Source organism: Sebastes umbrosus, chromosome 5 (assembly GCF_015220745.1).
Source record: "Sebastes umbrosus isolate fSebUmb1 chromosome 5, fSebUmb1.pri, whole genome shotgun sequence".
NCBI lineage: Eukaryota > Metazoa > Chordata > Actinopteri > Perciformes > Sebastidae > Sebastes > Sebastes umbrosus.
Genome location: NC_051273.1, coordinates 13,909,521 through 14,031,416, shown reverse-complemented (window position 1 = coordinate 14,031,416; position 121,896 = coordinate 13,909,521). Strand labels below are relative to the sequence as shown.

General features: G+C 41.7%; 1 protein-coding gene across 5 annotated transcripts; it reads left to right on the top strand.

The window, feature by feature from the left end:
• Nucleotides 1-870: 870 nt before the first annotated feature.
• Nucleotides 871-95,490, top strand: ttll7 (tubulin tyrosine ligase-like family, member 7). 5 transcript variants are annotated; one of them, XM_037768949.1, is made up of 23 exons: nt 871-1,091; nt 10,773-11,171; nt 11,544-11,675; nt 15,225-15,346; nt 19,218-19,285; nt 20,153-20,311; nt 27,548-27,764; nt 31,646-31,810; nt 36,435-36,593; nt 49,265-49,359; nt 51,363-51,510; nt 53,193-53,266; nt 56,984-57,119; nt 64,682-64,768; nt 68,678-68,927; nt 71,656-71,951; nt 73,862-73,996; nt 79,465-79,545; nt 82,079-82,239; nt 85,108-85,281; nt 87,398-87,492; nt 92,152-92,227; nt 93,631-95,490. In XM_037768949.1, exons 2-23 carry the CDS (start codon nt 11,147-11,149, stop codon nt 93,749-93,751), a joined length of 2,976 nt encoding a protein of 991 aa, XP_037624877.1. In that variant the 5' UTR covers nt 871-1,091; nt 10,773-11,146; the 3' UTR covers nt 93,752-95,490. The 5 variants fall into 5 exon arrangements, with proteins under 5 accessions (XP_037624877.1, XP_037624878.1, XP_037624880.1 ...); XM_037768950.1 differs by having other exon boundaries at nt 92,152-92,256; nt 93,631-93,767; XM_037768952.1 differs by lacking the exon at nt 87,398-87,492 and having other exon boundaries at nt 92,152-92,256; nt 93,631-93,767.
• The last annotated feature ends 26,406 nt before the right edge of the window (nt 95,491-121,896 follow it).

Genomic DNA, 121,896 nt, shown 5'->3' with positions numbered 1-121,896 from the left:
TAAAACAAAATTTAACAAATAAATATATAAATATACATTTACTGAAAGTAATAAGCAATAAGTACATACACCAACAACTTGATAAAAAATCTTCAAAATGAACAGGAACCTGTTGAAACCTTAACTACCCATTTTAATATAGCAAACAAATTAGTCAAAACTTAAACGGGAATTCAAATTCCAGTTTATAATGTGTATAGCATATAAGCATAAAAGTGCAATGAATATATCGGCCCCATTGTCACCGATACCCGATCCAACTGTTTGAGTAAGTATCGGCCCGATATCCGATCCATTGGTATTGATGAATCCCTATTATTTACTTAATAGATTCCATTACTTTGACCAATGATCACTCTGTGCATAAAATCTGTCTCTCAATTATTATTATTATTATTATTATTATTATTATTATTATTACTAATAATAATAATAATAAAGTTTATTATTATTACTTAATTCACCAAATATGCAAGAGTCTGACAACGTTTGAGGAATATTTCCAGGTTATTACAGCAATGAATAGGTAACAAGAAGTGAATGTTAATGACCTCTGAGAGGGATAATAAAGCAGAGCTGTTTTTTAGCACCATGGCCAGCGACTCAGTTGCTAGGTAGCTTTCTAGTGTTTGTATCAGGAAGAACTGCGACCGAAGCCTAAATTACGACCTAAAAAGAGGTGTACGAAACATACCTCGCAGCTTTTTTTGTATTTTATCCTCACTCACAACTAGTTAAGAGTTAAAAATAACACGTGCTGACTTCACATATACGCCTTACAGTACACCAAACGTCACGTTGGTGCCACATTGAGAATGCAAACTTCAGCACTTTATTCAGCCCACCCCCCCTCTCTCTGAATGGTTTCGCCCATTGGACTCGCTCCAGCACTCTCATACAGCACACACAAGAGGACTTCAAGATACTGATTTCTGTCTGTTAAGTAACGTCAGTTTTTAAGTAGTAACGCCAAAATAAACACTGTTATAGTGTTAGAAACACTCTTGGGGACTGGACTGGTTCTTTACAGAGACAGTGTTTCACTTAACAGCGGCTGAGACCAGCAAAAGAGCTGCACTGGACTGAATAAGGTAACGTTAAACGGGCTACTTCGTCTACTGTCGCCTCTCCATCCTTCTGCTAAGCTAAGCTAACTGTACAAGTAGCACAGGGTCATTATGTGTTCCTCTTTGATTCATTAGATCTCATTCAGTAATTCATTTCATTTTGAAGCTACATTAACAATGACAAGGCCGTCATTCACAAGGCTAAACATTAACGCTGCTTTGATGTGTAGCAGGTGAACTGAGATTGTTTCCTTGTGTGTGATCCTTCCACCTGACCTGGACACTAGCAACCCTAACGTTAGCCACCACTAGCTTATTCATAGCATTAAGAACACCTTGCTTCACCTTTGTGACATTCAATTTGACCAATTTCCTGACATCTAAGATATTACACGCGAGGTTTAAGAAATCCAGCTTGCACTAATCATCCTGAAATATAAGACAGGATGTGTTAAAAAAGGGGGATGGCCTACTACCCCTTTCAGTGATCTGGAAGATACCATATTGACTGCTGCTATGCTGTGACAAGCAGAGATCCCCCTCCTAGCTGCTCTTAGTACAGGGAATGAAATTAGCACCTGCCACCTGCCAAATAACAGGGTAAATGTTGGCTGTGGCAGGTGAAAATTTCAGGTCACCTGCCACCATGGCAGACAGGTTTTCCTTATATTAAGAAATATTATTTTTACAAAGTAATTCTAAAGCCTAAATTAAATATATGGTAACACTTCATGGTAATTAGCTGATAATTACCAAGTTAACCTATTTGAAATTTCTTTGGAATTACTGCCAAATTACCCCCAGTATTTACCTATAAATGTATTGAAAATTACTTTATTATAAACATAATTTAATAATTATATTCTGCTATTCCCCAATAGCTGGTAATTTATTTAATACATTTCCAGGAAAAGAATACAAAGTTAATTGATATGCTTTATTTCCAAATAAATATAAAAATATACATTTACTGAAAGTAATAAGTAATAAGTACATACACCAACAACTTGATAAAAAATCTTCAAAATGAACAGGAACCTGTTAAAACCTTAACTACCCATTTTAATGTAGCAACAACTTGGTCAAAACTTAAACGGAAATTAAAATTCCAGTCTATAATGTGTATAGTATATGCTTTATTTCCATGTCTGCTGGTAAATAGATGATAATTAGCAAATAACTTCTTTGAAATTTCTTTAAAAAACTCCCTGAATCATGACATCAGCTACCAGGTTACATTTGTGTACACAATAAGTCACACAATGGGGAGATTTGTGCTGATCAGAAGTGTCTTCTATTAGGTTTGGTATTGGAGGTAAATATTTGGTAAATATTTGGGTAATTTGGCAGTAATTCCAAAGAAATTTCAAATATGTAACTTGCTAATTATCACCTAATTACCATGAAATTTGCAGACCTGTAAAATGAAGTGTTACCAAATATAGTCATGGATTAAGGTTACATGATATATTCCATAATTCTACCGTCTGGTACCACTGACTCAGTGTTTACAGTTTTAAAGCGTTCTACCTAGTGGCAGACAAAAAAAATGAGTGGCCGGTAGAAATGTTCAGTGACCTGCCACAGTGGCAGGTGAGGAAAAAGGTTAATTTCAGACCCTGTCTTAGTAGCATAGCTTCTTAGCTCAGGCTAGCTTTGCATGTAAATAAATCTGGTCTTGGCATGCAATACTATTGCAGTGGATGCTCAGAGTTCATTACACTGTTCTTTGAAGAGCCATTTAATTTAGTCTGGTCTGTTTTATAGTCCACTTAAGAGACCACATGCTGATAGAGCAGCCTGGAGATGACCAGTCCTTAAAAGAGCAGATGTATTACATAATAATAACATAACATATGAGCTCTCGATGGCATCCTGCCTCCTGGAATTATCCCAGAGATAAGGCTATTAAGAAGGATATGATATGTATAATCTTGTATTTTCATGCAGACTACAGTTGGCGTCCTGCAGCTTTTGGATTAATACATGATATTCATTGCAGCACATTGCAACTACAATATCTAAGCAAGTAGGTTTGGTTGCTATTTGATACAGGTTTTAAATTACATGTCATATGCACAACAGTTCACATATCTGTGTCAGCATTTTTTTTTTTCTCCAGGTGATTAATTCATCTTTGATTGACAGGCATCTTTCCTTTGTAATATAATGCTGGGTGTAGGAGCTATTCATTTGTTGTTAGTATTTAGTTGTTGTTTTACTAATAATAAGTAGTATTGTTTGATTTATTATTCTGGATGTTCACTTTATTTAGATTTGATTTTTGACAGTGATTTCTTTTGCTAGTTATTTATTTAGTTTAATTATTTTCTTGTTTAGTAGCCTATATTTAGTGTTTTGCATAATTAGTATTTTGTTTTCTTTTGTTTATGAATTGGGTAAAACTGTGGGCACCCGCGGTTATATAGGTAGGTAGGCAGATATAGCACCAGCATGCACCTGGGTGGACTTATGTTTTTTTTACCAGAACAAACGAGCCAGTGACATCCATGTTTTCTTTGTGCCTCGTTTGCTTGCTTTTTTTGGCTAAATAAATGATCAAAAACACATACATTTTGCATGGACAATGGACTCTTTTGCCTGCGCAAACCACATACCCATGGTGCGTCAGTGGCCCTTTGATTTAAGTTTGATTTTTATGAAAAATGGACACCACACTGGGTTTTCCCGATTGCATGAAAACCAGTCTAATCTGGAAAGAATCAGACAGGATTAGGTACAAATGTAGAGCAAAGTGTGTATGATTCACAGTTGAACTTATACTCATATGTGGTGATGATACACCTGCATGTAAAGCTTACTTTGAGCGCAGTGCTTTTTTCACATTGTTGCAACCATAAATTATTTGCTCCATTTTTTTCCCATTAATCCAGAAAATAAGGTCAGGCAAAACCTTAAACGTTTAAGGAAGCGGCTGATTTTTTTTATTAGACATTTTTGCCTGCATCGCTGTAGATTTTCTCTGATAAAGTTAAGCTTAGCATTCAGCTGTTTGTTAGTGTATTTCAGTACCCTGTGGGCTGAAAGCTCCCACACTTGTTCCTCCTCATATCTGGAGGAAGGCACGAAGCCAGAGTTGGGTCACTGGTTTGAGCTAATTTTAGACCCGCTGGCAATTCTAAACCAACTACTTCCCTGTGAGAGTAGCCCGCAAACTCAGCTATCATTTTTCCTGGGAGGACAATGTGGTGGTAGCGGCCAAGAATAGAAAGAGTTTTTACAAAAGGGATCTTGTAAGCATACTGTATTTTTCAGACCTTAAAGATGTTCACACTCACATTGGCATTGTGCTGTTTAAGTGTAAGAAAATTCCAGTGAAAAGGATTTATACTATGTGACAAAAAGGTCAATTTTCTACTTGAAAATTCTTTTGTTTACATTTGCTTTTCAGTCAAGGATGTGTAATAGTACGTGTCTCTGCTCTTCTTTTGAATGGTTATACATACCCCGAGGTCCCTGCACTGCTGTAATGGCAAGACTGGGACATACTGCCTGTTCAGAAAAGAACTGCTGACACAAGGCTAAGTGGCGTTTCCCTCAAGCCTTTCTATTGATTCTGTATTTGACGACTGCTTTCAAGATGTAGTTTCATCATGTAAGGCAGGAGGAACATAAAACGAACCCTCAAGGGAAGCACCGCTGGTTGTTGAAGGGACTTGTGTAATAGGTGTGACACCAGCTGTCATGAATAAACAGTCTACCGCGTTGGTTCAGCTTTTCCTTTGGCACACTTCTTGTTAAGCTATTTGTACTGTCCTTTTGGATTTGCTTTTGATATAAAAGGGAGTATCGTATTTTTTTTAGTACCATTGTCTTATGATAGTAATAATAATAGATAATAGAGTGCTCCAGGGATGACGCTATTTTGTAGGCCAACCAGGAGGTCAGCATCGCCCTGGTTCCCTCCAAAAAAAGCCAATGGGATTTTTCCATTATTATTGCAGAAAAAAAGCTTTGTGGCAAACAAACGTTTAGGATACTTACACGTTTTGTTCAGTAAGATAATCTCCACTACTGAACACCACCTTTATGATTTTTGAAGTGTGAATGCAATCGCCAGAAGTAAAAAGCTAACGTTGGGCTAGAACCAAACTCCACCACGGGCAGGCACGAGTGCGAGTAAACACAGCCAGGCTGTAACATGGACAAGTCGGCGTGATGACATTTAGTAGTCTCATTTAGCCGCTTGACAGCAACCACCTTTTGTAAAACACGTAAAATGTTGAGTGGAATATTTACTGACATATTTTAAATCACAGAACAGAACATTAAAATCTCTTAAGCTTGTGTTAACCACAGACCTTATTTCAGACATCTAACCAAAAACCCATCCAAAAAAACCCATTGACCTCCAGACGAAGAAACCAGAAGTGCTTAAAATGATAACTCATTTCCGGGATTTAGGACTCATTCCTGTAGCACTCTATATCAATCAGTGTGAAGATGAATTTCTTGGTAGTTTTGAACTAGAACCACTTTACTACCTAATATTCTTTCAGTAAATGTGATGTAGTATGAATGCTGCAGACAAAACACATACTGTATATATATATATATATATATATATACATATATATGAGATACACTCATTAACAACTTGAACTCGTGCTGGATAATTAGGGGGAATTCTGCATGACAACACCCTGAAAGACAGACATGCTTTTGTCACGCATTTAGAGCCTGTGAGACAGAGAGTGATGCAGATGAGCAGCATGGAGAGCTGACTCTCTACAATGAAGCCTTTCTGTGTTGTGTGTGTGGCAAAGGGGAATTGCATGAGATCAGCATCAAATAGGAGATCTGCCTGTTCAGCTCTGCTCTGCTGTGGTGGCCCTCTGGCTCCCTCTGCTGGAGAAAAAGTGTCACAGCATCGGAGGATTAACAATAGATACTTAGTGGAGGGGATTTAGTGAAGATTTAATACTTCCCTGAAGGATTAATTGCGATGATGCTAGCAGTAAAATATATTGGCAAGTAATTCTTTCAAGGTCTGAATCCATTTTGTGGATGTACTCATGTTGTATACCACACAATCTTACGAAAAGTGACCAGAAGGCTGCCTCTCAATGAAAAAAATTACATATATGCCTTTGATACTATCTGGGAACCTTATATTCACTTTATGTAAAATTAATGTATGTCTGAAACATTACAAGAGACTGAGGAAAAGGTTAATGTTTGAGTGATGGCTGGCTGCCTGGCTAGGAACAGGGAGAAATGGTAACCTTTCACTTAATTATTTATTTTTAATTATTATTGTTGTACGTTATTTTTTATTTAATCATCATTTTTTTTAATGTATTTATTTATTAATTTTTTTTTTTTTAGATGTTTCAGATATTTTTTCAGATTACTCAATTTTTGTCAGATGCTTCAGCGTAATACAGTGTACTATATAGGACAGCTTTGTAAAATATGTCATAAATATCATTATTTTTATAACAAGCATACGTTGTTTGTAATGTTTCTTTTTAAAAAATTGTACCTTTTCTATTTTATTAGACAGGAAATAAAATTACTGCAATGATAGGAAGGATATGGTATGTGATAAAAGTCACTGAGATAAATTCAAACTTGTGACGTCAAAACAAGATGTCCTGCTTGAGTCACTCTATCAGTCAGTGTGATAACAATCACTCTAATCTGGTGTCCAGTTACACTGAAATCCCTCTTCTATCATGTGAATGCAAGCAAACTAGGCCGCCTTGCAGCTGAAACCACCACTAACACTAAGACAAATGAGCAAAACACGACAGAGCCTCTCTTTGCTGGGTCATCCATCAGTGAGCTAGCAAAGGGCCTAAAATGTGACCTTATATATGGTAGTCAGGCAAAAAAGCATAGATAGAAATGTGAAATTTAGAGGTGCAAAGAAAGAAATTTAATCACATTATCAGAGAAGATATTGGAAATTTCTATGGGTGAATATGCTTTTCTTCCAGTTATCGTTGTAGCACGACTTAAGGTGGGCAATCTTGAGAAACTAGCAAGAGTACACTAGATTTTTAAAAAATGATCCAGCTGAAAAACCCAGCCCAGTGTTGCAAACTCTTCTCTAATAAAAGTAGCTAGCAGCACTAGCTCCAAAAGTCCCTAAATCTAGAGAGAAAGTTGCCAAGTCGGCAACACTGACAGTCGCTTCAGGTCTTAGGTCAGGCAGGTAGACAGGTAGGTAGCCCGTCCAATCAACATTCAGGCCTAATGAAATGATTGGACGGGTTTATTACAGTCCTGCGACAGCCGCAGGTACCTGATTTGTTTCTTTTTTTTGTCAGGGCATTTGATGTATTGATTGCTGTCGAGATCCTTACCAATCCTGCCTTTAGACATTTTAGGTCCAAGCTTAATGCTAAATATTACCACTTTGAAACGGAAGATCTGAAACATGAGGTTAACACCATTAACAATTCTTAATATTGACATAAATAGAAATATTAAACATTATGTTTGCATCCAAAATTACATACTAACATGACAATTAGTACGCTAAACAGATTTTTTAGTATGTTCAAAACATTTGTATGAAACCAATAGTATGCAAATTGCATACTATTTCAGGTGACATATTACAGTATGCAACGCTGGACACTACGGCGGCATAAATATCCCACAATGCAATGTGATAGTAATGACAACGTTCACAACAGACGTTGACGGGCAGCTCTGTAACATCAATAACGCTTCAATTTAAGTATTTGATTTCACTTTGCTAGGCATAATATAGTTTTTAAATTGATTCAGACTTTGATTCTCAAAAATCATCGTTTTGTTCTGATGAGATTGGCCCAGGTTACCATGGTTACACGTCTCCAACCGGCAAGGAAGCTCTCAGGAAGTGACGACGCAAATTCAGTGCGTCCGAAAAGATACATACTACTGTTTATTCACACAAAAGTATGTTGACCGATATTACACATATTGGTTATGTAGTGCATAGTATGTGATATCGGACAAAGCCATAATGTTTAATTTAGAATATCTACTGTGGCTGCTGATATTCAATGTTGATGAAACACAAAAAAGAGCAATAAAATAATTGCTCCTTAAATTATTAAGACTCATAATCCTGCAACATTGAGCAAAAATAATTAGGATTAACACCACAGCCTTTGTCTGGGGACTGTGTGTATTTTTCCGAGATTACTTGCATTAGATTATGCTTTTGTGTTCCAGTCCTATGCGTGTGTGCTTGTAGGTGTTTAGTTGCATAATATGTGCCTGTCAGATCCCCCTTTGTTCCTGAGGGATTACATGACACCGAGGTCCAGTGCTCCCATAGAGACAGTGTTCCCTGCCTCCTGTACAGAGAGCCGGTACACCGCTGGGAGGTGGGGGCAGGTTGTTGTCAACAGCACAGCTTGCCTCACTTTATCACCCTGACTCTTTGTTGTTGCTCCCCCCCCTCTGAGCTGATCTCATTCCAGTCTCTGTCCTCTCCAAGATCAATGTCTTGTGCTTACCACAGGCAGACCGAGAGGCCGACAGTGAAGACTACCGAGTGATCGAGTAATGCAATTGGATTGTTTCCCCATTCTAATTTGTCCAGAGGATGCTGATCGAATCGATAGGGTTGCTTTTCAAGTCACCGTGTGTGCATATCTTCTTCTGATGTGCCTGTGTGTACATGTAGACCTACAGGTGTATCTGTGTGGATAGTAAACACTGGTAGATAGGGAATGGGCTTTTCAGTATATTCTCACCACTAGAGGCTACTGTTGATCTCTGTATGAAAAGCAGAAGCGGCACCATAAGTTTACTGTAGATGCAACCTTACTGGTGTATATTACTAGAGCTGATATGGTTAATCGATTAGTGGTCAACTATTAAATTAATGGCCAACTATTTTGATAATCAATTAATCAGTATGAGTAACTTTTTAAGAATAAAAGTCAAAATTCTCTGATTCCAGCTCCTTAAATGTGAATATTTTCTCATTTCTTTACTAATAAACTGAATATTTCTGAGTTGTGGACAAAACAAGACATTTGAGGACATCATCTTTGGCTTTGGGAAACACTGATCAACATTTTTCACCATTTTCTATAGACCAAACAACTAATAGATTAATCAAGAAAATAATCGACAGATTAATCAACAATAAAAATAATTGTTAGTTGCAGCCCTATTTGTTACCTAGTTTATGTAGTTATATCTGTTACTATGCTTCACAGACTGATACCCTGCATCTTTTTGAGTCACATTTTTTTTCACCATGGGAGGAGGCCGAGCAGGAAACTGAGGTAGCGGTTCCTACTTTTTAGCTTGTTGTGACGCGTGAAAAAGTTGCATCCCTTTTTTGCAGTTCTTTCTTGTTGTGACCAGGTCAGCCAAAAAGTGGCATTTTTTTCTTGTCTTTTATTTGAATAATTTTTTAAAACTTGATGAGGTAAAAATGATCCAGTAATTCACGAGAAAACCAGAAAATATGAGAGTATCATAAATATTAGTCCTGTCCTCGACCAAAGAATTTCTTAGTCGACTAGCACTCTTACTGCGATTTTGTTGACTCATTGATTACCAAAGACACCACTTTAAGTCTTGTGTTTACCAAAGATGTGCTCATAAGTTTCTTGGAAATAAATCAGCATGAAAAAAGCATAAAAAACGACTAAAGAAATCTTTGACGCTTAAGACCAAAAGAACCGATTTTGAATAAATATACTTCATTTTGTGTTGCAGAAATGTGCTGTTTATCTCTCAACATCTCACAACCTTTCAGATTTATCCTGCAGCTCCTTGAAGGGGGTGATCCATTAGTATGGATCATTGTCAACTCAAAATTGAGCAGCTACATGCACTGTTTGACTCGCGAGGATCATGAGCAGCTGGAATCGTTCCAAACAAGCTGTAAATTTATGGCTTGCCAGTCACTTCACACATGGATTCATACCCTATGGGCAGTTGAGAGTCTCCAGTCCACCTGAATGCTGCTTTGTCTTTGGAAATATGAGGAATCTAGAGCACCTGTACATGAGTCACCCACAATGACAAAAGGAGAACATGCACACCCTACACACAGAAGACAGGGACTCAAACATCTTGCTGTGAAGCAACAATGCTAACCACTGAGTCACTATGCTGCCCCAGCCAGCAAAAAATTAGATTTGACACGGCATCACAGCGATGGTTGATTACCCCCGAAAGTGGTTTGAAGACACACTCTCCGACCACAGCCAAACAATAACAGAATTTGGCTGATGACTGGTGTTAATTTCCCTCACCACTTCATAGCCTGAAGCATCCTTTTAACAAACCACTGTAAAGATGCCATCTGTTCGAATGAAGTGACCTCTCAGCCATACAATGAAACCCAGCTGGCACAAAGCTTCAGAGACAGTGAGAGTCCGCAAACGCTTTTATTTGACATCCACATTAATATTTCACAACGGTTCCGCAGAATACCAATTAGTCCGGCGGACGTCGCACAGCTTTAGATTATTTCATTAGTAGTACAGCGGTGTCAGAGCTGTACGCAGCTCTCGCTGAACTGCTACGCTCACTCTGTGTCAGATTGACTGATGTAGCCTGTGATAGGCCTGTGTGCTGCTGCGCTACATCAAAAGCATGTCCAACGCACTCCAGTCCAGTGAGAACATACACACAGCGTGCACTGTAGTCACCCTCTGAGCAACTACCAATACCGCTCTGCTGCTGTAAAAAGATCTTTTTTCCTCTCTTCTACAGGCGTTCCTATCCATCCCTCTGTCCACCCCCTCCCTCCCTCTCTCCTCTGGGGCTGTAAAGAAGCTGGGGCTGTGTGGACCCTTGAGAGGCCCTCCCCATCCCACTCTTCCCCCACCGCTGCTACCCCCCCCTCTCTAACTCCCACTCAGACTCTGCTGCTGCTCTTTATGTTGCTGAGAGGCGCCAGGGAGATGCTCAGATGATCCATTGGGCCATCCTGAACCACATCGTCCACACAGCCCAAGGCAGGGAAGACTAACTACTGCGAGTGTGAGAGAGCCCTCGGAGGGTGCTGCGAGTACCCTGTGAGGCCCGCCCTCCCGCCAAGCCTGGCAGAAAGCTTGGCTTGCCCCTTCACTCCTCCAACCCCTGAGATGCCCTCCCCTCCCAATGAAGGAGGTGAGTAAGAGAGGTCCAACTCTCTCAGGACTGACAGGGATATTCTGTTAGATGGTTAGTCGGCTTGCATGTTTTTTTTTAAACACACACACCTGGCCACCTGCTCATACAGTATATGTACCTGCCACCATCATCAGTACTATTCTCTCCTGCATAGAGCCACACACGCAATGATAAAGGGATCATGATGCATGCAGCTATAGCAAACTAGACGCCTAATTCATTTACACCCCAGCCCCATAAACAAACTCCACTAAATCCCCTGCAGATGTGAGTCAAATATATTACAATACTCCACTGCTCCCCTCCCAGTCTGGAGCACAAGCTGTGACTGTATCTAGTGTTGTTATTGTGTGCCTTCTCTTCCTCCAGAGGATCAAGGAGCGTCCCCCGTGAACAGGCCATCTGTGGGCTCCTACCACAGCAGGGGGAAGAGGAAGGTGCGCACCAAGAAGAAGAAAGGCACCATCACCGCCAACGTCACTGGCACCAAATATGAGATTGGTATGGTGTTTCTAATTAACGCTTCTGAAATTACAGGAACCACAACAATACATAAAAATGTTCAATTTAAGATTAAAGAATGGGTTTGAAAAAGGAGCTAAAACAGGCATAAACACGACAGAAGTGTCAGTCTACAAAGATAACATATCTTTTGATCACAGAGTTTGTCTTAATGGAGAAGCTAGTAGCAGGATGAAAAGGCTTTCTTTGAGATGGGTGATGAAACCCTTTCAAAGATGTGCATTATCCTAGTATTGATGTTTTTTGTCGGAAAACAAGCGAGTTGCCTGAAATGTTTAGCAGTAGTGTTTGTGATTGTGGCTTCAGTTGTAGTATTAGTATAACTTTAGTTTTTTCAGTTTATTACCTGCATAGACATGATAAGCTATTAACAGTGACTACGTTTACATGCACAAAATATTACGTGGTTTGCCCTTATTCTGAAAAAGACATTATTCCTTCCTGAAAATGAATATTCCTCTAATATTCCCGTTTACATGCAGCTGCTCATACTCCGATTCACGTAACTGGCGGTCTTTTGGGAATGCATCTCCGTAAACTGTCGGCTAGTTGGTTTGTGTCAAGGAGGTTGAAAAGAGGAGATGTCACACGTCATCAACGCGTCATATCTTTGGGGTACACCACATGCGCAGTAAAATCTGGTCTGCGCTCACCGAAATTGAGTCAATCGCAACGCACGACCGCAGCTCCAGTTACACTGCGCATGTGTTATACCCCACACTTCAAGACCTGTGTCCCAGCCTCTTTCAATAGGCCTTGGTTTGTGTACAACGCACAGAGCCGGACATAAACAGGCAAGAGGCTGTGTGTCGCAAACTGCTGTAAAAACCCCAATTGAGACGCATGTCTGTTCTATTATTTGTCTTTACCCACTTAGTCATTATATCCACGTTACTGATGATTATTTATCAAAAATCTCATTGTACAAATATTTTATAAAACGAAAAGTCAACCCTACAATGTCGTCGCAATATTGATATTTAGGTATTTGATCAAAAATATTGTGATATTTGATTATCTCCATATCGCCCAGCCCTACTCTACTACAAAGCCTCAGATTGCAAGCTTATGAATTTATATTTTGATCTTCTTCATGAAAATTTCATGAGTGAGCAAGACCAACATTTTGGGTGGTCCTGCAGGTACAATTAATATACTGTGACACACGGAATTGTATATTAATTTTGGAAGCAGCTCTCTCAGTATGGCTCAGTCAGTCCCTCAAAAACACAGCAAATCTAATCACAATGTTGTCTCAACAATAAAACAATACACAGTAGATTTTACTCCCAACAATAAAATCTAATTTGCTGTGCTGGATTGTCTGAAGGAGGCCGTTGTTGGTTAATGTCCTAAATTAAACCTAATAGAGTTGCAGTCCAGCAACAGTTCACACAGAGACAGCTCGGCTTTACATACATACATAAATCTTTATTGAGGTAATTTAACTTGGCAGTGAGGTCTTTTTGAGAAGGGCAAACAGAAGCACAGTAAGCACTCCTCACATGGCCAGGATATGCCAGTGTGGCAGCACGGCTCTCAGGGGTGAACTACAACCTATGAAACTAAGGAGTCAGCAGCAGCAAGTAGAAGTTGGGGGCTGCCCGGATCCTGTAGGTAGATGGGAGTCTAGCTGTGATTCAGTTCGCTTGCTGTGACGAGACCCTCACAGTGGCCATTCGGAGAGCAGAGCACGGCTATTTTGAAGCAAAATTAGCACTAAGGGCCAGATGGATGGCTCATTTTTGCTGTTACCTTTTTTGCAGCTGTCTTTTTTTTCGTTTTAGAATTGATAGTATTACAGGTAAAGGTTAAAGGTCAGGGAATAAGGTGTTGAAAATTTGCTTTACACCCACTGAGAAGGGAATGTACGCTCTGGCCCTAAGGATGTCTGTTACGTGAGGTGTGTAAGAAAGGATTTATTATAGCTTTGTACTCAAAGACCCTACTGCTAACTGTAAGCATGGGCCGGCCGCTGCGATGTAAACCCTCCCTGTTCCAGTTAGCAAAACACCGTTAGCCTCCACCGACGTTAACAGATGGGTGAAGTTACATCGGAAACACCTTTTTCCCCATTCAAGTGCCATCATGCAACATTAGGCAAGCCGTCTCCAGGTTTGTGAAGGCTTTCAAGAAATTAATTAATACCTCGTTTCGTTAGGGCATATGAATTTTTCATTACTCACTGAATAATGAATAGTTGTCGGATTAATGTCCAAATGGGCTTGCCACCTATCTCTCATACTATGGGGTTTCCAGTGGGATTTGAATGCATTACAGACAATTAATTTATCTTTTTGAAGAGAGGCATTACGATTGGCTGCTCTGCAACCATTCCATGAATGGTAAATATTGCTGAGCTTTTTGATTTATAATCTCCCGGACTCATTTCTCTCTTAATGTATGCAAAAACAGAAATTAAGCCTAGCGAAATATTTGAGTGAAACATTGATCTGTTAAGTAGAAATATTTGATTTGTGGGTCCAAGTCACATCTTGCTCTCATTTTACATCTATAACAGTAAGTTACGTTGTGATCATGAATATAAAGTTTATTTAAATCAGTGGTTCCCAACTTATTTTGCCTGAAGCCCCCCGACCACTCATATCTAAGAAGAGCTCTGAAAAAAAGTTCTCAATAAATGAATAACTTGATTCAGTGTATTAAATGAGTTAGTCTTTTTTTTTTATTAAATCAACTTTCATAATGAATATAACTTTATAACTCATTAGTTTCGTCAACTTAAATAAAGCGATGATGTCTTGATGGATTCGTCAAGCGAATGCAGATACATAATATGATATGAGTGGTTAAATAAATGTAATTTATGGTGCTGTTAGCTTGCTGCTAGACCGTCTCATTAATACAGGTGCGTGTTGTCTTTGCATAGAGTTTTTTTTTTTTACCTCAATGAAAATGTTCTTTTTGAAAGGCTTAACGCCAACAAATATGGATTGAAGCAGAATATTTCGTTAAATAAAAAAATTAAATACCTTTTTACTTTTGGACTTTACAACACTCTGGAGTTATTGGAAATGTTTGGATCACAAGAGTCGGAAATAATCCTACGTAACCACCACTGGAATCTAATTCTAAGAGTATAATAGGCCTACTAATAATATTAGTCTAGCCTAACCTCCATATTTTATTTTTTCCTTGATAAAAGGTTTTTTTTTGGGGGGAGTTTTTCCTTATCTGATGAGAGGGTCGCACTGTAAAGGACAGAGGGTGTCGTATTCTGTACAGATTGTAAAGCCCCTTGAGGCAAATTTGTGATTTGTGATTTTGGGCTATACAAATAAAATTGACTTAACTTGACTTAATCGTTATATGTAACTGCAGAAATATTGGGTTAAAATAGAATGTGGCCTACTAAGTAGAAAAAAGATATTGTCAAGATAATTTTGACAACCTCAGAGCAGACAAATCGGGCCGCACCCCTTGTGATCTTTGGCGGGACCCCAGGTCGGGAACCACTGATTCAAATGACTGCACAGCATACAATCTAATGCGAGTGTTTTCCCACAGTTCGTATAGTCATCAACGAGTTGGACTACATCAAGACCCGGGAAGATGACGAGACCGCCAACCTCATCTGGAACGACTCGGCCGTGCAGCACGAGAAAATTGCTGAGCTCAGGAATTATCAGGTACGCTGCATGGCTATACCATTTTAAGTCAGCACACCGTGTTCAGGGGCACCGTAGCCTAGAGGTTAGAGAAGAGAGCTGAAGAGTAAGGGTGTCAGATCCAATTGCTGCACTGAACAGGAAAAAAACCTGGATGTTAACCTTTACAGTATGCTCCTATAAAGCTGCTCCGTGGCCAGCAGCCAAAGACCATGATACTGATCAGCTCCCAGTGGAAGTATGTAACTGTGGAAGTGAAAAGACTCGAGCAGAAGAACATATGTGTTCAACCTACTTTAAAGATAAACCAAATATTAAAAACAAAATAAGCTGCCTCTGATGTGCATATCACCCGTAAGGTGAGGAAGTATTTTCCCTTAAGAGAAAAGGAGAAAGAAAAGCCTGTGAAATGAAACACTGCAGTGCACCAGAAGGGATACAAAGGATGAACATGACAGCTACTGCAACCTCCCGTCCCGTCTTAGAGAATTTAATCTTAATGATTTTTCCAATAAAGAAAACAAAATCCCTTCCTTCAAAAACTCCTTTGGTTAGAGTTGGATAAACATGACACGATTTTCTGCAGATTCTTCAAAGTTATTACAGCACAAAGCATTCCTAGATAGGGTTTTAACACTCTTGTAGAAAGAACATGCAAGGCCTTCTCCTAGAGATGCAAAACCAAACCGTAGAGAATCGAACCGTTCAATGACGTACAAACTGAACCGTGGGCCTGTTGAACCGTTGCGCCACTATTAAATACAGGCCTACTAATTGACTTCTATTTGATGAGGTGCCAGAGACATTGTCAATTTATTCACAAATCACAAATAGATGAGGCAATTATAGATGAGGCAATTATCTGAACATAAACCTACTTGACCATTAAGTAGCCTGCCTTATTTCAAGTATAAAATCAATGTTATGGCTTCATATAATATAGAAATATCATTCAGTACCATCAATCAATCAATCAATCAATCAATCATCAACCTATTTATATATTTTGGAGTTCAAACACATTGGAAATAGTTATGTTTTTCTTCTCCCTTATGTGCAAAACAAACTGAAACCCCAAAACTGCAATACAAAACTGTTGGCTTGTTGAACTGCTGCAACACTCGAGCCTTAAAACATTTTGCACTAAAGTTTGAAATCTGAACTCTAACAAAATATTTATTCACACTTATTGTCAAAACAATAACATTTGCTAGCGTATGCAGTTCTGATATAACATACACATTACAGGTGAGGACAACAAGGTCTCATGTATACTGCTACTTCGACAGTGAGCACATGCCTGCAAAGAGGTTCATCAAGAATTAAAGGTCCAGTGTGTAGGATCTGGCGGTATCTAGCGGTGAGGTGAGGAGATTGCAACCAACTGAAGCCTCTCCCGTGTGCCAAGCGCGTTGGAGAGCTACGGTGGCCCTCACGAAAACATGAACGGCCTTATCTAGAGCCATTTGGAGCAGAGCCAGTGCGTAGATTGTGTGTATGTGGGAAGTGAGTGGTGAAGCAAGAGAGAAAGCGGTGGCGACGGGAGCGAGTAACGTTATCGACTCTGGCCCAAACAGGAAAAGTTAAGTGTTTGGTTTGTCCGTTCTGGGCTACTGATGAAACATGGCGGTACAACATGGTGGACTCTGTGAAGAGGACCCGCTCCCTATGTAGATATAAACGACACATTCTAAGGTAACGAATACACAATGATTCTTATTATCAGGTTTATACACTAAAGAAAACATGCTTATTAATATTATATTCAATTTCTGCTAATAGATCCCCCTAATTATTACACACTGGTCCTTTAAGAAAGTAAATTCTCTTTGTAATCAACACTTGTACATAAGGATGGGCAGTATATTGATAATATATCAATATTGTGATATGAGACTAGATGTAGTCTTAGATTTTGAATATCATAATATCATTATATGGCACAAGTGTTGTCTTTTCCTGGTTTTAAAGGCTGCATTATAGTAAATTGATGACATTTTCTGAACTTGCCAGACTGTTCTAGCTGCTCTATTATATGCCTTTATCAATTAGTCATTATATCCACATTACTGATGATTATTTATCAAAAATTTCATTGTGTAAATCTCTTGTAAAAGCACCAATGGTCAACCCTTAAATATGGATATTGAGGTATTTGGTAAAAAATATTGTGATATTTGATTTTCTCCATATCGCCCAGCCCTACTTGTATTTGTGAAAATTTTAAAATGTCTAATAAGTACGGAAACTTATTTAGTTGGCAAGTCATAAAACTGATAATAACTGACCTTGTGAAGTTTCAGTTCAAATGAGAACAATTAAAGCAACACAATGTAGAGTTTACTTGTGTATGTTACTTCTTCCATTAAAAAAAAAAGGGTGTTTGCACACCACTCTGCTTTACAATATGTTTTTCTACTTGTCTTCAGTAGAAATAAAAGAATAGGTAAAAGAAAATAGAAGGAAAAAAGAGATTAGAGCAGATGTAAAGAGGATGCTGTATAGAGACATTTGGGACAGTTGGAGCTGGGAAAAGAAGATTAGGTTTTAAGTAGTAATAGTAAATGTCAGGATGAAATAAAATAGAATAGAAAGAAATGAAACAAGTAAAGATAGAGGGAAGATGTGTCCATCTGCTTTTCCTCAGACCCTGGGAGGTAAGAGGGAGACAGCAAATAGGAAAGAGTGAGTGGGAGAGGGAACAACAGAGCGTACACAGAGACAGATAAGAAGATTGACAGGTCGACTGACAAGTTGTGAGCAGCAGTTGGTGGGGGGCAGGTTTCACATGTCACTAGTGATGTTGACAAGACGGGCCTGAACAACAAGGGTTGCTCTCAGTTCTGTGTACAAGTCTGAAAGTGATCTTACCTCTGTTTGACCTCCCTGTCCTGCTGACTGAACTTGCTGCTCCCCCCTCAGCTCCGAGCGTTAGCCATCCATCTTCCCGAGTGCTTATTTGATTAGACTGGGCACTGATGATCGATTAAATCACAGGCTAGAAAGAGTATGGCTTGTTAGGACAGGGGCAGCAAGAGTTCAGCTAAGTAGATTGAATATTACAAATACTGTAACAGCTTAACGTGTAGCAATGTGGCTAATGTTTTCACATAGAACGGGTGATTTGCTGTCAATTGTTTTCGCTTGTGTCTCTCGCGCCGCTGTGGCGTTTCATGAGATAATTTCTCAGCAGAAAAGTAGAAGTCCCTCAACAATTGGTTTTGATTTCCCCTCACAAGCCACGTCGTCTCGCGGCATTGGCATAATTGTGCAATCTCTTCCGAATCCCTAATTACGTCTGTCTCGTTTGGATAATAATCACGGGATCCTTTTACACTCTGCGTTCTTGTTTTTTTCCCCTCTCTGCTTTCTCTCTTTCCCTCTTTTAATTCTTTCCTTTTTTCCGTTTAGTGATGTACTGTGAGAGTTTGCTGTCAAGTTTCAGTTCATACGAGCCTAATTAACGCCCCTGTTCAGGCTCATTTGGTCAAAGAATACAGAAAACCCAGAGTTTTTCCTACCCCCCCCCCTAACCACCACCCCCCTTTCGGCGCATTCAAAGCAATTCATTCAACTGTCACTGCAGGAGCTTGCGATGCAGAACCAATTACCTCGGCCCCTCGGAGTTGAGATTGATCTTTTTTTTTTTTCTCGCCTCTTCCCTCCCCAACCTTTAAAGTATAAAAAAAACACGGTAAACTAAATAAGGGTTGAGAAAGGTCTCAGCGTCACCTTTTTGTTTTGAGTCCGTAATTGGGCATAAATGTCAGAACATTGTAAGCTCACTTCAGGTTGCTGCCTTTAATGTGCTCATTTTTACGGAGGGGTGGGGGTGGAATTGAGTGGCGTAATGGCCCTAACAACATTATTATGTCTGCCTGTCCCTCTGCAGAGAATTAACCATTTCCCTGGCATGGGCGAAATCTGCCGGAAAGACTGCCTCGCAAGAAACATGTCCAAGTAAGTTTTCAAATGAGAGTGCTTTGGTTCAGTTGTAAATGTGCAAAAAACAAAAACATTTCAAAGCTCAGTGTTTAGCCAGCTGGCGCTCTTAAGAAGTCACAACTGGGTACTTGTAGCACTACACAATTACAAGCTGAATAAGTAGAAGACACTGCTGTAAAGCACAAAATTCATCTTTTAAAAAGTACAAATAGGGCTGCCATTCGATTAAAATATTTAATTGTGATTAATCGCAAATTAAAAGCAAATTTTTTATCTGTTCAAAATGTACCTTAAAGGGAGATTTATCAAGTATTTAATACTCTTATCAACATGGGAGTGGGCAAATATGCTTGCTTTATGCAAATTATGTATAAATGTATTATTGGAACTCAATTAACACAAAACAATGACAAATATTGTCCAGAAACCCTCACAGGTACTCAAATAATAACATGGCAAACTCAAGCCCAACAGGCAACAACAGCTGTCAGTGTGTCAGTGTGCTGACTTGACTATGACTTGCCGCAAACTGCATGTGATTATCATAAAGTGGGCATGTCTGTAAAGGGGAGACTCGTGGGTACCCATAGAACCCATTTTCATTCACATATCTTGAGCGTTATTTAACCTCCTTTGCGTCAAGCTAGTATGACATGGTTAGTACCAATGGATTCCTTAGGTTTTCGAGTTTCTTCACTCCAACTTTAAAACTGAGCCAGCTACAACCTCCGAAAGATCGGTTGCATTAATGCGTTAAAGAAATTAGTGGCGTTAAAACAAATTTGCGTTAACGCGTTATTATTGCGTTAACTTTGATAGTCCTAGTACAAATAAAAAATGTTGCTTCACTACCACACACCTCCTTTTTCTGTGTTTCTCTAGAATGATCAAGTGCCAGCCTCAAGAGTACAGCTTCATACCCAAAACCTGGATCTTCCCCGCCGAGTACACTCAGTTCCAGAACTACGTCAAGGAGCTACGCAGGAAACGCAAGCAGAAGACCTTTATCGTCAAACCCGCCAACGGAGCCATGGGTCACGGGTAGGTCAGAGGCTAACCAGTGCCCCAGAGCAATCTGACATACCGGCTATAAGACTGACAGAGCGAGACAGAGAGAGACTGAAGCAGAGGATAGAAAGTAAGCAAGACAGTGAGTGAGTGAGTGAATGAAGGAGGAAATTAGCACTAGAGCAAATAGAGGACGAGCACAACAAAACAAGGCAATAAGAGGTTTGTGACCCTGACATGGGTGTCTATGGAAAAAGCATTATGGCTGCGACCAGATTGAGTATTTGAGCTGAGAGGGTGTGGTGAATCTCATTGTTGGCCTCATTGTCCTCGATGGTCACACTCTCCATAAATCAGAGGTTATCGCTGCCAGTGGAGGGCACACACACACACACACACACACACACACACACACACACACACATACACTTGGCAGTTACTGTAGTTCCTCCCCTGAAGGTCTCTGCATGTGATTATTGGATTCCTTTATGAGGCACCATCAGCAGAGACCAGTCAGACTAGAAAATGGACCAAGATGGCTGCTGCAGGGGGACTCTGTCTCACAATAGCATCTCTTTATCAAAAGATGAGCAGGCTATGGTACCTGAATGCATATTTCATACTTGCAGTCCCAAGGGCCGAGAGCCTATCTCAGGTTGTGATGTCACATTTCTATGGTATGTTTTCACCATCCTGACAGTCGAAATCGTGAAGTATTTAGAGAATCAGTAAAGAGGCAGGGTGACATGGCTTTTTACTCAAGGTAAAGTAGGAGTGCCAAAACTTTTTCCCTTGGACGGCTAAAACTGGAAGTAAACACCTATTGTATTGTATTGTTAAGACACAGAATAGTACAAGGATCCCAAGTTCCCCTAATTGAATATTCTTTTAGCTTTTACATAGTTAAAGTGGCAGTAGGCAGTGTATTTTTGGCATCATTGGGCAAAAATTCCATAATAACCTTTCAGTATTTTGTAATTCAAGTGTTCTGACAGAAAACTAGACTTCTGCAACTCCTCATGGTTCTGTTTTCAGGCTTTAAAAAATCTACAGCTAAACCGTACACTACAAGATGATTCTAAAAACATTTGAGAAGAGAAATAGGCATTAACGTAACATAATATCGATTCATATTTGATCAGCGCTGCCTAGTTTGACCGTTTGGTCGGAGTTCGCGAGCGATTGACAGCCGGCTCTCATAGACAGCAGACCTCAGATAAGCTCTTACTGCTTGTTTTCCTTCGGTTTGTGAAATCTTGCAGATGCCGTTAGGAGCACCGGAGGCACATGATTTTTTTCAGGTTACCTGTTTCATGTACTACTGTCACGATATAGCGACCGTTTCATAAAAATAACTTTTTATAAAATCATATTTGCTCCAATCTTACCTACTTCAGCTTTAACCCCATAAAACCCATCTGATGAATCGATTGGACTAAAGTGCCAAGACTCAATTTATGCATTTCCAAAACTGTTTAGGGACTCCAGGATGCAGAAATATTCAAATACACAATTATTAGAATAGTTGGAAAAAAAACACATTTATACTGCATTCAAATAACTGCATGTTTTCGCCCAAAACTGCATGTGATTATCATAAAGTGGGCATGTCTGTAAAGGGGAGACTCATGGGTACCCAAAGAACCCATTTTCATTCACATATCTTTAGGTCAGAGGTCAAGGATCCCCCTTGAAAATGGCCATGCCAGTTTTTTCTTTGCCAAAAGTTAGCCTAAATTTGAAGAAATCCTTCGTCACAAGCTGACGAGACTTGGTTACCAATGGATTCCCTAGGTTTTCTAGTTCCATATGATACCAGTACCGTCGCTCTAACTTTAAAACCGAGCCTGCTACAGCTTGCGAAAGACAGTAAAGTCGGTCGGGATTGCCGGCGATCCCACAGGCCTTTTAAATTTAAAAGAAATTAGCTAACATCTGGCGGGCCAAATCGAGCCTGATGGCGGGCCCCACATTGGGCAACCCTGCCCTAAGAGGTCAAAATCCATCAAATGTAAAATTCCAGCAATCAACACACCTTTGGTGAAGCGTCTGTCCCCCTATTGTGTGTAAATAGGGTTGGACAAAACATTACAAAGCGTTGAATTGAATGCCCTCTGACACACAGTGTCAACAAAACTGAACATTATAAGCCTGGGTCAACGTTTTAAAGCTCCTTTGCTTCGAGAAGAGCCAGTTGAACTGGTTTGGTCATCCAGCACGAAAACTTTTGGCTTTTGGAAGAGTTCCTGGTACCACTGACCGGTAGGAGATCTGTTAATGAACATTAGGGAGCTCCCTGGAGAGAGGGAACTCAGTCTTTTGCTAGAATAAAACACTAACCAGGATAAGGCCCTGATCACACACAGCGTGTTTTGCAGTTGGAAAACGCAAGCTGCACCGCTCTGCCTTTTTGTTGCTCGATCAGACTGTTTTTTGCAGTTTGCTAAGTTTTTTTTTAATTGTTGCAACCACTGAATGAGTACTAATGTAACCTTAACACAAACCATATACCTAATAGTTAATAGTACAGTTAGTACCCGAAATCTAAAGTACCGCACTACTTTGCCACCTGTTGTTTTCTGTTCAGATAATGGTAACTACGGTTGGTAAAGTCATATAGCTCCGGATATCCAGCAGGAAGTCACTCAGTCAGTGAGAAAAAAACGCTAATTGTGTGGGGTGCCTTTCCGCTCCGAGCTCAATTGTTTTCAACTTAGGCTGTAAAAAGCAGCACGCAAACACACTCATTGAAAACAATTACAAAAACCCAGCCCAAGCTGCTAAAACACACTGTCTAATCACGGCCTAAGTGACTCAAAGAAAATGGATGGATGCAACAGAAGTGGTCAAAAACACGAGTATCCTACATGGTTCCCATGTGTCCTTTAAATCCTTGAAAGTTTGTGAATTTGTGGAAAAAATCAAGACACTGAAAATAGACATAAATAGATATGGGTCAAGTACTTGAATTGATATATTTTGTACAAGAGTAGAATAGAAATCTATCGCTCAACTTACACAATATATTGTTTTGCTGTGCTGTGTTAGAGAAGGCAAGAAACTATAACACAGCACAGATGAGAAGTGCTCAAACATTCAAGCCTCTCTCTCTTTTAATTGTTGTCTGTGAGCTCATACAGCCTGCTAGATCTCACAATGAAAATTCTCAGTGTTGTAACAGGAATTAACCTTGATCCGTGTCTCAAACTATGCTGTTTTGGGTCATTGAATTTGATTGAATTGGGCCTGGAAAGTCCTTGAATTTGATGTTTGAGAAGGTGTGGGAAACCTGATCCTCAATCGTCTCTAAAATAAACCCAGTAACCGATTCTAATGTTCTATGTATGAGCCATAACCAACTCATTTTAACACTCAAAACAGAATTCTACTGAGCTATGATTTGACCTGTGTGGAGGGCAAGCCTGCATGGACCAAAATAAAGTATAAGTGCCAAGTTTCAAGTTCAAAGTTTGAAGTGTGGTTAGTTTTACAAATAATTCTGTTTCATAAAAATAAAATAAAATAATGCTTTGCACATTGCTCTCTTGAGCCCTTCAGAATATGTTGAAACTGGTCAGATTGTGAAACATTTATTAAGTATTGGTTTTGACTTGTGATCCCTGAAGTGCATGTGTGAAGAAATACTTTAGAGTGCATTCATCACTGGCACCAATAGGTGGGGATATTGAAGTACAAATAGCTTAGTGTGCCTCACCTCTCCCTCTAATTCTCTTTGAATTTGTCCTTTCTGGTATAATGTGAGCATTACTTATAACTCCATGCTGCACTAAGCCCTTATTTATTAAAGAATAAAAGGCAGCAAAGGCTGAATTATAGCAATACATTAGGAATATGAAAGATGATGAGTTTAGCTCGACCACTCAACGGCGGGCGGCTCACAAGATTAGATTTTTCTCTATTTTTTTTTGCACAGTGTGACGCGGCAGGAAATTAAGTTATATCTACCCCACTGTAATTTATTTTTCCGTCGGCCAACTAAATGAAGTTATTGTTTGTGTCTGAAGCGCAGCTTGTTATAAAGGGAAACAAAATAAAAGCGCGTGCGTGGCTTAAAAAGGCGAGATCCCCCTCCGGTGCCAAATTAAATAGGCAGGGGAGAGTGGGCCGTGATTATCTGACACCCCAGCTCATCAATCATGTCGTCTTCTCCTCAGCTACTCCTCCTTGACTAACCAACACCGTTAACCCTGTCCTCATCATTCAACTCGCTGTCTGCGTCTTAGGAGGGCCCTTCACATCGTCGGCCAACCTAACATCAACATGTCTCTGTTTTTTTCTGTTGAAGCACTGTGATAAGCAAGCCAACGAACTGCTTGTCTATAAGACGGCAGTATTTTAGTTGGCAGGGTTAAGTGGTGATGAGACAACATTACACTAAGGCAGATCTACAAGCTGGGAAACCTCTGAAGGGATGACTGCTGAACTAACACCATAACCAGGAAGCCAATACCTGATCCCTGTCTAGATTCACACTTAAAAGCTCATCAACAATGCTCCAGTCCTTCATTAGAGTCAAAGGGTAACTTCGGTATTTTTCAACCTTATTTTCCCATGTATTTGTGTCCAAGTGACTTATCTGGACAACAATTTCTGAAATTGGTCCAAAATTGAGGGTTAACGTTGTAACCAGCAGCCGCGATACGAGTTGCGAGGGCAAGTGATCAGCGTCAATCTAATGTTTCATTAACTAAAAGTGCTTGTTTTTGCCACCGACAGGCTCAGATTGTAATTATAAGTGTCTGGCAACATTATGGAAAGAGAAATAAAAGTTTTTTTGGCTGGACAGCAGAGAGCCAGCCCTACAAACGCGAAGGTCTGTCACTTAGTGATGACGTTACATGATTGGTTGGCCGAGTGTTGGAGTTTCCTCATGCTTCAAAATGAAAAGGCAGGAACAGTGCTTTATGCAAATGAGCCCATCCAGCACGACGCGTCTGGCTCACGAAACTTGGACCAAGCTATGAAGCTAGGTGATCTAGTTCTAAAATGAAGCGAGATTCAGCAGTTACATAGCCTGTTTCTTGCTTAAAATGTTAGCAGAAGTAGATTTTGGTGGAATGTTTAGACGGAATTACAGAAAGTTTACGAGCAGGCCGCCATTTCGTTTCCTGTTTGAAATGGCAAACAGAAAACCAGGGACCAGTCAGGTGCATTCCACGATCGGGTACGTCACCGCTTGAACGGCCAGTTGAGTGGAGTACCGCATCCCCTAGTGTCCTCGCCAGACCTGGTGGACATGTACTGCTGGATTTAACATTATAGACATTGACACTGACTTTAACCACAGATTCACAGACTGACCATACAAGGTCCAGCCATGTACTCGGTTTTGACTGAATCTTGTTACTTACATTTCACTGGATCCGTTCCGTTTGTTATTTTGTCCAAGTCCCGCTCAAAGAGAACTCTCGTTGTGAAATCTGAATATCCGTATACTCTGGCTCATCCACATTGTGTAAATCATTTAAATATTCAGCCATGACATTGAAAATCTTTTAAATAACACTAAACTACGCTTTCTGTACTTCAACACAAAAAACTCTGCCCGGCTGGCACTCGAGTTTCCACCAGGGATGTATTCCACTATTCCACCGTTGTCTTCTGGCAACACGTCACCTCGCCAGATTTCAAAACGAGACATCAAACGAGACTCTTTCCATAATGTCAGACACTTATAATAACAATCCGAGCCTGTCTTGGCAGAAACAAGCACTTTTAGTGGACGTTAATGACGGTGCCAGCTTGCCCCAATTGTATTGCAGCCCATGAGCAGCTGCCGTCTACAGTGCTCTCCCTCAATACTGGACCAATTCCAGAAATTGTTGTCACTATTAGTCAGTTAGACACAAAAACATAGGAAAATAAGGTCCAGGTTGAAAAATACAGAAGTTACCCTTTAACCAAGCAGGTGGATTTTTTGGTTAAATTACAACAACACAGACTGCACTGTTCCCACCATACTGAATGTTCTGGCCATGATTACAGTGCAGAACAATGTTTGCCCTCCGATGGCTCGGTGCCACAATATCTTAATACCTCAAACTGTACTTTTTGAACAATCAAGTCTTTACATCTTGGCCAAATATTGTGTTTGTGTGCCTGCTTGCATGTGTATAATGGTGCCGCCCAGGCCGTGCATGCAACCAATTTAGGCCAAGTCTGCCTTAACTATGAGTGATGGTGGTATAGGTCAGTGGCGATGCTTGTACATAGTGGGAGATTGTTTAGAAACGACCCCTCACCCTCCCTGCACACACCCACACACATACGCACTTTAACATTCACAAAGTTTTGAAAAAATCGCCCCTCACCCTCCCGTGCACAGCCACATGGATGCACACAAACTAACACAACTCATTCTTGAGTCCGGCTAGCAATGGCCTGCTTACTATAAGGCCTGAGTGCCAGTGACATGAGACCAAAGCAAATGAATTAAGAGTGGAGTTTGAAACGGAGCGCAATGTCGGCTCCTATTAACCTGCACACAGCTAAAAGAACAGCATTTGATGCCATTCAGACAGAGTTGGCTTCAGAAAATCACAATGTTCTCCAGATGCTCGCAGTAGTATTTCTCAGACAAATCAGCATTTGTGTCGTACCTGTCTGTTTTTTGTACATTTTATTTACTCAACTGTTTTATTTAGATGGGCCAGGTAACGGACGGAGTAACAAAAAGTTTTGGAACGTTCAATGCCCCTTAGAGCCAAACAGCTTGTCCTGCTCAAACTAAACCTGAGGCATGCTGAGCACACTCATTCACATTTTTCCAGTGAAGGTTGTGCAGCAGCGAAAGGTCATATCGTGAATACTATCAGGGCACAATGGCTCTGACCCTCTCACTCCTGAGGGCTTAATGTCTTCAATGGAAGAGTCATTGCATGCACAGTAAGGACATACCTTCTCCTTCTGATTGCATCTATTGCTCATTATACTTATAGGGATGGGAAGATTGAAAGTATCATCGTTACAGGCAGACCCCAGTAATATGTCCCCAACATCCCCCGATAAATTGAAATGAAATATAGTGTTAAAACCCATAAAACCTGTATACTGTTTGGCTCAATTTTTTTGCTTCAACACGTCTATGAGACAGTGCCAATGTCATCAGTCATGTTCATGGTCTCTGCTATGCTGCCATTTATCATTTTTTTAATTATCTTTTTTGTCTTTACTGTGCCATATTTTATTATGCTGCTGACGACACCCCAATTTCCCCCCCTAGGATTAATAAAGTCTCTGTCTATCCAGGATCTCGCTTATCCGTAACTGTGAGAAGCTGCCAGCGCAGGAGCACTTTATCGTTCAGGAGTACCTGGACAAGCCCTTCCTGATGGAGGGCTACAAGTTTGACCTGCGCATCTACATCCTCGTCACGTCCTGCGACCCGCTACGCATTTTCCTCTACAACGACGGCCTGGTTCGCATGGGCACGGAGAAGTACCACGCACCCAGCGAGGCCAACCTGGTGAGTCACAGACAATAATGGGATTTTTCAAAGTTGCATATAGATGCACACATGGTCATAGACACATACCTTGTAACTAATAACAAGACATGAATCTTTATCTGTGTACCATCTGTGCACAAGGCACAAGTTTGACGAGTTGTAGACATACACAAAACTATTCATGGATTTATATTAGAAAGTACATACAGTGCATAGTGTGTGGCCAGTCGGTAGGGGTGGGAATCACCAGAGGCCCCACTATAAAATATTATCACGATACCTAAGTCACAATATGATGAGTATTGCGATAAGATATATTGCAATTTATTACCTTTTTTTCACCTGCAAATAATGCAGTTTGTCAACATCTGTTTTATCTAATAAGTAGGGCTGTCAAAGTCAACGCCATAATAACGTGTTAATGCAAATTAGTTTTAACGGCACTAATTTCTTTAACGCATTAATGCAACTTGCGGTTTTTAGGCTATAGCGGGCTCAGTTTTAAAGCTAGTGAAGATACTGGCATTATATGAAACCAGAAAACCTAAACCATCCATTGGTACCGCCCAGTCATACTAGCTTGTTGGGAAGGAGGCTAAATAACGCTCCAAACCTACATAAAATTTTGGCGAGCAAAAACTGGCCATTTTCAAAGGGGTCCCTTGACCTCTGACCTCAAGATATGTGAATGAAAATTGGTTCTCTGTGCACCCTCGAGTCTTCTCTTTACAGACATGCCAACTTTATGTTAATCACATGCAGTTCGGGGCAAGTCAATGTTTTGTGTTGTTATTGATTTCCATTAATAAATATATACATACATTTGCATAAAGCAAGCATATTTGCCCACTCCCATGTTGATGAGAGTATTAAATACTTGACAGATCTCCCTTTAAGATTTTGAAGAGATAAAAAATGTGCGATTAATTTGCGATTAAGCATTCTTCCCGACAGGCTAACATGACAAGGTTGGTACCAATGGATTCCTTGGGTTATGTAGTTTCATATGGTAACAGTATTTTCACTTTAGCTTTAAGCTGAGCCCGCTACAACCTCTGAAAGACAGAATAGCGGCCGGGGCCACTGGTGGGCCATCGGGTTGTTAAGAAGTTAATAGTTTATATAATAAAAGATTGATACTTGACGTCAATGTATTGATACATTATTGCGATACTATGATGTATTGATTTTTTTCCCCCCATCCCTACCATTCGATCGAATCAGAAATGCACTACAGACAGATAGTAGAAGTAGATTCACAGAAGTAGATATTTGCCATGCACTCCCATGAACCGGAGCCATGGGCTCGTGCAACTCAACATAATCAAATTAGACACACAAACACACAGGAGGACAGAGGTTAGGAAGCACAGCGTAATCTCTGTATGATCACAAAAACGTGCTTGTACTCATATACACAGTCAACAGTACCCAAATGCAGACAACTATAAGATGCTCTCACACACGCACACACACAGAATGGGCAGCCATACTGTATGCGCACAGCTGAGCGTAAATGTCCACATGCCAGATGTCTCCTGTAATATCAAGCCGCTCATATTTGCCTTGAGGTTCTGCACCTGCTGAAGCACAGGCTGTTGCTGATGACGGGATGTCCACACACACACACACACACACACACACACACCCAGCTTCCTATCAAGCGTGATGGTTATCTATAATATAAACACACGCTCGCATAGACACGCTGGACCCCTCCTGTGACACAAATGTGTATTGTCTTACTCAGCCTGTGACACATGATGGAGTGAGTCGTGCCATGGAGATGGATGTTCAATCCCACAGAGAGTGGCTCGCAGACAGCCATCATGGGCTGGAGTGGCCTCCGGTCACAGCGTTATTACCTCGTAGGCTAAAGACAAGGATGTATTGTCTTCAACTGTGAGGGATAGTGTTTAAAGAGAGGAATACTACAACAATGACCAGTTACAATCAACCATGCTCTGTTGGAACCATGGGGCACTGTGGCTCCTCTTGTCACTGAGTGAGCTTTGGTGATCTATGATCTATGGCTTGTTCTGCTGTTGCACTCATTATCTGTCGATCCCATAACAACCATCTTTAGATCGGAGCGGTGTTAATTCCCATACAGCACAGCAAGCTGTTCTTTACTTTTCTTACTGCACCATTTCTTACCATCTTTAGTTGTAGCCAAGGGACACGTTTGTAATGTTTTTACTTTTTCCTTTATTCATGTCTACCCGTATTACTTAGGAGAAAATGTTTTACATTACAACGTGTGTATGTGCACCGTGGGGATAAAAGCACAAACACCCTTGAGGATGTTGTTTGCTGTGATGATTATCATCACTGACAAAGGTATAATTACTCTAAAGAGCACTGCCACAGGTACCACGGCTATTTAAATACAATACACAGTTCATACTCCATGTATTAAAATAACATTTCGTTGTATCTACTATTGCACTTGCTTCAGTGGAGGTTATTTGTGGCCATTAGTATTAGATTGTGGTTGTACTGGACAACTATCAGCTATGAATACATCTAAATGGGAGCAGGAAGCGCGGAGAGAAAAGAGTTTAATTTCTTCATCAGCCCAGCAAATAAAGAAATTCAGTGGAAAGAAGAAGAGAATGTTTTTTTATGCAACAAACAAAACATTCAATCTGATGCAAATATGATCTGCTGTTGCTATTATACTGTATATGCAACTTTGAATGTTGTCGGAGCTTATAAGAGGACTTGTTTTACAAGTACCCCGCAGACCTGTGACTCAGCAATCTAACACATCTGGTCAAACAGTACAAATGCTGTATTTTTCAATTTAAAGAAAAAGGACTAAGCTTGTTTTGTTTTATCATTTAGATGAGTGGTCTCAAGCTTTTTCCTTAAAGGACTTCCTTTCTATCATGACTAATTGTCATCTTTTATGGATATTTCATATTCTATTCAATGCATAACAATAACAGAACAACTGATGAACTGTAAAATTAACCCAAATGAGGAACGCAGTAACTGCAGGACGTTTGTGTAAAACGAGTGATTTGGATGATTTTTGAGGAGATTATTTTATTTCCTGTGAATATTGCATCAGAGATAAGTTTCCTGTTATTTTTAGGAACCTTTAATACAATTCTCTTATATCTTAAATAATAATCCATACTTTAAAAATGACAATTTCATTTATTTTTCTTCACAGAAATGAATGAAATACTGAGATAAAGGCCAAATGCATATTTAAAAAAAAGTTGTCTTACACCCCTTAAAATCAAGAAGGCCTCGCAAACCCCCGTGAAGCTCTGCCGACCGACCCCCAGGTTGGGAGCCAGTGATTTAGATGATGGTAGTAATGTGCAAGTGTCAGTATATTCAGCCTCTAAATCATGCCTATTTCTCTCAGATCCTTGTCCCTATGTACGAGCAAACAGGTGAAGTTGTTGCACTTTAGTATAGACTGCGTGAAACTCCATCAGGTGGAGGTTGGGGTTGATGGATGGGACACAAAACACTGGTTTTTCACCCAGGAGACTGAGTTTTGCATCCTGTGTAGTTGTCTTTGTGTTCACAAGCATTAAGTTTCACTTTTGAAACATAGTTAATTTAAGCCAAAACACAATTTTCCCTAAACTTAAGTGTTTTTGTTGCCTAAACCTAAAGAAATAGTTGTGTTGCCTAAACCTAAAGAAGCCTTTTTGTTTGTGTTCAAAACGTAACGACTCATTAAGTTTTGTAACGTGTTAGAACGTGTTGCTTTTGTAGTAATGTAGTAGGTGTAGTAGGCGCCTAATAACCGACATGTATGGTGCTTATAGCGCCTATTTAATGGCTTGATATCAGTCAAATCGGGTAGGTGTGAACATGCACATGTTGATGTCTAATGCATAAAGGCCCTCCTAACTCCCCTTTTGTCCCCACAGAGCCAGCTCTACATGCATCTGACCAACTACTCAGTCAACAAACACAATGAGAACTTTGAGCGGGACGAGACGGTGGACAAAGGCAGCAAGAGGTCCATCAGCTGGTTCACCGAGTTCCTCCGCACCAACGACTACGACGTGGCCAAGTTCTGGGGAGACGTCTCTGTACGTGGGTAGTCCACCCAAACAGACACAAACACAGACGCACCGTTACACGCAGACATATCGTGGCGGATGTGTACTACTTCCACGCACGCAAGGATGTGCAGTATGAAAACAAAACACGCCACAAATTCAAACAACACACGCATGCATCCGTGAGTGTAATCTGTGAGCGTTTATACACATGCTTTCGCTGCTAACCAACGCACGTTGCACAAAGATCACAGGCCGACCAGCAAAAGGTTTGATATGATTTGTTATGACAGTAATACAGTGAGCTTCCGAGCTTTGTTTAACTCCAGGAAGAGCTCAGTGAAAACATCATTCCAGGACGGTGAGCTCTCCCTATCTGGCACGGCTCTCAGCTCATCCAAACACCTTTACCTCGTTCATTTTCTTTCATCCAAGTCTTTTTGGATGATTATTTTATTTGCTGTTCCTGATTCGTTCCCTTTTTCTTTTTTTTTTTTACTTATACCCATTCATCCCATCATGTGCCCCTTTGTCTTTCTGTCACTACTCTTTTACCCATTTTTTTTCTATCCATTTCTTTAGCCCTGGTTCTGTTTTATAGAGTCATACGAGTGCAATAAATAAGAATAAATCTGTAAAAGAATACTCAAAAAAAATGTGGAAATAAAAGGAGAAAATAAAATATAAAGCAATAATTATAAGCAGTTTCATTTATTTGTTAATTTATTTCTGAAAATATTTATATATGTTTAAAAATATACATTAATTTATTTATTGCATATTAATTATTTTTTTAATTATTATTTTTCTTTAAATTTAAAATAGAGTATGTGTTTGCAGGAATTGACTACTCAGTCTGGGCAGGAAGAACTGCCAAAAGCTGATTGACAGCTTGGCCCTTCAAGGAATAGCAAAAGCAATAGGGAAAAAAATAAGGAAAAATATAGAGATAAAAATAAATAAATGACATTATATAAAAATGAATGCATTTTAAAAATATACAGAAAAAAGTGTTTTTTATTTGTACAAAATAAAATGAATAAATATATACATAAATAAAACAACAAATAAATGTGAAAATAAATGAATATGCTTATAATTATCTTTATATTCTGTTATTTGTCTTAATATTTCCACATGCATTTATTTCTTTTATTTATTCCTCTTTATATTTCCACATTTATTTTCTTATACTTTTACAGATGTATTCCTTTTTGTTTGTTCTTTTTCATTTTCATTTTCATTGTATTTTCTATTTCATTGTTTTTGACCTTGACTTTTTGTCCCTCTGTCCATATTCATTTGGGTTGTATAGTCCCTCAGTGATTGTTCTGTGTTTCACTGTCTGTTCTCATGCAACAAGTGTTCAACCTCAAAATCAATTCCCATTGGTTATTATACTCTCCTCAAGGCAATCTTTTATTTCTTCTTTCCATCAGCTCTCACTTGTCTTTATGTTTATGTTGGACAAAGTGGCTTTTGAGACTGTTGTTGGTGTTGTGGCCAGCGGTTCACCTTGTACATTAAGTTCTTGTTTAGTTAAAGTTTTTTTTTCTTTATTCTCCTCTCATTTTGTAAAAGGCGTTAAAGTTCTTTTTTCCACATTTCTTTCTCACTTAAGTTTCTTTTTCTCACATCTCTCTTGTCTCTCAGTGACACATCAGAGTGTCACCCTCTGACTCAGCCGGACCGTCCTCCTCTTCTCTTGCTCTCTCACCATTTTTGTCTCCGCTCTTTCCTCAGAAGTTGCACCACTTTGGTGTTAGTGCTGTCCGCTCGCACTCACACACTGTGTTTTGTTACAACTCTGTATTTATGCTCTCCGCTCGCTCTCCTCGCTCTTTCTCTTTTCATCTCTCCTCTTACATTTTGTTCCCGTACAGACCGAGCGGGCTGCCCTGACTCTTCCCGCCAACGGTCACGGTCAGAGAGTCAGAGAGTTTGTTTTCCAAAAGATTGTCTGTGGGGGTTAAGAATATCTTGTATGTTGTTTTTTTTTTCTTCCATATCTCACTGACATCGCTTTCATATTGAGGTATTATTGATGTGCTGTATGGGGCAGAGTGTCCAAGGTTTGACCAGCAAAGACGCAGCTTTTTTATGTGGGTGTAATTTTGAGAGCAGTGTCTGACTACAAATGGGCTGGTTATAGAGGCATCGGCTAGATCACCGTACAGCTCTTGTGCACCCAGCAGTCAGACTGGACCGAGAAAACTACAGGCCAGCAGCCCTGCGTGGGGTTCGACTGGTGAGGGGAGGCGTAGTGCAGATGGTGTGTGTGTGTCAGAGTGAGCATGTAGTCAGTACAATCCACTCTAATGACACCATTAGAGTGACATTAATGCTCCCTCTCTGAGCCGTTAGGTTTATTGATTTTTTTGGTGGACATTCAGACACAATAACGGTGACACTTTTTTTATGCCACTTGGAAAAATATAACTTGTGATAATCTTTGTCCTACAGTAGAAATAACCATTTGAAATGTAGAGTTTTAGGTGAATTCTTGTGCATAAATGTACATCTCACTAGTGAATGACAAGAACATTTGGTTAATGCCTTTCAACAGTTTGTTTTTATCAGTTTAGGTTGATGCACTTTTATTAGTAGTAAAAATACGTAATTTTACTTGAGGACAAACTTTTCTTAATCCTGCCAATAGTTTAAAAGAGATAAATGCAAGATTGGGAGCATTTCTATTGCCTTCACACTAGAGGTTGTAAGAAAATGTCGAGACACTTGAGTATTGCAATATTATGGGTTGTGATACTGTATCGATTCTCAAAAACACTATTGATTTTTAATTGACCTCATCTGACGGCCCGCCATCAGCTATTCGATATTTCGGAGATTGTAGCGGGCTCAGTTTGTCATACTAGCTTATCAGGAGAAAGGCTAAATGACGCTCCAAAGTTGCGTTAACTTTTGTCGAGGAAAATCTGGCATGGTCAAATTCAAAGGGGTCCATTGACCTCTAAATGTTTTCTTTTTTCCTATTCTAAAAATAGGGTATTTCTGGTGTGTTCTTTATACTATGACAGTTTTCCTAAAATTTAATTTAAATTTTTTTTAATATATCGCTTTGTTGCCTTACAGTATCGCAATATATTGAATCGTTACCCCTTTATCATGATACTTATCGTATCACCACATTCTTGCCAATACACAGCCCTACTCTTGCACGTCTCTTAACATGGCGACAGCTGAGCCGATGGCTCGCAGCTAACGGTGCTAACAGTAAAAACAAAAGCAACACTGCTGACAGAGTTAACAGAGATAACCTGGGGGGGGGGGAATCAGAGGGTGGGTGCTACGCTTCTGCAACGTTATCAGCTGTAACCACTGTATGAGAGCAGTGCAGAGCAGCGGCCGTTAGCTAGCCAGTGGGGCACGCTCACTTGCACAAACATGCACTAAAAAGGCACGCATGATCGGCCCGGCTATGTCAACAAATCGCTGAGAAGCTCTGATTACAACACACACAGAAGGAGAGTGACTTCATTCCCTGCCCAGGTAGACATTACTCCTCTATATCTTTACATAGCAAATAGTTGTTTGCTGCTATATTAATGCTCTGAATATCGTTTCGAGCACCTTTAAATATCAGACATCCTGCTGTCTCTATACTATACTAAGACAGAAAGAGAAGTGACGCTTTTAAAACAGAGATGAGATAAATGCATTATACATGCACACATAAAATAGCTAAAATAATAAACAAATGTATGCAGGTAAAAAAATTAAATAAAAACGATAACATGATTCAAATAGGCTTATAAAACCATTTCAGCCCAAAGCTAACAAAACACAGGCACACATGCAAAGTGCTAGGCAGTGGCCAGTGCTGGGGGCTCAGGATAAGGAGGGAGGTGATGGGGGTAGGGACAAAGACACACACAGACCAGCCAGTACTGGGGACTCCGGGCATAAACGACAGTATTGGAAGCAGGTGTTTGTGCTGGGCAGCCCGTGGGTCAGACGGGTGGATGGACGGACAGATGGATGGAGGTGTGTGAGCGACAGACAGATAGAAAAGGGAGGGGGTTACTGCCTTATCAGGCCAGGGCCAGACCACCATACCCCTCTCCTGCACCCAGCAGTCAGACTGGACTGGGCAAAATGCAGGCCAGCAGCACTGCGTGGGGCTTGACTGGTGAGGAGAGGCTTTGTGCAGAGTGTGTGTGTGTTTACCCCAGCTGCACAGCGGGAGTGAGCAGGCAGGTAGCAGCCAGCAAACATACGTGCAAACACACACATGAACACAGGTTGGGAGCCACTAGCCATAAGATGGACCACCACCAGCATCGCTGAAAGTCTGCGTGTGTGAGTGAAATTCAAAAGGTTCTGTGCCAGTAACACTTTCTGTTTTTAAACTGACAGAGTATCTTGAGACGCAGGAGAATTGGATGTAGTCTTGCTGTTTAGTCCTACATCTAAAAGGTTCAGGCATTTCTCTGCAGTCGCAACCTGCAATTAAAGCCGGACTCCTAATTGCACCATTTCCACTTTAAAAATACCTTTAATCAGCTGCTATAAAAAAAATTGCAGCCTATGGATTTTTAGGATGAATTCAACTGACAAAGAAAAGTAAGATTTGTGCTCTCGTTGTCAGCTCAGCTTGATGTTTCTCTGTCTCTTTGTGTTTGTGTCCTGACAGGAGCTGGTGGTGAAGACCATAATAGTGTCTGAGCCCCACGTGCTGCACGCCTATCGCATGTGTCGCCCCGGCCAGCCACCAGGGAGCGACAGCGTCTGCTTTGAGGTCCTGGGCTTTGACATCATCCTGGACCGCAAACTCAAACCATGGCTACTGGAGGTACAACTTTGTGTGTGTATATGTGTGTGTGTGTGTGTGTGGCGTGTGTGGCATGTGTGAAACGGCTTGAGTGTGTTTCTCATTTTCTCCTAGTAATTTCTACTCGCTGCTGGCGGCATTTTCAATGACATTTTTTTGCAAAAAAGAAATAAGTGTATTTACTACATTTAAAGGGACATTATCATTAACTATTTTTTTTATTTGTAATTAATTATTTGTAATTAATTATTTGTAATTAATTATTTATGAATTAATTTTATATTCATTTTATTTCTGATTTATATTTTTGTGTAGTATATTATGTCAATCTTACTAACGTTTTTGAACTTTAAAAAAATTGTGCAGTAGGAGATTTACTTCTGAGATTTATGACATTTTCTTTGAGGGTGTGTATGTGTGTGTTTGTCAGTCAGAAAGAGAGAAGCAGGGCTGCAGTCTGTGCAGTCTCACCTGTCTGTGCCGCTACTAAAGTGACAGCGGCTCCTAAACTGAAGTAATGTGGCATCAGCAGGAGAGAGGGAGACGTTGCCCCGCACTGACAGAAAGCATAAACACACACTGATTTTGCTTACACACTCGCGTCCCTGGTGCACACACAAACACAAACACACACAAACACCCACACGGTCTCAAGTATGTATTTATGCGCCTCCGAACACAAGCAGAAGACACGTTCCCGTGTAAAATGAAAGGACCGTACACAACCACAAACATGCACACACAATTACATGGATGTGTGCATTCACACAGACACACACCCACGCATACAAATAGAAATGCATGCATACGCAGCTGCATATAAGACAAGACAAAGAGCCCTTTTTTCTCACACAAAGGCACACACACGCAGAGTGGGAAAATATAGGTCAGGACGGCAGGTTGACTAGCAAGACACCCGCCCCTCATTCTCTCAGCGTCAGTCTCTCAAGTGTCAGTCATTCAGGAGACGGATTCGAGTTCAGAGTCCACTCCAGGATTTCTGTCTCGCCGTTCTGATGTCAGCCAGTCAGTTAAAGCGTGACCTAAATCCTTTAACCCAAAGTGGCTGCGCGCCTTTTTCCCCCCTCTTTCCCCACAAATTGACTCAAGGATGGGAAATGCCTGTGGGATAATTGTTTGTTTTTTCCCCATCATGACAACCCAAAATAAATCCAAAAGCCTCTGATTTTAGAGAAAAAGTGGCACTTGATAGTTTGCTGGTGTTTTCAGAAGAGTCGTCGTGGAATTAGGGTGTTATAATTACCTGACTCTTTTTTTATGTGGTTGTGTGGATATGACAAAAAGGATGTACAAGAGAGAGCAAGAGTGTGATGTTCCTTTTGACTGCTGGTGCACTGTGACAGTATGTGTGCATTGTGTGTGTGTGTGTGTGTGTGTGTGAGACATGGCAAACAGCCGTGAATGCAGTTGTTCCACTCCAGCAGTAATGATCCCCCCTGTGCTACTAGCAGCTCTCTATAACTCTCATCAATTAACATCCCACGCGCACACACACACATGCACAAACACATCCCTGCGTCTCTTTCACGCAACATTTACAGCAACAATCATTTATTTCCAAAATTCAACTGATTAGTCAGGGGATACTTGCAAGCACAGAGACCCCTTCTCACATCCTCACTGCGTACGCTGTCAAGCCTGAAAATAACTTTATTACCGCTTTTTAGCCCGCCGACGTTCGTTCATATTCTGCGGGGACGCCACAGTCTGGCCCATAGGCTGATTGCCACAAACGCTACCCTATGGCAAGCCCTCAGGTCTAAATTAAATTTTCCAGCAGATCTCTTTTTCAGCATTTTGTCTTAAATTAAATGTATTTCACTGCATTTCACCATTTTTTTTTATTTTTTTATTTCTGTCACCCCCCTCGAGTCCCAAAACACTAAAAATTGTGTCAGGAATTGAAACACAATCTAGGCCTCACAGGTTTGTTTTGAATTTGTGGACTTCAGCTCTCAGGTTTCCTCATCGGTGTCACTGTGAATTATGTGCGCCACGCCTCGTTGGGCCTTTACCCAGACTGCTGTTCCGACAATGTCTTCCTCTCTTACTCCTTAAAACGTCAGAGTTGGTTGTTGGACATGCAAACTCGCGGCCAGGAAATGAAAGCTCAACCTGTGTAAACTCAAAGCCAGTCGGATACCTGAAAGCTAGATGGTATCATATATAAGGAACTGTCAAATGACATTAATCCTGCCCTTTGTATTTGTGTTTTTGTCTGCCATTTTCTGAGTGTGTGTGTAGGAGGCTGTGGAGGGAAAAAGGAACATGATTGCCTCTCACATCCTCCAATTACACCTCCAGAAAATAGCCACTGCTTTTTTTTTTTAGGCAAGGTATTCAAAATAGTGCAACTCCAAACTCCCGTGATTAGAGGACACACTCGCCTATATCGTGCCATCGCAAGAGAACCTCTGGGCAAGATACAATACAGCGGCTCTTTGTAAGCACAAAGGAGAATCATTGCAAATATACTGATAACGAACAGGGATACTCGAGAGGAACAACCCGCAGACCAGCGCACACCTGCTAAATAGCTTGTCACAAGGGGTGAAAACAGAGAAGGCAAGAGTGATGCTTCTCAAAACCAAGGCCAGGCATCAAACAGGCGCATTGTGCTCAGAGCAAGTAGAGAAGAGAAGGTAAAAAGAGAGAGAGGCAGGCTTTTGTGTGATCCTTATCTTAATTCAGCGGGGTTTTCAACACAAGTTTTACCTCCTATTGACATTCAAAACATCAGTGCTACATAGGCACACACACACACACACACACACACACACACACACACACACACACACACACACACACGTAACCCGAGACGCTCACTTTCATTAAACCAGCCCAGACAGCATCTGTGTCTCGTATAGGAAAGGCGTTTCATTGAGCCGTGATCTCCTCTTCACACAGAAAAACACACACAAGTACACATTTACACACACAGTCAGCTTAGACTGTGGTTTGTATTGTCAGAGCCAAGGCTTTTTGCTTTGAGGGCTTCATTGAGTGTTTTTTGACAGCGAAATAATAAAGAAAAACAAAGCTAAAATACAATGGAAAACATAAATCAATGCTGAAATAAACATACATTTAGTTTAGCTCAGGACAGGGCTGTAGTAGTAGTCCACTTTTTTTGAAGTCTTGCACTTGTCTTGAACTCGTGCCTTGTTGGACTCGGACTTGTTTTGGACTCGGGCTCGTCTATTGAGAGCTGGTCAAATTGCCCATTTGCGATCAGTTGTACAGAACGTTGAAACAGTGTTTCCCGTAAATGCATTCAACAGCGGTGCAGCGCTAAAAATATCCTCGAACGCAATTTGGGTCCGCTACGGCAAAAAAAGGAACTCAAGTTCCGTGAACGTGAGAAATGCAATATCCTCTTTACCACCACAGGAAGAAAGGGGAAAACATATAGTTTTAACACTAAGTTTAAACTTTATCAACTGATGGTTATTTTAGGAGGTGCTGCAGGACACCTACTTCCTCGTCCATGCTATTTGCATAAATAACAATTTCAATAAATAAATTGAAAATGAAAATTTAATGAAAATGTCCCTGATTGTGGGCATATTGGGGGTTTCCTGGGGTCGCCAGTAGCAAATATCGGATTTATGAATGTAATTTTAAACTGTAATGGTCCTCAAACTTAAATTCTATGCATTGATTAGTTTGATGTTAGAAGATAATATCAATATTGTGTATAGATTATTACTGCCCATCCTAACTGATTAATCACTATATTAGCATTGGAAAGACACTATTGCCTGTTATAGTCTTGAACAGGACTCAATTTGCTCTGTACTCGGTCTTGAATCGGACTCGACTGGATCTGGTCTTGGACTTGATTCGGCCTCGAGTAAGTTGGACTTGACGACAGCCCTGGCTCAGGAACTGCCTTATGACACTCATAAATTCTGCTCGCACGTGTTTGTGTCTTAAAATTGGGGTGCGTGGGTCAAAGAGAGCAGCAGCCGTCTCCAAATCCAGTGTGTCATAAGGAGTGCATTTACTCAATGGCGAAATATAGCAATGGGACAGCGTTATCACCCCCCCCCACCTTCACTCTCAAGTTTATCCAGGGCCCATGTGCTGTAAGCCGGCATGACAAATAACGTCAAATGGAGTGAGGAAAATGGGGGAAAAAATACTAGAGGTTTGGTGGGTGATGGGCGAGGACAAGAGGAATATATACACACATACACACAAAAACTATTCCTTTAAATGCTCTATATGTGAAACAGAACCAGACACAATTCACTGTTCTCATGGGGTCCTGATTGATGTCCATGGACCACAACACAAGGACGGGTGGATTGAGGCCCAGCCTCATTACAGGCTCTGCCTCACTTCATTTTTTTTGTTGAAGAAAAAAACCCCCCAAAAAAAAACATTAAGCTGGTCAACTCTAAATAACAAGAAACAAGTGTTTGTAGTGAGCAGGAATAATTAGAAACCTGCCCGGTCTGTGAGAAGCTGTCTCTCTAGTGTCAGGCTCCAGCGGCTCAAAGGCTGCTCGGCCTGCTCGTTAGGGCCATAGTCAGTGTGTGAGTGTGTGTGTGAATGTGTGTGTGTGTGCATCTGAATTAGATTTGTGCTGTGTCAGTGCATGTGTGGTTCATACAGTAAGTACTGTATGTGTGTTTGACTGCACTATAAACAACATATGCGCTATGAAAGCCACCACATGCAACTGAGGGTGTTTCTGTGTCTCTTGTGAATGTGTCCACTCTCTCTATATGTGTGTGTGGTCTTTGTCCCTCTGGGAAAAGTCCTCTGTAGTGTGTGTGTGTGTGTGTAAGTGTGGTTGGCCATTCTGATGTGCCTACCAAACCAACTCCAGCCCACATCCCCGTCTTTTTATCCAGTCGGAGAGACATGGAGGAATCCTGCCTAAAACACAAAACAGACCAATTCAGTGTAAAGAGGAGGAAGAAACCTCGCTTGCCAACTTTCACGGTGTTTTTCTGCTCAGTATTGAGATGCCATCGGACACAGGAGCTTAGCCAGCTTGATTATTGATGGCTGCAACTTAACTACCATCTCCTCATCCATCTCTTTCCCCTTTCTCCCCCTGTCTGCTCTCCCCTTTAGGAAGGCTTGTGCAGAGTGATTGGCAGCTAATGAGGCGGGCATGGTTAGGTCAACCGTGGCACTGGTTTGTTTGTGTCTCAGTGTGTGTGTGTGAGTGAATGGGCATTACGACAACAGACCAACAGACTGCAGCTGGACTGCTCCCCTGAGGGCGGTGATTCTTCACCCCCCCCTTCTCTCCCTCCCCTTCAACCCCTTCCTGCAACTTTCCTCTTTCTCTTTCTTTCTCTGTCCCCTGATTGTTTCAAGATGAGTTTGGTTTGCCTGTCCATCCCTCAGAGCCAACATAATCCAGACTTCCTTTTCTTTTGAGTGCGAATGTGTGTGTGTGTGTGTGTGTGTTTGTGTTGGGGGTGTGTTTGTGGGGAGTAATCTGCGCTGGCGAGTGTAAACAGATGCCACGATACACGTAGAAACAAACACATGGATGTTACTCTCACAACACGCATAAACAGAGACTGCAAATGAACTGCTGAAAATACTGTGAATTTCCTGCGTGGAGTAAATAGCGTCTCACACACTTGTGAAAGCTTTTGATTGAAATTTCTATTTCATCTGTGCAGAATGAGATGAAGATTTCATGTTCTTATAGCTTTCCATAAAAAGTAGCCTTTCAAAGCGTATAGCTGTTTTCCCAGGAGTTTTACAAAAAGGATTTAGAGGTTATCCTGCCTTTCAGACATTTCCTCAGGAAATTTGAGAAGTGTTTTCTAACCCCTACAACAGCCGAGTCGAACATTATTGTGTATTCAGGGTGATTAAGGAGGAATTTACTTGCTACCTGTGCTCTCCAAATAATTTTCATCCCCTCATGATTGAATTTTTCTAGGGTGAAAAATGATGGAGGAGAATACATACAGTCTGATGTACTCAATTATCTTTCAGAGTCTCTCTTGCGCCCTTCCACCTTTCATTCTCCTTTTTGCCTTTGATTAATCTTTGGCACTTAGTGGGATTCATTCTTGTTTAAATGTAGCTCTGAGGGGGCGTCTTTCTCCCAGCGAACCCTAGGTGGCAGTAGCTACCTGCGAGCCACTCTTTGGCTTATAAGAGGTTTATTAAAGAATAATTAGAATGATGTATGGGACTGTCTGTCTCTATCCACATCCATTTTCCCCCAACATGACTATTTCATGGAATAAGTATCAAATTAGGAGCGCGCGGGCCTCGTATGTGGGGCAGTTGAAAACACACCCAACATTTAGTCATTTATCATCAGGCGTGTATGGCAGCACCAGTGTGTGTGTGTGTGCATGTGATTGAGAGGGGAGATATATATTGCATGTTTATGAGTGACATATGGAACTGTAGTGTGTGTGGTTGAGTGTCTGTAAAGGGAGATAATATATACTCTTGCATATTTATGACTGACAGTCTCAGACCTGAAGTGTGTTTTGTTGATATATATTCTCATGTTTGTAAGTAGGTGTGTGCGGCCGCATAACTATGACCACTTCTATCTTTTTGTGCACCTTCAAAGCACCTTTTGCTTTTTGTGTCAGATTATATCTCCGTGCGTCTTCAAAGAAAAAACAAGAAGAAAAAGCAACACTCACTGCACCCTGCCAGCCGGCCAGTCAGGCAGGTCAGGCCGACTGGTGGCGAAGCTAAGCGCTGGCCCGCTCACTCCCAGGACCTTTACCAGCAGCTCAGCATGCCCAGCTAGAGTTTCCCCCGGTCTGACTGGACCACTAAAAACGCCACAAAAAGAACAAAACAGTGATTGATAAGACGGGCTGAAACAAGAGAGCGACTTAACATGGCGGCCAGCTGTCTGTCTTTCTGTCGCTCCGCTACTCACGCTCTCCCTCTCCGCCTCGCTCTCTCGTTCCACCATTGTGTGGCAACAAACACTCCATTCTGACAGCGGTTGAACTGTGCCGATACCCTCGAGTGTGCGGGGCAGAATGGGAGGCTTGTCAAAGCAGTGGTTGTTTACACTCTGCCAGGAATAATAAGAGGGGGGTCGCTTTTCTGAACCGATTAATCACGAGCAGCCCTTGCACTTGTTTGACGAGTATCCCAGACACAGAATGGATGTCGATGAGGGGAAGCAATTTGTTGTGGAAAGAAAGCAGCTGATTGTTGTTGATCCATTGCCGTTGCTATGTTATTAGGGTCGGCGTGACACAGCAGAGGCCGCAAGCGCAAAACTGCTTGATGCCCGCATTTTCAACAATGATTGAATCGTAAGATTTTTTTTTTTACTGGGTTTATTCATAATTGAAATGATAACAAATTGTTAGACGGAGTTGGACTCAGTCATTGACATACCATAGTATGAACTGAGACTGAGCTAATTCTCTCACTCTAGGTGTGCAGAATGGCCTATGGCTACGTTAATAATAGTGTTATTGTTAGGGTTTGATTTCGCTGTATGGCCATTACTTACTTATTAACTATCCTTGAGCAGTACACCCCCACAGGGCCAAACATTATGAGACGGGCCCTGCATTCAAACCAGATTCAACCCCTTTGTCTTTGTACACTGTATATATTTTCATAAATCTTTTTCAGAGGACTTTTTAACAATAATAATTAGGAGTGTAAGACAATATAGATACACGTGAGTATTGAAATATTATGTTTTGTGATACTGTATCGATTCTCCTTCTCCTCCTCTTCTCGATTTTTAATTAACCTCTTAAAAATCCGACCAATATTCAATCTTTCAGAGGTTGTAGAGGGCTCAGTTTTAAAGCTAGAGTGAAGGTACTGGTATCATTTGTAACTAGAAAACCTAAGGAATCCATTGGTACCATGTCAGAAGAGAGGCTAAATAATGCTCAAAAGTTACGCTAAATTTTGGCAAGGAAAAACTGACATGGTCATTTTCAAAGGGTCCCTTAACCTCTGACCTCAAGATATGTGAATGAAATTGGGTTCTATGGGTAACCACGGGTCTCCCCTTTATAAACATGCCTACTTTATGATAATCACATGCAGTTTATGGCAAAAACCAAGCAGTTGTTTTGCATGCAGTACAAATGTGTTATTTTTGCCTTTCTAAAATGGTTTATTTCTGGTCCGTTCTTTATACTTTCTACAGACAGTTTTCCTAAAATTTGATTTAAAAAAAAAAAAAAATTGCAATATATCGCCTCTCTTACAGTATCACAATATCTCGCAATTAGGGCTGTCAATCAATTAAAATATTTAATCACAATTAATTGCATGATTGTCCATAGTTAATCACGATTCATCACAAATGAATCACATTTTTTTTTATCTGTTCTGAGACTGACCCTGCATCCAAACCAGAGGGTAAGGAGAATTCCCCACTTGGAAATGAATAAATTATATCAAATCAAATAAAGCATGTAACATTTGCTAGTTGCACTTCTACCTCTCTGTTTGTACTTTAGGGCATGCAATAAAGATCAGTAGACGGGCTTGTAGTTCACAGACAATTCAAACCAAATGGATGCCAGCTTTATTTGCCTTCATAAACACTGGCAGGTTACGTATGTGTCTCAATCACACACCTCCAGGTGCAGAAAATAAAAGAGTTACGTCCTGTTCATGATTTACAGCTCACCCTCTGATCTTTGGATGTTTAACTGGGTGATCACATGAGGATAAACCAGTCCTGTGAAAAATTACAGACTGATATGTTCTTCTCCTACATGCTCATTCGGCTGTTTGACGATGATGAGTGATATTTGGACTACACTGATGCGATGCCGATGCCGAACCGAATCAAAGCACGAGTAAAAAGGAGTTTCTAATCTTTTCATCTGACGTTTTTATTGAATGCGTCTTGGAGCGACCGAGGGCTCCTTTAAGACCCTGCCAGAGTCACTTAAGGAAATCAGAGTGGGGGTTTTGGGAGCCTGCGGGGGTTCATTAGGACCAGACTGGTCCAACTTCCCCTGCCAGAGAGGAAAAGGAGAACACAGAAATACGGAGAAAGAAATGAATAAGGGAGGTAATGACCAGAGAGTGAGGGCAAGCAAGCAAGCGGCGGAGGGAGGGGGAGAGATGAGTGACCAGACAGAAAACGGGTTGAGAGACGGGAAGAAACAGAGTGGGAAGAGAAACTAACCAGAAGGAGAGGGCGACAGGCGGAGAGTAGAAGGAGAGAGAGAGACAGCGAGCGCCGCGATGCCAGTCTACTCTGTGACAGCTTGACACCACAAATCAAACTAAGAAATGAAGACAAGTAACTAGACAACCGTCGCCAGGATCACTGCCAGTCTGGCTGTTACCTATAGGCTACGGCGCTCTAAAGCCATACTCTTTTCATTGTGCCTGTCATATCGGGGAGCGCTCTAAATGAAAACAGACCTCTTCCCTCTTTTTCTTTTGTGGTGTTTTTTTTTTTTTCCTTTAGGTAAGGTACTGTAGGTTGAAGTGGAGCTCTGTCCTTCTCAGCACACAGAGGGATGTATTGTAGACTTCATTCTATTGAGTGAACGAGTTGGATAGGGTCCCTGTTCCTTTTTTCCTCTTTGCACTGGAAGACATTCATCACCCGCCCCCCCACCCCCCGTCCGTCTGATAAATGGTTGCCGTGTAGAAAGAAACGCACACGCACAGTTACGAAAGCACGCCCGTACAAACCAATGTCATGTTGGTGTAGATTTAATAGCTCACTTGTGGTATTTGTGGATCTATCCTCTGAACTAGCCGAAGACACTCGGGCAGCGATGGCCCAACAGGCTCAGAGAAGGTTGTACAGTTGCTTCAGGTTAACATAGACCGCTACAGCTCGAGATAAGTTTTCATATCCTTGCGTGCTCTTATTAACCTTATCACACAGCTACATGCATTTGTACAACCATATTCATATCGTGGGAGTTTGGGGTTGAGGTGTCTTGCTGAAGGACAATTTAGGAGTAGCCGTTGATGTTTACTGATTCACTTAAGCCTGCCCAGCTGGCTCGTAATGCAAATGTACAATGTCTCAGTAGTTACCGCTCTCTTTTTGGGCTACCTGCCCCAACGCTCTGGCTCTCTCAGTTCCTTGGAGCCCGGTGGTTGTGATGTAAATATTATCTTACAACACTGTTCCCAAATCTGCCACACAGCGGTAAGCACCTTTGTGTCAGGATTAGTAATGGCTAGTTCAGAGGAAGGGAAGAGAAAGAGGGATGGGGTTTCTGAGTGCTACCCCCGCAACCTTTGAGACGCTTTGCACATCTCTGTAAAAGAGCTTTTGGGGGTTTTTGTTGCTGATTTTCAGCCCAAATATCTTTATGGTTCCAAATGGTCTGATGTTGCACACCAATCTGTTTTCCTCTTTCACTATTCTTTCCCCAAGTTCCTGATTGGTGGATACAACAGATCTATAATGCGCTCCAAATGCTCGGATTGGCTCAGCGTTGCTCCGTTACCGAAATCTCGATTTCCGATTGGCTGCTGTGCTGCTTTCATGAGTTCAACTGTATCCAACGGTTTTTTTCTAAAAGAAGATAGGAACAGGACGAATAACGTTGAAGCAGATGGCCGCCCACCCAGAGCCTGGTTCTGCCCAAGATGTCTACCCGTTAAAGGGGAGTTTTTTCTTGCCACTGTTTTACCGAGTGCATGCTCACGGGGGATCTCTTGTCGGGTCTCTAAATTATACGAGTAAGGTCTAGACCTGCTCTATATAAAGAGCGTCTTGAGATAACATCTGCTATGATTTGACGCTATATAAAAATAAATTGAACTGAATCGATTGAACGTCTCTGACACAAATACTCACTCCAGCTGCAGATTAAGGCTACTGGGAATGATGCATTTCCAGCTACACTTCCACTAGTATTAGCAGTGATTTTTATTTGATTGAAAATGATCATTGATTTTTACCACAGATGCAGCCATGTTGGGTCGTAGTACGGCAATAGTCAACTCCACATACTGAAACGTGAGACGGCATGTTTCAGTCAGTATGGATGAGTTAAAAATGGTTCATTTCCACCTGATAATAACCCCTTTGTCTTTGTACACTCTTTATATTTTCATAAATTTTTTCAGAGTACTTTTTATTAATGATAATTAGGGGTGTAAGAAAATATTGATGCACATAAATATCGCAACATTATGTTTTGTGATACTGTCAAAAATTTGTACTGCATGCAAAAAAACTGCATGATTTTACCCGAAACTGCATGTGATTATCATAAAGTGGGCATGTCTGTAAAGGGGAGACTCATGGGTACCCATAGAACCCATTTTGATTCACATACTGTATCTTGAGGTCAGAGGTCAAGGGACCCCTTTGAAAAGGGCCATGACAGTTTTTCTTCGCCAAAAATTAGAGCAAGTTTGGAGCGTTATTTAGCCTCCTTTGTGACAAGCAACGTTTTTTTTTTCTTGTTTCATATGATACCAGTATCTACGCTAGCTTTAAAACCGAGCCCACTACAACCTAAAAATTGCAAGACGCTTTAATGCGTTAAAGAAATTAGTGGCGTTAAAACAAATTTGCGTTAATGTGTTATTATCGCGTGTCAGCCCTAATCGCAATATATTGAATCGTTACCCCTGTATTATGATATGTATCGTATCGTCAGATTATTGCCAATACACAGCCCTAATAATAATACAAATGTTCAAAATCTAATTTTGAAGCCATTACAAATCTGATGACATCAAAAGCTGCCAACCATTCTGGTGTTCCCACATGAAAAAAATAGGAGGTTTGAGAATTTGAACGGCGTTAGGAGGAGACCTGACTTATCTCAACGATCAAGGTTTATTAACCCGAGCCAGCCCGTCGGTGGGCATCTGTTGCATTGTCATTTGAAGTCACCTCATAGGAAGACACCATTCCAATCACGGTTGCCAGTTCACTCACCCTCCCTCCGCACTTCGCCTCATTTTGCTGGCCCTTTTGTTGTCTCACACAATCTCTTTTTTCACCTTGGCAGAGAGACAGAGGCAACATAACAAAGAGTAAAAAGGGAAGAATTGATTTGTTGTGTCAGGTATAATAACTGATATCTGAATACCTTGCACCGGTGCTGGAAATTGTTCTGTTAAGAAAGGTAAGCTGCTCTTGAATTCTTTCCCTGGGTGATACTGGCTTTTGTACCTCAAATCACAGGTGGCTTATGCCGTTCCTCGCACAGTTGACTCTCTCTCTGAGCCCTCCTGATTGTATATGATGGGACTGAGCCGAGCGCTGGTAATTCACTGATGCTCACAAAGAGATTATTGGTGGCGGTGGTACGGATAGGTGTTGCACTGTCTGGCATACTTAAGTTACAGAGTCATGGACTGCTTGCTGCGGTTGGCTGGAAAGGGCAGGGTCACTAATCTAGTGACAGTTTAACTTACACAATCTGTTCATAGACTCTTCTTCATGCACAAGCATACGCACATCAGTGTCAGACAGGATTTAAGTACAGGCAAAGGCTAAGAGCTCCAAAATGTCCTTCAAAGAGAAAAAAACTCTCCCTGCCCATCTCTTCTCTCCTCTTTCCTCTTCTTCTTGTTGGAACAGATGTCTTTTTACCAAAGATGCCCTAAATCCACTTCTGTAATTGCATAGCATTTCTCTCTGCTGAATTGAGAAGAAAGAAAAACATTTTTAGATGAAAACCAGAATATTCTTTGAATGTTTCTCTCCTCTCCTCTCCTCTCCTCTCTGGCAGATCAATCGAGCTCCGAGCTTTGGGACCGATCAGAAGATTGATTACGACGTGAAGAAAGGGGTGCTGCTCAATGCTCTCAAACTCCTCAACATTCGGTACTGTTCTTCATCACGGTCATACACACAAACACACACATGCTTGCAGATACATGAATTGGATCTAGGGGTTGAGTTTCATGTCCAGAGGCAGGCGAAGCTCACGTTAAATTTTATTTTACAGGGCTCTGAATGTTTAAAGATTTCAATCGATTCTTTCTTTATTTGGCAACCGTGAAAACTCTGGTGTTACTTTGATGCACGGCAGCCTTCATCGTGTTGTGTTTTCAGACTGATGAACCAGTAGTGACATTAGTGTGAATCTAACAGGAGGTTTGAGCTGTGGACAAAAAAAAATCGCTGTGCTTGTAAATGTGTGTGTTGGTGCTGCTGTGGTGGATACAAAGACAGATAATGGCCAAGTAACAAAGCGATGCTTCTACTGTGCACATCCTTTAATCAGACATGCTGTGTGTGTGTGTGTGTGTGTGTGTGTGTGTGTGTGTGATAGGAACAGGATAACAGTTAGTTCTGCTATCTGTATTTCAGAGTCTACATGGTTTAGCCTGCTCTGTATATTTACATAAGCTTACTGTGTTGCTTTTTTCACTTTGCGGGTGTATTTGTTTGCCTGTCTAGGTTACGCATACTGTCATTCTTGTTGTGTAATGTATTTTTTGTATACATAGTGTGTGTGTGTTTGTGTGTGTGTGTGTGTTTGCCGGCATGCTTTTCTGTCCCCTGGCTATAGTGAGCCTGTCCACTGATTGATCATCGTACACCAGACCTCTGGATCTCTGCTCTCTTTTTCTCTTTCTCTCTTTGTGCTTGTCCTCCTCTTACTGCTCTAAATATAGTCTCAACTCTCTAGTCACACACACACACAGACACACACACACACACACACACACACACACACAAACACACATCAATGGATCAATTACATGCAGCACCATAGATCTAGTTTGGCCAAGTGTGGTGCGTTGTGCAGCCATCCCACATAAAAACTCGCTCCCTCCCTCCCGCTTGGCTTCATTCGACACAAACAAATCTCTTATCAGAATGATTTGTTTCATGGCTGATGTTTGTTGTGTTCCCACAGATTAAAAAGGGGAGATTTGATTATTTCATGACAAATAAATCGTAGGAGGCCTTGAAAGGCAGCGGGGAGCTGTTTCCACTGAACAAACTGCTTATGTTCATGCTGGAGTGAATGAAGGCTTTGTTCTACCTCGCTCACTTTTTCCTTATATAGTAATGGCTTTGCTTCCCAAGCGGGAGGGGTTGGTGGTGTGTGGAGGTAGGGTCGGCTCTCAACTCGGCTCACAACCCCAACTGTATCAACGTGGGATCAATTCAGGCCCGGCCGGGCATGGACATTGATAAACCTCAGCCCCCCAACAGCACTCAATATCTAATTTAAAGGGCCAGTGATTGACTAAAATGAATTGCCCTTTTCTCCAGACCGCAATGGCCCACTTGTTCAGAATTAGCTGTCTGGTCCTGTTCATCCTGTGGTTGTCACTTTGTTTGTGTCTCGGCTCTATCTTTATCTCTGTGTTGTTGAGTGTTTTGTGAGGGAATTTTTCTTCTGTATTTTTTTTTTAACTACCACAATAATGTGAAAAGGCAAATTTAGGTCAATCCATCAGTTAGGGATGAGACCTGCATGCTGTCAAACTTCATCATTGTTAACAGCATTCATGGAAACCTTTTTTCTGCAGATATAAATCTGTTTTTAACAGAGAAGTATGTTGTGATAAAGTACATCTTGTGTATTCTGATAGAACAATGAGAGTATGCAGTTACGAAATGGAGACAGGAAAGGCAAAGAGCACTTAAACGCAACAGGATTTCAGTCATAGTGCGTGTCTTTCTCAACAGCAGCTAAAACCTGTGACAGAAAAATAATCAAAGATGCAAAGTATTATTGGAAAACGCCAACCAAAGACGCCCTGTAACACTTGTATTCTTAGATAATGTACTTTAATGTTGCTGTTCTTTTTTCCTTATGTTTTAAATGTGCGTTTTTTTGACTCCGTGCTTGCTCTATGTTGATCCAGAGCCAGTGATAAGAAACGCAACCTGGCCCAGCAAAAGGCAGAAGCTCAGCGACGGCTCTATGGACACGGCTCCATGAAAAAACTCTCGGCTGCTTCCTCGGACTGGGAGAAACAACGTCACACACTGGAGCGCAGGAGAGAAGAGCTGGTAAGGCACAAACTAATTATTAAACTATAGCATTTAGTTTAAAATGTATTATTAAGTACGAAAAAATTTGCTGATCAAGAATGTACCTCACATTTATATAGTTTCACATATTCCCCTCTGCAATCTGCCTAATAAAACCACAATGCTCTCTGCTGGCAACTGACCAACTGCAGTGGAGACTGGAGAGCATCTGGGATGCTAAACACTTGCACAAGTTCGTGCACCTTGACTATGGACAATGGAGTTAAGAGTGAAACTCAATTTCCCCACCCAGACTTTCAAAAACAGCCTGGGAACTAAAACAATGGCTGTGCAGTCATATGTCCTGAGATTTTTTATTTCTTTTAAAGGTCCTAAATGCAAGATTGGGAGCATTTCTATTGCCTCCGCAAGGCTCTCAACATGGCGACAGCTGAGCAAATGTCTCCTAGCTAATGGTGCTAACAGTGAAAACAACAGCAACACTGCTGACAGAGCTATCAGTGTTTACCTGGGGGGGAACCAGAGGGTGGGTGCTACACTTCCGCGACGGCGGTGTTGGTCGGGATGGCGTTATCAGGTGTAACCGCCGTATAACAGCATTGCAGAGTAACTCCGATGAGCTAGCCAGTGGGGCACGCTCATATGCATGAACATGCACTAAAAGCATGCGTGGCCGGCCCAGCTATGTCAACAAAGCACAGAAAAACTCGGATTACAACACACACAGAGGAAGAGAGACTTCATTCTCTGCTCAGGTAGACATTACTCCTCTATATCTTTACATAGCAAATAGTTGTTTGCTGCTGTATTAATGCTCCGGATGTATAGAGCACCTTTAACCTTTGTAGGCCACACCAAAATGAGCACAAACAGTGGCTTGGCTTCAGCAATTCAGGGACAGGAGCTCATCAGAGATGTGTTCAGAGATATCATCAGAGACATTAAGTTAACATGTTAATCTGTTAGTAAAAAACAAAAACTAGAAATTCTTATTTTATAGGACGTGTTCACTTCAGTAAACAACCAAACATTGTATTATGCTCTTTTCTCAGGATTGAATTGAGAAGAAAAATCTGAGCAGAAATTCAGTTTCACTTTCTTCTTTCTCTACGTCAAAAGAGTCAAAGTTTTGTGAGACAAGCATACCATTTAATTAGTTTCTCTTTCAAATGAAGGAGTCGGGGGAGTTTTTCTCATATATATGGGGAAAAGTGGCAGCTACTAGTACTTTACGCCTCCCGCCCCCTTTGATTAGCCTTTTGATAAGCCGCAGCAGTAATCAGTGGGAATAAGGAAAGATGGCGCAGAGGCACTATTTTAAAAAGGGGACTACCTCGTGTTTGAGTGCTGTTATGGCTGAAGTGCCAGACCAGGTTCGGGTCTATTGAAGGCACACATCGCTCAGAGCTCGATGATACTGCAGTGCCTGTAGTGGAGTGAATCCCCCCTCTCTGCTTTACGCTAAATTGGCCACCTGAGCTCCACAATTATACCTTCGTATCAATAAGAGAGTAGATGGAAAAATGCCTCTTAATTATGAGGCATTGTTGGGTGAGACTTCTTTTATCTCATCTTTCTCCCCTCTTGCCTTCTAGTTTTTAAGACTTTATTCTTTCTCTAATCCTAATAGAAGATAAAGGAGGGGGTGGCAGCGACTTTCACCAGAGAGATTTAGTCCTTTTTCCTTTCCTCATTTCTAGAGAGAGCGACTGGCACAGGTCCGCAAGCAGATCACCAGGGAGGAGCATGAAAAGCAACATCTGGGGAACTACAGGTAAGGAAGAGGCAAACAGCCGGGGAGAGGGGGCTCTCCCTCCAGGAGCTCCACCCACTATAGCGGAGCCAGCTCCGCTTACATTTATGGGGTCATCTGCGGAGCGCTACGCTCTCGGGGGAGAATAAATAATGCTGCTGCAGAGACAGCAAACAACAGAACGACCAATGTTTTTAGAGGTGGAAGAATTAAGACTGAGAGAATATGTAAAATGGGAAGGGAGAACGGGAATCAGAGGTGGCGTGTAATGTCGAGGCTCAAATTGTTATTCACAATGTTTTCAGCATTTCGGAAATTCAAATTGGCGTGTATACTTTGCCCGCCTTCTGCACCTCTACTCTCAACTCCAGCTGGGACTCTGGAAGACATAGAGCGTGTCAATTTTTAATAGTCACCTCACAGATGGAGGAGATCCATCTTAAGAGCATGACTCAGCGACAGCGAGTTCTGATTTGCCGCTTACCCCTTCCAAATCCCTCCCTCAGTTTCTCTTCCTGCCTCCGTCTCTGTATCCATCATGTACACACATTTTCTAGATCTTGATTCTCTGACACACATGCCTCCACAATTGGCTCACACACACTTGCCCTTCTTGCTGCTGTCTACCCCGAGTGTAAAGTGACTTCTTGACTCATCACTTGACTGAATGGCTATAGTCAGAATACTGATCCCAGGCTGCATGAAGTGCTGTCACCTCCTTCCTCTTTTCAGACACGCAGCCAGACAGTCAATCAGACAGGCTGAGGTCTGTCTGGAGCACCCCTAATAAAGACCTCTTAGCATTCAAATGGTGTCCCGGCGCAGCGCTGGAGTCTGATTAACACACTGCTTCTCATTAGACGAGTTCGGGTAATGAACTTACTTACATTCAGCTATTACTGTAGATGAAACTTGCATCAGTTACAGACAAGCCAGGACCCTGTGGCATCAGAGAGGGAAACCCAGCTGGCTGATGCTATTGTTGATGTTCATTTAACATCATTTACACAGTTGGAACTGGGAAGCTTTTAGAGACACTGTTGACCAAAACAAAGACAGTTTTAAATGGAATATGAATATTAGTTTTGTCTATATCCCATTCGGGAACACATGCAAGGGAACTAAGCCTCAGCGTGAACATTTTATTTAAAAAATATTGCAGGGTCACCCTCAAATAAAATGTCCATATGTTCAGAGATGGAGGGTGCCAAAAAGAGGGAGCAGTTAACACCCACTATTAAAGTGTTGACCTATTGCTTTCCAGTCATGTGATTTATGTTGCTCATTGAGGATCGACAAGTTCTGGCTCTTTTCATACATTATCATTTAAACTGAGTTTATCCCCATTATGAAGAGACTTTTTTCCATATTTCACAGTGTCTCTCAAGAGGAAGAAGAAAATAATCTGGTCTATATACCTTAAAGGTGGTTAAAAAATATGGCAGTTACAAAATCCCATATAGGATAGTGCCAAGGGAAGGTAATAAAAGTGATTGGTTCATCTCAGGTTTCTCAACATTCAGTAGTTGCTGTAACTAAAGTAATGCATAGAATTGGGTCAACGTCTCAACAATATGGAAATCGTGTACCCCAGCACAGCATCCCTGCATAAGGTTGTTAAATGGCGGATGGGGAGCAGTAAAAGTTTTAATGGTAAAATTGTGCAGTGTTAAACTTTACTTGGCATTGTACTTTCGCTAAAATCTAATACTCAGATGTTGGTATGTGTGAATAGCTTACACCTCGTTTCCACATAGCTCTGTGTACGTACTATACGAGTCAACTGGAAGTTCATTCATTCCTATGGGAACCTCCGCGATCTCCGACGTGTTTGCGCGACTCGTGTCTTTCTGGTCCGTAATTTGCCTCGAGTACGTTGAAAAAGTTGAACTTTAGCGGCAGATAACGGACAGACCGTATGCACTGTGTGTAGGGCTGTCCCGAATACCATTTTTTGGGGCTTCTAAGCTTCGATGAGAAATACTCAAAGGTATTTAACGCTTCGCGGAGCAGTGTAGCGCAGCAGGCTGACATGTTCTTCTGTCTCCATCTCCCCCGTTTCGGTGCCGAGGACAACGCTGCTGCTGTACTACTGCGCACACACGACCTCTACACACAACATACAGCTATATCCGTCTGAGAATAACCAATAATAATTTATGTTGAATATGAATAATGAATAATGTTGTGGGATTATTCCTTATTTCATGGGCTATTTGGGGATTTATACATTATTATTACATACTTATATATAAAAATAAAAAACAAAACAAAAGAAAAAAGCATTCGAATAGTGGTTTCAAGGTGAAAGTTTGATGTAACAAACACGATATGCACTCTATCACACAGTTAGCATGCTACCAATGTTAAAAAAATTATAAATACGCTGTTGAATTTTCACTTGTAACGTTATAAATGTGACTCGTCTAGACTGGACGGCGAAAAACAAACCGTAACTCATAGATATAAAAACAGTGTTTTATATCTATGTAGTAATATCTCTTCCATATCTATCCATGCTGTTGTATTTCTATCTATCTGTAAAGAGATGCATTTCCTTGCGTTGAACAGTAGGGGCGTAATCCTTATACTTAACGGATTTACGGACACAAACAAAACTGTGTGGGAACGAGGTGTTAGTAGTTATGGCTTAGTAATCAATATTTAGAAGATGGTAGAAAAATGTCACACTGTTGCATAAACATTACATCCAACTTTATATCTTTGTGTATAAGAAAAAGGAGGTCTGTACTTTAACTCCCTTTCACTTTAACGCTCTGTTGATTCAAAAGGCTAACTCAGGAGAAGTCTGGCTCTAAATGTGTCTGTAAGAGACGCCAAACTATTTCCCTGCTTTTACACTCCACGCTGGCCGGTGCTTATTAAAACACTGTCATTGTTTTGATTTGATGGCTAAAGCGATGACACGAGGGGAGTTTGGAGATGTATTATGAGGATAACCAGGCAGAGGTTTATACGTTTTCCTAATCCCTTTAAGGCCTAAGATAAACACAGAGCACTGTTAAAACTAAGCAGAACTATGCAGAAGGTGTGAACAGGCACATCTCAGTGAGGGTGGGTGTGTGTGTGTGAAGCAGTTGTGTGTTAATGCATTACTTCATGTGAAAAGACTGAAGTTTGTACAGTTTCTTGACTCAAGGTCTCCATTAATACTTCTTCACCTTTCTTTTTGTCTCTCCATCATTTCACACCTCTCATTGAAATGCTTATAATTCTCCCCGCCTGTGTTTCTCCTCCTGCTTGCTCTCCTTTCTGTCCATCTACCACTCTCCCCCCGCTGTGCCTCGACCTCTCTGCGCCTCACTCCATCCACTCCTCCCTCTTCCTTCATCAATCTCTCCCTCTCCCAATCTTTGTATTCCTTTTCTTCATCTTTCTATCTCTTTAACAACCCTCTTCCTCCACTCTTTTCTTACCCTTCTTTTTTTCTGTCTTTTATCCGTCACGGCTGCCTCCCTCCCCATTCTGTCACCGCTCCTGCTCTCACCTCATATCCCTCTTTTGCTGAACCCCAATCCCCCTCTTCTCTTTCTTTCTCTCCACTCCCACCCTCTCCTTTGTGAACCCAACCTCTGTTTTCTCTTCTTCATCATTTCTCCTCTCACCTCTCTCATCCCCTTTTCTCCCCGCCCTGGTGACCCTCCTCCTTTTGCCTTTTCTTACTCCACTCCTCCCTCGCTCTCCTTGCTTTTCTCTCTGTGTCTCTGCGGCCTACAGACGTATTTACCCCCCAGACGACAAGCTGCTGTTGGAGAAGTATGAAAGCCTGCTCTCGGCCGCCTTTCAGACCTTCCTCGCCGGGCGAGCTGCCTCACTTCAAAAGGAAATGAATAATCCTCTGAAACGAATGAAGGCACGTACGTCAGTGGCAGAGACTGTCAGGCACACACACACATCATAGAAACCTGCAGAAACCCACACACAAACATATATACACACAATATGCAGACACTTGTGGACAAGCACACGCCAAAGAAAAGAAACACACACGCTTTTTCTATTAAGATTCTGCCCACAGAGACAAGAAAGGATGCGCAAATAATGCGGAAAGTGTGCCGCAGTCCTTCAGATTTGTTAGAACGTCTGACAGAGCGTCCTTCTTCTCTATCGGCCTCGCTTTCCCACTGTCATTCACTCCGTCTCTCCACAAATATTTATTGTGCTGTGCACATGAGCTTTTAAAAGCAAATCAAATCCCACACAACAATGTCATTTTTGTTTCTTTACCGTTAGACACTCTCTTCAGCTTCCCCTTGTCCTCTCTCTGAAGCTTCCTGTCAAAGTTAGTTGTGAAAAGACTTCAAAGTTGCTGATTACAGTTGCTGCCCACGTATTTATGTGTACTTTCCTACAGGTTGATTACTTATTCATTGAGATTCAGGGATACACATTTGAACATATACATAATGAATGCATGCACACACGAACTTGAATGACCATGCACATGTTTGTATGCATTTTAATGCCAATGGCTCTCTGGCACCAGGAGGAATGCAGCTTCAGCTTAACATTGAAGTTAAAGATACAGAAGAGAGAGAGGTTGATTTCCATAGCACACAACTTTACCGGAGAGAGGGGGAATAGAGAGGAATGTGAAGTGCTTAAAGGACTAGTGTGTAACAATTAGGAGGATCTATTGGCAGAAATGGAATATAATATTAATAATTATGTTTTCTTTAGTGTATAATCACCTGAAAGTAAGAATTGTTTTTTTTTCTCGTTAACTTAGAGTGAGACGTTTATATCTACATAGGGAGCGGGTCCTCTCCATTGAGTCCGCCACGTTTCAACAGTAGCCCAGAACGGATAAACCAAACTCTGTTAACTTTTCCTGCTCGGGCCGGAGTCGATAACGTTACTAGCTTCCGTCGCCGCCGCTCTCTCTCTCTCGCTTCCCCACTCACTTCACACATAAACACACACTCTACGCACTGACACTGCTTCAAATGGTTCTAGATAAGACCATTCACGTTTTTGCGTCGGCCCCCGTAGCTCATCAACACGCTTGGCACACGGGAGAGGCTTCAGTTGGTTGCAATCTCCTCACCTCACCGCTAGACACCGCCAGATCCTACACACTAGACCTTTAAATGGTGACGGGAGAAGGATGAGAATAATAATCCTAAAGTATAAAGATGGTGAGATGCTGATAGAGATAGTCGCTTTGTCACTTTTGCTTTTGTAAAATACTTTTTGTGACAGACTTCTAATGAACACACTTTATGAATCAGGATGATTTGAGTCAAGTATCAAAAAACAAGCAACAGAAAGAGGCAATTATTCAGTTTTCAATCCTGGATGTATTCACAAAGAACAAATCAATTAAACAAAGGCACAGAGGAAGGCTTTGTGGGATATTAAACACATAGAGGGAAGACGCATCGATGAGTAGGACAAAAAAAAAACATACAGCTATTGGCAACTGAATAATAATAATAGTGAATACTGAATGTGGATATTTTTGACAGTAGTATTGACGTTACAAATTTATATCAAAGCACTGGGAGGAGATGTCATATGCAACTATTGCAGCTTTTGTAGAAACAATCCTACCTCAACAGCCTGTAGCCCCGAACAGTTTGTTTCTCAGAAAGTTATTGTGTGTCCTTTCAAGAGGGGAATCTTGGCAGAGAGTTTTTATAGAGATGTCAATCAAAGTTCAGGCGGAGTCGTACAGCAAGCCGAGGTAAGTTTAATTTAGTCAACACAAAGAGATGTGGCTCTCGTTCAAAGTAGGAAGGGAGAGAGATTATAGGAACAAAGTGTGAGATACTAATCTTGGAAATTTATGGTAGAGAAAGGATGTTGCTGAATTTGAATATGCTATTCAGCAGACCAAGGAAGAATAAAACATGATTTGAGGTACTTTTCTTGACAGACTTTAAGTGGGTTTGTTTGTGCTCCTCAGCTTTGCTTTTGTGTAGTCGTTGTCGTTGACAGCAGCACACTGACGGTAGAAACACAGAGTTTAGCTGATTCATAGCCTACATGATTTGTACTTAGTTTGAGTGCTGTTGTTGCCAATTCCAACTGATTAGACTGGGAATAGTTTTCAGGTCATTAAATTTGCGTTGTCAGTTGCTATGAGCACCATAGATGCTGATACTATGTTTTCCTGCTTCAGCCTCCCAACGGTCAGAAGGAACAGGGGAGACACCGCAGCCCCGGTCGGAGACGATAACGTTACTCGCTCCGGAGCACAGTCTATTCACTCAGCAGCAGGAAACGACACAGGAAACCTCTGTTGGTCTGGAGGAGCTGCAGCATTTATTTCTGCACAAACGTCCACTGTACATTCACTAGATATTATCAGAGCTAAACTAACTCTTCAGCAGTGTGTAGTGTGCGTGCATGCACGTGAAAGGTGGAGCGAGAGAGCGAGTGAGAACGAGCGCGGTGTGTGAGTGAAGGCAAGCAGGCAGGCAGAGGAGCAGAGACTCCGGCCCTGGAGACCGAAGCTACGGTCTCCCCTGTGTCTTCTGACCGCGGTCGGGAGGCCGAAGCAGAAAGAGCCAACACTGTTTTGCAAGACGGGCTTCACTAGATATGACTTTGCGGTTTTGGTGCTTCCGTGTAGTTTGTGTTGGAACAGCGTAGCCACACGCGAGCGCGCATGGGACACCGACCCGCAATGATTTATATAAGAAGTTACAAACAGTACCTTTGAGCCAAAACACAATGTTTTCCATAAACCCAACGAAGTGGTTTTGTTGCCTAAACCTAAAGAAGTTGTTTCGCTTGTGTTCAAAACGTAATGTTTCATGCAGTGTTGCTTTGAAGTTTCACTTTCACTTTTACAACGTAGTAGGCATAGTAGGCCCCTAATGACCCACATGTACGGTGCGTATAGCGACCAATAATGCACATTTAATGGCTTGATAACAGTCGAATCGGGTGCCAATTCAAGTTGCCTTTTCAAGTAACAGTAGTTGTTTTGCTTTTATCATTTAACTGCTCATAAAGCAAAGCTTCTTCTAATGTTAGCATTAGCGTCAAGCATTTACCTAATACCAGTCATTGCTAATCTTTACCTAAATATAACCGCTTTAAACTTTGTAGCCAAATCTACCTATCTTACCTAAACATAACAATTAGCCTTATGATCTTATGATAAACCAAAGCCTTTAATTTTGTGCACCAGTCACAGTGCTTTGGACTATAACCTTGGTGGGATCCGTAAGTCATCATCTTACGTGCATTTCCTGTTTGGCCAGTTTTTCCTGTTGCAAGGGGCCAGAGGTCATGTGCCAGCGCAACATCAACATATCAGTCAAGTCTGACAGACATTGTACCCACAAGACTAGTGTTTGCTGCCTTTGTGGGCTTCTCAGGACCATGAATTGTCACACTATCAAAGAAAAGAAAATGTGTGTTGTTATCCAATTGATAACATGCACTGCAGAGCCTGGCTTCATTGCTGTGAGACAGACAACAGACCCGCGGGTTACACTAGTTTCTACAGGGTTTGCATCACCCTTCTCCCAACTTCCACTACAGTTAGTTTGACAGGTATGCATCAAATTGTTAGTACTGTTGTTAGCTATCTATGTTTCCCCGCCCTCTCAGATGATGTATTCCCATTCTTTCATTTTCCTCACATGGATACTGAAAATAAAAATTAAAAATGCAGGTGCATGCTCAGCTGGCCTGTAGCGTTCTGCCAATATAATAAAATAGCATAAGTACACAAACTGCAAGTATTTTGTTGGAGCACTTCACAGTGCAGAACCCATCAAAGTGGTCTGCAAGCTCTATTAAGCAGAAGGATATAAAGAATCTGTAAGGGGTCAGGTAGTAGTCTGGTTTCAAAAGAGTAGATAGCTTTAAATTGATTTTCAGCTGGATTTTATGTTATCGTGAATCTAGAAGCTCAGTGTCCTGCTGTAAGAAGACACTGTTTAGTACAGTGTGCGGTTGACAGGGTACTAAAATAGGAAGAAAACACAAGCTGCACATGAGCTGCTGATTCATTTGCACATCAGGCAGATTTAAAAACACATCATTTATGCGAAGCACCTGAAACCAGGACCAACCAGTGTCATTCAGTGCACTGCATTTTAACCTGCAGTTCCAGTCAAACCAGCGCCACCTACAGTCAAAAATAAAAAACAACAACACCATCTATAAGCGACCAAAGTAATAGCTCCTGCTCTTCTAACACATGCCACCTACGTACATGCAATGAGTCAGACTGTTCTGATACACCGTCCGTGGCTATACCTACGAAAAGTAATGCACTGTAAATTGTATATATCCCACAAAATAATTTTGTGTTTAATCCACGTTATCGTGAATCAGGAAGTATAAAGAGCGAAAAACGCCACGTAGGGAGGAGGTCGGGTCGGATGGGTGGGTCAAAAAACAACCGACTTTTGCCTAGGAGACCATGTGTTCGTACTTCGTGTGAAACCAGAAGTCAACGTTGATTTATTTGTCACACAACGTCCGTACTTATGTTACGCCACTTCCGGAGTTATTCTAACCCAAACTATGATCTTTCCTAAACCCAACTAAGTAGTTTTGTTGCCTAAACCTAACCAAGTTGATCTTTTCCTAAACCTAAGTAAGTAGTTTCGTTGCCTAAACCTAAACAAGTTGTTTCCTGTGAAGATGGAAGTTTATTTTGAGAAGACTTCGTTCGTAGGGAAATGCACAAAAAATGAGGAATAACTTTTCGTAAGATATCATACGAACCTTTGTATGAGGATAAACTGAATGAGTGTAGGAACTGCATTTTTTTTTTAATAGCAGCTGTTTGTTACGTAAGAATCTTTGATAAATTACAAGATATTTTCTGCTCAACAGTGAGAGAGGTTTGTAGAACTGTCTGTCCTCCTTTTGTTTTGTGTTTTTTTGTCTAAAGCCCAGTTGTACCTACAGAAGTTTTTCTTCTGGCTCAGGGGTATGTGTTTTTTTTGTACAATGGAGGAAGTAAATCCCTAACCACAGAAATGGACGAGACAGCGTCATCTGCCCAACGGCCAAGAAATATGAAGTCAGAGAATGTCACGGTAGAAGCTGCCAGCAATGGAAATACATTATTGCTTTTTCAACAAAAATGGATAAAAATACAAAAGCTTGCTGGACAGGATTTGGTCCTCCAGTGCCAAAGAAGTACTTTGTTTGGACAGTATAGTTTATGAGCTGACTACAGAGATGGTTGGTGATAGCAAAGTACTGTAACAGACAGCTACATATTATGTGGGCTGACACAAAGAGGCTATAAAATACCTTCATTTGTAAAGTGTTCATTAGAAATTATAATTTAAGAAAGTTGGGAAATACTCAGTGACAGGCAGTGATTGCTAAATAAGAGCTCTCTCCGATCTATGGAGCAGCATCATTTGATGTAGACTCACTGTGTTATAAACACTTAAAGAAAGTATGTAGCTTTCTGTTAATCTGTAATTTCTTTATATGCGTCAAGTTCTGTTTTCTTCCATGTTGTAAAACATGTCAAAAACATCCATGTAATCTGCTTTGGTGCAATTTAACAAGGTAATGGGCCTCCAGTAGGGATGTTAATAATCAACCGTTTAACCGTTAACCGACATTAAGCATTTTAACCGATTAACGCTATCGGTTAAACGGTTAAAAGAAATGTTAATAATTAATTAAAAAGCTGAGAAAAGCATCATTTAGAAAAAAAGGTAGAAGCTCATAAAAATGCTAAATGTCTCAGCCCCTGGATGTGTACTTTAAGACTTCCAGACATGAATCCGTACACATATGTATACGCACACACATGTTCATGCAGAAACACACCAACACAGAGAGCCAGGGGCACAGTGACCTTTTCACAGACCCCAGCAAGCAGCTTGATGTCTAATCTGAGAGAAAACAATCACTTTTCAACTGTATTTGAGCGTCAACTGGGAGCTTTTTATGTCCCGAGCCGTGAAGCAACATTAATCACCTCTTCTTGCATTTCAGCTACGGCCAAATGGCCAAAGCCCCAGCATACTGGCGAGGGCCATGACGCTGCCTTTTCCAAATTCAGCCTCTATGAGCGCTGCCAAATAGCAATGCATGTTCCAGCCAGGGCCTTTTATTCTAACCCCCAGATAAGGTGCATACAGTATGCCAGTGAAGTCAAACCTTTTCATCCCTCAACCTTTTTTTAATAATTGAAGTTTCTTATTTTCTCACTCCTCATTTTGAATTCAAAGTAATTAGAGATGTGAAACATATAAAGAATTTTAATTATTCCTTGTCACTAGCTGCGTTATCATTCATGTATTTTCATATGCATTTTGAAGCATCACATTAGAAGAGCTGTATGAAAACTAGGGGTCTTTGCGATAGACCGGTGTTGACGTGATATTTTATATATTGGTATCATGTCTATAATACACATATGATAATATAGTGTAAATAATCCAGCACCTCTTACATTGCGCTTTTGTACAGTTATGGTTACAGACTCTCTCTCCACCTCCTTACACTTGTATTTTGAGTGTTATTCATTTGTCAAAAAAAAAAAAAAAACACAAACAAAGTTAAAGATGAATTTGACTGATAGCATTGTCATTATCATTTTAAAATTTTCTATAGGTATTGCGATAATATCGTTATTGTGAAGTCTATTGGCCACGATAATCGTCTAGTAAAAATCTGATATTGTGACTGCTCTAATGGAAATGGCAAAATTTGATAAAACCTCCTCAATTGCAAAAAAAAAGTTTTACGCTTGCTTGAGGTAGTTTTTGCCTTTCATATCAAAAAAGAGTTGATGCGCTAAAAATAAATAAATAACACCTCTCCTGAATAAATTCTGACGTAGCGAACATTTAACTGGCATGATTGAACAGCTGTTTCCACTGTCGGCGTCTTCACGGATATTCCCATAACGTGCAAATGCTTGTCTTCACCTCTGGACCATGGATGTATATAAAGAGAACTGAATACAGCGTTGGAGGCGGGCTCCCGTTCATTCCTATGAAAGTTGCTGAATGGCGCATTAAGCAAAAAAAGCTTGACTTACAAGTATAAAATAACCCGGATTTTGGCGATCTAGCCAATCTCATAGATGTTTATATGGCCATGAGCTGTCTTGTTTTGTTTCCGGTTTGCAACCTCTTCTTTTTCTTCTACTCTGTATACTGGCGAAAATTACAGCCATGCGTAGCCTATAGCGTCAACTTCTAACCGAACTACGATGCAGCCGAGTTTATTCACCCCAAACCAGTTGACGGAAACACGCTTAATTCGCATTTCTTTTTTTTGCGACATTTCAAAAGTTTGCTTAAAAGTCGGTTGACAATTGAATGGAAACACGGCTAGTGTATCATCAAGATTTAACTACCCTGCTAGACCCTGCTGATGTTTGATACTGTATGTTCTTCTTGCAACATAAATCATCACCTTTGGCATATTCTCATCTACCTTATGTTTTCGGTATACGTTGGCGTGTAGGAGGAGGACATCTTGGATCTGCTGGAGCAATGTGAACTGGACGACGAGAAGCTGATGGGCAAATCCTCCAGGCAGCGAGGACCTAAGGTGGGTGAGAGTGAGTGAGAGAGAGAGTTAGGGAGACACAGACACCGAGAGAGAGGAGGGAGAATAAGGGCCACTTGCCTCAAGGGAACTAAGAAAAAAGTGCAAAGTAGAGTGTCAGAGAGAGAGAAAGAGAGAGAGGGACGGGGTAGGCAGGTAGGCAGATGCCTGGAGCTAACGCCCACAGAAAGCATACAGGACGTGATTCAGAAAAATAAAGAGGGGGGTAGCGGGTTAGACGAGAAAGAAAAGAATCAAAAAAAGGCCCAAAGAAAAGACCCAACTCCCCTAGGGGACAGCTGTCAGGCTGTCTCTCTCGCTCTCAACATGCTATCTTTCTTTCTGTCTATCTCCCTCTCTTTCTCTCTCTCCCTCTGTCACATACACCTATACGCCCCCTCGATTTTCCACGACAGCACATTACTCCCTCCATCACCTTGCTTCCATCCCCTCCCCTCACCTCTCCATCCCTATTCTCTCCCTCTGCACATCTACATCCATCCCTCACTCACTTGAGGGCTAAATTGGCTGGAACACTCAAAGAGTGTGTTAGGGACTCGACAGGGCAGTTCAGCGCTGCATTAGAGAGGCCTTAGCTGGAATGAGGACTTGTTCAGACACAATCACTGTTGTCCAAATTAATTTGGACCCCGTCAGTTCCGATGTTGCCGAGAGTGTGCTGAGAGAGACGTTGAGAGCAGGAGGGGGGGGGGGGAGAAAGAGCTGTGACGGATAGATTCACTCCTTGGGGTGTAGCGCTCGCAAGCCATCTGGTGAAACTGAACCAACGAGTGTGCGAAAGCTAGAAGAGAGGAGTGAGGCGAAGGGATTAGAGGCAGGATTTTGAGGGAAGGAAGGGCCGCTAAGGTTTGTTATCGCTGAAGAAATGTTCAGACGCAGAGGACGAGTGGTAGAGAGCAAGGAAGGGAAATGGTGAAAGGAGGGAGAGTGCCTCAAGTTCTCCTCTTATTTAGTGGTTTCTTTTACAGTCTTTTTGACTTTGCAATTATGATATGCACCTTATCACATTTGTTCCTCGTGGTGTCCTCAGCTCACCATTTAGCTTGATTTTACCCAATCACTCTCACTCCGTCATCCAACGTTTATTTCTCTCTCTCTCCTCATCTGTTCAGTGTCTGGCCTTCTCTCTTTGTCTTGTGTTTATCCAATGTCTACTCCTGTCTGATCTCCACCCATATGTTCAGTGTCCTTTTCTCTCTCTCCGTGCTCATTTCCGTTCGTCTCCCCGTCTATTCAATGCCTCCTCTCGGTTTCTCTCCACTCCCATACTCAAGATTCACCTTGTCCTCCTCTTTATTTCTCTCCCCATCAATCTGATGTTCCCATCTTCCCTTTTATTCTCCTCTCATGTATTTAATCTCTCTCTGTCTCTATCCTCCTCTATCACTCACCCACACAGCTACCCGGCGGTGACTGTGTAAGCCCTGTGATCACTTCCTGCCCATTAATTTGGGTGGCCTGACAGCGCTGCCCGAGCTAACCGTTGAATAACAGATGTATAAATGCTTTATTAATGCTATCAGTGTGTCGCCTTCCAGGATGTGAAACAGACAAGACTCAACTTAATGAACTCCTAACTAAAAAAAATGTTTTTTTCAGGATGAAGCAGATCATGATTTCACGTGTGCAGAAGTCAGACACTTGCGCTTAGCTGAGATTAAAAGTTTTGCTCATCATTGAAATTACTTAAAGACATGATGCAACCAGAGTTTCAGAATTAAAGGGATAGTTTGGGTGTTTTGAAGAAGGGTTGTATGAGGTACTTATTCATAGTCAGTGTATTGCTTACGTTAGATGACTGTCGGCACACACCCAATTTGGAGAAGCACACAGGAGTTACGGAAGCAAAGCAATGTACTGCTTTACACGGGACCAGCAGCAAAACATATTTAAGACACCTAAAAGAAAGGGACACGTAAAAATATCAATACCAGTTTAAGTGTAAACTATACTTAGAATATTTTCACCGCCTTACCTTACCGTCACCCAGACCTTTCTGAACAGGAAATTAAGCTGTTGTATCCATCTAAGCTTTCGCCAAACCACCAGACTCAATTGAAAAAACCTGTAATTTTGTTAGTTCGGATTCACCAAAGTCACACAATAACACAAACAAACTATCGAGGCAGCGGTAGACCATCAACCCTGTGTTCTACAAGGTAAAATTACTCTTTTTGTCCAATGGAGTCTGGTTGCTTTGGCGAGTGCATAGATAACGGCTTCAGTTCCCTGTCAGAAACATAGAGTGTATAACCGTCTGACAGCAAGAAAAAGTGGTTAAAATATTCTAAATATAGCGAAGACTTAGACTGATATTGATTTTTTTAGGTGAGCTTTTCTTTTAGGTGTCTAAAATATGTTTTGCTGTAGGCCCCGTCCAAAGCTCCATTTAGAAAAACTAATTAGTAATAAGTAATTTTACCTTGCAGAACTCAGGGGTTGATGGTCTACCGCTGCCTCAATAGTTTATTCGTGTTATTGTGTGACTTTGGTGAATCCAAACTAACAAAGTTACAGGTTTTTTCAATGGAGTCTGGTGGCCTTGACGAGAGCTTAGATGGATACAACAGCTTCATTTCCCCATCAAAAAGGGCTGTCTGACGGCAAGGTAAAGCAGTGAAAATATTCTAAATATAGTGCACACTTAAACTGATAGTGATCTTGTTATGTGGGCCTTTCTTTTGGGTGGCTAAAATACGTTTTGGTGCCGACCCCGTCCGCAGCAGTACATTGCTTTAGTATTAATGTCTGCTTCTCAAAGCTGGGGGCGTGTCGACCGTCATCTACTGTAGGTAATACACTGAATATGGATAAGTACCTCATACAACCCCACTTCAAAACACCCAAACTATCCCTTTAAAACATCACACTTACATTTTCTTGTACCATTTACACAGACTGTCAGACATGTTAAACAAAATGTAATATTTAAAGAAACTTTGAAACTTATACTTTGAATTGAACTTCTACATCTCATCCAATCAGGTCAAATTTGTTCAAGGTACGAAGCCACTCGTGTTCCTGTTCATAGTTAGGGCCAGGCTTATAAAGGAGTGCAAGTGTAATTGTGCATCTGTGCATAATGAGCCTGCAAGCAAACATACACTCGTGTGGGCACGTGGGCTCGCCGTGTCACCACCAGGTCTCCCAGTGACAGATGGTAATGGGCTGAGGGTGAGGAGAGGCTGACGGAGGTTGACAACACCTCAATGTCTTTATGTTCAAGTGTGTGTGTTTGTTTACTCTTGTACTTATGTCCTTGTGAGAGGCTGTTAGAGTTTAGACTTCGGAAGGAAGTAATTTGTCCAAAATGAGGTAATTTTGGAGGGTGTAGGGCTAAGGAAGTGAATGCAGTCACATACGGATAAAAGTAGAAGGACTTTTATGTGTGTGTGTGTGTGTGTGTGTGTGTGAGTGTGTGTGAGGTAGAGAAAGATCAGTATTATGTCTGTTTCATCTGTGTATGTGTCCAGAAATTAATCTACTACTGTATATCAATTTATGTGTACATCTTATGCATATGTGTATTTGCATCCTCTCTTGGTGTGAGCTACAGAGTCATTTTAAACTAGATTATTTTAGAAGCATGCAAGATTTTAAAAACAGGATTAAGGACTATTTGAACACTGAATGTACTTGTCCTGTTACTGAACGACACTGCTGACTCATTGGTTGATGCAATTTGCAGTTACTTGTCTCTTTTTATGTGAAATTTCTTATGTTGTTTTTTTTAAGTTTTTGCTGTTTTGATTTGTGCTTTTATTTGTGAAACTTTTATGCTTCCGTCTTGGCCAGGACTCCCTTTGGAAAAGAGATTTTAAACCTCAATGGGACTATCCTGGAAAAAATAAAGGTTAAATTAAAAATAAAATCTGTGTTTGTCCCTGCCAGCCCATGACCACCATGCCAGAATGCAGCCAGACACCAAGACGTCAACGACCGGACTACCTGGCTGACTTCACCAGTGGCAGCAGCGCCGATAACTCCTGTTCCTCCTCAGACGAAGAAGAAGAGGATGAGAGGAGGAATGCAGGAGGAGGAGGAGGAGGAGGAGGAGGAGAAGGAAGAGGCGCAGAGAAGAGGGAGAAGAAAGTTTCCTACGACCTTGGGGACCGGGAGAAGAACTTGGCTGAGCGCTCAGGTAAAGCGGCAGGACATATAAAAGTGTCTAGGAATGTCTTCATTTGTAAGCCAGAGTGTGGGGGTTTGACAGGGACTTTGTTTCCTACAATCTTTCTCTCTTGCTTTGTTTGCTTTCTTGTTTACTCTTTTTTTTGTTTTGCTTGCTTTCTCCTCATTTTGCTTGTTCTCTCTTCCTTCTGCCCTGTCTGTTGATTTCTTTCTTTTTTAGATGGAACCTTCCATCTGATTACAATGGTTACCTTAATTGCTAAAACAAACTTGTTTTTTTCAGATGTGTAAATGTGCACACCTACACACGTTTTTAAGAGTTCTGTTTTAGCATTTGTGCCTCCATTTCCATCTTATCTGACTATGACGGAGAACGATGTGCAGACAGGAGAGATAGCGAGCATGAATGTATATATAATGATGCAATAAGGAAATTGGAATTGATCCTGTAATGCTACAATCACATGACGTTACATTCCATCCTGGTTCCACGTTTATAAAGTTTGAAAAATATTCATAGTTGTACAGGACACATTTCCATATACGTGCACATGCACACACACTTTTTTAAAATACAAATGCTGAGAGTTTTTGCTTTGATCAGTGCCTACAGTGCTCACACGCACGCACACACTCTCCAGCAGCAACACTGGCAGTGGTTGAGGAAGTATTCAGATCCTTTACTTAAGTAAAAGTACTAATACCACCATGTAAAAATACTCTGCAACAAGTAAAAGGCTTGCATTCAAAATGATACTTAATTAAAAGTACAAAAGTATTAGCATCAAAATGTACTTGAACGTTATGTAGAATGGCCCATCTCAGAATAATGTATATAATGTCACTGGATTATAATTATTGATGCATTAATGTGTCCATCACTTTAATGTTGCATCTGGTAAAGGTGGAGCTTCATATGTTATTAGTTGAGTTTTGTATTAATAATCTTAATCTGCTAAGTAACTAATAACTAATATCAATTAAATGTAGTGAAGTACAATATTTTCAACACCCTTTCCAACGTGAAACTGAAGCCTTTGTATCCATCTATGTTCTCGCCACCAGACTCCATTGACAAAACCTGTAATTTTACCTCGTGGAACACAACGGTTGCTGGTCTACCTCTGCCTCTATTTATTATGATGTGTGTTATTGTGTGACTTTGGTGAATCCGAACGACTGTAACCAAAGTCACACAATAACACAAACAAACTAACCGATCATGGCAGTGGTAGACCAGTAACTCCCGTGTAGTACACTAGTTAAGTAAAAAGTACAATATTTCCCTCTGAAATGTAGTGGAGTAGAAGTATAAAACAGCATAAAATGGAAATAGTCATGTAGCTCAACATTGTACTTAAGTACGGTACTTGAGGTCTTAGTACATTCTACCACTGAGCACAAGGCAGGTTGTGATGGTGTGAGCCACCAGGGGCTTCATTACAGTATTTATGGGCCTAATTGATGTGATAAAAATGGTAGTAGGTCCTTGGATTTTAATTAAAGTGTAAGCGGGGTGATCATAGTCTGTGACTCGTGAAAAGTGGCTCGTTGTTGCTAAGTTTCCAAGCAAAGTAGTGTCCTAGCTTTACACGCTGGCTGGACACACACAAGCACACACACACAAACGATGAAGCACTGTAAAGCACTCAAGGAAGGAAAAGTACCCTAAACAGTTCAGTTCCGCTGAACGGAAGGTGACAGCAGAGAAGAATGTATTTGATTGAAAGAGAAAGGGAGAAAAAAGAAAGAAAAAAGCCCCCTTTCGTTTGTTTACCTTGAAAACACCTTGAGTTTAATGCTGAAATATATTCCTGGTTTTATAGCGAGAGTGATAAGTCTCAAGCATTCCCACCAATTCGCATAAGTCACATAGATCAACTCACTTTCAGCTCTCTGAAGTGAATAAGAGGGCACCTTTCACAGCAGTCTACAGTACGTACCGACCTTGGAAAGATGAAATTCGTCGGTTGCATTGTGTGCCGCCGGTTTTGCTGCTCAATAGAGAGGGGCCTTGCTTGATGAGCTCATTCTGTTTGTCGCAAAATACGGGACAAAGCCATGAAAAAGCCCAACTTTTGGATCTGTGTGTGTGTGTTTGTGTGTGCAGGGAGAGACAGTAACCCTGCCAAGCCCTACTCCATACCAAGCCACCAAAGGGTTGCTAGGACTAAGCCCCATAATGCTCTCATTTGGCAAAATATCCAAAACCTCTGAAGGTTCAGCAGCCACACACACACACACACACATAATCACTTGTGTGTACACTTGATGTCAGACAGACACACACTGCACGAATACACACTAATACACTGGCTGGTAGACAATCTGGAGGAGTTTCAAGGGTGACGGAGAGCGTTAGTGTGGGTTTTCAGCTTTATTTCCTGTGTGTGTGTGTGTGTGTGTGTGAGTGTACATGTGTGTTTCTGAGAGAGAGCTGCTCTTTAATCCATCCCCTAACCAGACAGGACTACTGTTTAGTTTCTGGTTTCCACTACACATGCTGCGGTCGTTAATAACACACACACTGGGCCACTGGGCCAGTGTGCCAGAGCGCGGCAATGGGAGTTTAAAAAGCCACACTTCATCTCCAAAGCCGCCCGGCGACGGACGGAAAGCAGAGAGGAGAGAGCTTGACAGTAGCTGGGGTGCTGAGACAGGATCAGGGAAGAAAAGAAATTGAAGTGTGACAGTGAGTCAGTGTTCCTCCCCCCCCTCCCTCTCACGTTTCTCTGCAGGTCGCATGCACTGGAAACCTCCAATCAAGTCACTCAAAACCAGCCCCGTCCCCTCCGCTTCCCCGACACTCTCTGGTCCAATCAGGCGCTCCATCTCCTGCCCGCGCTCCATCGCCTCCCTGTCGTCGCCCAGTGAGGTGCGGGCGTTGTCCTCCAGGCCTTCCCCCACGGTTCCCATGGCCACCCCCCTCGTAAGGCCGACCTCCGCCACGCTGCGCTCTCAATCGCTGAGCCGCAGCGGCTCCGCCCACCGCGTGCCTCACAGCAACAGCCTGGGGACCATCCACTCCAACATGGTAAGATACTCAACGCACACAAAGTACATCTTTAACAATTCATAATGCGTCAGATAAGTTGTCAGTCACGGAAAATTATACGAAATTCATTTTCAAATTGTCAAGCTGTCACACTGCTCAACGTGGCAATCCTCTGCTGATCCACTACTCCAAGTGGGTTTAAAGTAAACAATTAGAGAAGAATTACTTTCCAATTCTATTTCACCAAAGTCTGACGCACAAATGGTTGCTTTTCTTCCCCTGTGGCATATATTGTGTCCCAGCCCACTAGGAATCTCTTAAGCAGCTCCTTCAATACTGTATAGGCCTACTGTAACCTTCTATTATGTCACCATCTGTTGCTTTCCGCCTGCCTCCTCCAATCCCCTTCCCTCTTTACAAGTACGCCTTTGGATACAGTGGAACAAAATGAAATGGAGCAGAATACTTCTTAACATTTGAGAATAGATATAAGTGGAAAACCTTTGTACTGAAAAAGGCCATAGAGCACCGGTTGTATGCTCGTATCCTGACACACGTGTATACAAAATGACAGGAGAATTTCCTTATTTTTTTCCGTGGGAATCACACCATTGCGGATAAGTACACGCTGGTACAGGAAATCTCAATTTAGATATAGGTTCGCCAGTGCTCTAGCAATAATAAACTGGTATTAAATTAGGTTATTTTTATACATAGCATGATGCATGTTACTGATACCGCTCCAGGCTAACGGCTATGTAAAGAAAATAATGATCTGTGACTATAATAGGTGGCAGCAGGGTCATAAATTAATGAGCACCGGGGGTAAAAATGTCTGTTCATAAAATGGAAGTGAAATTTAAGTGCCCCCTGATAATTAGAAATAATAATATTCATAATACAGTAATAAGACATTACATCCTGCTCACATTGTTTTGACATGTTAACAAATGTGTGAATGCACCTCTCTTACACCCACGTAGGTGATTTGTAGGAGGCCCTTACATAAATTAGAATTGATAAAATGTTGTTAAAATGAAGAAATTAGTGAGAAAATACCATTAGTTGAAAGGGAATTAATTTTAATAGTAACAATCCACTAAACCAACAGCTTAATCAAATACTAGTTTTGATGAAATGCTAGTTTTGGTAATAATAAACATTATCAGACATACACAATTAAATAATGCATTGGAAACTACTGTATATAATATAATAAAATACATAATGGTAAAAATAGTAATAAATAATAAAATAAAATAAAATAATAATAATAATAATAATAATAATAATAATAATAATAATAATAATAATAATAATGAAACATAAATGAAAGAAATAATTAAAATAAAGAAAAAAAAATGTATGCACTCATTTCTACAGGTTCAAGTACTGTACATGTGACAGGCTAAAAGCTTTCCCAGTCTGTAATTTGAGTTAGGCTATTGTAGTATATCAAAAAAGGCATCCATGTTCTCTCAAACTTGTCGTTAACCCCCTCAATTCAAACCTAATCTTCTTGAGTTTCAAAAAGAACATAATTTCTTTAAGCCATCTAGTGAGGGACGGGTGAGTCCGCCTCTTCCAATTAAGAAGAATAAGGCGTCGAGCCATCAATGTAGTAAAAGTGATAATGTTATACATCCCTGTGGGCCACACCGAGTCTTCTGGTCTAACTCCAAAGAGGGCAGTGGTAGGCTCAGGCACTCAAGGGACTGAAAGGCCTTTTCCTAAAATGGTTGTACATGACCAGAACGTGCAACCAGGATGTTTGATAGGTAATTAATAATGAAAACAATCACATTGCAGCCCTTTCAGTGAACTTTGCTATGATACTATAGTGTTGAATGAAACCTTTTTATTTAATATTAATGCGTATTTGTATACTCAACTGGTTTCTCACTATGGTGGGTGTTTGTGTGTGTGTGTGTGTGTGTGTGTGTGTATAGGGTGATCCGCTGATAAACCTGAGGAGTAAAGAGCAGGAGGCCGAGCTGGTGCGTCAGACTCTGGCGGCGCTCACCGCCATGAGGATCAGGTTTCCGGGTAAAAGCGAGGAGGAGGCTGAGGCTGTGCTGGATGAGGTGTGTGCACTATTTCTACGGTATTTGTGTGTGCATTACCTATTAATGTGTATTTTGTGTGTATCAAAATGTGTAAAAAGCAAGCAAAGTAAGAAAAATACTGAAATAAAACACGAGAAAGAAAGAGGGAGTGAACATGGAATACAAGTGTTGAACAGGAATCAGGACCGACTGTATTCCCAGAGCCCCATCTGTGGCCAGGTGCGGTCACTCTACAGCCTAACTAAAAGTGACCTCCTTGCCTCCCTCCACAATAGCCCGTCCGCTCTGGCTTGGCTCCCATTGTCTTTCAAACGACCCCAGTGACAACCTGTCGGTCAGTTTGCTGCCCCGCGCTATTCCCCACTGCTCCTTCGTATTAATCAGTGCCTCCTCTATTTCTGGTCAGATCTCTGAGTTCTTCCATTTGGTGCGTGTTTGTAGTGTTTTAGTGCAAAAGCTATTGCTTATGTTTATGTTTTTGTAAAATGATACTGTACAAAAAACAATTGGCTCATATGGCTGACAGTAATATCCTCAGGCCATGGATGTAAACGGCGTTTATTATGTATGTACTGTTGGAAGCAGGATGCCCAAGAATTCAACAAAGGCTATTGGCTTTTTGCAATTGGCTTTAGGCAATTGGTTATTAGCTATTGGCAACTAGCTACTGTTAGCAGATATAACACCCACTTTAAGCAACCGCAACCACAGTATGTGTTATTGTATTGCGGGCCTTACACTGTAGTTTAAGTTTAATACATTAATTCTCCATAAGTCTTTATTTAGTTGATGTAAAATTAAAAAATTAAAATAAAATAAACTGAAATAGATATTGTCAAACAATAAGAAAAGCAACTTATAGATGCTGTGCAGCTGTGGGTCAGGGCCAGCCATGTTGAGGGAGAAGAAGAAGAACAAGGAGTAAGATTCAAAAAGAAAGAAGAGGAAGACCAATGAGAAATACAAGAGGGTCCATTATCATTACATTTTTAGGCATTAGCATGTTTGTTCTGCCTCAACCGGGTCTTGAATTCACAATTTCAGACACCAAGAGCAAGTCACTATCTTCGTTTGCTTACTGCTGAGTCAGAAACTACTACTTCACACTCTGACTTTGGCAATCGCCAGGGTTGCATGTTAAGTATGTAGTAGTAGTATGTAGTATGTATGTAGCGTAAAAACTTCAGTTATCAAGATAAATTCTGAAAATTTGCATACTTCATCTACACAACAAAGATATATCTTTAAGTTATTTTGACTTTGATTTATTTTGAAGATTGATTGCTCCATAAATGATGTTATGACTGCAATGGTTTACATGAGGATAGAACTCAAAATACTGTCAAAAATGCAGAAATTGACCACCAAATTGAAAGTTACCACCCTAAATCTACCAAGACCTCAAAATTTGGGCATTTATTTTAATGTGCACTGGATATTTATTTAGCGAGAGTGGACCAACGTACAAAGTTTGGTATATTTACATGCATTGGAAGGCCGATTTCCTGGTAGGAAAAAGAATATTAATATCTGGCACAACAAGAGGGAGCGGCAGCAGAGCTGCTGACCGGCCACTAAAACTCCAAAGAGAGGCAGAGGCTCACCTTCAGCTCACACCAAAAGCAACATATCAGCGGCACAAAAGTACTATGAAAGCGTTCATCCGTCTAGTCCACACTGACTCTGACCTCCGTTACGGCCATCGCTGTCCTCAGAACCAGCTGTCTGTTCAGCAGCACAGCTCCCGCGGTGCTGAAAGGACAGCAGCAGGCTAGACTAATGACAGAAATAATACCACCAAAACAACACGTTGAATGGACAAAAAAAGTTCTCAGTTGGCTACATGAGAAGTATAAAGGGAGAATATAGAAGTTGTTTATTTTAGTTCACATTCGGGCTGAAGTGTAAGGTCACTGGTCCCTCTCTCAAGTGGCGACTCGGCAATTAAATTAGCTGCGTGGCAAGAAACCTTACAATCCTGCGTTGCTCTGTGTACAATGATGATCTAAATTTTTTTTAAAAAGGGCAGCGGTTCGACTGAAAAAATGACTCGGGAACTTCTCAACTGATGGTTCACATGATCGATGTTTAGGGGGCAGCCCTAAAATCTTGCACTCAACCGTTATATCCTTTCAAACATAAATCAAATCTGTAAATTGATTAAAATATTTAATCGTGATTAATCACACATTTCTTTTATCAGTTCAAAGTGTACCTTAAAGGGAGATTTGTCAAGTATTTAATACTCTTATCAACATGGGAGTGGGCAAATATGCTGCTTTATGTAAATGTAGGTATATATTTATTATTGGAAATCAATTAACAATAAACAACTCGTGCCATAGAACCCATTTTCATTCACATATCTTAAAGTCAAAAGTCAAGTGACCCCTTTGAAAATGTCTGTGCCCGTTTTTCCTTGCCAAAATTGAGTGCAAGTCTGGAGCGTTATATAACCTCCTTCCAGACTGCGTTAATGTGTAAAAAAAAAATTTGGCGTTAAAATTAATTTGCTTTGACAGCCCTAGTAATTCTATAATTAAAAAGAAATTAATTAATAATTAATAATGTATGTTAAAAAACAAGACAACATTTTTTTTGATTAAATTTCTGAATAAAATTCAGGTAAGCTCAAGCTTATGTAAGGGTTAAAGCATGTAGCTGTTATGATAAAGGTTAAGTTAGGCCACCAAGTAATTAATGTGAGCCCATACAATGTCCTCACAAGAACAGAAAAAAACAGTTAATGTGTGTCTGTGTGTGACATCTGGGTGTGTCTGGGTTGTGAGAGACAATTACCAGCACACCTGTACTGTTAACAAACCCTAATGAGAGCGCCATGGAAACGCAGATGAGCAACTGCACCTGTACTGTTCACTCTTTTCCTCGGGAGAGAAAAGGAGCGTTCACTTGGCATGAAAACAATCTTTGGCAGTTTATGTTTTCCACGTTAAAGTTGAGGTCTAATTGGGCTAATGGTGTGTTTCTATCCAAGTAATTGCCTCTTTTATCTTTCACTCAAAACACGCTTTTTTTGTCGCAGTTGGAACCATTGAAAGGTGAAATGTATGGAGCGCGTTTTGTTGTGCTTTAATTGACGGTAATCTGTGTACGTACTAAACAAATGTGACAAATGGTCGTACATCTTACCAGACAAGGTTCATAAGGTTCTTATTGAGAGAGAATACTAAACAAGCAAACAAGTAACTTTCTGGAAAGCGAACAACAGTACTCACTGTATACCTCTGTATCTGTGAATCCTTGTGGATTTCTTTTTGTGTGTGTGCGTGCCTGTGTGTGTCTGTGTGTAAACATAAAGTTTACACTGGAGCCTCCCAGTGGGAGCACTGTTTGCAGGGGATGTAACATGCTACGTGAGAGGTTTGTGTGCACCAGTGGGGCGATGTAGACTAAGTCAACAGAGCAACAATAACAGTGCCTGTAGGTACACAGTGATGTTGGCACTAGGAGCAAGTGCACGGGAATATCCAGCACAGCTTTTTGAGCATAACGACACATGCCCTGAGGATTTATGACACACCCGCAAAACATAGGGGGGTTTTCTGCTCAAGAACCAAAGATCACGACTCGATTTTTCTATTATCCCTGAGTTGTGCTACGAAGAAATACCAAACAAACTGTTACAGACAAGCACTGTATTCTCTTTTTGAAAATGACCTCAAGTCTTTTTCCATAGAAGGCAGGCCACGTTTTGTGTATGGCATCCAAACCAGTTAAAAGTGATGCTTTGTTTTCTCCACCTCATCATTGTGAAGCGGGAGATTTTGACTCTGAAGACAGAGACACATTGACAGTAGTTTTGTAAAACTGGCTGGAAATTGGTCTGATTGCAGAACTACTTTCCCTACAGACTGAAGACAAAATAACAAGACAGCGTACAGATTAGGGATGCACAGATCCGACTTTTTTCAGTCCCGAAAGCAATACCTGGGCTTTGGGTATCAGCCGATAATGAGTAGTGTTTTGATATTTAAGTGTATAAGTGTTTAATGAATAAGCTGTATGCTTCACTGTGTGGAAGTCACTGGGATCATTCAGGCAGGCTTGACTTAAAGATTTTGTTGTAAAACAAAATGTAACAAATAAATATAGATATACATTTACTATTATTTATTATTATTAAAGAAATAAGTACATACACCAGCAACTTAGTAAAAAATCTTTTTATGTCATCTCTCTTTAAGACCTCCTCCCGAAAAAGTGTGCATGTGACAGAGGAAGGGGAGCCAAATCTGAATGGCTTGTTGAATCCCACAAAAAACTGACTGGGTTGTCTACCGTACCCATACGTATGTGCACAATAGGGATGCCAATTTAGTTTTTTTTTTCCTAACCGATAGACGACCTTTGTTAAGCGATCGTTAACCGTTAACCTACAAGATTAGTGCGTTGCATACAGCAGTGCTTAGGTTTTATAGCCTAACGAGCCACCCAGCTGCAACGATAACTGATGCACAAACAGGTTAAATCCATCATTTATCACCAGCTGCGGTGTATACGCAAAACAGACAGTCAGGGAGAGTTAGCAGCCACAATGCTGCGTGTATTGTCATGGACACATGCAGGCAGTTTCTCAGCAAGTCTCCACTGCATCAATTAGTTTAGCTGCAAGGTTGTGAGCTGTGTGTCTGCCTGGCTACTCTGTCAGGGTGTCCGCCAGTGTATTGCAAGCCCGGCGTAACATTAGCAAGTGTCGGTCGAGAGAGAGGGCGTGTGATGATGACTATGAAGTTATCAGTAACGTTATAGCTGTGAACGTAGCAGTAGCAGTGTGTACAGTTTATTTGTTAGTGAATAAATGCTATAACTCCTCAAGACCCAAGCCAAGCTCCTGTGTCTTGCTCGCCAGCCACCTGCTGATTAAAGCAGCTCAGGGTCACTTACGGTGGGCTGTTAAGATTGACCAGCTATTCTCCTTTAAGTGACAAGCCGCTCCTCTTTCTATTTTTCAATATCTCTTTCAACTGTTTAACCGATGGCATTAATCTGTCAAAATTCTTATTGTCAGTTAAGAGTTAAACAGTTAATTATTAACATCCCTGGTGCACAAGCACTGAAAAAGTGTTTTTTTCATAATATGTCCCCTTTAACATACTAACAGAAAGCACTAGAGTTTAACTGTGCTCTAGCTTAGCAGGTGTCTTACTAGCCTGTTATGTTGATTTTTATTGTCGTCTTTGGCAGTAATTGAACTGCACAGCACAATGGCTGCCCTGTAAGAATAATGTAGTAACACTGGGTTTCTTTTGATGGAGGACTGCTGGGAAACAGCAGCTGTAATGAAATGGCTGTGGAGTAGACCTGCAGTGTTTGTCTTTGTTCAAAATGATACCTTTAAAATACTCCGACGGTGTTTTTAAATGGGTTGCTTGATTGCAATTCTACTTCTTAAGGACGTCTGTATTAAAACAAGCTTTGTGCATGTTCCTTTTTGCTTTTTTTAACCTCAGACTTTTCTTCCGCAGATCCTTGACAACTGGAAATACCATAAATCAAAGGTGGCCTCCTATTGGCTAGTGAAGCTGGACTCTACCAAACAACGCAAGGTGAGTCTTGTGCTGGAATAACAGCAGAAGATATCCGAGCCAATTTACCTGACTTGCCCCTCCAGAGACAGTTTGGCTTCATGTCTTCGGCAGCTACTGATGCTCAGCAGAATATCTGTCTAACATTTTTACATCCTGAACTGCTTCAATATACGTTAAGGGCCACCTGATTATTTCGAATCTGTTATTAACATATTTGCTAGAATCTCGGTAAGAGGTCACAGCTTCCTAAGAGGACTACATCATAAACCCAACAATAGAAAATTCAACAAAGAATAGACATTGAGAGTTGGAGCCTATTGTTTTGAAGGAAAGGCTGGTGGAAATGTGGCCTTGAGCTGCAGAGATTAACATGTACTCAAACGTACTGAAAAGGAAGATCTGGTATGTGTGTTTCAGAAAGAAAAAAGCTAACATGTGAGTGAGAAAACCTGAGCTTCGTATAGTTACTGACACTTTATTAACTTATAACAATAACAGTTAGGTTTTTCTTTCTTTCACAAGCAATAGCCGGTTTGGCTAGTCTGAATTAGAGTTAAATTGATACTTTTGGTACGTTTTCTATGTAGTCTGGTTCGGTTTCAAAGTGCACAAATTAAAGCGGCCCAACTAAAAAAAAAACAATTAGCTGATGGGCGTGTATGAAGGAGCGAATTTATCCTTTTCATCTTGAGAGCTGCCACTTCTATGCAGGGAATGCAAAGTTTTTCACTTTGACTCGGCACCAATCGAATGCACACAAATCCCTTCTCCTCCAGTTTGTCTTGAATTACTTTACAAATATCTCTGTTTGTGTGGACTTTATTTAGCATATTCTGTATGTTCTCTTCGGCCCATATGTCAAGCAAACATCAGTCAGTTCTCTCCCACTCATGTTAAACCTGTCGTTTACCTGCTTCCATCTCAGCCTCCCTTTTTGTTCGCTTGGAAACGGTCCGAGACCACCAGTCAAAACAACCATTTTCGGTTTCGGTTGTTTTGGTCCACACCAGAGTTCGATTACTGCGTTCACAACCGCCCCAAACGAACCACACCAGAGTTCGATTACTGCGTTCACAACCGCCCAAACGAACCACACCAGAGTTCGATCACTGCGTTCACAACCGCCCAAATGTTCGATTAAAGCACACCAAATATTGGCTTGTGGAAGCGTCCTTAGATTCAGAGATTATTGTCAGAGATATAGATTTGGAAATGTCTTGAAGTCTTAAAAATGGGCCACATTTATCTTTTGACACCTGTATAAGTTTCCCACCTTCACCTTGGCTCCCACACTATCTATACTGTCACCCTGTATAGAATGGACATTGTTAAAACCGGTGAATATGACAAAATGTCACCGCTCCTGCCTTTCCTTTGAATGCTTTTGAACAACTTTTAAAGTACAAAAATAACCCCCAAATCAAACTTCAGAGAAAAAAGAAAAAAAAAGAGACAGGCATGAAGATCATTATCATGTCAGACAGTGAGAGGTAGGGACACCAAATAGGATGTAAACAAAACAGAAGAGGGGGACAAGACGTGAAATGGCATCCGGTAGGCGTGTCAGTAATGATGTGATCTCTCAGCCGCTGCTTTCTGCACAACTGTGCTCGGCTGTGTTGTGGGCTGTGGCGGTGCGAGCCGATGTTTTATTTGGAGTGGAGCAGCCTAATGAGCAGCAGGCAGAGGTCAGGAATGTGGCGCCCACCGCTCTGCCATCTGATTACCATACCAAAACAGATCTGTGTGTGTGTGTGTTTACTCATCTATCAGTTTGTCTGAGTGTGTATATGCGCGCGTCTCGCTCGCCTCATATTGGAAATCTTGCCTCTTGGCATCACACGCGCACACACAGTCAGACGGGAACGTCAGTAATGAGGAGCGAGGAATCAAAGTCAAAAGAGCCACAGCGCTGCACTCTGAGCGGGGTGAATAGAGAAAGAAAAGGGGAGGAAGAGGAGGCAGTGAGGTGGGTAGGGATGGGGAAAACGAAGAAGGGAAGATGGAAGGCTGGCGCAGGTGTCCTCAGACCGCCTAGTAACTTCTGACACCTTCTCCCCAAGACTGACGTCGGTGCAGCAATTAGTCCTCTCCCATGCTCTCCACTGTCTGCCCCAGCATTTTCATATTGTCCTGCTTCTACCACAGCCACACACACACACACACACAGGATGTACAGTATGTCTGCATGCTTTAACATGAATGCATAGATAAATCTTCACTGTGTTTAAGGTCTGATTAAATTCGTTTTCAGGATGTGTTTGTGCATATACTCTATGTGTTGGTGTTCTTGAGTGTGTGCATCGGTCTGTTTATTCATTAAAGCAAGCTCGCTCTCGGTTACTGAGTGAATGCATTAGCCTCTGTGATTGCTAATTTTAAGGTAAGACAGAAAAAAAGAGAAAGAAATCTTACAGTAGGAACAAATGCCAACTCACGCATATCAATTAGAAACGCTGTCACCTTTTGTCTCGCGGCATTAATTTACTTCATTATCACATGCTCCATTTAAACCTTTGTTGCTCTCCTTCTCTCTTTCTCTGTCACTCAGGTGTTGGACATTGTGCGCACCAATGTACGCTCAGCGATGCAGCGGATCTGGAGGGAGCCGGACGTAGACAGTCTACACCTCTACAGGCTCTTTAACCGCGTCTTCAACCGCTTGCTCTGGAGTCACGGCCAGGGCCTGTGGAACTGCTTCTCCAACACGGGGTAGGCCAGCCTGAGCAAGGTTGTGGGCTGGATTAGGATGAGGATGAGGATGGGATGGCTGGGGTATGTGTGAAACTAGAGTTGTTATGATTCCGGTTCCAGTATCAGAAATACCTCCTCTGTGTACGCACAGTACGCGAGTCAACCGGAAGCTCATTCATTCCTATGGGAATCTGTGGTGGTGTTTCTATACATCGGTAAAGAGGTACATTTCATTGCGTTGAATATCAGGGGGCGTAATCCGTATACTATATGGATTTACGGACACAAAACAAAACTGTGTGGAAACAAGGCGTAAAGTGCTAGATTGGATATCGGAAAGTCTATGCACTAATCCGATAGCACGTTATCATATCATTTATCAGCTCATTTACGCTACACAGGAACAACAACAACAACAACACATGACCCTCGCAACCCGATCCTTACATCATTGCCCGATCGGTACTGTGCATGTGCAACTTTCAATAGAGATGAGAAAGAAGCTAGATGGCTCACTCGTTGGGTACTTCGAACATCAGCTCCGGGAAAAACGATCACTGCGACCGAATGATGCCGCACATGCGCAGTACCGATCGGGGAGGTGCTAGTGGAGGGTGTTACATTAGCCAGAGCTAGCAAAATGTTAGCAAAATGACAATATATATATCGATATCAGCCCATATGCAGGTTCAGGTATCGGAATTAGTAACGGGAAGGAAAAAATGGTATTGAAACATCTCTAAAAACGAACTAGTTCGTAAGTGTCGGTTGACCGCGTCACAATCCAAGGTGGGACGAAAAGAGGAATAGAAAGAGGAAAGGCAAGAAATTTGAGTTTTCTGACTGTAATTGGTGACTTAAACCACGACCAACTAACAAAGACAAAAGAAAATCAAAAGAGACGTTGAAGAATATCCCGAAGAACACCCTTGAATGAACAGAGATGTTCGTGGACACTAATTCTTCTACATCAACACAAACAAGTGATCACACTGCAGGCCAATTACCTCTCTCTCTTCATTGCATAACGCCACTCTGTCATCTCCATAACCAGAAGTTCACGCATCACGCAATCTCCCCCATGTCCTTTAAGCCCAGTGTTCGTCAATATATCATTTTCAGTGACAGCAGGGACAATTTGCCATTTTTATTCAGTGTGACGAGGGGAAGCAACTGCAGCTGAATGACAGAGAATGAGTGACAGACCAAGCAGACCCCGCTGCACTTTCCTGAAAGCTCTCGGGGATGAAAGAAACATGTTGCTCCTTGGAGACAGGGTGCAAATTAAGGTCACAAATCTGGGCTGTTAATCAGGGCTTTTTCACAGGTGAGAGCAAGAAAAGGAGAGGGGAGGAGTGGAAGCAGGAAGGAGGTGAATGAAGGCCTCTTAGGTCTTTTACTATGGGTTGTTATCAGATACTTTGAAGTTTTCATTTGGCTTCTTTTTTATTTATTTATTTCCTTTTCCTACTTTTTTGATGCAACAGTAAGTGGCTTCCTACAAGATGAGTCACTGCAGCGACAGCCAACTTGATCACGTTCCTATAGAAACCCCCAAACAGCACACACACACACACACAACTACTGTTTCAGTGGTTCACATTAGCTTCCTTTGCTTCCCACAAAGACAGACAAAGTTGGTTTCCACTTATTTGTCACACGCATTAGCACTCTCAGACAGAGCCACACACACACACACACAACCCTGACATGCAGACAGCTGCCGTGCTGGTAGCTTTTCATCTCATCAGTGATGGAGGTGTGACCTTCTTGCATCCATATTCTTTACAGTTCAGTTGTTCAGTGGTCGTGTTTCCCTTGACACAGAGGGCTCAGAGGGTGTAACTGAAGTCGCTGCCCACAGCTCTCCATTCGCTTCCTCCCTTACATCCTTTGGCAGCCGTAATTGAGGGAGAGCGAGGGAGGCAGTGAGCGGGGCGATAGAGATGAAGGGGGATGATAAGCAGGAGGCGAGAAGGGGGAGGGAACCCGGTGACGGAGGAAAAGCAGAGAGGAGAGTGATTGAAAATGAGACATCATAAAAAAAATGGTGGAGAAAAGATTGAGTGGAGAGGTAGAGGCCTGGGGAGGATTAGCCTAGCCTAGCCTCAGCTACCCCCAGCACGCTGCGCCCCATGCAGCTTTTGTCTGACTACAGCCTGCCCGGATGATTCAGCTAGCTTGCTAGCCTATCGCCCCGGCCCCTCCCAACAACAGGCCACGGCCCAAACACGGATGAACCCAACAGGGGGCCCCGATGTCACGCAGCGACAGAGAAGCGGCGCACCTCGAAAAGCACACTCCAAATCCGAGTGCGGCCCCCCCCCCCCCACTCTCCGTCTCCTGTTTGATATTTTATCTAAGGGACTTAACAACAATCAAACGGCCTAGCAGCTATTGTGGGCGATGAATTCAACAGGCTTTGAAAACGACTTAGAGAAAGAGAATGGAAAAAACACACAGTTTTGAACCCTTTCAGAGGAAGCGCCCCCCCACCTCCCAAGGAGTGAAAGGGGGTAGACATCAAACGCACCCCCCGGGGTTGTGTGTCTCAGTTGTTGAAGCTCTCTCACAGTCAGGGGTATGTCCGGGGTTGTAAAGGGGGTTAACTGTACTTGGATTTGTTTCATCCTTCCTCTCTGTGTGTCTTCCTGCATGTCTGCGTGTGAGAGTGTGCTTATGCAAATGTAAATGCACACGTGTACAGTAAAGGCCACACATTAGAGAACATATTTCCATATGTATGACTTAATCTGTATGCCTGCCCCGTGCATACGCATGATAAACATGTATTGTATATGTGTGCATATTGATGAATACACGGCGATGCTAATCTTTAACTGCTAACTTAATTTGTGTGTGCGTGCCTTCTCGTTTGCTCTCCAGCTCATCGTGGGAGACCATCTTCAGTAAGAGCAGCGAGGTGGTGTCGCCCCAGGAGCTGCAGTGCTGCCGCCGGCTGGTCCAGCTGTGCCGAGACTGCCTGTTGGTCGTCTACAAGTTTGTCTCAGAGTCCCGCGGCTCTTTGACCGGACTCAGCCCCGAATGGGATGACACCAGGTGAGAAGGACGCCCAACCCTTTGATGTCTTTCCACTGAGCTCTGTGTTTTTGAAAGATTCGTATAGTTTTCCTACTGTAATAGATAGTTCAGTGTGCAGTCGGGTGGCTGGATGAGATTCAAGGACACAATGGGATTCAAGAGTCTACTGGTATGACCCAGGTTAAAGCGGCACTCAAAATGTTGGAAAGAGGATTATTGGGCTGTCAATGGATTAATATATTTAATCGCGATTAATTGCATGATGGTCCATAGTTATCGCGATTAATCTCAAATTTATCGCACATTTTTTATCTGTTCAGAATGTACCTTAAAGGGAGATTTGTCAAGTATTTAATACTCTTATCAACATGGGAGTGGGCAAATATGCTTGCTTCATGCAAATGTGTGTATAATTTCATAATTGGAAATCAATTAACAACATAAAACAATGACAAATATTGTCCAGAAACCCTCACAGGTACTGCATATAGCATTACAAATAATATGCTCAAATCATAACATGGCAAACTGCAGCCCAACAGGCAACAACAGCTGTCAGTGTGTCAGTGTGCTGACTTGACTATGACTTGCCCCAAACTGCATTTAATTATCATAAAGTGGGCATGTCTGTAAAGGGGAGACTCGTGGGTACCGATAGCACCTATTTTCATTCACATATCTTGAGGTCAGAGGTCAAAGGACCCCTTTGAAAAGGGCCATGACAGTTATTCCTCACCAAATTTTGGCACAAGTTTGGAGCGTTATTTAGCTTCCTTTGCGACAAGCTAGTATGAAATGGTTGGTACCAATGGATTCCTTAGATTTTTCTAGTTTACATATTCAAATATATATATTTCTATATACCAGTGTCTTCACTCTAGCTTTAAAACTGAGCCCGCTACAACCTAAAAATCGCAAGTTGTGTTAATGTGTTAAACAATTTAGTGGCGTTAAAATGAATATGCGCTAACACGTTATTATCGCGTTGACTCTGACAGCCCCACCGAAAATAGATTAATTTCAAAGCTTATATTGTCCTAGTTTACAGATTAAACTAGTGCACCATATATAAATGGTCATAACGGTATCAAAACAATAAAAAAAACGACACAACACACGATAATATCAGGGGCAGGAAAACAAGCCCACCAGAACACCGAACCTGCGTTAAGATTTATCTTTAGGTCTCGACAGGTCAACTGGTTAAAGCGGAGTTTGTTAAAGCAGCATGAACCACAGTGATGCCTGGTACTAAACTTTGTTAAAACTCCCTTTAGAAAGCACTGAAAAAAACTAAATTGGGTAAATAAACACACTTTGACATACAGAGACGAAAAACTTTGATTTGAAAACAGCCATCATCATTAAACCTCTCTCAGAATACATTCCCCCTCTCTCCTCCGTGGAGACTTAGAGCCATCATCTTCATCACATAAACCCGATAAAACAAACAACAAAATCAGCCTCATTCTATTTTTAAGGTTGATCCCCGCAGGAGACAGCAGCTCAGGTTTGGAGTGAGCGAACTTTTAAAGCACATATGCTTTGGGCTGGCAGACAGGGAGGGAGGAGGGTGAGGGGAGAGGGGGGGGGAGAGAGGGAGTGCGCTGTTAACAGGAAATAATGGCCCACAGATTAGCGCTCAGGTTAGCCCGGGGCCCCCCGAGGCCTGCTTAATTCAATTAGAGCCCAGATGAGCCTGTGCAGCAAATGACCTTACGAGAGAGAGAGAGCTCTTTTTTTTTTTTTCCTGGGGCCTCGCTTTACATGATTCATAACTCTTGCGCATATTTTAAACAGGCTATCACTTTGCGCCTACAGTATAAAAACCTCAGCTGTTAGAAAGAAGAAGTACGTGGGGTTTGTGTACGGTTGTAGAGCTACTTGTGTTTTAAATAATCTGACATATGTTGCTGTTGATTGTTTTATCTTGAGAGCATATTTGTTTTGAGGATAGATTCAAGAATATAAATGAACTATAAGATAAAACTGTGAATGGATTTAACAACTCGAGGATGCACAAAAGGACCCACTGGTGTATCCACATATGTTAGGCATCCTTGAGAGTCCATATAAGCACGCATTGGTCTGTCTCTCCTTATTTCTTCTGTCTATATATGTCTGTGTAAAAAAGCTTTACATTTGCCGCTGGACCAGCCTCTACCCATGGCTCCACCACCCCTGCTGCTGTCGCTGCCGCTTCTTCCTCCTCTTCGCCCCTCGACGCAGGTCTCTGCTAGTTCCGCTAAACCCCCCCCATCTCCCAGCACCGTCCCCGTCCCCTGCTTTACCACCGCTCCTCACCACCTCACTGCTGCTGTAACAAAGGCTTGGTCCCACCTGCCCGATGATGGTTGCTTTGGCTGCACAACCAACAGTCTAGCATGGTCTCCTCTCCATTCCCTCACTAATATTCAAATATTTGGATTGACATACACGGCATGAGATACGTTTCAAATGCCCAAAAACTATAAACAATGTGTTTGAAAGGAAGGAGAAGGAAGCATATTACGACTGTTTTGAGCACTGTTTGTCCACCATTCGGCCAGCTTGCTGCACATCACCAGCCAATCACCCCGCTGCCACATGCTTAACTATGCCTTTCACTCAACGCTTTTATCAAGAGCATCTTACCCTGAGTGCATTTTCAGTACGAGTGGCCTCAGTGGGAACTGAGCGACTCACCTGCACCGCATCAGTGCTGTGATCAACCTAAGCACCGCTCTCTTCTTGTCACAAGAAGACAGAAAATGACTCGGCTTTCATCGTGTGGTTTGCAGTTTCACACAAACAGCACAAACGGTTTCACATCTCTCCATCAGGCATGCAGGGAACAGTCGCAACCCGCCGCCACTTCAGATACATGAGAAGCAATTAGGGTTATTTTCCCATTGATGCATAAGCTTTCTATGAGAGGGTAAACTGTGCGTGTATGAGAGCAGTGTGCATGTACATGTCATGTGACCGTTACGCAACGATCATCCGTCCCAACTCGGATGTTTCACACTCAAACTAACCTCAAACTACTTCTCTCAAGCTGTGTCCACATCCAACTGACAAGTACATTTAAAGGATCAGTTTGAAGCTTCATTCATTACACGTCAATATGTACATTGAAACAGTTTTCTGGTTGTCTCTACTGGCTCTGAGCTGATCACTTCCTAACACTTCCCTGTCCCTCAGATGGGGGACAATATCCACAGTCCTTGTTCCATAAAAAAGAATGATCAAAACTGTCTTCCTATTGACACGGGAAACACCAAGAGGGAAATACGTATTAAAAAGTCTAACTTTTGAAGATTTGATTTGTCTACTGAAACCACATATGAGTTTCAGCTGAACTTTAAAATGCACTTTTGCATGGAAAGAAGTGGATTTTGTCCCCCATGTCTTACATTAGAGTCCCATTAGAAAGGACACCAGCAACCAGTAACGTTCAACGTACATAATGGGCATGTGAGTAGGGATGTCATGCTGAAGAAATCTTCCCAACGATTCATAAACTTGTAACAACACCAGTGTTACCGATTACACCGGACATTCTACAAGAGATGATGACGCTCAATTTCTTACTCTGATCTTTAACATTGGACGACTGTATGTCTGGCCTCTCCGGTTGAGCTTTCCGCTGCGCCGCGAACACCAGCTGTGAAGTCTTCGTTCTCCGCACGGCGATTTCCTCATTAAAGTTACGGTTCCCTTATAGCATTGGGTTTAAATCCGAAGTATTGCTAAATAGGCGCTTTTGCTTTTCGCTTTGACACCAAATCCTCCGCCATCGTCTTGTCTGTCAACTCTCTATCGTCTCGTGTGTGAAATCTGACTCCTGCTACTCTGTTCTGAGACTACGTCTGGAGCAGACACTTTCACTTTCAGTTTGTAGCGTCCGTCGTCCGACTATGTATTGATAACACGGCGCTGATACGCCAAAATTAACTAAATGGGTTTTATGTCTATAAGAAAAGCAATACAACCGCGGGGGCGATGGGCAAGTAATGTAATTGGTGTATGCTCAAACACCATGTAACACCGGTAACACGACTACTAAAGACATAATCTGAGAAATATCTTAATGCACCAGCTACCGACCAGCCATTATTGACAACTGTATACTACCATAAAACTTCAATTAAAAGCTGAGTCCCTTTTACTCGCCCGGTGTCGCTACACGTTTTGACAAATAAACGCAGGTCTCAATTAGACGGCGGGTAACTTTTGTCAATATGGACATGCTACATATCCTTAAATCGGTTAGATTCTATCCGATTCTGATCCAAACGTTCAGTTCATTTTACAGAAACCATGAGCACCAAAGCATAAGATTTACCGGCATGGGCTGCACCGTCATTTGTTTTAATATTCAAAGCTTCTATAGAGTTTTTTTTAATGAACCTTCAAATGTCTGTTGTCATATTTTATGATGTCATCACCCTAAAAAAAGAAATGGGAAAAATATGATTTTGTGTTATTGTTTATAAATATAATGTATGGTGCTAGAATGATACTAGACCGCCCTGTAAATACGTGCCTCCGTTTGTGTGAGGCAAGCCAGAGAGCAAATCGTTTTTTGACTGCCGTGAGAATGTTGTTCTTGATAGGCTAAACGCCAACAAATATGGATTGAAGCACAATATTTCGTTGGATAAAAACAAAACATTTCTCAAAGCCTGAAGTGTACAGATATTTTACGGCTCCCTAAAAGACCAGTTTGGCACAGCTCACATACTGACTATTTCCCACACTGAAATCAAACATCATATATTCAGGCAACTAACTCACTAACTATCCACACCGTGTCTTGTGCATGTACACACACACAGTCATAACGCATACACTCTCAGAGCTCTTGGCAGCCTTTAGCACACGTCAAAGTGGGTCTGTTGGCCGGGGTCTCCATTGTTGACCACACCTGCCCGCTCTTGTTCAAGCATCCTTCCTCTGTTGAGTGCCCTGATCAGGTATGTCAACAGCCCCATGGGTCTTAGCAAAGTCCTTCAGTCTGTGTGGGCAGATGAGAGGAAGTAGCCAAATAGCTCTGCTAATGACTTTCTTGTTAAGCCTGGAATTACTGTCACTACCCAAAGACAATTTCCCCATGATGATAAAAGTTTCAGATTCTATTAACTTTCATCTGTCTGAAAAGTGTGGCGGTAATTAGGGTTAATTGGGGTGTTGAGCTGAATGTGGGCTGCAGATAACCTTCAAGCCTCTCTGTACCTCTTGGTTTGTGATTGCGTCAGCTATCGCGGCAGTCTTCCCCCCTCCATCCTTAGTCATGATATTTTATTTGTCTCGTAATTCGCTGTGGCAGTTGCATCTCGATGGAGGACTTAGGTGTAGCGCGGAAGGCCTGTCAGCGGGAACGGCGGTAGATTGTAGCTTTGCTCGTCAGGAGCGGAGCAGGAGAGTATCTTTCTGTCAACTGATGGATTGAAGCAAAGCACAAGTGCACGAACAAGCCTCCCCCCGGCTTTCAAGCATGCACGTTGTTGCCGAGACCTTCTTCATGATCAAAAGGAGGACGAACCTGGAAGATACCGAATGAGAGTCCAATTAAATATAGCCCGCAGATACAGCGGCCGCTTGGACGTGAGAAGCCCTCCCACCCCTCTTGCCACTACCAGCACCGCGATGCTCTCTAGGAGCAGAATATTCTCAAAGTGAATAGCAGAGGATCTCTGAAGAACACACACTCGGGGCCCCCAATGAATGTTCAATATTTGATTTTCTTCCTTTTTTTTATTTTTTACTGCCATTTCCATGCATGGTGCTCGGGGTTTTCAGTGAAAGCCTTATGGAAATGAAGGGGAGAAAAAAAAAAAAAATCACACCACAAATCCATGAACAGAATCCCAATGGATGAATATGGCGAATCTCATAGAAGGAGGTGATGGAGTAAGGTGCCGAGCAGGGAGGAGAGAAACATAAGAAAATGTAGAAGAAATTAAATCGAAGGGTGACAAAAAAAATCATGGCAAAGGAATCACTAAATGTCACCTCGAAGACGGCTACTTAGAAGTAAATGTGAAAGGCTTAAAGCAAAGCATATCCCGCCCTCTCCTGTTCTCCTGGGTTTGAACGGAGGAGTTTAAGAAGTGCCGGACTGAGCGCTTGTTCTCCAAGTCCAGCCTGAGCCGAAGAGGATGTGCTGAAGGGATACCTACGGCCCACTTGAAGCTGCTTCAAGGACACTCTCATCGGACTAAATGAAGTTAATTTGAATCCCTTCTAACTCTCCCGAGTCTGGCGCTGTGGTGTTGAAGCGGACGCCCTCAGCGACATGTGCTCTTTTTTTTTTTTCCCTTTCCGGTCGACTTTAGAAGAAACTGCTCGGCTAATTTGTCCAAGAGCTATTTCACAAGGAGAGAGAGCTGTCAGAGAAAAAGTATGCTATCTCCGTGCCAGCTTAAAAGAAGATATTATTTCCTCACTCTGTAATCCTCAGCCCCAGTGGCTCCCTTTTGATTAGATTGTCACATCTTAAACACTTCCACAGGGACTATTTCTTTTGTCCATTGTACTCGTTTAACTAAACGGGGTATTAGATGTATTTTTTATTAGCTAAAAGATCGTCGCTGCGGATGTGGCAATGAGGTCACATAACATCACAATATAACAAGTGTGCTGCAAAAAGCCCATGAATGTAAGTCATTCTTCCAACTGATCCAGTCTGGAAGAATTCAACTTTCCCACCTTTGTCTCATGTCTTCTGAACGGTACCCCAACATTTTGCATAACCTTCAGTTAACCTTGTCCAGGATTTGATCATCTCATCTGACATTGCTCTGACAACCATATCTGACTCATTCCCAGTAGCTAAGGAAGACGGGAGCAGGGTTCAGCCCCCTTCCTGACTCTATCTCAACCTGACGCTGGTCTCATTCTCAGGTACTGGAACGCTGTTAGCAGGAGCTGCCTCACTGCTCTGTCTCGGTGGAAGGTGTCATAGAAAAGTCTTAGAAAGGTACTGACGCCTATGCCTCGGAATGATAGGTGAGGATTTTCTGTTCATGATACCAAAGATTTAAAAAAAAAAAAAAAAAGGGTCAAAGTTGAAAAATTGAGATGTCCTGAAAGAAAAAAAAAATCTGCTTCTGTCAGTATAAGGTCAATAATTTATGACTCTACGAGCTCATATATAAATACTGCATATAACCGGTAATTAAACAGGACTGTAACTGAGAGCACGATGTATATGGAATTTTAGATTTGGTACAAAGAAATAGTGATTCAACGATTACTCCATCGATTGAATCGTCAACTATTTTGACAATCAAATAATCAAAATAGTTGATAATAGTTGCTGTTTCCACATTTCAAATAGAAGGATGTGATGCTTTTCTTTTGTCATACATGATAGTAAACTGAATATATTTGGGTTTTGGACTGTTGGTCAGACAAAACAAGACATCTCGTCACCTTGGTGTGTGGGGAATTGTAACCGTTTCATTATTTTCCTGGTATTTTATAGACAAAATAATTGATTAATCGGAAAAAAATCTTAATCGTTAGTAGCAGACTTATACAAAATACACTAGTGATTCTCAAAGTGGGGTCCGTGGCACTCTGTCAGGGGGTCCACGAAAAAATGTGCTATATATATCTACAGATGGGGACTATTTGCACCAATAAAACATGCATATTGTGTCCATTACTCCCACCCACGTTAGCTTTGGGCCAAAAGAAACTCTGTATAATTGTGACAGTGCAATCATTTTTAGATGAAGCACTTGGTAAGTTTAAATATCTACCTATTTTTAGGACTATGCCAGTCTTGCTAATGTTTTTCTGAAAGCTTTTAAGATCAATTACTTAAAGGCTATAAATGCTTCAGGTTAAGTCCGAATGTAATTTGAATAAAATGACCCTCTGCTTAAAGGCATATCAGTGAAATTAACATTCAGTAACATTGCAAATTTCCCCGCTGTGGGATTAATAAAGGATTATCTCATCTTATCTTAAATTAAGAAGATTCAAATGGAAATGTATTTGTTTCAATATGAAACATGTCTGAAGTGTTTAGGTTGAAAAGTTTTAAAATACAAATAGTTGCAAGTTTGAATACCCCTGCCCCAGATCATATGGATCTCACAAATACATTTTTTATTTCATCTTTTGCTCGTTTTCAAGGGGAAGGTGATGTCATATGTTGAAATCCCCAGGCTATTATTAAAGTTGAAATGTGCAAATGGAGACGGCCATAAAAACGGTAGAATCAATATATGAAAAGTGTGCAATGTGTGGTCTCAGTGCCGTGCACTAATGCGCCCTGACCTCTAAATTGTGACCTATGCATATCTAATCCTCTCATTATGTTCATCCTTTCCCCCTAATCCCTCCGTCCCTCGCTCTTGTCCGTCTGTCCAGGTATCTGCTGCCAGTGACCTCCCAGTTCATCATGAAGTGGCCTTCGTCCAGCTTTGGCCGCATCTCCTCGGCAGTGCCACGCTCACGCAGCCTTTTCGCCGCCAGGATGGGCCACTTCTGAGGTCACCGTGGCAACCCTGATTTACGACACCTCGCCTTTTGACCTCAACCTCCCTGCCCTGACTCTCACCCAGCCAAAACTCCGATCTCAGCAAAGTCCGGTACGGATCTGAATTCGAGGCAGCTCTGGACGCCGGCAGGAGCCTCAACCTGGGCCAAATCCCCCCCCCCTGGAAGACCAACAAAGAAAGGCCGGAGGATTTGGGATTGCTAAAGGGCCTTGTTCAGTTTCGATTATGTTGGACCAGCGTAGACCAGCAGACCACTAGTACCCTCGACACCCTACCTTTAACCCCAGTAACACCAGACAATGGGTTTACCCCTCTTTTCTCATTGTAATTGCTGTATTATACCTACTCACTGTACAGTTACAAGTCATGGTACTGTAAAAGGAAAGAATAACAAATACTAAACAATGCAAGGATTATTTATTTATGTACTTACTTATTTTGTAAGATAGTTCATGAATGCAGTGAATGCTGATGCAGAATGCAGATATGGAATGATATCAACAAAAGCTATCCATTGTTTGAGAAAGTGGATGTAAAAAACAACAAAAAGCTTATTTTTGCTGGCTGTAATCAGTTATTTTATGTCCGAATTTTTATTTATTTCATAACTTATATCAAAGACTTTACGTTTATAAAATCAACAGTCACTTTATGTTCCAGTTTTTACAGTAGAGAGGTGGCGCCCAGAGAGCTCAAAACTTTTTGAATGCTTCATGTTTTAGCTGTGTGATATTAAGTGCATCACTAGTAAGCGACACAACGTTTTTAGAATGTCAAAGTAGTAAAGCCTCTTTGCCTCTTTAGAGAACGAGCTGGCTTTGACGCCACAGCGCCACAAGAGCCAAACTTAAGTCTTAAGAGAGCACCCGGTTCCTAATATGCACTTTGCAGTACGTCACAGAAAGAGGATGAAGGTGGGTGCACATTAAGAGTAGTGTTTGCATGCCTAGATTTTAGTCCCTCACCCCAGATGTAGTGGCTAGACGGAGGAGCTGCGTTTGGAATATACTTGAAGTTTTGTGTTGTCATTAATTATTGTGTCTTTGTATCGGCTTCACTCAGAAGGAGACACTTCGCTTTCGGATTTGTCGTCTGGAGTACGGATGCGTTAAAGATAATAAGGATGTGCCGCATCGCTTACAGATTGTGCGGCAACGTCGAATGACTCGGCTCACCAGCTCAAATGTTCTGTACTGTAACGGCGGCGGTTTGCCTGGGACAAGCAGCTGCAGCCTTTTTTTTTTTTTTCCTGTAGGTACAAGTGCCAGGGAGATCGTGGATGTGCCAATAATAAGCACATCTACTCCATGTGTTCAGTTTTATTTAAGGTTAATATGTCAAACTACTGCAGGACCTCAGTTAAATACAGTGTTAAATGTTGATAGGGAGAAAAGGAAGTGTTATATGTTTAGTAGTTTACTGTGTACTACCCCATGAGATGATACTAGACGTTTTAAAGATGGTAGTCTGTCAGCAGCGTGTGCGATACAGTACAGTGTGCATTTTATAACATCAATCCAGACTAACAGGTGTGACAGCAACGCTGTGCTAAATCTGCTCAAATCTAATTCTCCCCCATGTAGACTGAAACATCACCTCACTCACAATGCCAAATATTTTTTTATTTTGCCTGGTTTTATTTGTGTTACAGTATTTAAGAGTAGTACTTTTTCATTGGAGGTAGGAGATTTTTAATTTTACATAGCAATAAAATGTTTAAACAAACACATTTTTTCTCTTTTTGTCATTTGCTTTCTTGGTCTTGTTTACACTGCAGACTGTTTTCATGTCCGTTTATAAAACGGGTAGTTCAAATCAAGCAATCTGATTGGTTTACAGCCGTGATATAATACCCACATACCACTGCTGCGACGTCTGATTCCTTTGCACTTTCAGTATCACTCTGCATCTGAGGAAAAACCTTAGACTGAAGGTCTTTGCACACCAAGTCCTTATTTGTCATATGCGTTGGTTTTTTTTAAATGTTACGCACAGAAACCTTGCCCACAGAGTGCTTTATATTTTATTATTTGTTTGCAAAAGTTTGCAATACAAGACAACACTGAAATAATTTCGTAGGTGTGAATGACATTAACAAAAAGCTATCGTTTAGCTGCCTAGAGCACAACCACTACTGTCTAATCTTTCGTACATCCTTTGTTTTGCGACCATCCAAGCTGTTCTGCAATCACCTGCCACCAACTATCTTTAAATTCTGCATCTCTGTATTCTTTAATTTCTTTATCGTAAAGTGCTTTGTGCTGGGAGACGTGAATCTGATGACATTCTGGATGATGACGTTTGCACAGACGGTGGCTCTTAGTTGTCAAACCATCCTCTTTTTCCTTTTGAAGGATGCGGAAAAAACGCAGAAAATTGAACCTGTTTCGAAAACTTGAATGACTAAAGTTTAGGAGCCGGTGTGTTAACGTAATTGACACATTGTGAGGTTGTATTTATTTTTAAAAGTGCAACAATTTCGGATGAAAAATACAGCATTGGTGTGCAAAGGCCTTTAATGTGTTGTCATGGTACCTTAGCGACAGGATCACGGGGACTCACTACAGCCGACCCGGGACGGGTTACAGATACAAAGTACCAAAATTAGCTGCTAAAACCTGTTACAAAATGGAAACATTAACTTCTATGGAGGATTGAGCAGTTCCCATCTCCAGAAAAAACCCGCTAAACATCATGCAGTAAAGAAGAGGTTCCACAATGTTGCCCAGAATATGCAATCAAGCAGGAACGCAGCAGAAATACACTCACCACTGCCTCCGCTGCACAACGATTCAGAAGCTATCCGATGCGGGTTTTGAACACCAAGGACGCTGGAAGTCAGTCAGAGGTCCCCCCTCTTCCAGCGTCCCTGCTTGACACCAGAGAGATTATGGCCGTAAGTGGATTGGCAACCAAAAATTGGGGACCGGAGAAAAGTGGAGCAACATCCTCGCCATGCCAAACAACGCACCTCCACGTAACAACAAAAGGCAATTATTGCCTGCAATGCAACGGACAGCTGATTGTGTCGAGACAGGAAATGAGGACAGACAAGGGACGTTGTGGTTATTTGGTATATCCTTTAACCATTCAGCTACCAGGACGTCACGTTATTAAAATATTAACTGCTTTTATTAAGAATCATTGTGTTGTTGTTGCGTAAAAGCTAATGAGGAAATATGCAGCACAGACTGAGTCACGTTCAAGGGAACTATCGCAAAACGTTTATAATAGCCTATAAACTTATTATTCAGCTCTTTCTGCAGAATTATGCAGCCCATTAGAAAATGTTCTGTTACAATACACCAAGTAGCACTTGGGTACCTGAGATAGTATCGATAGTAGTAGGACCTCTGATGCAAATAAACAGGCAAAATCAAGCGGAACTAATTAGAAACATTGAATTTAAGTGCTGTCGATCTCTAATGGGTTTTAAAACTTCCTGTCCACCTGATATCCGTTACTGGAGCAGCTATCGGACTATCTGGGTCAGCCTCTGAGTGATATCACGTTTCACAGCAGAGGCCCCCGGTGGACAGGTGACACCCCTGAACTGTCACTCGCTTTCCGAATCGAGAGTGCGTACCCAGCAGCCCTTTTCTTGTCCCATCTTGACCCGAAAGCCGCAGCCCTGCACGGATGATCGTTTGAGCCCGCACGCTTACTCTCAAGAAGAACGAAGTCGGTTTTATTTAGACCCGTAACAGAAGAATGGCGTAAGGGTTCTTGTGACCTTTCCACCCCTCCGTCCCTCTCGCCCGCACCTCTTTCTGTCAGCAGAAGAGGTGCGGGGCCGTGACCTTGAGGCTCACGAGTCTCCGCCTTGGCCGCGGCCCCTGCAACCAGAAGAGAGCGGAGGCTGACAGTCTGGCGCTGCGACCCCGGCGTGCTGTCCAAAAATATCTCCCCCAGCAACGGGGGCAGCGCTGTTCTGTCCTGACCTTTCCCACTCGTCACTCTCCTCGGCCCCATCCCATCAATCGCTCCCTCCCTCGCTCCCCTACCTGAGACGCGTCCAGGCAGCTTTGCAGCCATTGTCCAGCCTTTTTCTTTTTTTTTTTTTTTCTTTTTTAAATCAACACCCAGATGACCCAGTTTCAGGGCCCTGAGCCGACCTCTCCGGCTTGGAGAGTAAAAAAGCGACTGGGAGCTGTGTGAGAGGTGGATGGTTCAGATGAGATAAGGAAGCAGACACACACACACACACACACACACACACACACACACACACACACACACACACACACACACACACAAAAGCTCTCGCAGCAAACACAGATGGCCGAGCCTCAAAAAAAAAATCTGCTTTTTCTGTGTGCTCTTAATCCACTATTCCAAATGACATGGAGGGAAAAGAGCAGTGTGATTTGTTCTGTAATTATGACTGGCTGAGTGAGGTGTCCAGAGGCTCGGATGACCTCCTTTCTCTCCAGTGAAGCTTTAAAAGTGGAGCCTGTAGTGGCTCGTGTGCTTTCAAATGACAAAAGTGACCTTTCTTATCAGACAAATATTGCCCGTGTACAGCCTGGGTATGAAAAAGTGTGTGTGTGTGCAGGATTACGTATCTGTCCTACCCACTGTGTGCTGTATGTGTGTGTACTGTATGTTCACATATGTTCACTGCTGTGTTTTATTAGTTTTCCAGGCCTCACACCTGCCTCTGTGTCCTGACATTTGTGTGTTTTTGCATGTATCCTCAAAGGGACACGTTCAGTGACACCCGCTGCAATGCATTATCTGCGGTGCCTCGTTTACAACATCTTTGCTCTCAGCAGGGGTTCTGCCTGTAACTGACACATAAACCAACAGATAAACACATGCACACCGAGAAGCCTGGATGGTCTTCACTCAGCCGGTCCCACTGGCTCCGGTTATTTACCGACTGTGAACACCATTTCTGTTTACTCCGCAGCACATTTTAATTTTCCAAGCACAGCAAAGTCTTAACTAAAATGTATTTTGCTAGTGAGTGGACATTTCAGGCAGGGTGTAAAATGAATAAAATGTATTTTATGGTTGTTTGTTTATTTGTTTTATTCACATGGCTGCTGTATTTCATTTAAATACTCATAAGAGAGTAACATAATTTGGGGATAAAGTCTTATTAAGATGATGAAGTTTTCTCGTAGGCCTGAATTTGGACTAATGCAGAAATGATGAGTCCACTAATTCATTAGTAGATCATCATAAAATCAATAAAGATCTTGCTTAATCAGTTTTTTAAGTCATTTATCAAGCTAAAATGACAAACATTATCTAGTATCAGCTTCTCAAACGTAGACTGTCGGTTGGACCTGTGGTTCCCATATGCCATGAATCACTAGAATTACCGCCTCGCAGTTGTTTGCCTCCGCCAACCAGTCAAGTTGCAGTTTACATCCATGTCTGTCCAAAATGTCAACACTTCATCATTTTATCCTACTAGACATTTGTGTCTTATAGGATAATTTGCAAATGAATTCTTGAGTTATGGCCAAAAATGTGATTTGTGAGGTCACAGTGACCTTGAAGTTTGACCTTTGGCTGCGTATACATCTTTACTTTAAAATCACAAAAGACAAATAGTAGTTACTGGTTGTTATTTCAGTTGTGTAAGTATGAGAACTGCAAGGAGAGGAAGAGGAAGAGAGACGGCGCCTGGACGGACATTTCACACACCAGAGGCAATATAACACGGACCTGTCGATGCGCATTCAACCCGCGTTGGACCCGTTCATATGAGTCACTCTGTTTTCACACTACTTTAGTTTACACACACTTCATGATCAAAGAAAGTTTTTGTGACACGTCTACTCTTCAGTCCATTTACTTGCATGCTCTCCCCCCTCTCTCTCTCTTTCTCTCTCTCTCTCTCTCTCGCATAAATGCATACGTCTATATTTAAATCAAAGTCTGCATTTTTTCAGTACTATAATCCTCCAATTCGCCATGGTAAATTAGTTTTTAAACTGTATTTTTGGATGCTCCAGGGCTTTTTTGGACCTTCCAGCATAATTTGACTTCTGACCCTGAGCTCATTTTTCAGACATTCAAGTTTAGAGCTGAAACAATTGGTCGATGAATCGATTAGCTGACTGACAGAAATCAATCTGCAGCTATTTTGATAATCAATTAAGGGTTTCAGTTGTTTTTCAATCAGCTATGGAGAATATTTGCTGGTTCCACCTTCTTAAATGTGAGAATTTGAAGCTTTTCTTTGTCCTATATGATAGTAAACTGAATATCTTTGGCTCTTGGACAGTTTCTCGGACCAAACAAGACCTCAACAAGACCAGCAAGACCTATAGGCGTCCTCGGGCTCTGGGATATTATGATGAGCATTTCTATATTATCTGATATTTTATAGACTGAACGTTTAATTGAGAAAATAATCTGCAGTTTAATCAATAATGAAAAAGTCTAAGGCCCAGTTGAGATTGTCTCTCCAAGATTTGAATAAATGATTTAATTACATTTGTGGTATCAGATTATGATCCAAACATACAAAACACAGTTAAAAAAAGGTGCACATTTCCCTGATGAAACTTGTTACTCGTGATCCACACCTACATCTCATCGCAACCATGGTGACAGCGTGCACGTTTGTAGCTTTGCACGCGCGCACACACAGAAAGTGCTGGATACGGAGCTAATTCAAGGTGATGTGTGTTTATTCATGCAGAGGTCATCACATTTTTGTCTTTCTTCAACAAGCACAAAAGGCTACATTAATCAACAAACTAACTAGGAAATGTTGCATCCTGCGTAATGGAAAAAGAAGAGTCTTTCATTAATTTGTTTCATGGCCAAACACACACACAATCACACACACCAATCATTGTGGATCAGCCTCCATACCCTTGGTTCGCCCTGTTTGAATTTTAATGGTGCTGGTTTGGTTTGCCTGAGTGTGAGTCCTCCAGTGTTTCTTCTTTGATCCACCCATCACCTATCTTGTTTTGTAGTTTTTTTTGTTTTTTTACCTCTGTTTACCAGAGGCAGGGTTGCGCTGAACGATCATGCTTTTCAGCTCTGCTTTCACATTCACATATTAACACACTTTCACACCTGGGAGCTGAGCAGTGACCGCTGGCTGCTGTTTGGCTGCAGAGCGGTCACATGACGTCTCACGGTGGTCGTTGCTCGAAGGGGGCCAGCGAGTTCCTCGTTCACCTTCCTTGCCAGATTTTTTTTTCACACGCTCACACATATAAATCTAAAACCAGTGACCTTCTACCTATAAACCCACTTCACTAACCTTTATGAACCCGTCGATCCCGGCTATAGGCGCGCTTCTATACGCAGAGCCGCCGAATCCGACTGCACTGCACCACTTCCAAATGTTAACCTTGGGTTTCCAACACTCAAGGAGCCTACTGTACTTTGTTCCAGCCACAGGGGGTTATAGATGAGCACAGTTCTGCATATGGCCATCATTCACAGCCCCGGGCTCCCCCTGAGTGTGTGTCTTGAGTGTGTGTAACAAATGGAGCCGAGCAGTAAAGGTATTAATGTGAAGGAACGAGCCCTGTGGTGGAAGTGCAGCAGGAAGTCACTTTCCCTCCCATCTGGCCCCTAACAAGATGGAGAGGAGCAGGCAGGTGTGAGCGGTGGTCTGCACCTCCGCTGGCTGGATTAGCACTTCTGATGGGAGAGAAGAGAGGAGGGCGACGCTCGGCGTACGGCTGTCATTCTCTCCATCCCCTCCATCGTACATCTCCTCGCCTCCTCTGTGATCACTGCTCTCTGTCCCCTCACTCTGCAGTGAAGTGTGAGAGGGGAGACTCAAAATGAGAATAAATGAGGTGTGGGGAAGAGCATTCGGGCAGTGTGCCTGTTTTGTGCACATGTGTGTGTGTGTGTGTGCTGTACCTGCCTACTATCGTGTTCAGATCTCTTCCTCTAGCTGGAGTGTCTAGCTCTGGAGCCAAAAGACCGTCCGGGGACTCTTCATCCACTTGCTGCCGAGCGCCCCAGGGGATAGATTGAGCCTTGCAGGCTGGGATATTATCAATACAGCCCCTCCAGGCAGCCTGGGAGACAGGAGACGGAGCCACTGACTCACTCTGCCTATTAGTCGACTGCTGAGCATCGGTGTTGGGTGGGAGGGGGGCGAACAGCTGGTTTGACTGGAGCTTCTGCCAAACAGATCTCCATCTTTGCCTCAACCATACCTGCTCAGTCTTTCCGACTCACCTCGTCTATGTTTCCCTTCTTCATTCTTCATGTCCCTCCTCTGGCCTTCGCTCCTTCACTCACAGGTCTCTCTCTATAATCTCCACGCCATTATTCCGTTCTTTTCCCCGCTCATTCTCGCGCCCTTTGACGGTGCCACGGTGCGCCCTGACTCTCGCGCTCCCGTAATTACACATGCCCTAGCTCTTTTAAAAGTGTCGCTCCTCTGTATTTTAAATCTCCATCTCCACTTTGTTTTGCAGTTCTTTGATATTCCATTTGTGTAATGAGGAGGTTGACCTTGTATTTGCATTTCTGAAAAATTGCTAATAGTGGAAGCCGTCCACGTGTTGAACGGAAGCCAAAGAACTCAACATGGAAAATGATTTTTAATACACTCATTGTCTGGTCCAAAATCTTCAACGAAATAAGAAGATTCAGATGTGAACGTATGAAAACACATATCTCAGCATGTCCCAGTAAGGATTTATGGGTAAGAGATGCATCACTCACTGAGATACTGTCTAATGTTCAACATTTGGTCGTTTGTTTTTTTTAGTTTTCCTCTCTGCTGCCAGCTACACAAATGCCAAATCACTCCCAATCTTCCCTTTAACCTTGATGATTCACAGGGACAGATCTCTGGCCGATCTGCTCTCAGCGCCTGCACGAAGGAAACTGGAGAAACCCTCAACAGAAACCACAGCTCTGGTCTCTGGAGCCAGCAGCCATTTTGCATCCCTCTCAGATGGTTTAAACAGCCGTAACATGTGACCTCATCTTTTTTTTTTTCTTCTCGAAAACAAGAGGAATTTAAAAACGGTGACCCTGCGAACCCTCTTAAAAACAGCCAGCTTTTTCCCCTCCGACGTCTGCAATCCTTTTCGCCTTTCTGACTCCACTTCACATGTCTCGACTGTCTCGGTTACGGCTCCCCAGTTCCATTTTGTCCAAGCCATTATCCTGCAACAATAAGCCGGACACAGGTCACCGGTGTTAATGACCCCTCTGGTGATCCTTTGGATGTCCAGGAACTCGCTAGTAAAGTGAAGACAAACATGTCTGGTGTGGTAAATATCCCAGAGTGACTCACAAAAAGAGGTTTTTCCCCCCCACATCTCATGACTGCAAGAGCATGATCCCAAAAAAAAAATCCTGCGTATATGTCTGCAGTCACATTGTGATTTGTTAGTTTGCGTAACTCCTCTCACAGCGTGGACATATTGCGGTGTTCTGCCTCACAGCATTTTGCTCACTTAGACTAAATTCAGGACTTATTTTTAAACTGGAGAGGCTAAATAGTATGGTTTGGCGAGATTAGACTCCCCAGATTTAGTGAGAGATTTGTGAGTCAGACGTGTTGTGTGTGCATTTATTTTTTTGGAGTGTTTATACATGTGTGTACGTGTGTGCTCACTGTGTGTATTGTGTATTTAGGCAAATCAGTTTGTTTGTGTTTCACTGGCAGTGTGGTAATTTTGCATGAAATCACTTTAGTAAATATAGCTGTTATCTTGCTCCCATTATGTCTCAGAAAGCCAGTCTTTTGAAGCTGACATTTTAAATATACCTACCCACAGGAAGATGCGCACCACTCAAGGTCCCTCAAACTTCTGTTTCCTTTCAGCCGTGGTGAAACTTGCGTCGCAGCTGCTCGAAATACTTTTGAAGTTGAGGTGGGTTCATCAAAGTAGCTTACGCAAATGGATGACTAACAAACAAACTTTCTTTCAAATGTAAGGCTGACGTTAATTACCCTAGGTACTCAATGGGTGCAAATTGTTCTAGAGTATCTGCAGCTTTTCAGCAGCTGAACAAGCTCAGTTTTCGATAATTAGTGGAGCATTCTCACAGCCTCTGAAACTGGAAATAATTGGCTCCTCAGACTGTGTCTGCAGCTCTCAGCTTGTACAGCTTCATCTTTGAACCTGATGCCTTGCCTGCGCTACGTCACGACGATGATAATTGACATTATCGCCATGAAACAGCACACATGTTGAACATCTAAAAAGTTCTGTACAATTACTTAATACCAGGGTGTGATTTGCCGCGGGGGATGGGTCTATATATCCCTGCCTCTGCTGAATTATTTGTATCCCCGGTGGGGACAAAATGTATCCCCCCCCCTCATAGTGATTAATACTACTTCACCAATAGACCATATAACATACCTAAAATGAAAACGTTTTTTAAGTAGACACCAAAATGAACCAGGGGATTAAAGTGGGGGGTCAATGGCCCCTTCGCCACTTCCTACCCTCTACTTCTTGCGCCCTAGCTCGGACCACACCCATCTTCAAACTCAGCCTTCACTTTGATCTCAGCTACACACCTGTACATTTTCGTGACTACATCTTGGACGGTTGTGACGCTATCGCTGAGACAAAATCTGTCCACAGACAGAAATATAAACACCTGGCAAAGTACTCAAAACTACTTCTGTGGTAGTTCCCCGCTACAGTAGGAGTCTCCAGAACCACATTGTGCCATGATGACACACACACACAGACTCACAAGGTGAAAACAATACCAGCGTCGCTGTTGCGGCTGGTAAATATATCTAAGTAAGGCGATGCAACGTGGATTCCATAAGATCACATTCAATTACCGACATTTTCTCTGCATACCTTTTCTGTTCTTTGCTATGTAGGTGAGAGGTGAGCTCTAACATAATGTACCTATGTGTCTAACATCGGTACCCAACATGGCGGCGACAACAGACATTGTCAAATGTCACGTGACTGCAAGTCGGCTATAGCTGTTGGTTTTTATTTTATTGTTATTAGCTTTAAATCAGGGCTGTCAAAGTTAACATGATAACGCAAATTTGTTTTAATGGCACTAATTATTTTAACGCATTAATGCAATCGATCTTTCTGAGGTTGTGGCTCGCTCACTTTAAAAGCTAGATTGAAGATACTGGTATCATATAAGACTAGAAAACATAAAGAATCCATTGGTACCAACCATGTCATACTAGTTTGTCGAGGTTATGAAATTGATCAAATAAAAAACAGCAAAAAGCATCAACACCCGTAAGTCATTGCTGGTGATTAATTGTGTCACATTGATTTCAATATCTTATGAGTTTTTTGGTATCTACGTGATGGATTTGAAGTTATTTGCTATTTGAAATGTTAGCAAATATGTAGGCCTATTTTCAGTTAAATAAATATATATCAGGGCCTGTGCCACAAAGTTATTATGATGTTATCCGGCTAAGAGTGGTTATTATTAAAGATCGAATCAAATCAATTTCTGCACTTTTAGCTTTTTAATATCGTCAAATATGTGATCCTGGGCCAACCACTTTCTCAGGATGAAATTACAAAATACTTTTTTTCTTATTATGGCCAGATAGAAGTTTCAAACCACCTGTTAAAATGCACCAGAATACAGGAAATTAGATCTACCCAAACCCCACCCCTTTAGATTGTTCCACCCACATTTCCACTGCTTCCTACGCCCATGCGATAATCTAATAGTCATTCATTATGTTTAGTTAAAATCTGCTCAAAGAAAATTAAGCCATTAACTGTATTTTTTAAATATTTTTATCTCCACATTGAAGGAGGCTCAATATAGCCATCAGTCTAATTACTACTTATTTATATTACAACATCAATAACCAACAACACTGGAGCAGTGTAACTCTACTAATTACAGACATAATGGACACGGGCTATATTTCAGCCTTCAAATGAACTGTCATACACACACTGAAACTTATATTTAAAGATGATAAATTAATGGCATTGCTGTTTTGGTAGACAATGAATATTTTACACCAGTAATTTAGTGACACTACAGCTTAGTGAGAACTCGTGCTGATGCAACACATGAGAAAGTATTAAAGGATAAGTCTGGTGATATTTTTGTCAACTAATCCCATGAGAATATCAAAACCCACAAAGATTTGATCCTACTATTAAGTATTTTCTGTGTGATGTAGCTTACTGTAGCTTATTCCTCTTTGCCATAGAGCTTAAAACATACTGTTGCACTCTCATTACCATGAACACAGTTTATGTCGTGCATATCCCACATACGATGTCTCACTGCCTTAAATACTCACTTGAGCACCAAATATGTATCAATCCGCAGTTGAAAATAGTCCCCAGCAAATGCACTATTTACTCCTGTTTGAGTAACGTTAGTTAGAAACTACAGTTCCCAGCTGTTTTAAGACATTACTGAGCTTTTTATAAAAATTAAAGCATATATTTATGACCCATTTTTTTAAAGATTTACATCTTCAGTAGGAATTTGAGGCAGATCATCAGGAATTAATAATAATTTCCCAAAAATCTGAATGGAAATGGTTAGAAAGGAGTGTATGTTTAAGTACAGTACATGGGATTTATTACTTTGTTTTTGATTGAGGTATCGAGAATCATGGAATTTCATTGGTATTGGTATCAACTACTACAAATCTGGCATTGTGACATCCCTCAGATAGACATTGTCCATCTATATCTTTACATAGCAAATAGTTGTTTGATGTTATATTAATGCTTTGGATTTATCGTATAGAGCACCTTTAATGAAAAATATAAATACTGTATACTACATACGGTACCTGTAAGTTTTGAGGGACACCGAAGATGAGTAGGTGTTTAAATCTACTCAGTAATTTAGGAATCCATATGGATACGATGCCAGGCTAATGGGTAAGAGAGTCAGAACAACTACAGCCTGGGGGTCCGGAGTGAACCTCTATCAGCTGTAAGTGCAGATTTCTTGCGCGAGTCTGTCACTGGAGGATGAATGACCGGATTAATAACCTATTTCTGTTCTCTTTTGTCATCGAGGAATATATGCACTTGGGCTATGGGCTCTGCAGCTCTAGGAAGTAGGAAGTGAAAAGTCCTGGTTTGTGGAGTTTGCTGCAGAACTTCAAATGCAGGCGAGTGTGACGAGGAGGGAAAAAAAAAAAGCGTGCAAAGGGAAACATTTCAACTTGATTTTAAAATGAGCATCCCTTTGCTGTGCAATAATTTCAAAGGCCTCGCGCAGATGTAAACGTTACAGATCACCAGAGGTTTTCAGGGGTTTCAAACTCCCTTGATGGTGGAAGGCAAAGAGGGAGAGAGAGCTGCCTTGAACCTTGAACCGCGCTCTTCAAATGCATGCATTGATGGATAATTAATCCTAATCGTCTTCTTTCTTTTTATCTTTGTGAATCACCAAATGCAGGCGGCACTAGTTTCACTATTTAAGTAGGAAAAAGAAAAGTCTCAGAGAGAGACACTGAGACAAACATTTGGCTTTCTCTGACAGACAGACCGAGAGACAGATGGGTAGCAAAAGATTTTTTTTTTAGGGGAGAAGAAAACACGCCAATACACAAGTAATAAGCATGACTAGTACCCCGATGATGATGCCAGCACCAGACTCTGAGCATAAAACCCCACTTTGGTGTGTCATGTTTAAAAATCAAGTTGTGTGAAAATATCTCCATCCTCAGAATCAGAGCGAATCGCATGAACTCGGACAACTTCTAACCGGCTAACGGAGCTCCGACGGGGCCAAATATTAGCTGCTGCCATGGCAACGTCCCGCCGCGCTGCATCGGCTTTCTTCGAGGTGACAGGATCATGTATTTCCACCAGCTGGAGGACCGCTGCCACGTGTCACGTCGTGTGTTTGTGTGTGTTGACGTGTAGCGTCGTGTACTGAGCGTGTCGCTGACCTTCCGCAGTGTCAGTCAAGCTGGGGAGCACGGAGGGAGTGGGAGGGACAGATAGACAAAGATGGTTTGAAAAGCTGTACTAAAGAGTCATTAGAGGTCATTCAGAAGGTACAGAGAAGCGTTTGTTACATTAATGGCAAACTTTGGCATTGTCAGACCTCAAAACCTCGACAAGTGATTGAGTTTGAGATAAAAATGTTGCTCTTTTTAATCCAGTGTGTTCTTTATCTCTCATCTGTTTGATACTGTGCCATAAAATGGGTTTGCTATATATGGTTATTAAGGACACATTTCTGGACACTAGAGTTACACAGTGGAAGAACCTTTTCTGGACGTATTATTCATCACTGTAAATGTTTCTTTTTGATAATATTCTCATTGTTACACAACATAGAAAGACGAGAGTCTCCTATTGATCTTACAATACTTTATGGTTATGTTATGGGCATCAGTTTTAGATATTTCTAATAAATATGCGAGAAATCATGTTTTTTTTCCAAGGAGTTTGGTATGACTAATGGCTCTAAATACTACAATACCCATGAGCTTCAGCTACTGTTGCTATAGAGAAGAAGCCAGTCAGAGTCATAAATTAAATCCATCCAAAACTGATCACAAATCTGAAATTGAACTGATTTACACACTAAATCTACATCAGGTGTCTATGAAGAATAAACTTTAACTTCTGCTTATACATACAACAGAAATTTAAGCTTGGTTATCGGATGTTTCAAACTGAAATGCACCTTGGGACTTTCCTTACCACTTTTCTGTTCACAGACTTGTACATTTGTACATAAGTTATGTGTTGGGCATTGTCTGCTTTTATTAGAAAGACGGTATTAGCGTAATGACAGGAAATGAGGGAGAGAGAGAGAGGGATGACAAATGACATGCAACAAATATCCTCAGCTGGACTCAAAACAGGGACGTTGTGGTTCATGGTCAGCACCTTAACCCCAGGGCAACCCCGCTTACTACCGACATCCATGCCTTGAAAGTGCTCCAACTGCCAATAGACCCAAAATAATCCCACCCATTTTGCAACACTATGAAGTCTTCTGAAGTCTGAATCACATTTTTTTACTGCATTAAATTGTATATTTTGTCTTTTTTAAACTTGAGTTTGTACATATTTTTCAATGTCTCGAGAGATAGAAGTTAAATCTTTTATTACTCGTCAGACAAAACTTTAAAACACCGCCCAAACATCTGAAAAAGCTCCGACACGGTGGAGGCATGTGACTACTGTCTTGCCCGTGGCTTCATATTAGATATGAATGTGTGCCTCGACGTGCGATTGTGCGTACCGAATTTGCATGTACACGAGTGTGTGTGCTGTGTCACTGGATTTCTGTGTCTGTTTCAGTGAGAACAACGTGCCCTCTCAGAGCAACTCAAAGTGGATGAGCCCGAGGGGCCCGTAGGGGTTGGTAAAAATAGCCCCGAGGCTGATTAGGAGCGAGGCGGCGGGGGGATTTTAAAAACCTGCTCATTACAGCACCTGTAAGGCCTCTTTAAGTAGCCCTTCTGCAGAGCCCAGCTGCTCACATCTGCCAGGAGCTGTTCGCCATGCCCGTAAACTCCTCTCACGCATCCTCCAGGGGCGGGACATCACAATGCAAGACGACGACGACGAATGGTGGATAAAAACTCTGGCCTCAATACATCCCCCAACACACGAAAAAAAGTAACTTCATCTATGCTAAAGTGGCGTGCTGCTTGAATTTTTAATAACATCCTCATTTCGCGATTACCATTCTCCATATGGAACAGGAAAGTTTTACGTTTAACCTTCAAATTAAAGACGAGCTTGATCAAATTTCCCGTATGGAGGCCATAAACGGTGCAAAAGCTGAGGAAAGTTTCATGGCCGACTGCATTCCCCGCACACCTAAATGAAAAACTGACACAGAAATGACTTACTACTCCTTTAAAACAATAACACAAACAGCTCAACCATGGTTGATTAAAGTTGTCCTCTATAAAGGGTATACGCACTCCCCGAGAGCGGTGCTTGGCGCCGTTATTGAACCAGCAATCTGTGGGGTCTGAAGAGGCTACGCCCCTCTGTCAAAGTACTGCTATGAAGTCTCAGCCTGCCCTGACCCCGGTTGACTCCCATCAGACCTCCTGCTGGGACAGTAAAACAAACGAACCCCCCACAGACAGGCTGTTTAGAAATGCGCTGTACTGAAGCCTGTCCCTGGATGCCTCTTGGAGGGAAAGACACAGGAAAAGACAGATACAGTAAGAAAAACAGAAAAGGCACTGCGATAGCTGTGTAAACATTTTTTTTATCAACGATTACTAATGTGATCAAACAATTCTTGTTAACGCTAAATATCAAAAAATGTTTTCACAAAACCGCGTTACGATGCCAGACGTTGAATTGTACCACTTAGTAGCGACACTTCATCAGTGATTCCGCTTCTGATGTTTGGACGTTGGTTGATGTCGGCTCTGTAAGGGAAATAGCTGGATATTTGGTTTCCTGGCATGAGTTTTGGCAAACAGCTGGGTTTGGATTCGGTTCAGGATGTGGTGGACTATTTGACGCTGCTGCCATGATTTCGGCTGTTTTATTCCAAGCATTTTTAATTTTCCTTTTAATTATTCCAATCCATGTGCTATCTCCACGTAGACACACACACCCTCGAAAATAAGGTTGAAGTGGTGGGTTAGATTGCAGAACTCCCTTGGTCAAAATCAAAACATTTAGAAAGTAGTATTTTAACATTTTTATTTCATTTAACATTTCAGACGATTGTGACAACACTTTGTTTTGACAATATTAAGCGGCTCATCTTTATGGTTTTAATGAAATACTCTTATTAGTTGTAAAGTCTCCATATTAGGGGTGTAAGTGTACTGTTACAGAAGTCACAGTTCGGTAAAGAGTCAAATTTTGCCCACTGGCGACTTCTGGTAAACTATTTTCATTATAAAAAATAAGGAACATTTCAAAAACACTTCTGTATCACACTGTACGAACGATGAATAAACACTTTCCCAAAAGGCAACAGGTCACAACAGGCTACAAAACTAAAAAAGCATCTCTTATGTTATGAAACTAAAAATACAAAATAAATAGAATAATAGAAAATAAAACGTGTGCATTAGGAGGAATGTTTCAATTAGTTGTCATTGAATGTGTATCAGCATGTTGGATTTGTTTCCATTCACATACCCTACAACAGTGTAGCAGCTAGAGCTGCAACTTTAATTGATTAGTTATCAACTATTAAATTAATCGCCAACTATTTTGATAATCGATTAATCAGTTTGAGTTAAGAAAAAAGTCTAAATTCTCTGATTCCAGCTTCTTACATGTAAATATGTTCTGGTTTCTTTACTCCTCTATGACAGTAAACGGAATATCTATATGAGTTGTGGACAAAACAAGACATGTGTGACCGACTCACACACCAATTCGCTTGTTGGGCTAACCTCAGCACACGTCATACAGCTAAAAGTTTCCGGGCGGAACTCGTGCTTGTGAACTTTGGTTCCACCTTATGTGCATCACTTTACATACCGTGCATTCTGCGTGCAGCTGCGAGCCCCCGGACCGTGACGGTTCGGCACAAGTACAAGAACCGTTCCCGCTGTACTAAATATAGAGGAGAAATAGCCTGTAATTTTGTCCTGTGAAGTTGTAATGGAAAGCATAAGAAAGGCACACACTGTATTATACCTGTGTGGGTTTGCACACGTGTGTATCCACACATACATTCTATAGGTTCACGTTTATACATATCCGCATTCATCCAGTGAAGGTCACCTATATCTAGTGGCTCTCATCCAACTCCCAGATACACATTCAAACTTCCAGACATTCATGACTGGAACCTGCCCAGTAAATTACAGTCATCTTCCGTTTGCCAGCGACTAACCTGTCGCCCCTCCGTATGTACTCACACACGTAAGGCTACGCATACATGTGCCTCCGTGCATACAAATGTAAAAACACAATCTTTCCATCCTTCAATCTACCACCCATCCTCTAATCTTTTGTATCCTCTCTTTCCTCCCTCACACACACACTCTCCAGCCACAGCTGTAGGTTTTCACCTAATCCCACTGTCCTCTCATGTTATAACAGCTCTGAACCCGAGCCCTCAGAGAGAGTGGGCTCGCCCACACCGTGTTTTCATAGACTGCAGCATCTGGGCCTGGAGACACAGTCACTCCTACGGTGTCCTGTTTGGGGTCAGGGACACATCGGAGGATCAAAAAAGAGTCGACATATATCACTTGTTAAAGATAATATACTCTGGGAGAAGTGGATGAATGAATGATAACGTAATAAGATGCTGTGGGGAATGTTTCAAGCACTGCGAGGCATCTTCCTTTTAAAAAATCACACCTTTGTTTCTACCTCTTGAATATTATTGTTTTTTGTGTTCAGTTCCACACTAAACGTATAAAAAACAGGAAGTGCATATTGCAGAAATTACTTTCTGTCTTGTTGATCTTTGTAGCTTATGCTCCTTTTCAAGTCCCCCTTCTCTTGCCTTTTCCTCCACAGTTTATTTTTCTTTTTATCTCCTTATTTCATTGCCTCCTCCATCTCTCTCTCTCTCTCCCTCTTGGATCATAGCCCTCCTGACCCGCTGTGTCCAGAGCACACAAACATATTTTCTGTGATGTCTGCCAGCTGCCTGGCTTAGCTCGGCTCACCCCGGCTCAGCCGAGGCTCCGGTTTTCCTGTCGGCCGCTGCTGAACCGCCAGGGCCCCGCTGAAACAATCATATGGTCCCCAGCCTTTTCCAGGCATTTCCTGGGTCACCTGAGCAGCGTACAGCCCTCCCTCCCCTTACATCCTCCCGCTCCCTGCCCCTCGCTGGCTCTTCCTGCCCGGTCTGGAAGGTCCTGAGAGGGGTCAGAGTGGCCTGGTGCGCAAGTGGGAGCCATACTGCGGATATTTATTATTTCATTTAAGTCCTCCCTTTGCTCTGGAGAGTAGAGGGACCACTGATGTCTAACGGAGGTTGAAGGATAGTTCACAAGGTGACCATGTGAACTGTTGAACCCCAGAAGCAGGGCTGGGAGTGTGTGTGTGTGTTTTTATATTTGTACGAGTGTGTCTCTTAAAAAGGCCCCCCGAAGAGTTTAGCAACTATGAGTTTATGTGACATGATAAATTCAGAGGAGAGCACGTGAACGAGCGGCCACACACAAACACAGACACACACGTGGTCGCAGCTGTGCAATTTGGGAGAGGGATGTGAAGTACCTTTTAAGTAATTGCATCATTTATTTTATGTTGTTTGGCAACAGTAACACGTACACCTTTACAACCCCACTCTGTCCTCACAATGTTATTAAAGGGAAATCCCAGTTTCATAAAACCGGAGTCTTATTTTTGTAGTTTTGGCCATCATTCCTATCTGTAATAATGTGTTTACACTCACAAAGTTAATTGCTGAGATCTGGAAACATGGCGAGATAGATAAAAACAAGTTCGACATCGCAAGAAACATGAACAGTCAGTTAATCAAACAGGTTTTAAACAAGCTTTTTGGATGAACATTGTTTTACTTGGAAGAGAAAATGAAGGTGAACTGTAACGTTAGAACCCTAACTGTCCGTCGTAAACATCCATCACAGTTCAGGCTGGAATTACAGCTTAATGTATTAACCCAGGGTTTTATGGGTAATCGTAGGTCGCTTGTTTACAACCTGTCTGATCATCTGACTGTTTTTTTTTGTTCTCTCAGACTGCGTTGCAGGGAGGTTGCCATGTTCCCAGAATTCTGCAATTACTTGAAAACCTCCACAGAGATGAAAAAAAAAAGAAAAAGACCAAAGTTACAAACTAAAAAGTTTTGTCCTTTAATCTCAACTGGTATTTAAAAACCTTTAACAGGCAGCAGATTCAGTGGGTCATTCATTACAAACTCATGCTGTGCAGAAAAACATCGGCCAAATCCACAGAACTTCATTTTGAATTCTAGTAGAGTTACAAAAGTTTCCAAAGATACCTAAAATGTTGGGCTGAATTTTGGGTAAATGTGTATTAAATGATGCCCCAGACATCTAGAACAATTTGCACATGATGTCGCAGCCATAAAAAGCATGGCGTCTTGGGTTTGAATATTTGTCTCAGTGTGTTTTTTTCCGCACTTTACAGCAACTTGAGGGAAAACAAAAAGATAAAACTGTATGTTAAGGAGTTTTAAAATATGTAAGTGTCCAACGTATCCTCATATGATTTCTTACGAAAAGTTATTCTTCAGCTTTTGTGTGTTTTTTCCACAAATGCCCAGCAACATGTGTTCATTTCCGCCCGTTACATGCATATAGTCTTTTCAAACAACAATTCCATCTTCACAGGAATCAACTTGGTTAGGTTTAGGCAACAAAACTACTTTGTTAAGTTTAGGAAAAGATCGTGGTTTGGATTAAAAGAACGTGACAAATAAATCAACGTTGACTTCTGGTTTCACGCTGAACGCGAACAGCGGTCTACTGGGCGAAAATCTGGTGTTTTTTTGACCCACCAATCCACCCCAGACCTCCTCCCTATGTGGCATTTGTCGCTCTTTATACTTCCTGTTTCATGATAGGCTTGCCGCAGTAGTCGGTGTTACACGGTGGTCGGGCACACTCCGATTACATTACGTACCCCGAAAAGCAAAAACACCTATTTGGCAATATTTCAGAGGCTATCAGGGAACCATAACGCTGATGAGGCATTCGCCGTGAGGAGGACGGAGCGGTCACAGCCGTTGTGGGCGGCGGAGCAGCGCGGGGTGGAAACCTGCAGCCTCGCAGCGAAAGCTCAACCTGAGAGGCCAAACACAGCCATCAGACAGTAAAGACCAAAGTAAGTGCTCTACAGATATTGAGCGTCATCTTTTCTTGTAAAACGTACGATTTAAACGGTAACACCGGTGTTGTCACAAATTTATTAACCGGTGGGAAAATTCTATCACTGTCACATCCCTAGTTCATGATTACGTAGATTACATACAGATTTGTGAGATGTACACGAATTTCAGTGCATTACTTTTCATAGGTATAGCTACGAACTGTATATGATAACAGCCTGACGTGCCTGTATACAAATCATATACAATTTGTGAATGTGTGGTTGAAGAAATACAGGTTTATCTTGAGTGTACATCTCGTGTGTGTGTACATGCATATTTTCATTATGTGTGTCTGCAGTGTAAACTGTGGTTTAACCTGTTAGGGGAAGTTTCAATGCAGTCTGGCCAATATCAGCTTCCTCCCCAAAGCCAAATGGAGGCTGATTGGGGAGCCGGAGCGCGACAAACCAAAGCAGCCCAGAGTCCTAACATCATTATAGGGCTGAGAGAGGCAATAAAGCCGAGTCTTGGGAGATTACCTCTGCTGCAGCCGGCGTACAAACCCATTGCTTTCTGGTCTGTGCGTGTGATCTTTTTGTCCGGTCTTGTACGAAAACATGATAGATGATTTAGTCTTGAGGCTGCGTGTGAACTCATCCTGGTTTTCATCACCTGGAAAACCCACTGATACATTTATGTGTCACTGCTTATTGCGAGTGCGTGCAACAACCTTGGGACAAAAGAGAGGAGTTTTTTTTTTTACAAGAGTGACTACAGGCTTTAATTTCAGATTGTAACTTGTCAGCATGGATGTAAACTGCCTCAGGACCAAGACGCAACAGATGAAGGTATCGCTTAGCAGAAACAAGATGGGGATGGATCCCATCTGCAACCAGTTGCTGCTGGGGAGGAGTGAGATTAATGATTTTACAAACATGATGAATGGCTGAGATCGGCGATGACAGGCTTTGAGTGACGAGTTACAGGTGGAGACCCTCCAAATTCCCCAAACTCTTAAACTCTAAAGTCACTCCCCTCCTCTCTTCTTCCGAGGAAACAAGTGCGACAGCCGCTCTCGTCCGCCACCGCCTTCCCTCTGCAGCCAGCCGCGACGGCGTGCCCCGCCTGAGGTTATTAGGCAACGAGTGACCTCTGACCCCGTGTAATAAACACGGTTAGCCACGTCTGTGAAGTCGGGCTGTCGGTAGTCACCAGCTGAATCCCTGGGACTTTGCTGCTTGTTTGCTGCACTCCGTCTTTGCCAAGCAAAGAAACAGTTAAGCTGTCACACATCAGAGAAGTAGCAGCAGCCTTTTGTGCAACACAGAACCAGTTGGCCTGATTGTTGGGAAGAAAAGGGAGAATCAAAGGGCTGCGAAAAACAGCTGCAGATGGGGTTAGAGTTACAAAATAAAGATGACGAGGACCAGGCCAGGCTGTGGTCATTTGTGGGAGACTGACTGTCGAACTTTACAGCCATTACGGACGGGCTGGTATTCAAGTTTTGACAAGACGTCACCTTTCACTAACTTCTGCCGTCGCCATCGCTTCTGATCTGGAGTGGCATCAGAACGAAGGCGAAGACTGAGAAGACGCTGAAACCTCATTAATGCATGCTGTCGTTTCATTTATCGTCCTTCCTCAATGCAAACACTCCCGCTGTTTTGACTTCCTCTTTTGCCACCGGGTGTAACATTACTTTATGGTCAGTCTGGAGACTAATTGACTGTTGGCTGTTTGACGGGTTGCTTTTACTCAGGGCTGAAACGAATGATATTATATCAAGCCAATTATTTGTTTGATTAATCGTGTGGTCTATAAAATATCAGAAAATAATGGGGGAAAAAAAATCACAATTTCCTAAAATCTAAGTTGACATCTTCAGATTGTTTGTTTTGAGTCAAAAAAGAAACTTAATTTAATATCACCTCAAGTCAAAGAAAATAATAATTAAATCCTTATAACTGAGAAGCTGAAACTAGGAAATGTTATTATAAAATTATGAAAATAGCTGCAGGTTAAATCTTCTGTTGATCAACTAAATGTCAACTTTGACTAATGTCAAATTTATTTATATTAATTTCAGGTTTTGCTCTCTCTTATACAATGAGCTAGAAAATGTGTATTTTTTTAAAAATATATTTAATCTGTTTTATCTGTAAGAATTATTTCAACTAAGCACAGACGTACTGTTTTTTCTTATCTTATATTTTATGCAAAACGCTTAATTTTTAACGGCTTGAAAAAGTGTCATGGTACTGTGCATTATATCTAAAACTATGATGAACACTGGAAACTAGAGCTACAATGATTAATTGATTAGTTGTCAACTATTAAATTAATCACCAAATATTTTGCTAATCAATTTGAGTGATTTTTTAAGAAAAAAAAAGTCTAAATTCTCTTTATCACCCGATATCTGATCCAGTATTGGTGCATCCCTACAAAAAATATAGAGGTGCAACGATTAATCGATTGGTTGCCAACTTTTAAATTAATCGCCAACTATTTTGATAATCGATTAATCTGTTCAAGTAATTTTGAAGAAAAAAAAGTTAAAATTCTCTGATTCCAGCTTCTTAAATGTGAATATTTTCTGGTTTCTTTACTCCTCTATGACAGTAAACTGAATTTCTTTGAGTTGTGGACAAAACAAGATATTTGAGGACATCATCTTGGGCTTTGGGAAACACTGATTGACATTTTTCACCATTTTCTGACATTTTATAGATCAAACAACTGATCGATTAATGGAGAAAATCAACAGATTAATCGACAATGAAAATAATCGTTAGTTGCAGCCCTGCTGGGAACACTGTATGTAATAAAACTGCAGTACAAGTCTGTCTAAGCTCCTGTTGGCTGGGCAGCAATAAATTAAACAATACATCAATTAAAACTTAATTACTGAGTGACTGATTATTATATTTATTTATGAATGAAAAAACACTTCATTCTAAAGGACAGCGGATGGTTTCGGACAGGTCATACGGTACGTGTGGTGCATGCCGCCACATATTCATTTGTATGGACAGGAGTCCGGAAGAGCTGGAGGTTAAAACGAGCAGAGAAAAGTCTGGGGACCGGACAGATGAAGGGATCAGGTAAAAGTGAAAAAGCAGTTTTTCCTCTTATGAGTTCCCGTGCAATGATCCTCTACACATGCTGCACATTTTCCTCTGAGTCAGAATGAAAGGCAGCAGGAGGGAGCGCACAGGCCTGAATCCCTCCACTCTGTAAGCGGACCTGACAACCTCTGATATCGCATCCACTTTTCCCTCTTCCCCCGGAAGGTCCTCACTTTCTCCCCGCCCGCTCACTCGCTCTTCCTTCGTTCTTCTTCTGTCTGAGGCCCTGCAGCACGCCGAGGCTGCTCAGTAGCAACTCTTTCTGTCTGACAACCAGATATGCAGGATGTTCATACGACCGTAACACTCGCAAGATCGCATTGCCAACACTAAAAGGCAAGTTGCAAGCGCAACCTTTCTATATGGCCAAAGGTTGTTGAACAAGAAAGCCCCGCTACTTTCTCTCCTTCTTTTCTTTCCATCTCGCCTTCTGCATGTGTAATGGCCAGCAGACAGTGAGTAATATGGCAGGGAATTACACAGAAATGTCCATTTCTCTTACGCGAGAGGATAAACTTGTGGAAAGTAGGACGCCGGTGATCAGAAATGCCCCCACCCACTCTTAGAAAGAAAGGAGAAAAAAAGGCAGCGGTCACCTTGGATACAGCGAATCTCACCCTCCAATTTTCTTTTGCAATCACACAAACGCGTACAGACACACACACACACACACACACACACACACACACCTACAAACACAAACACACTCAAGCACAAAGCTCCAACTCCTACTTTCTTTTCTCTCTTCTGCACACACACACCAACACGTACACACACCCGCTGGGAGGCTTTACAGAGTGCCCGCCTCGATGTCCAACCTCGCCGTTGCGCAGAGCTCATGAAATCTGGCTGTCATGCGTCCGCTTGACAGGTATCCTTGACAAAGCAAATCCCAATCTATATGCAGCGTGGCAGGCGGGGACCTTGTCAAATGCTAATGCCAGGGACACTTTAGGAGGTTGTTGCCCTCTGTGGCTATTTTTACAAACAGTATATCTCTCCCTGGTGTTCCTGTTTGCGGAGCAGTACTGGAGCGAGCCAGCTGGTGGCGGTGTCTGCACTCACTTCATCAATCACTCCCCTTCGCTTTCTCTCCCTCTGCCCTCTCTTCTTGTTATTCATTAAAGCGCCTCGGAATAATAAGTCCCCAAGAAACTGGGAACATGTGATGAAGTCGTAGTTAATAATGTATACGCCCTCCCCTCATTCCCCTCCCTCCCTCCATCTTTTTATCCCCACTTCTCCCTCTGCCTCTCTTCCTTAACTCTCTCCCCCATTCAGCCCCCTTCCACCACACAACTGCGTGCTCCACCACACTCAATGCGCCCATGCCCTTGTGGTGAATGGGGGGTAAACACGCATTAACATATTTATATCTTAAGCCCCCCATCCGAAAAAAAAAAAAAAATTGTGACAACAACGCCGATGTAAATGGGCTCATTTGAAAAGCCTCGAGAACACAACTGCTTTCACACTTCAACGCCGCTCTTTAATTACGCCGTCTTAATGTGTCGGTGAACCCTGACGCGCCCAAAGTCTGCTACCGGGAATGGTCACTTTTGGCCGTTGCGGTCGTCATATAGAGGCACGCACTGAAAATTAGCTCACACAAGCTCTCTTGTCTCTCGTGGTGTGTTTGCGGAGAGAGATTTAGCTGCTGTGATCTGTTTGAGAGGCCCTGCTGCGCTTGTCTATGATGCTCCCGGTGACGTACGGCGAGCGGTGCGTCTCATGTTGACCGCTGCGCACTTTGAGCCTCATGCAGATCACATCCCACCTCCGCATGCAACTTCAAACACGGCAAATGAACACAGGCGGAAAATGTGTTTAAACCATCAAGGCGGTTTTATTTTTTCTTCTTCTTCTTCTTCTTCTTCTCCCCCCTCTTTCTTTTCTCTCTCTGCAAGAAATCAAATCCTGAAAATATCCAGGTTTTAAATCAGCATTCAGGCCCCGTGGTTTGTGGGGGCAGACCCAGGGATTGTCCTCTCTGTCTGAGTCAGAATCCATACATATTGTGCTGATGCCATGGTGAACGTCACTCATTCACTCTGCAGCTACAGGCCGCGGCTTTTTTCCCCACGAGCAGGCCTTAAGGGAGATGCACTTTCAGCGGCACAAATGGAAACAATGGGGACGCCATTGTTCTGCATTGGCGGCTCAATTATTGAAGCGCAGGAATCGATAGCGGTAGCTCCGGAGTATTTTTTATAAGGAGCTGAGTAATGCATACTGCTCATGACACTGTCACAGGAAATGGAGGATAATACTGTGTACACTGTGGAAAAAGCAGGCTCAGGAGAATCCGAATCGATTTAATTCAATTTGGGTCAGCCTGTCTTATTTCAAGGTGGGTTTTTTTCACTCGTGGGCAAGAAAAGGAGAATCTGGACAAAGTCTCTCTTACACTCCCGCCTGCTTCCCCCCTTTTTTTCTCTCCCCTTTCTTCCTTTATTTGTCCTGGAAAGAAATGACTTGGGTTACAGGATAAATTATTTATTTCAAAAAATTACTGTATCCTTCATGCTTTCTCTCTCATTCTCTCTCTGTCTCTCATAAGCTCCAGATGCAAATGTGACTGTGTCCCTTCCCTATAAATAGCAGCCGCCAGAGGGTTTCTTCCAGGAGTCAGCCACAGTTTCTCCACCGTACCAAAATAACCAGGGGAAGGGAGAGTGTGAGTGCAACGCTGTGGCAATACACACGTTCTCTCATTCAGTCAGAATACTCCATCAGCATGGAGATAAGTAAGGAGGGGAGAATGAAGGGAGAAAAAAAAAGTTTTGAGTGATTCGTCAGCATGACCCGGAGCGGGCTCCTGATAGGACGCCTGTCTGTCGGTGCTCCGTCTTGATTGGCTGTGGCGACGTGCCCCAGTTTGGTGCGTATCTTTCCCTCACGGTTGGAGACTTGGATTTTAATGAAGCTCACAACTGTCCATGGTGTAGATAATAAGAACTTCACAATTAGCCTTTAAATGATGGTCTTGTGTATTGAAGTGTTATAAATACAGTGCCTCGCAGCGTTATTGACACCCTAATGACGGGCTAAAGAGAGACAAATTTGGAAAATTGAGAACATTGTTCAGTTGTGATGGCTCTGTAAATGTATTTTAATTTATTATTATTTGCACAGCGAGATCATTTTTGAAAATGTGTCAATTATTACTTCAGTGTTCAATGTGTTTAGCGTCTCTGTCATGCCTTCACTGCAGGACTATTGAATGTATCTCAGTGGGTTTTCAGGTATACGGAGCAGGTCTGCTGCTAACGCTCCCGTAGCAGCTACTACATGGCTGAATACATAATGTCAAGGTGTCAGGATTCAGAGGGAGAACGTGAACAGTAACTGCTTCACTGTGACCAAGACACAAATACAGACGGTTTGTTTCTTCTGACTGGTTGTCTGTTGATCTTAAAGAGGAAAATTTTAAGTGAGAACCTAATTTTCTTCTGTATTTTAATAATATTATAAACAATTATCACATAATGGCCATATTCAGTGATGTAGATCAAATCAATTGCTAGAAAAGCTCCCAAGTAGCAGTAAAAACCAAATGATAAGAGTACATCTCAGTTTTAAATGCATAAACAGATAACTAGACATCTAGTTATGCTTGAGGGTATAGCGGCAAAAAGGTTAATTTGAGAAAAGAAAAGAAATCATTGGGCTTTTTTTTTTTAGAAACTACAATTACTGTCGAAATCTTTTTCTTAAACTATTTTTGTGAATACTGCTCATAGATTAACAGGTCAAAAATAATATAATTTCCTCAATTTACTGAGTTGTAGTGACAGTGTTTTTTTATTTATTTTTTTATTTATTTATATATTTAATTTTTCTTTTAGTTTTCTTCACCAAAAGGTCTTGAAAACGCTGAATAATATATATTGCATATGTAATATTATATTTTTTACATACAGTTGATTGGAAATGTATTAAAAACCAAATTGTAATAAATATTCTAAATACTACTAGGATGTTTTTATGAAATGTAAAAAAAAACGCAATGACTAAATCTATACAGCGCTAAAGTGTGTTGCCTTTTTTTTTCATTTTAAAAAGCAACTTTTAATTGCATTTGCTGACAATCCAACTGGTTGTGTTTTCTGTGCGAATAAAATCCGTCACCCAGAAGGGCACCCCTTCCACAGCCTTTCACCACAAATGTTCACGATAAATAATAAACTTCTAATCTTTCATGAGACTTGAAAAATTAAATTCAACAGCACTCAAGTGAGAATTTAAAAAAAGGAAGATTCATTTGGATCTTTGCCTGGAGGACGGAGGAACGGCGACGCAGACTTTTTGATTTATGAAAACTCCTGTGGAGGATCTGAGTG

Bases quoted from the DNA above. Each gene is read 5' to 3' on its own strand.
- ttll7 (XM_037768949.1), top strand. From the start codon at position 11,147: ATGCCCTCCCCTCCCAATGAAGGAG. The intron at 31,811-36,434 runs GTACGTGGGTAG...GTGTCCTGACAG, and splicing joins AGTTCTGGGGAGACGTCTCT to GAGCTGGTGGTGAAGACCAT. The intron at 79,546-82,078 runs GTGAGTCTTGTG...TCTGTCACTCAG, and splicing joins ACTCTACCAAACAACGCAAG to GTGTTGGACATTGTGCGCAC.